The 144,179-nt window shown below is 48.6% G+C and overlaps 3 protein-coding genes and 1 long non-coding RNA gene across 6 annotated transcripts in view; 2 read left to right on the forward strand and 2 right to left on the reverse strand.

Annotated features, from left to right (window-relative positions):
* The window catches only part of LOC146059261 (uncharacterized), a 10,475-nt gene extending 10,310 nt beyond the window's left edge, over positions 1-165 (forward strand). The window contains exon 3 of the long non-coding RNA XR_014470208.1: positions 1-165. This exon is cut by the window's left edge and continues 5 nt beyond it. This is a non-coding gene — a long non-coding RNA (uncharacterized LOC146059261).
* Positions 166-28,811: 28,646 nt separating this feature from the next.
* LOC146058270 (piwi-like protein 1) lies at positions 28,812-92,923 on the reverse strand. 3 transcript variants are annotated; one of them, XM_083170483.1, is made up of 21 exons: positions 92,805-92,923; positions 81,582-81,659; positions 80,116-80,248; positions 79,638-79,763; positions 76,932-77,143; positions 76,729-76,850; positions 71,032-71,112; positions 66,771-66,968; positions 66,183-66,294; positions 62,558-62,678; positions 61,313-61,430; positions 49,466-49,580; positions 44,517-44,704; positions 40,225-40,297; positions 39,920-40,120; positions 34,732-34,835; positions 33,914-33,984; positions 31,671-31,824; positions 31,435-31,560; positions 31,104-31,251; positions 28,812-31,025 (listed from the first exon to the last, which is right to left on the reverse strand). In XM_083170483.1, the coding sequence occupies exons 2-21, from the start codon at positions 81,648-81,650 to the stop codon at positions 30,909-30,911; spliced, it is 2,589 nt and encodes an 862-aa protein (XP_083026609.1). In that variant the 5' UTR covers positions 81,651-81,659; positions 92,805-92,923; the 3' UTR covers positions 28,812-30,908. The 3 variants fall into 3 exon arrangements, with proteins under 3 accessions (XP_083026609.1, XP_083026611.1, XP_083026610.1); XM_083170485.1 differs by having other exon boundaries at positions 92,902-92,920; XM_083170484.1 differs by having other exon boundaries at positions 92,782-92,887.
* Positions 92,924-93,158: 235 nt separating this feature from the next.
* WDR73 (WD repeat domain 73) lies at positions 93,159-117,890 on the forward strand. Its single transcript, XM_083170487.1, has 8 exons — positions 93,159-93,279; positions 94,972-95,039; positions 102,264-102,352; positions 106,989-107,077; positions 111,949-112,016; positions 113,895-114,056; positions 114,338-114,703; positions 117,499-117,890. The coding sequence occupies exons 1-8, from the start codon at positions 93,185-93,187 to the stop codon at positions 117,738-117,740; spliced, it is 1,179 nt and encodes a 392-aa protein (XP_083026613.1). The 5' UTR covers positions 93,159-93,184; the 3' UTR covers positions 117,741-117,890.
* Positions 117,891-129,865: 11,975 nt separating this feature from the next.
* LOC146058273 (sialidase-3-like) lies at positions 129,866-138,412 on the reverse strand. Its single transcript, XM_083170488.1, has 3 exons — positions 138,195-138,412; positions 134,365-134,578; positions 129,866-133,168 (listed from the first exon to the last, which is right to left on the reverse strand). The coding sequence occupies exons 2-3, from the start codon at positions 134,560-134,562 to the stop codon at positions 132,209-132,211; spliced, it is 1,158 nt and encodes a 385-aa protein (XP_083026614.1). The 5' UTR covers positions 134,563-134,578; positions 138,195-138,412; the 3' UTR covers positions 129,866-132,208.
* Between the last annotated feature and the right edge of the window lie 5,767 nt (positions 138,413-144,179).

A 144,179-nucleotide genomic window follows, 5' to 3' on the forward strand; every position in this document is an offset into this window, starting at 1 on the left:
GTATTCCTGGGACCTAATGCCACATCAGTAAGCAGAATATTCCAGACATCCCCGGAAGACGCACAGACCATGGGATAACTTTGTGTTCCGGATTTACACAGATGAAGCATAATGACCTACAATCCCTCAGCAATGTGAATATTACACTGTACCAATGATAGTAAACATGCAATAAAATCTATTTCTTCATACGTACTGCTTCCAGTCTGTCGTGAGACAACACCATGAGCACGGTGGCATCAGATGTGTGGTGGTGGTGCGGGGGTTACGAGGCTGCCGGCTTCTCCACAGTGACAGGAGCTGGGTGCTGCTGTATTATAGTCTTCTGCAGCACCAGGCTCCTGTCATTGAGGAGGAGCCGGCAGTTCAAGCATTAGTCTACGGGGATGCTGGGCTCACTGGGCAGTTGAGCAGGGCTGTTGCAGGCTCCTGGGAGTCAGGTAGAGAATGCTGTGCATTACAACCAATTAGAGCAGCCAGGCAGCATTCTCTGAATGGTTTCCAACATGCTGATTGGTGAATGCCTGAAACTATCCTCCATTTAGAGTGCAGCATTCTCTACCTGCCCCCCAGCCTGCAGCCAGACTGTGAATGGTTTCCAGCATGGCTGGAGCTATCCACCAAGCAGAGTGTAGCATTCTCTACTTGCCTCTGAGCCAGCCGCCACACTCTGAATGGCTGTTAGCATGCTGATTGGTGGGTGGCTGGAACTAACCACCAATCAGTACTCTTAACTGTCTTAAGGTACGCAGGATAAGAAGTCAATAAGGTTCAAACTACAGAGCCACGTTGAGCGGTGTTTGATCATGTTATAGCTACAGGACCTTAAATAATAAGTGGCCCCTGGCTGTGGCATGAGACCACTGTCTGTGTGAGCCGTATGCTGGTTGCTGAAACACAGGGGGACCCCTACTTCTTTAGTCCTCTGTATTTTGGGAACCAGGAGTGGGCCAAGAGCCTGGTGCTGATTATAGAAATACATGGGGACTCCTGTATTTCGGCAACCAGGACCATATCAATGAGCCCGGGGCTGGTTATAAACGGGCAGGGGGACCAAATGCTGGGTTTTTTAATTATTGAATTCTTTATCCTATCTTTTACACAGGGCAGCATGGCACGTATCTGGCATGTATCTGCCTGGGCAGCATGGCACGTATCTGGCATGTATCTGCCTGGGCAGCATGGCACGTATCTGGCATGTATCTGCCTGGGCAGCATGGCCCGTATCTGGCATGTATCTGCCTGGGCAGCATGGCACGTATCTGGCACGTATCTGCCTGGGCAGCATGGCACGTATCTGGCACGTATCTGCCTGGGCAGCATGGCACGTATCTGGCACGTATCTGCCTGGGCAGCATGGCACGTATCTGGCACGTATCTGCCTGGGCAGCATGGCACGTATCTGGCACGTATCTGCCTGGGCAGCATGGCCCGTATCTGGCATGTATCTGCCTGGGCAGCATGGCCCGTATCTGGCATGTATCTGCCTGGGCAGCATGGCCCGTATCTGGCATGTATCTGCCTGGGCAGCATGGCACGTATCTGGCATGTATCTGCCTGGGCAGCATGGCACGTATCTGGCATGTATCTGCCTGGGCAGCATGGCACGTATCGGACTGACCCTTGCGATGCTGCCAGGTTATGCATATTTAGCTGCCGGTAATTCAGTAGCCATATACACATAACTTCACCATCGGAAAATATGAATCCTGAGAATATTGCAGCTTTGTAAATTTGCTGTATTCCCAGTTCGTATTTTCTGGCCGATGACGGTCGTACCGCGGATTGTCCGTAGTAAATGTACTGGTGCAGTGCGTGGCAGCAAACGGTCACTTTCCTGGGCCACAGAGGGTATTACATAACAAGGAATGGGATCATTGGTAGCCAATTCTGCACCTTTCCCCCACCCCGGATCAGACTCCCATTGCCCCATTATTGCACCAGACATGGGGGGTAATTCAGACCTGATAGAATGGCTGCAAATCAGTTAACCCCCGCCCTGATCCAGTGAAATCCCGCCTGGCGACTGAATGGGCTCACTGTGTGAATGGATGTGTATGGGTGCACATCCAATCAGACTCGAGCAAATATGTCCGAAATCCTCTGTAACAGGGTTGCGAAGGATTTAGACTGGTTTCTACATAGGGCACAATTCACCGCAGGCGTTACTGAGCCGGAGACTGAGACAGTGCTGCGATGAGAGACCGGCCCATCCGGACTGACACGGACATCACACACCCTCCCCTAAGCTGGCTGAGCACGCCTGAGTTCTCACTGACACTAGGAGTGTCGGGGAAATATGCAGCAGGTCTGGATCGGTTACACACAGTCTTCATGTGAGGTGCCCAGTACAAAGCTGGGGGAGACAAAGGGGTCCCTACCAACCAACCCTTGTCATTTTTCCAACACAGCATGTAACATGCCAGCTAGGAGCTGATTGGCTGGTACTTTACCTCTGCCCAAGGCTTGGTACATAAACCCCATAGCACAGTTAGCATCAGGTAAACAATGTCAGCCCGTCTGCCCCCGATGTTTATCACCTATCCAGCACGTGCGGCATTGTTATTCAGCTCTCACTTTCCAGGGGTCTGTGTCACCGTCTACCAGCGGGGCAGCGTCACAGCCGAGATGTTTATCACCTACCCAGCACGTACGGCATTGTTATTCAGCTCTCACTTTCCAGGGGTCTCTGTCACTGTCTACCAGCGGGGCAGCGTCACAGCCGAGATGTTTATCACCTATCCAGCACGTGCGGCATTGTTATTCAGCTCTCACTTTCCAGGGGTCTGTGTCACCGTCTACCAGCGGGGCAGCGTCACAGCCGAGATGTTTATCACCTATCCAGCACGTGCGGCATTGTTATTCAGCTCTCACTTTCCAGGGGTCGGTGTCACTGTCTACCAGCGGGGCAGCGTCACAGCCGAGATGTTTATCACCTATCCAGCACGTGCGGCATTGTTATTCAGCTCTCACTTTCCAGGGGTCTGTGTCACCGTCTACCAGCGGGGCAGCGTCACAGCCGAGATGTTTATCACCTATCCAGCACGTGCGGCATTGTTATTCAGCTCTCACTTTCCAGGGGTCGGTGTCACTGTCTACCAGCGGGGCAGCTTCACAGCCGAGATGTTTATCACCTATCCAGCACGTGCGGCATTGTTATTCAGCATTCACTTTCCAGGGGTCTGTGTCACTGTCTACCAGCGGGGCAGCGTCACAGCCGAGATGTTTATCACCTATCCAGCACGTGCGGCATTGTTATTTAGCTCTCACTTTCCAGGGGTCTGTGTCACTGTCTACCAGCGGGGCAGCGTCACAGCCGAGATGTTTATTACCTATCCAGCACGTGCGGCATTGTTATTCAGCTCTCACTTTCCAGGGGTCTGTGTCACTGTCTACCAGCGGGGCAGCGTCACAGCCGAGATGTTTATCACCTATCCAGCACATGCGGCATTGTTATTTAGCATTCACTTTCCAGGGGTCTGTGTCACTGTCTACCAGCGGGACAGCGTCACAGCCGAGATGTTTATCACCTATCCAGCACGTACGGCATTGTTATTCAGCATTCACTTTCCAGGGGTCTGTGTCACTGTCTACCAGCGGGGCAGCGTCACAGCCGAGATGTTTATCACCTATCCAGCACATGCGGCATTGTTATTTAGCATTCACTTTCCAGGGGTCTGTGTCACTGTCTACCAGCGGGACAGCGTCACAGCCGAGATGTTTATCACCTATCCAGCACGTATGGCATTGTTATTCAGCATTCACTTTCCAGGGGTCGGTGTCACTGTCTACCAGCGGGGCAGCGTCACAGCCGAGATGTTTATCACCTATCTAGCACGTGCGGCATTGTTATTCAGCTCTCACTTTCCAGGGGTCTGTGTCACTGTCTACCAGCGGGGCAGCGACACAGCCGAGATGTTTATCACCTATCCAGCACATGCGGCATTGTTATTTAGCATTCACTTTCCAGGGGTCTGTGTCACTGTCTACCAGCGGGGCAGCGTCACAGCCGAGATGTTTATCACCTATCCAGCACATGCGGCATTGTTATTTAGCATTCACTTTCCAGGGGTCTGTGTCACTGTCTACCAGCGGGGCAGCGTCACAGCCGTGATGTTTATCACCTATCCAGCACGTGCGGCATTGTTATTCAGCATTCACTTTCCAGGGGTCTGTGTCACTGTCTACCAGCGGGGCAGCGTCACAGCCGAGATGTTTATCACCTATCCAGCACATGCGGCATTGTTATTTAGCATTCACTTTCCAGGGGTCTGTGTCACTGTCTACCAGCGGGACAGCGTCACAGCCGAGATGTTTATCACCTATCCAGCACGTATGGCATTGTTATTCAGCATTCACTTTCCAGGGGTCGGTGTCACTGTCTACCAGCGGGGCAGCGTCACAGCCGAGATGTTTATCACCTATCTAGCACGTGCGGCATTGTTATTCAGCTCTCACTTTCCAGGGGTTGGTGTCACTGTCTACCAGCGGGGCAGCGTCACAGCCGAGATGTTTATCACCTATCCAGCACGTGCGGCATTGTTATTCAGCATTCACTTTCCAGGGGTCTGTGTCACTGTCTACCAGCGGGGCAGCGTCACAGCCGAGATGTTTATCACCTATCCAGCACGTGCGGCATTGTTATTCAGCATTCACTTTCCAGGGGTCGGTGTCACTGTCTACCAGCGGGGCAGCGTCACAGCCGAGATGTTTATCACCTATCCAGCACATGCGGCATTGTTATTTAGCATTCACTTTCCAGGGGTCTGTGTCACTGTCTACCAGCGAGACAGCGTCACAGCCGAGATGTTTATCACCTATCCAGCACGTGCGGCATTGTTATTCAGCTCTCACTTTCCAGGGGTCTGTGTCACTGTCTACCAGCGGGGCAGCGTCACAGCCGAGATGTTTATCACCTATCCAGCACGTGCGGCATTGTTATTCAGCTCTCACTTTCCAGGGGTCTGTGCCACTGTCTACCAGCGGGGCAGCGTCACAGCCGAGATGTTTATCACCTATCCAGCACGTGCGGCATTGTTATTCAGCATTCACTTTCCAGGGGTCGGTGTCACTGTCTACCAGCGGGGCAGCGTCACAGCCGAGATGTTTATCACCTATCCAGCACATGCGGCATTGTTATTTAGCATTCACTTTCCAGGGGTCTGTGTCACTGTCTACCAGCGAGACAGCGTCACAGCCGAGATGTTTATCACCTATCCAGCACGTGCGGCATTGTTATTCAGCTCTCACTTTCCAGGGGTCTGTGTCACTGTCTACCAGCGGGGCAGCGTCACAGCCGAGATGTTTATCACCTATCCAGCACATGCGGCATTGTTATTTAGCATTCACTTTCCAGGGGTCTGTGTCACTGTCTACCAGCGGGGCAGCGTCACAGCCGAGATGTTTATCACCTATCCAGCACGTGCGGCATTGTTATTCAGCATTCACTTTCCAGGGGTCGGTGTCACTGTCTACCAGCGGGGCAGCGTCACAGCCGAGATGTTTATCACCTATCCAGCACGTACGGCATTGTTATTCAGCTCTCACTTTCCAGGGGTCGGTGTCACTGTCTACCAGCGGGGCAGAGTCACAGCCGAGATGTTTATCACCTATCCAGCACATACCGCATTGTTATTCAGCTCTCACTTTCCAGGGGTCGGTGTCACTGTCTACCAGCTGCGCAGCGTCACAGCCAAGATGTTTATCACCTATCCAGCACGTGCGGCATTGTTATACAGTTCTCACTTTCCAGGGGTCTGTGTCACTGTCTACCAGCGGGGCAGCGTCACAGCCGAGATGTTTATCACCTATCCAGCACGTACGGCATTGTTATTCAGCTCTCACTTTCCAGGGGTCTGTGTCACTGTCTACCAGCGGGGCAGCATCACAGCCGAGATGTTTATCACCTATCCAGCACGTGCGGCATTGTTATTCAGCTCTCACTTTTCAGGGGTCTGTGTCACTGTCTACCAGCGGGGCAGCGTCACAGCCGAGATGTTTATCACCTATCCAGCACGTACGGCATTGTTATTCAGCATTCACTTTCCAGGGGTCTGTGTCACTGTCTACCAGCGGGGCAGCGTCACAGCCGAGATGTTTATCACCTATCCAGCACGTGCGTCATTGTTATTCAGCTCTCACTTTCCAGGGGTCTGTGTCACTGTCTACCAGCGGGGCAGCGTCACAGCCGAGATGTTTATCACCTATCCAGCATGTGCGGCATTGTTATTCAGCTTTCAATGCGGCAGAATGCTGAAGCAGCAGAGATTTTGTTCCCAAATTAAAACACATTTGGCTTCTATTAACCCATTGGAAGAAGCGGAGATCTCCAGGGCCAAATCCCCAGGTCTAAGGCTGTGTCATGAGTACTGTAACCCTAAATCAATGTACACACGGGGCAATGTGCCGGTGTGGACTAAGCGATACAGTTAGCACAGATTGCCCTATACACACACACACTATACAACCATGTCTGCTGAGCAATCTGTGCTACAGTTTCTTGCAGCGCGACCTAACGACATTTTGACTGCTTGTGCTCAAGATCTGAGCGAGTGATGGTGACACCCGCGATCGCATATCACCATCGCTATGGGGTATACATACGGAGTGAACCATGCTTAATTGCTAAGCGATCTAGATAGATTAGAAAATTTTCCACAATCTCCCCATGTGTATGCCCCATAAGATCTAGTTAGAACGTCGCTATGTAGAAAAGATTAATTGCTCAAGAATGAGAGACTTGTACAATGAAACCCCTACAGATTATATAATGTGTGTATGTACTTATCACTGAAGTACTGGCACAGATATTTCATCAATGACTGAATGACCCCACCGACTGCAGATCTAAATAGGAGTTCATTGAAGCCACTGTTGAAGCCAGGGCATTGGAGGTCAGTAACACAGGTCACATAGGGACAGTGGCATTGTTGCTATTCCTCTGTAAAGCATGTAGGGACAGAGAATGAATGTATGGAATGTAGCAGAATTGTTGTAGTAGTGCTGTGGTGTTGGAAGTCATTATACAGTAGGCAGGATCTTTTACACCTTTCACTCCGGCTCCAACCCGGGTCTCTGTGCGATGTGAAAGTGCAGAAAGGAAAAACCTGGGTCCAGCAATCCAGGATTCTAACCCAGGTTAAAAAGAAGAGTTTAACCAGAGTCGGACCCAGCAGTGTAAACGGGTAAATCCAGGTTGAGTGACTCGGTCCCATTTACACTATAGGGAGAAGGCAGCGTCAGATCCAAGAGCTGCCTTCTCCCCAGTCCGCCGATGATGCGCCGCCGCTGTGCCCCGCCCCCCGCTGTGATTTCAAACGACCTGGCTAATTGCCGGGTCGCTGAGGGAAGCTTCACCGCACAAATGCTAAGTCCGTCCCAGGACGGACCCATGTCCAAATCCCAGATGCGAAATGGCATCTGCAATGTGAAAGGGGTAATACAAAGATGATTTGTTACCTTTTATCCTATATTGCACATACAGATGCATCCAGTAGCCACATGGGCTGATTCGATATCAGCGACTGCCAGGACCAGATGGGGTTCCTGCATCGGCTGGCAGGGGGGCAGCATGGCCCTAGTTCCGAGGTGGTAGAAATGGACTGTGCTGCACTGTCTAGATCTACTTTCTATTACGATGCCGCATGGCTGCGCATCGGGATTGTGTTCTGTGCGATTCAGTCAAAATCAATAGTGCAATCGCACAGTGTGGATAAAACAGCATTTAATTGTACTCAGCAAGGGCTGCTTGTGCGTCTTACACTCATAATGCCCATTTAAAAACTTGCTCATTACTAGGACTGTTTAACGAGTCTACAACCTGGTACATGTTTATTTCGAACCCAATATGAATTGGTGTTTAATAACCTAGATTCAGATACATATTTCACAGTAATTCCATACACTTCAGTCTGTAATGTAACGTTCTAGTCACAAAGCAAAAGTAGTTGGGGAGGGGGGACGGGCGACTTAAAAAACCTGAAAAAGGCAGCCCGAATCACACCGCTCTTTGAATAAAAGTGCCCACTATCGGATGGGGATACGATCACTAGGTCACCAGTAACTACTGTAGGTTGACATGCATGAAGTTCGACATGGGTTTTAAAATTATTTTTTTTGAGCCGACATGTGCCGACGGGAGGTATTTCATGCCCTACCTCTAAGGCACGGCGGGAGAAAAAAATAGTGTGCCAAGCGCTGTGACCGAAGCATGGCGAGTGCAGGGAGCCATGCAATGTCGACTGTCATAATTAGGGACAAAAAAGTGAAAAAAACTCATGTCAACCTAATGCTTGTGTTGACCGAATGACCGGTCGACCTAACTCATGTAGACCTGGTAGGGTTGACCTAATGCTTGTACACCTAGTTACTGTCTACCCAATAAGTCCATTCCCTTTTACGTTAGAAATAGGACTCAGATATTATCCTACCATACATTCTGTACGCAGCCGTCATTATCTCAGCATTACAATAGGCGTACGCTCAGATATTATCCTACCGTACATTCTGTACGCAGCCGTCATTATCTCAGCGTTACAATAGGTGTACACTCAGATATTATCCTACCATACATTCTGTACGCAGCCATCATTATCTAAGCGTTACAATAGTGTATGCTCAGATATTATCCTACCATACATTCTGAACGCAGCCGTCATTATCTAAGCGTTACAATAGTGTATGCTCAGATATTATCCTACCGTACATTCTGTACGCAGCCTTCATTATCTCAGCGTTACAATAGGCGTATGCTCAGATATTATCCTACCATACATTCTGTACGCAGCCGTCATTATCTCAGCGTTACAGTAGATGTACGCTCAGATATTATCCTACCATACATTCTGTACGCAGCCGTCATTATCTAAGCGTTACAATAGTGTATGCTCAGATATTATCCTACCATACATTCTGTACGCAGCCGTCATTATCTCAGCATTACAATAGGCGTACGCTCAGATATTATCCTACCGTACATTCTGTACGCAGCCTTCATTATCTCAGCGTTACAATAGGCGTATGCTCAGATATTATCCTACCGTACATTCTGTACACAGCCGTCATTATCGCAGCGTTACAATAGGCGTACGCTCAGATATTATCCTACCGTACATTCTGTACGCGGCCTTCATTATCTCAGCGTTACACTAGGTGTACGCTCAGATATTATCCTACCGTACATTCTGTACGCAGCCGTCATTAACTCAGCGTTACACTAGGTGTACGCTCAGATATTATCCTACCATACATTCTGTACGCAGCCGTCATTATCTCAGCGTTACAATAGGTGTACGCTGAGATATTATCCTACCATACATTCTGTACGCAGCCGTCATTATCTCAGCGTTACAGTAGGTGTACGCTCAGATATTATCCTACCATACATTCTGTACGCAGCCGTCATTATCGCAGCGTTACAATAGGTATACGCTCAGATATTATCCTACCATACATTCTGTACGCAGCCGTCATTATCTCAGCATTACAGTAGGTGTATGCTCAGATATTATCCTACCATACATTCTGTACGCAGCCGTCATTATCTCAGCGTTACAGTAGATGTACGCTCAGATATTATCCTACTATACATTCTGTACGCAGCCGTCATTATCTCAGCGTTACAATAGGTGTACGCTCGGATATAATCCTACCATACATTCTGTATGCAGCCGTCATTATCTCAGCGTTACACTAGGTGTACGCTCAGATATTATCCTACCGTACATTCTGTACGCAGCCGTCATTATCTCAGCGTTACAGTAGGTGTATGCTCAGATATTATCCTACCATACATTCTGTACGCAGCCGTCATTATATCAGCGTTACAATAGGTGTATGCTCAGATATTATCCTACCATACATTCTGTACGCAGCCGTCATTATCTCAGCGTTACAGTAGATGTACGCTCAGATATTATCCTACTATACATTCTGTACGTAGCCGTCATTATCTCAGCGTTACAATAGGTGTACGCTCGGATATAATCCTACCATACATTCTGTATGCAGCCGTCATTATCTCAGCGTTACACTAGGTGTATGCTCAGATATTATCCTACCGTACATTCTGTACGCAGCCGTCATTATCTCAGCGTTACAGTAGGTGTATGCTCAGATATTATCCTACCATACATTCTGTACGCAGCCGTCATTATATCAGCGTTACAATAGGTGTACGCTCAGATATTATCCTACCATACATTCTGTATGCGGCCGTCATTATCTCAGCATTACAATAGGCGTACGCTCAGATATTATAATACCATACATTCTGTACGCAGCCGTCATTATCTCAGCGTTACAATAGGTGTACGCTCAGATATTATCCTACCATGCATTCTCTACGCAGCCGTCATTATCTCAGCGTTACAATAGGTGTACGCTCAGATAATATCCTACAATACATTCTGTACGCAGACGTCATTATCGCAGCGTTACAATAGGTGTACGCTCAGATATTATCCTACCATACATTCTGTACGCAGCCGTCATTATCTCAGCGTTACAGTAGGTGTACGCTCAGATATTATCCTACCATACATTCTGTACGCAGCCGTCATTATCTCAGCGTTACAGTAGGTGTACGCTCAGATATTATCCTACCGTACATTCTGTACACAGCCGTCATTATCTCAGCTTTACAATAGGTGTACGCTCAGATATTATCCTACCGTACATTCTGTACGCGGCCGTCATTATCTCAGCGTTACAATAGGTGTACGCTCAGATATAATCCTACCGTACATTCTGTACACGGCCGTCATTATCTCAGCGTTACAATAGATGTAAGCTCAGATATTATCCTACCATACATTCTGTACGCAGCCGTCATTATCTCAGCGTTACACTAGGTGTATGCTCAGATATTATCCTACCGTACATTCTGTATGCAGCCGTCATTATCTCAGCGTTACAATAGATGTACGCTCAGATATTATCCTACCATACATTCTGTACTCAGCCGTCATTATCTCAGCGTTACACTAGGTGTACGCTCAGATATTATCCTACCATACATTCTGTACGCAGCCGTCATTGTCTCAGCGTTACAATAGGTGTACGCTCAGATATTATCCTACCATACATTCTGTACGCAGCCGTCATTATCTAAGCGTTACAATAGTGTATGCTCAGATATTATCCTACCATACATTCTGTACGCAGCCGTCATTATCTCAGCGTTACAGTAGGTGTACGCTCAGATATTATCCTACCATACATTCTGTACGCAGCCGTCATTATCTCAGCATTACAATAGGCGTACGCTCAGATATTATCCTACCGTACATTCTGTACGCAGCCGTCATTATCGCAGCGTTACAATAGGTGTATGCTCAGATATTATCCTACCATACATTCTGTACGCGGCCTTCATTATCTCAGCGTTACACTAGGTGTACGCAGGGCCGCCAAGAGAAATCCTGGGCCCCGGTACAACAACTTCCTGGGGCCCCCATGGACGGAGATCCCCGTGAGACCCGGTGTTACACCACTGCTTCCAAGGTGGATACACGTGCAAAAATTTACACTGTAATGTCTATTACACATGTCACACACCCATTACATATTATACCACATGCCATAATGCTCATTACACGTTATGCCACACACCGTAATGCTCATTGCATTTTAAGAAGTTAACATGCTCTACCAGGAGTTAACATGCTCTGCCAGGGGTTAACATTCTGTGCCAGGGATTAACCTGTCTGCCCTGATTTACATGCTCTGCCAGGGGTTAACATGCTCTGCCAGGCGTTACATGCTCTTTGCAAAGGATTTACACATACCCTCCAACATGGCCCATTTCATTAGGTACAAAGTGCTCTGTTCCTGGACTTCCCTGCCAGTGGCAGTTACAGATGTGAGCCTGCAGCACAGTCCAATATTCAAAAGGGGGGGTCACATATACTGCCACCCCAAGCATCACTGTCCTGGACACACTGGCAGTTGATGTGACACCCCTCTTTGAATTTTGGACTGTGCTGGAGTCCAACCTCTGTAACTACCACTGGCAGGGAAGTCCAGGAACAGAGCATTTTGTACCTTATGGAATGGGTCATGTTGGGGGTACTTGCCACCAAATAAAAAAAAAACCTGTGTGTCCAGACCAGGGCCCCCCTGACAGGCCTGGGCCCGGGTAAATTGTACCTGCTCCCCCCCTCTCTCGGCACCCCTGGGTGTACGCTCAGATATTATCCTACCATACATTCTGTACGCAGCCGTCATTAACTCAGCGTTACACTAGGTGTACGCTCAGATATTATCCTACCATACATTCTGTACGCAGCCGTCATTATCTCAGCGTTACAGTAGGTGTACGCTCAGATATTATCCTACCATACATTCTGTACGCAGCCGTCATTATCGCAGCGTTACAATAGGTATACGCTCAGATATTATCCTACCATACATTCTGTACGCAGCCGTCATTATCTCAGCATTACAGTAGGTGTATGCTCAGATATTATCCTACCATACATTCTGTACGCAGCCGTCATTATCTCAGCGTTACAGTAGGTGTACGCTCAGATATTATCCTACTATACATTCTGTACGCAGCCGTCATTATCTCAGCGTTACAATAGGTGTACGCTCGGATATAATCCTACCATACATTCTGTATGCAGCCGTCATTATCTCAGCGTTACACTAGGTGTATGCTCAGATATTATCCTACCGTACATTCTGTACGCAGCCGTCATTATCTCAGCGTTACAGTAGGTGTATGCTGAGATATTATCCTACCATACATTCTGTACGCAGCCGTCATTATATCAGCGTTACAATAGGTGTACGCTCAGATATTATCCTACCATACATTCTGTATGCGGCCGTCATTATCTCAGCATTACAATAGGTGTACGCTCAGATATTATCCTACCATACATTCTGTACGCAGCCGTCATTATCTCAGCGTTACAATAGGCGTACGCTCAGATATTATCCTACCATACATTCTGTACGCAGCCGTCATTATCTCAGCGTTACAATAGGTGTATGCTCAGATATCCTACCATACATTTTGTACGCAGACGTCATTATCTCAGCGTTACAATAGGTGTACGCTCAGATATTATCCTACCATGCATTCTCTACGCAGCCGTCATTATCTCAGCGTTACAATAGGTGTACGCTCAGATATTATCCTACCATACATTCTGTACGCAGCCGTCATTATCTCAGCGTTACAGTAGGTGTACGCTCAGATATTATCCTACCATACATTCTGTACGCAGCAGTCATTATCTCAGCGTTACAGTAGGTGTACGCTCAGATATTATCCTACCATACATTCTGTACGCAGCAGTCATTATCTCAGCGTTACAGTAGGTGTACGCTCAGATATTATCCTACCGTACATTCTGTACACAGCCGTCATTATCTCAGCTTTACAATAGGTGTACGCTCAGATATTATCCTACCGTACATTCTGTACGCGGCCGTCATTATCTCAGCGTTACAATAGGTGTACGCTCAGATATAATCCTACCGTACATTCTGTACACGGCCGTCATTATCTCAGCGTTACAATAGATGTAAGCTCAGATATTATCCTACCATACATTCTGTACGCAGCCGTCATTATCTCAGCGTTACACTAGGTGTATGCTCAGATATTATCCTACCGTACATTCTGTATGCAGCCGTCATTATCTCAGCGTTACACTAGGTGTACGCTCAGATATTATCCTACCATACATTCTGTACACAGCCGTCATTATCTCAGCGTTACAATAGGTGTACGCTCAGATATTATCCTACCGTACATTCTGTACGCAGCCGTCATTATCTCAGCGTTACAATAGATGTACGCTCAGATATTATCCTACCATACATTCTGTACACAGCCGTCATTATCTCAGCGTTACACTAGGTGTATGCTCAGATATTATCCTACCATACATTCTGTACGCAGCCGTCATTATCTCAGCGTTACAATAGGTGTACGCTCAGATATTATCCTACCGTACATTCTGTACGCAGCCGTCATTATCTCAGCGTTACAATAGATGTACGCTCAGATATTATCCTACCATACATTCTGTACGCAGCCGTCATTATCGCAGCGTTACAATAGGTGTACGCTGAGATATTATCCTACCGTACATTCTGTACACAGCCGTCATTATCTCAGCGTTACAGTAGGTGTACGCTCAGATATTATCCTACCATACATTCTGTACGCAGCCGTCATTATCTCAGCGTTACAATAGGTGTACTCTCAGATATTATCCTACCATACATTCTGTACGCATTCTGTATGCAGCCGTCCTTATCTCAGCATTACAATAGGTGTACGCTCAGATATTATCCTACAGTACATTCTGTACGCAGCCGTCATTATCTCAGCGTTACACTAGGTGTACGCTCAGATATTATCCTACCGTACATTCTGTACGCAGCCGTCATTATCTCAGCGTTACAATAGGCGTACGCTCAGATATTATCCTACAGTACATTCTGTACGCAGCCGTCATTATCTCAGCGTTACACTAGGTGTACGCTCAGATATTATCCTACCATACATTCTGTACGCAGCCGTCATTATCTCAGCGTTACAATAGATGTACGCTCAGATATTATCCTACCATACATTCTGTACGCAGCCGTAATTATCTCAGCGTTACAATAGGCGTACGCTCAGATATTATCCTACCGTACATTCTGTACGCAGCCGTCATTATCTCAGCGTTACAGTAGGTGTACGCTCAGATATTATCCTACCGTACATTCTGTATGCAGCCGTCATTATCTCAGCGTTACAGTAGGTGTACGCTCAGATATTATCCTACCGTACATTCTGTACGCGGCCGTCATTATCTCAGCATTACAATAGGTGTACGCTCAGATATTATCCTACCGTAAATTCTGTACGCGGCCGTCATTATCTCAGCGTTACAATAGGTGTACGCTCAGATATAATCCTACCGTACATTCTGTACGCAGCCATCATTATCTCAGCGTTACAATAGGTGTACGCTCAGATATTATCCTACCGTATATTCTGTACGCAGCCGTCATTATCTCAGCGTTACAATAGGTGTACGCTAAGATATTATCCTACCATACATTCTGTACGCAGCCGTCATTATCTCAGCGTTACAATAGATGTAAGCTCCGATATTATCCTACCATACATTCTGTACGCAGCCGTCATTATCTCAGCGTTACAATAGATGTACGCTCAGATATTATCCTACCATACATTCTGTACTTAGCCGTCATTATCTCAGCGTTACACTAGGTGTACGCTCAGATATTATCCTACCATACATTCTGTACGCAGACGTCATTATCTCAGCGTTACAATAGGTGTACTCTCAGATATTATCCTACCATACATTCTGTACGCAGCCGTCATTATCTCAGCGTTACAATAGGTTTACGCTAAGATATTATCCTACCGTACATTCTGTACGCAGCCGTCATTATCTCAGCGTTACAATAGATGTAAGCTCCGATATTATCCTACCATACATTCTGTACGCAGCCGTCATTATCTCAGCGTTACAATAGATGTACGCTCAGATATTATCCTACCATACATTCTGTACTCAGCCGTCATTATCTCAGCATTACACTAGGTGTACGCTCAGATATTATCCTACCATACATTCTGTACGCAGCCGTCATTATTGCAGCGTTACAATAGGTGTACGCTCAGATATTATCCTACCATACATTCTGTACGCAGCTGTCATTATCTCAGCGTTACACTAGGTGTACGCTCAGATATTATCCTACCGTACATTCTGTACGCAGCCGTCATTATCTCAGCGTTACAATAGGTGTACGCTCAGATATTATCCTACCGTACATTCTGTACGCAGCCGTCATTATCTCAGCGTTACAATAGATGTACGCTCAGATAGTATCCTACCATACATTCTGTACTCAGCCGTCATTATCTCAGCGTTACACTAGGTGTACGCTCAGATATTATCCTACCATACATTCTGTACGCAGCCGTCATTATCTCAGCGTTACAATAGGTGTACGCTCATATATTATCATACCGTACATTCTGTACGCAGCCGTCATTATCTCAGCGTTACAATAGATGTACGCTCAGATATTATCCTACCGTACATTCTGTACGCAGACGTCATTATCTCAGCGTTACAATAGGTGTACTCTCAGATATTATCCTACCATACATTCTGTACGCATTCTGTACGCAGCCGTCATTATCTCAGCGTTACAATAGGTGTACGCTAAGATATTATCCTACCGTACATTCTGTACGCAGCCGTCATTATCTCAGCGTTACAATAGATGTAAGCTCCGATATTATCCTACCATACATTCTGTACGCAGCCGTCATTATCTCAGCGTTACAATAGGTGTACGCTCATATATTATCATACCGTACATTCTGTACGCAGCCGTCATTATCTCAGCGTTACAATAGATGTACGCTCAGATATTATCCTAACATACATTCTGTACGCAGCCGTCATTATTGCAGCGTTACAATAGGTGTACGCTCAGATATTATCCTACCATACATTCTGTACGCAGCTGTCATTATCTCAGCGTTACACTAGGTGTACGCTCAGATATTATCCTACCGTACATTCTGTACGCAGCCGTCATTATCTCAGCGTTACAATAGGTGTACGCTCAGATATTATCCTACCGTACATTCTGTACGCAGCCGTCATTATCTCAGCGTTACAATAGATGTACGCTCAGATAGTATCCTACCATACATTCTGTACTCAGCCGTCATTATCTCAGCGTTACACTAGGTGTACGCTCAGATATTATCCTACCATACATTCTGTACGCAGCCGTCATTATCTCAGCGTTACAATAGGTGTACGCTCATATATTATCATACCGTACATTCTGTACGCAGCCGTCATTATCTCAGCGTTACAATAGATGTACGCTCAGATATTATCCTAACATACATTCTGTACGCAGCCGCCATTATCTCAGCGTTACAATAGGTGTATGCTCAGATATTATCCTACCGTACATTCTGTACGCAGCCGTCATTATCTCAGCGTTACAATAGGTGTATGCTCAGATATTATCCTACCATACATTCTGTACGCAGCCATCATTATCTCAGCGTTACACTAGCTGTACGCTCAGATATTATCCTACCAGACATTCTGTACGCAGCCGTCATTATTGCAGCGTTACAATAGGTGTACGCTCAGATATTATCCTACCATACATTCTGTATGCAGTCGTCATTACCTCAGCGTTACAATAGGTGTACGCTCAGATATTATCCTACCATACATTCTGTATGCGGCCGTCATTATCTCAGCGTTACAATAGGTGTACGCTGAGATATTATCCTACCATACATTCTGTATGCAGTCGTCATTATCTCAGCGTTACAATAGGTGTATGCTCAGATATTATCCTACCATAAATTCTGTATGCAGTCGTCATTATCTCAGCGTTACAATAGGTGTACGCTGAGATATTATCCTACCATACATTCTGTATGCAGCCGTCATTATCTCAGCGTTACAATAGGTGTAGGCTCAGATATTATCCTACCGTACATTCTGTACGCAGCTGTCATTATCTCAGCGTTACACAAGGTGTAAGCTCAGATATTATCCTACCGTACATTCTGTGCGCAGCCGTCATTATCTCAGCGTTACAATAGGTGTACGCTCAGATATTATCCTACCGTACATTCTGTACGCAGCCGTCATTATCTCAGCGTTACAATAGGTGTACGCTCAGATATTATCCTACCGTACATTCTGTACGCAGACGTCATTATCTCAGCGTTACAATAGGTGTACGTTTAGATATTATCCTACCATACATTCTGTACGCAGCCGTCATTATCTCAGTGTTACAATAGGCGTACGCTCAGATATTATCCTACCGTACATTCTGTACGCAGCCGTCATTATCTCAGCGTTACAATAGGTGTACGCTCAGATATTATCCTACCGTACATTCTGTACGCATTCTGTATGCAGCCGTCATTATCTCAGCGTTACAATAGGTGTACGCTCAGATATTATCCTACCGTACATTCTGTACGCAGCCGTCATTATCTCAGCGTTACAATAGGTGTACGCTCAGATATTATCCTACCATACATTCTGTACGCAGCCGTCATTATCTCAGCGTTACAATAGGCGTACGCTCAGATATTATCCTACCGTACATTCTGTATGCAGCCGTCATTATCTCAGCGTTACAATAGGTGTACGCTGAGATATTATCCTACCATACATTCTGTATGCAGTCGTCATTATCTCAGCGTTACAATAGGTGTATGCTCAGATATTATCCTACCATAAATTCTGTATGCAGTCATCATTATCTCAGCGTTACAATAGGTGTACGCTGAGATATTATCCTACCATACATTCTGTATGCAGTCGTCATTACCTCAGCGTTACAATAGGTGTACGCTCAGATATTATCCTACCATACATTCTGTATGCGGCCGTCATTATCTCAGCGTTACAATAGGTGTACGCTGAGATATTATCCTACCATACATTCTGTATGCAGTCGTCATTATCTCAGCGTTACAATAGGTGTATGCTCAGATATTATCCTACCATAAATTCTGTATGCAGTCATCATTGTCTCAGCGTTACAATAGGTTTACGCTGAGATATTATCCTACCATACATTCTGTACGCAAACGTCATTATCTCAGCGTTACAATAAACAGCGACAGTTTGCTGAACTAAATAAGAGCGTTGTTTCCAGAACGGATCCATAGAGAATACGCTGCGCCCGTCTCGTAATTGCCATGTACAGGTTTCCTTTACTGAAAGTAAATAGAAAGAGTACATTGATGACAAACCACAGTCGCCAACAAAAGGGCAACTAGGACAGTGTGTAGGAATGCATTGCCAGGCGTTTCACCGTGACAGGTCGTGTGAGGACACCGTGACTCAGCAGCGACCTGCATACTATAGACAGCAGTATAATGTCCCTCACAGTTCTGCACATCAGGGAGATGGGAAGATTCCTCTCTTCTCATTCTCAGGGAGCACCGGATCCCTCCAGGGCTGGGGTGGTTTAACATGTTTTTTGGGTTTCAGATATTATCCTACCATACATTCTGTACGCAGACGTCATTATCTCAGCGTTACAATAGGTGTACTCTCAGATATTATCCTACCATACATTCTGTACGCATTCTGTATGCAGCCGTCATTATCTCAGCGTTACAATAGGTGTACGCTCAGATATTATCCTACCGTACATTCTGTACGCAGCCGTCATTATCTCAGCGTTACAATAGGCGTACGCTCAGATATTATCCTACCATACATTCTGTACGCAGCCGTCATTATCTCAGCGTTACAGTTGGTGTATGCTCAGATTCTATCCTACCATACATTCTGTATGCAGTCGTCATTATCTCAGCGTTCCAATAGGTGTACGCTCAGATATTATCCTACCATACATTCTGTATGCGGCCGTCATTATCTCAGCGTTACAAAAGATGTACGCTTAGATATTATCCTACCATACATTCTGTACGCAGCCGTCATTATCTCAGCGTTACAATAGGTGTACGCTCATATATTATCATACCGTACATTCTGTACGCAGCCGTCATTATCTCAGCGTTACACTAGGTGTACGCTCAGATATTATCCTACCATACATTCTGTACGCAGCCGTCATTATCTCAGCGTTACAATAGGTGTACGCTCATATATTATCATACCGTACATTCTGTACGCAGCCGTCATTATCTCAGCGTTACAATAGATGTACGCTCAGATATTATCCTACCATACATTCTGTACGCAGCCGCCATTATCTCAGCGTTACAATAGGTGTACGCTCAGATATTATCCTACCGTACATTCTGTACGCAGCCGCCATTATCTCAGCGTTACAATAGGTGTACGCTCAGATATTATCCTACCGTACATTCTGTACGCAGCCGTCATTATCTCAGCGTTACAATAGGCGTATGCTCAGATATTATCCTACCATACATTCTGTACGCAGCCATCATTATCTCAGCGTTACACTAGCTGTACGCTCAGATATTATCCTACCAGACATTCTGTACGCAGCCGTCATTATCTCAGCGTTACACTAGGTGTACGCTCAGATATTATCCTACCGTACATTCTGTACGCAGCCGTCATTATCTCAGCGTTACAATAGGTGTACGCTCAGATATTATCCTACCGTACATTCTGTACGCAGCCCTCATTATCTCAGCGTTACAATAGGTGTACGCTCAGATATTATCCTACCGTACATTCTGTACGCAGCCGTCATTATCTCAGCGTTACAATAGGTGTACGCTCAGATATTATCCTACCGTACATTCTGTACGCAGCCGTCATTATCTCAGCGTTACAATAGGCGTACGCTCAGATATTATCCTACCGTACATTCTGTACGCAGCCGTCATTATCTCAGCGTTACAATAGGCGTACGCTCAGATATTATCCTACCGTACATTCTGTACGCATTCTGTATGCAGCCGTCATTATCTCAGCGTTACAATAGGTGTACGCTCAGATATTATCCTACCGTACATTCTGTACGCAGCCGTCATTATCTCAGCGTTACAATAGGTGTATGCTCAGATATTATCCTACCGTACATTCTGTATGCAGTCGTCATTACCTCAGCGTTACAATAGGTGTATGCTCAGATATTATCCTACCATACATTCTGTATGCGGCCGTCATTATCTCAGCGTTACAATAGGTGTACGCTCAGATATTATCCTACCATACATTCTGTACGCAGCCGTCATTATCTCAGCGTTACAATAGGCGTACGCTCAGATATTATCCTACCATAAATTCTGTACGCAGCCGTCATTATCTCAGCGTTACAATAGGTGTACGCTCAGATATTATCCTACCATACATTCTGTACGCAGACGTCATTATCTCAGCGTTACAATAGGTGTACGCTCAGATATTATCCTACCATACATTCTGTACGCAGCCATCATTATCTCAGCGTTACAGTAGGTGTATGCTCAGATATTATCCTACCATACATTCTGTATGCAGCCATCATTATCTCAGCGTTACAATAAGTGTATGCTCAGAAATTATCCTACCATAAATTCTGTATGCAGTCATCATTATCTCAGCGTTACAGTAGGTGTACGCTCAGATATTATCCTACCATACATTCTGTGCGCAAACGTCATTATCTCAGCGTTACAATAAACAGCGACAGTTTGCTGAACTAAATAAGAGCGTTGTTACCAGAACGGATCCATAGAGAATACGCTGCGCCCGTCTCGTAATTGCCATGTACAGGTTTCCTTTACTGAAAGTAAATAGAAAAAGTACATTGATGACAAACCACAGTCGCCAACAAAAGGGCAACTAGGACAGTGTGTAGGAATGCATTGCCAGACGTTTCACCGTGACAGGTCGTGTGAGGACACCGTGACTCAGCAGCGACCTGCATCCTATAGGCAGCAGTATAACGTCCCTCACAGTTCTGCACATCAGGGAGAGGGGAAGATTACCTCTCTTCGCATTCTCAGGGAGCACCGGATCCCTCCAGCGCTGATGTGGTTTAACATGTTTTTTGGGTTTCAGATATTATCCTACCATACATTCTGTACGCAGACGTCATTATCTCAGCGTTACAATAGGTGTACTCTCAGATATTATCCTACCATACATTCTGTACGCATTCTGTATGCAGCCGTCATTATCTCAGCGTTACAATAGGTGTACGCTCAGATATTATCCTACCGTACATTCTGTACGCAGCCATCATCTCAGCGTTACAATAGGTGTACGCTCAGATATTATCCTACCGTACATTCTGTACGCAGCCGTCATTATCTCAGCGTTACAATAGGTGTACGCTCAGATATTATCCTACCATACATTCTGTACGCAGCCGTCATTATCTCAGCGTTACAATAGGTGTACGCTCAGATATTATCCTACCATACATTCTGTACGCAGCCGTCATTATCTCAGCGTTACAGTAGGTGTATGCTCAGATATTATCCTACCATACATTCTGTATGCAGCCATCATTATCTCAGCGTTACAATAGATGTATGCTCAGATATTATCCTACCATACATTCTGTACGCAGCCGTCATTATCTCAGCGTTACAATAGGCGTACGCTCAGATATTATCCTACCGTACATTCTGTACGCAGCCGTCATTATCTCAGCGTTACAATAGGCGTACGCTCAGATATTATCCTACCGTACATTCTGTACGCATTCTGTATGCAGCCGTCATTATCTCAGCGTTACAATAGGTGTACGCTCAGATATTATCCTACCGTACATTCTGTACGCAGCCGTCATTATCTCAGCGTTACAATAGGTGTATGCTCAGATATTATCCTACCGTACATTCTGTATGCAGTCGTCATTATCTCAGCGTTACAGTTGGTGTATGCTCAGATTCTATCCTACCATACATTCTGTATGCAGTCGTCATTATCTCAGCGTTACAATAGGTGTACGCTCAGATATTATCCTACCATACATTCTGTATGAGGCCGTCATTATCTCAGCGTTACAATAGGTGTACGCTGAGATATTATCCTACCATACATTCTGTATGCAGTCATCATTATCTTAGTGTTACAATAGGTGTATGCTCAGATATTATCCTACCATAAATTCTGTATGCAGTCATCATTATCTCAGCGTTACAATAGGTGTACGGTGGCGGTGTGGGTTTTCTCCTCTCAGCCTCATGCACCCACAGTGTCATTTACCCTGAACCCTCTCTCCTTTTCTCCTCCTTTGAGTCTCACTCTATCCGTCTATACTACCCCTACCACCTCCATGTCGCTGCAATCTACCGCCCCCCTGGCCCTATCTCCCAATTTCTTGACAACTTCGCCGCCTGGCTTCCACACTTCCTCTCCTCCGACCTGCCATCTGTCATTCTTGGTGACTTTAACATCCCCTTGGATAACCCCGCTGATCCTGGCACCTCCAAACTCCTCTCTCTCTCTGCTCCTCTCTTGGCCTATCTCAGTGGACTACCTCTCCCACCCACATCCAAGGACACTCCCTCGATCTCGTCTTCTCTCGCTCTTGTTCCCTTACTGACTACACTCTCAGCTTTTCCTCTTTCTGACCATCACCTGATCTCCTTCTCCCTCACTGCTTCCCCCTCTCCCACCCCCCCTCCCAAGCGCATTGTCTCACGGCATAACGTCAACACACTTGATCTTGCTGCCTTCTCAAACACGCTGTGTCCTCTTCTCGCCCCAATCGCCCTCATGTCCTGCCCGAACCTCGCTGCCTCCCTCTATAATGACACCCTATCTTCGGCATTGGACTCTGCCTGCCCTCCCTCCTCTATCCCCCTTCGATGCTCCAACCCCCAACCGTGGCACTCACCTATCACCCGATTCCTTAAAAAGTGCTCTCGCACTGCTGAGCGCTTCTGGAAGAAATCACGCTCCCTTGCGGATTATCTCCATTTCAAATTCATTCTTTCCTCCTTCAGCTCTGCCCTTGCTCTGACCAAGGAATCCTACTTTAAGTCCCTCATCCTTTCCCAATCATCCAATCCCCGCAGGCTCTTCGCCACCTTCAACTCCTTGCTCTCCCCCCCTCCTCCAGCTCTTCCGTCCTCCATCGTAGCCGCTGATTTTGCTACCTACTTTTCAACCAAAATATCCTCTCTCAGGACTGCTATCACTGCTGCCATGACCTCACCCTCTCCCTCCTCCCCTCCTACATCTCCACTCCCCTCCTTCCAACCCCTGTCCTCATTTTACCCCACCACTGCTGCTGAAGTCCACTCTATCCTTCAATCCGCTTCTCCCTCCACCTGCCCGCTCGATCCTATCCCCTCCAATATCATCCGTCGTCTCAGTCCATCAGTCTGCTCTCACCTGGCTCACCTCTTTAATCTTTCCCTATCCTCTGGGATCTTCCCTTCCTCCTTCAAACACGCTCTTGTCTCCCCAATTCTCAAAAAAACAAATCTGGATCCCAACTCTCCATCCAACTACAGGCCCATCTCCCTCCTCCCTTTTGCCTCCAAACTCCTAGAACGTCTGACCTATAATCGTCTCCTAAGCCACCTTACTGCTAACTCCATTCTAGACCCCCTCCAATCCGGGTTCCGCCCTTTACATTCCACTGAAACTGCCCTGACCAAAGTCACTAACGACCTACTATCGGCTAAATCCAAAGGCCTCTTCTCTATCCTCATCCAGCTTGATCTGTCGGCTGCCTTTGACACTGTTGACCACCCTCTCCTGCTCAACACCCTCCGCTCCTTTGGCATCACTGGCACGGTCTTCTCCTGGTTCACCTCATACCTCTCGATCGCTCCTTCTCCGTCTCCACACCGAGCTCCTCCTCTCCTACTACCCCCCAGCCAGTCGGTGTTCCCCAAGGGTCAGTCCTTGGCCCTCTCCTCTTCTCCCTCTACACCACCTCTCTGGGCATCCTCATCAGCTCCTATGGTTTTCATTACCACCTTTATGCTGATGATACCCTAATCTATCTCTCCTTCCCCGACTTATCCCCATCACTCCTGTCCAAGGTCTCCGAATGCCTCACGGCCATCTCAGCCTGGATGACCCAACGCTTCCTGAAACTAAACATGGCTAAAACTGAACTTCTAATCTTCCATCCCCCGAACATCCCCTCTTCTCCCACTATCTCCATCAGCATTGGTGAAACCGAGATCAAGTCCACCGACCAAACGCGCTGCCTCGGTGTCATCATTGACTCCTCCCTCTCTTTCACCCCCCACATTCGTGCTCTCTCACAGTCTTGCCGCTTTCACCTACGCAACATCTCACGCATCAGACAATTCCTCTCCACTGACGCGACCAAAATTCTCATTCACTCTCTTGTCATCTCCCGCCTTGACTACTGCAACATCCTTCTCTCTGGGCTACCTCTCACCCGCCTCACACCTCTCCAATCCATTCTTAACGCTGCTGCTAGGCTCATCTTCCTCTCCCGCCGCTCTACCTACGCCTCCCCCCTCTGTTTATCTCTTCACTGGCTCCCCATTCCTTTCCGAGTTCTCTTTAAACTCCTCACCACCACCTACAAGGCTCTCCTCCTCCACAGCTCCCTACCTCTCTTCACTGATCTCTATCCACACTCCCTCCCGTCCTCTTCGCTCCATCGCTGACCGCCGACTGACCTCTCACCTAATCACCTCCTCCCACTCCCGTGTCCAAGACTTCTCTCGCGCTGCCCCCTGCACTGGAACAACCTCCCGCCACCCATCAGGCTATATGATTCCCTTACCTCCTTCAAGCGCTCCCTCAAAACCCACTTTTTTCGACTAGCCTATCCCTCCTCCTAACCTCTTTTGATCCTCCTATCCTGCCTCCGTTCCTACTTATCCTATTGTATTTCGTTCGTCCACCCACCTATTTTTAGTATGTTAACTCTTATGAGCAGGGCCCTCCTTCCTCACGTACTCACCCTACCTCATTACCTCACCTGTGCTCCTGTCCTGTTCTTCCCTTCCTCTACTTCATCTTCAGTCTCCTTGACAATTTTGACACCTACTTCTGAACTGATGCTGATTTTAGTTCTACCAGCTATTCCCCTATTTATACTGTATCTTTCAACACACCCTGTACGTTACCTTGTAATTTTTTTTTTTGCTATGTACGGCGCTGCGGACACTTTGCGGCGCCTTATAAATAAACGTACTACTACTACTCCTACTACTACTACGCTGAGATATTATCCTACCATACATTCTGTACGCAGCCGTCATTATCTCAGCGTTACAATAAACAGCGACAGTTTGCTGAACTAAATAAGAGTGTTGTTTCCAGAACGGATCCATAGAGAATACGCTGCGCCCGTCTCGTAATTGCCATGTACAGGTTTCCTTTACTGAAAGTAAATAGAAAAAGTACATTGATGACAAACCACAGTCGCCAACAAAAGGGCAACTAGGACAGTGTGTAGGAATGCATTGCCAGGCGTTTCACCGTGACAGGTCGTGTGAGGACACCGTGACTCAGCAGCGACCTGCATCCTATAGGCAGCAGTAGAACGTCCCTCACAGTTCTGCACATCAGGGAGAGGGGAAGATTTCCTCTCTTCTCATTCTCAGGGAGCACCGGATCCCTCCAGGGCTGGGGTGGTTTAACATGTTTTTTGGGGGAAATTGGGATAAAAGAGTCCTGCAAATATGGATCTACTATGTTCTGGAGAGAGATAAAGTGGAGAGAGATAAAGTACCAGTTTGCTTCTAACTGCCATGTAACAGGATGTGTGCCTGATTCAGATTTGCAAAAAACACGCAACTGGGTAAAACCATGCTGGTCTGCAGGTGGGGCAGATGTAACAGGTACAGTGTGCCTTAGATTTGGGTAGAGTGTGATCCTACTCACAGTAAATCTAAATGAGTGTAATAATAAGAACGTGGTCTATCATCTCTGGGCTACACGCAGAAGCAGGCAGTATTTGCCCTGCACAGAAACACTATAAATGTACGTGCTCCCCTTACATGGAACATTGTGTGTTCCAATCACAGATTTACTTGCTTTTCCGATTTATTTATTCTGGTCCAGTGTTCCAAAAATGAAAATTAGGGGTCGATCCACGGTTTAGTACATCTGATCCACTATGAGAGAGAGTAATGCCGGACAGCATCTTGCTGCCATTATTGTTGTTGGGCCCACTGATGGGCGCGTATCTCCACCAGGGCCATGTTATCCATCAGGATAACCAGGTCGGACCTAGGGGTCCAGCAATTGCTGCTTTTTGTTGATCCAGTGTTACCTGTGCCCTTGGACTCCAATGGCTAAAGGCATTTGCACTGTGGGGCCGATTTAGCCCTGTTTGCACAGGTCCCAATTCATCCCTGTACCCAATGGTGGGGGCCTGCTCATGCCCTGAGCAAACGCCCTCAGCGAGTTTTTCACTCGCAGGGGCCTTAGCAGAATGATTGGCAGCCAGGGGGAGAGAAAAGGCAGAACGATTGTGCTATGAGATCAGAGGACTAACTGACACTGACAGTGTCAACGATGGCATAAGATCAGCTGAAGTCTGAAGGGCTGGAGGGGGCCCAAAACACCTCGACGTCTAGGTGCCCGGCCAGGAGGTAATACTGCGTTGATAAATGTATTAGACCATGTCGTTCTCATAGGTAATGCTCTCCTATGTACATAACTTCCAGAGCTGTGCGGATATATGCATACAAAACAAAAGCATTTTTGCTAACAGCTTCTAAAAAAAAAAAGAAAAAAAAAAAGAGGTGATGTTCCCCATAGCAACCAGATTCTGTCATTTTCTAGAATGCAATAGAGAAATGACATCTGTCACTCAAAGTGTGTCTGAAGCTGTAACGCTGGGTGGAGCCTCTGACTCACATGACTGACTCACATGACAGAGAACCAGCCCAGTGAGCCCACAGTGCCAGACAGACACCCTCTGCCTCTCCATGTTACACAGCAAAGACACAGCTACTCCCCAGACACACCAGGTGAGCGCCCCACACCTCCATACCTCCCAACATGACCCTCTCCAGGAGGGACAGAATGCTCTGTTTGTGGACTTCCATCTTAATTTATGATTGTCATCACCTGTTTTAAACAGGGTAATTGATAAGAAAGGTGTTTAAGCACAGGTGATGGTAATCCATAAATTAAGAAGAAAGTCCAGAAACAGATCAATGTGTCCCTCCTGGAGAGGGTCATGTTGGGTATGCACCTCCCTCCCCCATTCACGGCATCCCCACGATTAAATGGCACATGCAAAACACTGACATGGCTATGGTCAACAATGAAAAAGATTGACATGAGTTTTTGAAGATTTATTTTTAATTTTTTGAATGTTTTCATATTCATTCTCATGTGTCGACATGGACACCAATGAAGTGCCACACTTATGTCAACATTTACATGTGTTGACCTTTGTGTTGATTCTTCTTGTGGCGATTCGCATCACACCCCCCGCAACCCCCACTCCCACGATTCACGGCACATACCCCCCCGCGACCCCCCTCCCGCGATTCTCGGCACCCCACCCCGTGATCCCCCTCCCGCGATTCGCGGCACACCCCCCGCGACCCCCCCCTACCACGATTCGCTGCAACCCCCACCCCTGCAAGCCCTCCTCCCGCGATTTACGGCAACCCACCCCCTGCGATTCTCTGCAACCCCTCCCCTCCCGCAATTCGCAGCAACCAGCCCCCCCGCGACCCCCCCTCCGCAATTCGCGGCACCCCCCGCGACCCCCCCTCCTGCGATTCGCGGACACCCAAGTTGAAATACAGGGCATCTTTCATACAATTCTAACCATATTTCTCATATACATACGTTCACAAATTAAGGGGGCGCAGACCATTACGCCGGTGTGAAGAGCGCCCGTAGGGCGCGATGAATCACCTAGTTTACTAAGATGTGAGTAATTTCACATAGGATGTTGCTATGGGCAACTAATCAGATACCATCTATTATCTTCTAGAAGTTGCTAATTAATATTGTTATATGTTATATCCAATGGTAATTTTCCCCAATAATATTATTTTATTGGTTGCTATGGGCAACATCTACTCTAAATTGTATACGTTTTTACAAAATGCTACAGAGGAGCCGCTTCAGAACCCCGTAATCTTGTGGTTCAGAATGTTCTGGAGCGCACAAAGAACCCGCGAGGTTATAGCCACTAAACTCATTATGGAGAGAGGACGACACAGATACCACAGACACTGTAACACAGACATACCACAGACAACACAGACATACAACAGACAACACAGATACCACAGACACTGTAACACAGACACCGCAGACAATACAGACACCGTAACACAGACATACAACAGACAACACAGATACCACAGACACTAACACAGACACAGCAGACACCACATTGGATGCAGTGAAAGAAAACAACATTTTATTACCAATAACTGAGTCTTCGGTACGTCATACATATCTGTACGGTGTGTAATATACTGCGGCAGAACTGCGCTAAACTTGTTGGTAATCTACTTATAAATAACAGTACAGTATAATGAATATTATCACAAACCTTACTTACAATAGGTGCTACAGAATATCAACTACAAGTTATAGAGGGTAAAGAAGTCAGGAGGTTCTACTCATAAGGCCTAATTCAGACCTGATCTCAGGGCACATTTTGTTAGCAAATGGGCAAACCCATGCTGCACTGCAGGTGGGGCAGATGTAACATGTGCAGAGAGAGTTAGATTTTTTTTTTTTTTTTATTTGGGGGGGGGGGGGGGGGGGGAGTTATTTTGTTTCTGTGCAGGGTAAATACTGACTGCTTTATTTTTACGTTACAATCGAGATTTCCGTTTGAACACCCCCGCCCAAATGCAGCTCCCTCCGCACATGTTACATCTGAACTCCTGAGTGGAGCTTTGCGATCAGGTGTGAATTGCACACAGGTATTTTACATTTATTGTACATTCTATCACAGAACACTTATTGTACACAGCGAGTAACCTGGCGCTAATGGTCAATAATGGTAAAATACTCTAGACGTTCTACACAACCGAAGCTGGGTACACACCTATACCATTGTTAGCCCGTTCTCCAGATATTGGTTGAATGGCCGTTGATTGTATAGGTAGGTATGCGATGCCAATGCAGGAGCGTTAGCCGATCAACGGCTTATAACGCTAGTGCCAATCTCGGGACCAGTCGGTGGATCCACAGGAAGATCCGCTATGGCAGGCATTCCCAACCACGGTCCTTCAAGGCATACTAGACCGTGCACGTTTTAGTGATATCCAGGCTTCAGCGCAGGGGTTTAAATCAAAATAGCTCAAGTACTAATTAACCCCTTCAGTGGTGAGAGCGCTCCCTAAAAAAAAAAAAAAAACACACAGCTGAGTGTCCAGGGGCCTCAGCAACCCGGTTGTGTGCGGCGTGACGTTAGCATGGTCACGCCATAAACAGCCAGGAGGAAGGAGCCGGGCAGTGGCTGAAGCGGAGCTCATTGCTCAGCGGCGCTGCCCGGCCCAAAGAGGGGGAGACAGTGGCAATCCCTTAAATTTTCCAGGATTGCCACTGAAGGGGTTTCACCACCCGTGCTGCAGCATGGATATGACGAAAACCTGGACCATTAGTGTGCCTTGAGGACTGTGGAAGAGAACGCCTGCGCTATGCAGGTTGCGACTGGATACACAGGAGCCTGGTAAAATCAGGAGCCTTAACCCAATCAGCCAAGGATCAAACAAGTGTGTTCCCATCTTAATACAGCTTAGAACGTCTCCTTTCTGGGCTACTTCAGCAATAGGAGTTGGCCAACCTTTACACCTCATGTAACCTGTAAGTAGCCTATAATATATATATATATATATATATATATATATATATATATATATGTACACACACACATATATACACACACACACACACACACACACACACACACGCTGGTTTGCTACAATTTCTATGGTTTTACGTTAGTGCATTGAGCTTTATTGCTCCTTACAGCCGACTTCCGCTACAAGTAAATCTTCATGGCTCGATTTCCCCATGGAAGATAGATTTATGGTCTCAAAACTCCTTAAACCTAATCAGCGAACAATGAGGCAGCAACGGATTCAGCAACTTAAGCTGAGTACTAGTAATGCCGGTGTGGCTGGTGTCAGCGTCTGCATCACTGCTGTATGTAAGAGTGACAGGGTCTCCTGAACTACACTGCAAATGGCGGGTGTTTCCCGCAGAACTCAGCACAGTTTTGGAAGCCTCTTTGAGGAATAAAGGAACGTAAGTTTCTCTTTTAAATCAAAAGAAAATGAGACATTTCATGAATATTTACCCCCATTAAACTGAAAAACTCAGCTAACATTGTGCTAAGAATATATCCCTAATAAACGTGTAACTGAAATAAGATTGGAATTAAATACTTTAAGCATCTTGCTACAACCGGGCTTCGTCCCAGAAACATAAACTGAAAACTGTTCCTATAAAGTAAGGAGAGCGGATCGTCTCTGAGGGCTACAGGTAGTAGAGCAGGCTGGCCAGGGAGTTATGTGGCTCCCGGTGGATACTCTGCCCCACCAGAAAGGCAAGCTTATGGGCATACTGGCACGGAGCTGGAACTCTGATGACTCCCTGGTGAGTAAAGGAGAACAAGGTTAGTGTTCCGCTCATACGATGACTGCCGGTACGCACAATGTACAGGTGACATACAGGCCAGTTGTAGTACTGGTGGCACAGCTTGTAGGTTAGCCTCTGCATATGGTCCGGTTTCAGTCCTCCGCTGTCATGCACAACATTGTAGTGCGTTGGGGACACCGTGCCCTGTCTCACCGACTGGCTGACTATGAAGAAGTCATACCTTGAAAAGAACAGAAACCCACTCATAAGACCAATCCATAGCTGTATAAAGACCCACTAGGATAAGCAGTGTCTGCCCATCGGGAGCAGAAGGCGACAAAGACGACCCCCCCACAACCACCCCCAAACATAGTCACACATACACCTGCATTTCTCATAACAAGCAGCTGTGAACGGAACGCACCATTCAGGTCTGGTGACTTCTACATCAACTATGGTGCCCGGAGGTGGATTTTGTAGTCTGCCACCAAAATAGCCAAAGAATCTGGTGTTGATCCGTTTCTTAACCACAATTACGGTCAGTTTAGGGCTAGAAAGAAGCCGGAAGAAAACCATAAATGACTTGTATAGGAATATTTACCAGCGTAATACAGCAACCTAAGACTCGGAGAAAGGCGGCTGGTCCCGGTGGATCCTCACCTGTAATCTTTACCAGCAGACTTTATGCAGTCAATAAACTGCTGGATTTCATAGCTCACAACTGTGTTCAGCTGGCCGTCGCCCACTCCATCCCGGTAGATAACAATACGAGCCGGTAGAGTGCCATTGCATTTGTACCAGGCATGCAGGGAAGCTGCAGGGACACACATGTTTATAACTTAGAGAATAAGAAAAAGTTACAGAACCGTCAATAAAGTTACTTTGTCCAAGCAAAACTCAGGAGGTCTACCAGCAGGGTCATGAAGATCAGTCCACAAGTTACAGAGCCTACATCTGGGATTGGACCGATTACTTTAGATTATAATTGTTCTCAACATGCTTTTCACTGAAGACTATGGTATCAGCCAGATGGTGAAATGCTCGTCAGGGTTTAGGTGACACCTTTCTATGTGACTTGCCCGTAATTCTGCGGTTTGCCAGGTGACACGGACATCTCACAGAGGTTTCTGGTTTTCAAAAGCATTAATAGACAAACTCCTCCCCCCACCCTTATAGCAGCATCAAAGAATGCCTGGAAAGGGGGTGGGGCTACATGGGAGCTAAGGGGCAGTACTAAATGGAGGTGAAGGAGTCATGGGGCAGGACTAAACGGAGGTAAAAGGGCGGGGCTACAAGGACCAAGGCTGCAGAGGCAGAACATGAGCTGCCACTCCTAAGCGGTGTTGCCACTGTGCGCATTATGTGTCGAAGTGGCACTACTACTGTGTGCATTAGGGTAGGGCCGTAACTAAATGTGTGCCGGTAATGCCTTGCCCTCAGAACTGTGGGCGCACCATCTGGCAATACCACCCGCACCGCCACCCTCTCAGCTCCTATACTGCTGCTAACAAGACATTTAAAATGTGGTGCCAGCCGCCAGCCTATCAGAGATTGTGGAGCGGCAGCTGCAGTTGGCGATTTGCTGCCGGACAGTGAGCACCAATTGGATTACAAGCTGGAACCAGACAGACTCGGCGCCTCTGCGTGCGCTGCTCTCCTTCTCCTTCTCTGTAGCAGCAGAGTAAGGATGCCAGATGCCGGGCTCAGGGTTGGATTACATGGTGAGCAGTACTGGGGGCATTATGTGTAATGGGCACTACTGTGGGAATGATGGGCCTGATACTGGTTTGTTCGGTAAACTGCGGTGATCGCAGCTTCACATGCACCAGAGAGCCCGCCCGTCACCCCGCTGGATACTCGCCGCTGATTCCGCTTCCATGCGAGGGGGTGTGTGATGAACACTCATCCCCTCGCAATTCTTCGCTGCAGGAGAAATCATTCAGTGGTCGCCGACCATCAAATCATTTCTCCTGGCTTTGTAAATGAGTCAGCGGAAACGGACTTTCATTTGCGAGTGCCAGGACGAAGACAGAGCAGGCGTCAGCCCCCCCCCCCCCCCAACAACAATCGTGATGGGGCCGAACACACAGCAATGCAGGAAGACTAGAATCACCCCCTGTGTGTATAAGCAGCAGTACCGGGGGCAATACATGCTGCACGTGTGGCATAATGAGTTATGGGCATTACTGTGTGTGGCATCATGTGTAAGGGGCATTACAGTGTTACTAGTACTATTATATGGCCACAGCTTCCCCATTAAGCCATGCACCTACATTTCTGCGCACTGAAGGCTGACATTCTAGTTAAGTGTGTGTGTGTGGGGGGGGGCACGAATTCCCTTTCTAGCACAAGAGACCAAAATGTCTAGTTACGACACTGTGCAAAGAGGGGGAGCTAATGTGTGAGGCCACGCCCCTTTCTTCCAGCATTTATGTCATTTTATAATGTATGGAAATGCACAAATTTATAGCTTTCATGGGGGCGCTGAACACCCTAGCACCGGCCCTGTTTGGGATGATCAACTGCATAGTGAAAAGGAATTTTTTAGGGTCCGTGTCTGGAAAGAACACATTCCACTCTGCACCGAACAAACATCTACTGACCATCAGTGAAGATCAACTGGGATTACATCCTGCCCAAAGTCTTGCACATCCTGCTTCTCATGGGCTATTATACTTCCCCTATATGTTCATTAGAAATAAGCTGATGGAGTATAGAAGGTGGGAAAGCAAGTACATCCTGGGGCCATGACCTCTGCACTTCCTGGTTTGCCGACCAGGGAAACGCATGTGATCAGAAGACAAACGTAATCAACTCTATAATCAACTCCTAGAAGGTAGTTGTGCCATAGATGACATAAATAATAGCTACAGCTACATAGGAGCATTAACATTGTATATTACCTTGCATACAGACTTTCAGACCATCAACAATCTCCTGCTTCTGGTCCTGGATAACACATCGGGAAAACCAACTAAAGAAAGAAAAAAAAATACAAAAAAGTTAATTCACCCAGAATGAACTAGACGGAATCCATAATGAAGACAACACTTTGCATTCTTTGCCCGAGCTATTGGGTTTTCCAGATCTATTCAATTAATTTGAGGCTCACTTACTCGCACCGCCCAACTTGTACTAGGTAAATAGAAGACCGTTTCTGATTGGTTAGTGTGATTCAAGCATCATTTTGAACATCTTTATAAATATTTTTTACAAGAATCATAACTAAAAATGACATTTGTTCCACTGTACAAGTCCTCCTCCCCATAACAATTATGGGGTGCAGCTTGATTAAACGGCCCCCATCTCCATTCCATAAATAAGTGAGTGGACATGGGGTATGTGTAGTAGCAGTGGCGTACGTTCGTCCCAGTTGCCCGGAGGCAAGATAAATATCGGTGCACCCCCCCAACACACACACACACACACACCCCATCTTATATAAATATATGTATGTATGTATGTATGTATGTATGTTATGTTTAGAATAAAGAGTGTGTGACATCTATGGTCCTGCTAGGAGGAGGAGACAGCCACAGAAGCGAAATCAACGGCTTTCAATTAACTGATTCAAGCTCACAGTGGAGAAGAGGTGCCCCCTTGGGAGAAGGAGCCCGGCGGCAGATGACTCCATTGCCTCCCAGAGTTCTGCTTCTGTGTAGCAGGATCAGGACACTTCATAAACAACTGTATCTAATAATTATTTGTCCGCCAACATTACCGAGTCATCCCTTTGTTCATGCTGGCAACAAAGCCAGCAATCGATCTTCGTCCGGATAAGGTGTCGTGGTAGCAATCAATCCCAACGATCATCATTTTGTCCACCTATAAACAAAACATGATGGTTTCAGGACTGTAATGGGCCGCACACACAGGCAAAGGTCAGTTATTAAGAGCTGATGGGATTGTGGGATCTACAGACTTCTGCGTACATATAAATACAACTGTATTAGATGCACCATCTGCACCAGGGATAGAGCAAGACAGCGATGACGATAGCGGAAAAAAGTGCAAGCCAGAGTGATATTTAGTCAGATTAGTGGTCTAGTGGTCTCTGTTATCGGTGATCATCCAAACCACGACACACCGAGCAATCTCCGCTGCATGGGCCAAGGGTAACGGTTACTGACCGTACAGTAGGCACCTCTACGTGTGATCACTTACCGGTATATCTCCACATTCCACAGCTCCCCTCCGAGCTCACAGTTACTGACCACCGTATAGTAGGAAGCGCCTCTACGTGTGATCACTTACCGATATCTCCACAGCTCCCCTCCGAGCTTACAGTTACTGACCACCGTACAGTAGGAAGCGCCTCTACGTGTGATCACTTACCAGTATCTCCACAGCTCCCCTCCGTGCTCACAGTTACTGACCACCGTATAGTAGGAAGCGCCTCTAAGTGTGATCACTTACCGATATCTCCACAGCTCCCCTCCGAGCTTATAGTTACTGACCACCGTACAGTAGGAAGCACCTCTACGTGTGATCACTTACCAGTATCTCCACAGCTCCCCTCCGTGCTCACAGTAACTGACCACCGTATAGTAGGAAGCGCCTCTACGTGTGATCACTTACCGATATCTCCACAGCTACCCTCCGAGCTTATAGTTACTGACCACCGTACAGTAGGAAGCGCCTCTACGTGTGATCACTTACCGGTATCTCCACATTCCACAGCTCCCCTCCGAGCTTACAGTTACTAACCACCATATAGTAGGAAGCGCCTCTACGTGTGATCACTTACCGACAGGACCGGCTCTACCATTAGGCAGCTTTAGGCAGCTGCCTAGGGCGCCAGGATCTGGGGGGGGGGGCGCCAACAAGTCTGCCTATCAAAAAAATCAAGGATGTCTATGAGGATCTTGATGCAAGTGTCTGCTGTGGAACTTTTAAGACCTCACCTCCATACTTTTCCTTGAGGCATTCTGTCCTACTTTGCTGCCCCCCACTTCTTGTACTCTATTGTGGATGGCAATGGGGAGGCCTCCAGGGGACTTGCCCACTTGTTGCTGAGTGGACCACCAATTTTTTGGGTGCCTCCCTGCCATTCTGTTATGTTAAGTATGCCTTAAGGGGTTGTATTGGTGGCAGTATGGGGGGGCGGGGGGGGGGGGGGGGGGCGCGGGGGGTGTAGTAGGCTGAAGTTTTGCCTAGGGTGCTGAAAAGCCTTACACCGGCCCTGCTTACCGATATATCCACAGCTCCCCTCCGAGCTTACAGTTACTGACCACCGTACAGTAGGAAGCGCCTCTACGTGTGATCACTTACCGATATCTCCACAGCTCCCTTCCGAGCTTACAGTTACTGACCACCGTATAGTAGGAAGCGCCTCTACATGTGATCACTTACCGGTATCTCCACGCTCCACAGCTCCCCTCCGACCTTACAGTAGGAAGCGCCTCTACGTGTGATCACTTACCGATATCTCCACGTTCCACAGCTCCCCTCCAAGCTTACAGTTACTGACCACCGTATAGTAGGAAGCGCCTCTACGTGTGATCACTTACCGGTATCTCCACGTTCCACAGCTCCCCTCCGAGCTTACAGTTACTGACCACCGTATAGTAGGAAGCGCCTCTACGTGTGATCACTTACAGATATCTCCGTGTTCCACAGCTCCCCTCCGAGCTCACAGTTACTGACCACTGTATAGCAGGAAGCACCTCTACATGTGATCACTTACAGGTATCTCCCCGCTCCACAGCTCCCCTCCGAGCTTACAGTTACTGACCACTGTATAATAGGAAGCGCCTCTACGTGTGATCACTTACTGGTATCTCCACGCTCCACAGCTCCCCTCCGAGCTAACAGTTACTGACCACTGTATAGTAGGAAGCGCCTCTATGTGTGATCACTTACCGGTATCTCCACAGCTCCCCTCCGAGCTTACAGTTACTGACCACCATACAGTAGGAAGCGCCTCTACGTGTGATCACTTACCGGTATCTCCATGCTCCACAGCTCCCCTCCGAGCTTACAGTTACTGACCACTGTATAATAGGAAGCGCCTCTACGTGTGATCACTTACTGGTATCTCCACGCTCCACAGCTCCCCTCCAAGCTCACAGTTACTTACCACCATACAGTAGGAAGCGCCTCTACGTGTGATCACTTACTGGTATCTCCAGGCTCCACAGCTCCCCTCCGAGCTCACAGTTACTGACCACTGTATAGTAGGAAGCGACTCTACGTGTGATCACTTACCGGTATCTCCACGCTCCACAGCTCCCCTCCGAGCTTACAGTTACTGACCATCGTATAGTAGGAAGCGACTCTACGTGTGATCACTTACCGGTATCTCCACGCTCCACAGCTCCCCTCCGATCTTACAGTTACTGACCACCATACAGTAGGAAGCGCCTCTACGTGTGATCACTTACCGGTATCTCCACGCTTCACAGCTCCCCTCCGATCTTACAGTTACTGACCACCATACAGTAGGAAGCGCCTCTACGTGTGATCACTTACCGGTATCTCCACACCCCTCCGAGCTTACAGTTACTGACCACCATACAGTAGGAAGCGCCTCTACGTTTGATCACTTACCGGTATCTCCACACTCCACAGCTCCCCTCCGAGCTTACAGTTACTGACCACCGTATAGTAGGAAGCGCCTCTACGTGTGATCACTTACCGATATCTCCGTGTTCCACAGCTCCCCTCCGAGCTCACACTTACTGACCACTGTATAGCAGGAAGCACCTCTACATGTGATCACTTACAGGTATCTCCCCGCTCCACAGCTCCCCTCCGAGCTTACAGTTACTGACCACTGTATAATAGGAAGCGCCTCTACGTGTGATCACTTACTGGTATCTCCACGCTCCACAGCTCCCCTCCGAGCTTACAGTTACTGACCACTGTATAGTAGGAAGCGCCTCTACGTGTGATCACTTACCGGTATCTCCACACTCCACAGCTCCCCTCCGAGCTTACAGTTACTGACCACCATACAGTAGGAAGCGCCTCTACGTGTGATCACTTACCGGTATCTCCATGCTCCACAGCTCCCCTCCGAGCTTACAGTTACTGACCACTGTATAATAGGAAGCGCCTCTACGTGTGATCACTTACTGGTATCTCCACGCTCCACAGCTCCCCTCCAAGCTCACAGTTACTGACCACCATACAGTAGGAAGCGCCTCTACGTGTGATCACTTACTGGTATCTCCAGGCTCCACAGCTCCCCTCCGAGCTCACAGTTACTGACCACTGTATAGTAGGAAGCGACTCTACGTGTGATCACTTACCGGTATCTCCACGCTCCACAGCTCCCCTCCGAGCTTACAGTTACTGATCAACGTATAGTAGGAAGCGCCTCTACGTGTGATCACTTACCGGTATCTCCAAGCTCCACAGCTCCCCTCCGAGCTTACAGTTACTGACCACCATACAGTAGGAAGCGCCTCTACGTGTGATCACTTACCGGTATCTCCACGCTTCACAGCTCCCCTCCGATCTTACAGTTACTGACCACCATACAGTAGGAAGCGCCTCTACGTGTGATCACTTACCGGTATCTCCACACCCCTCCGAGCTTACAGTTACTGACCACCATACAGTAGGAAGCGCCTCTACGTGTGATCACTTACCGGTATCTCCACGCTCCACAGCTCCCCTCCGAGCTTACAGTTACTGACCACTGTATAGTAGGAAGCGTCTCTACGTGTGATCACTTACCGGTATCTCCACGTTCCACAGATCCCCTCCAAGCTTACAGTTACTGACCACCATACAGTAGGAAGCGCCTCTACGTGTGATCACTTACCGGTATCTCCACGCTCCACAGCTCCCCTCTGAGCTTACAGTTACTGATCACCATATAGTAGGAAGCGCCTCTACGTGTGATCACTTACTGATATCTCCACGCTTCACAGCTCCCCTCCGAGCTTACAGTTACTGACCACTGTATAGTAGGAAGCGTCTCTACGTGTGATCACTTACCGGTATCTCCATGCTCCACAGCTCCCCTCCGAGCTTACAGTTACTGACCACCATACAGTAGGAAGCGCCTCTACATGTGATCACTTACCGGTATCTCCACGCTCCACAGCTCCCCTCCGAGCTTACAGTTACTGACCACCATACAGTAGGAAGCGCCTCTACATGTGATCACTTACCGGTATCTCCACGCTTCACAGCTCCCCTCCGAGCTTACAGTTACTGACCACCGTACAGTAGGAAGCGCCTCTACGTGTGATCACTTACCGGTATCTCCACACTCCACACCCCTCCGAGCTTGCAGTTACTGACCACCATACAGTAGGAAGCGCCTCTACGTGTGATCACTTACCGGTATCTCCACGCTCCACAGCTCCCCTCCGAGCTTACAGTTACTGACCACTGTATAGTAGGAAGCGTCTCTACGTGTGATCACTTACCGGTATCTCCATGCTCCACAGCTCCCCTCCGAGCTTACAGTTACTGACCACCATACAGTAGGAAGCGCCTCTACATGTGATCACTTACCGGTATCTCCACGCTCCACAGCTCCCCTCCGAGCTTACAGTTACTGACCACCATATAGTAGGAAGCGCCTCTACGTGTGATCACTTACCGGTATCTCCACGCTCCACAGCTCCCCTCCGAGCTTACAGTTACTGACCACCATACAGTAGGAAGCGCCTCTACATGTGATCACTTACCGGTATCTCCACGCTCCACAGCTCCCCTCCGAGCTTACAGTTACTGACCACCGTACAGTAGGAAGCGCCTCTACATGTGATCACTTACCGGTATCTCCACACTCCACACCCCTCCGAGCTTGCAGTTACTGACCACCATACAGTAGGAAGCGCCTCTACGTGTGATCACTTACCGGTATCTCCACGCTCCACAGCTCCCCTCCAAGCTTACAGTTACTGACCACTGTATAGTAGGAAGCGCCTCTATGTGTGATCACTTACCGGTATCTCCACGCTCCACAGCTCCCCTCCGAGCTTACAGTTAATCTGCAGTGCAATCTTTGTGCAGACAGAAAGGACAGTTTGGGGCTTGCTTAAGGTCCTGGCTATCACACACTGACTCGGGATGGGGGAGTCCAAGCACAGAAACTTCTTTATGGAGTCATATTTCATCTTATTATTACTGGACAGGACACAAACCACCTACGCGGAAACAAAAACCACACACGATTCACAAACAGCAAATAAGGGGCCGCTGTATCTCAGCGTGTACGGTACAGCACAGGGGATACTATTTCCATACATACCAGCTCTGTTTGATCTGTAATATTCTGCTGGAAGGCTTGCAAATAGCCGCCTACTGTATCCTCAATTTCAACCCTAAGAATAAAAAAAGGTGAATGATCGAAACGTCTCGCTCTATATTCCCACACTGACAGAAGCTTGCTTATTTACTAACCAAGGGGCTAATTCAGCATGGATCGTAATCGCAGTTTGAGTAACAGGAAGCCGGCATTTGGGGGTGTTAAGCGGACGTTTTCTGAGTGCCCAGGCATTTTAAGGGAGTCTGTGACATTAGCACCGGCCTCGTTAGGCCTGTCTCAGTCGGAGATTAGTATAAACCTCAGACCTACTCACATATTGAACAGACCGCAAAGTCCTATCGATGGTTCGGGAATTGTTAATTGATCTGCGAGCGGGTAGCGATTAGCGTTGCATTTGCAATTCATTCGCAGGGGTCATTTTCTCTGTCTGGGCGGCGGCTATCTACTCGCAGACTGCAACTTCTCCGATCAATGACCCAAACTGAATTAGGCCCCAAGCGCAAATGATAGAACACTGATCCCAACTTTCTCCAAAAGCTTAGAGCGATGAAATGGAAGTAGCAGTATAAGAGGGTAAAGGGTGGGTGCAGGGTGCCCTCTAATGGATTCAGAGACACCGTATGTTAGACCCCTGTTAAGTCCTTTTCTCCGAATATATTGGTGGACACTGGAACGTACAGTAGCGGTGCAGACTCGGTCTAGAGTTTGAGTACTTCTATATTTCTAGACAAAGTCTGAAACTCCTTCCCTTCTATATCCTATGGTGGTTGAGACTGATTAAATTCACCAAGGAAAATGGGACAAAACAAGTAAGAAAGATTCGAGAGGGGAATAGAAACGTACTCCAATGACAATAGACTTACAGCATTAAACCATGACAAAGGCTGGGGTATGGTATATCAATGTCAACATTTCCCAGTGTTTAGGAAATGCTACTCATGGGGAACAATGGAATCTTTGTAATTCCCTAAAGCTATGGATGAATACAAAGAGAGGATATGTAGCTAAACACCCACCAACTCAACGTGATCATCTTTGGATTCAACACAGTGAACCTGTAAAACTAGTAACTGTGCGGTGGATGCACAAAATGAAAAACTGCAGTGAAAAAGGTTTCTACATTCACGCCAGAAGATTAACAATCACCAAACCCAGTGATAAATTCTTGGAGAGCTGGCCTTTCCATTGTCCAAACTACCGACCAAGACTATCGCTTCACCCTTAAGATGCTGGTGTCAAGAGTCAGTCATGCCATCAAAGCCAGTCAACGTAAATCGTGGTGTCAACATGGACCTTGAAAAAGGAGATCTGGCTGAAGAGGCAGATGATAAGGAGCCTCAACCCTCTGAAGAAGGGCGTAAGATTGGCGAAGGTCAGTCTGGAGCAATCAGAATAACTGGAAGAGCTTCTCGACTGATGCATTTAAGCACTCGGGAATCATTACCAGAAGTGGAAACGAGTACCCGAGACTAAGCTGCTTGAGAGCAATCATGGCATCCACGAGAGCTGCGTGAGGATCTCAGTAGCGAGAGCCATACCGAGGAAGTTTTCTGTTCAACCAAGACAACATGAGATCTACTGTATGTCATGACCTCCGAGCATAGACTCAAGAGTCAGAAACACCTAGTGGTAATGACGCAGCATCCACGAGATGGATGAAAGAGGAACAATGTATTTAGTTGGATTTTTCATAGGTGATGATTCTATAGCACTTGGTAATTCAGCGTGGTCAGTGACAGTGACTTGATCAACAGGTCACCCAGATATTGAATAACAGTCATTGCCTGGACCTGGGTGAGGGGCCTGGCTTTAAGAGCCAGAACCTGTAGACCATGGATAAATTGATCCAGTCCAGTTGTTTTTTGACCAGCAAGAGATCTGACTTGACCCCATGGCCCAAGACCAGTGGTGACAATAATAAAAACGTGTAAATGAACCATCGCTCCTGTACGAGCAGTGAAAAGTCTCTGCGACAGATTCTGCCAGGTCAGTAGAGCTCCTCAAGAAATCCTTCAGGTCCTAATTCCCAGCCATCTCACCCCCCTCCTGGGAGGAAAAGACAGATCCATCCCAGGACTGAATCCAAATAACCTGTACAGTTTTTGCTATGGAGCCTGAAGACCTCTAGCTCAGATGTCGATGTAGGATGGTGAGGTGGATCTAAAAGGGAGGCTCTTCCATGCTAGTGATTCAGAAATACAATAGGACTTTGGGGGGGACGACAAAGATCTAGACCAGGTTAGATCTTTGGCCCAGCCTATAGTTGTGGCATATATATATTTTTTTGTTGTGGTTCGAGAGAAAGATTTGTGATTTAGGAGAAAGATTAGGAGCAACGCACACACCTAGCATGAATATGAACCTGCAACTACAGACACCAATCCCAGAGCAACCAAGTCACAAAACGCCAGTCAGAATACGGGAGGAGAAACCGGTACAGCTCCTCAGTAGCCCAACTCTGCAATAATGCCAGCAACCACAGGACTCACCAGAACCAGTACATGCATACTATCCCTTAGCATCAGAATGGTGGGGGATTACATAGGAGAACTATGGGAGCATCTACATTAGGCAAACATTCCCACATCACTGTATCCTCTATAGGAAGAATACAACCTGCAGGAGACCCAAAACTATGATGGCCTTGGTCCAAACTTGGACTCTGTGGAGGAGGGAACAAAATGTAATAAATACTTAGGGACTGAGATGGCTCACCCATAATCCTCTAGTCCCAGCTGGTGTCCTCATCAGGCAATGGGTCAGACTTCAGCCACATCTCCTTTATCTTATTTTACTAGTATGAGAACATGGACTGATCCTTTCCATGGCTGAAGAAACACAGTAACATGATGCTTCCACTGTCTGGTCATGTTGGTGGATTCCAGGATACTTTTGCCTCTGCTCAGGATCCAGCACCAAGGGATGATTGCCATCCATAATTACATACCCCTACGCATGACAGGAAAACCATCACGTTCCCCTGTGGATTACCCTCCACCTGCTCACCCTATGCTGTCACCGGTACTGGGGGCGGAGTGAGGCTTAATATATGGTTTCCTCTCTCTTCAGGAGGACAGCGGGATGCAAAGTGGCAGCCTCTTCATACCGTATATATGCCACTATCTTCAGAAGTAGATCTATTCTCTATCAGTGGAAATACTGTAAATGACGACAGAAGCCCACCAACTCATTTGTTTTCACACAGGTGCAGACCACCGCAAGACTGCAAGGACTTCACAAGCCACAGCAGCAGCTCCTATGGAACTCTGCAGCACTGCAGATTGCAGATATTACTGTACATTAAGTGTGACAGTACTGTAGTTTGGTATGTAGGGGCCCAGACATTACTGGTTATGCCCCTGATGAGGGGACTAAATTTTTGGACATTTGTAAAATGACTCTCAACATGGAGCTATACAGGCAGAGAGCCATCCATATGTACTATAACTCCATACCGGATGGCCAGATTCACAGACCCGGCCAGTGGCCCCTTCCTACATACATCACTGTTCATCGTTAGAATTAGAGGTACTTGTGTAGTTTCACGTCACCACTTCCAAGCGGATCGCATTGTATGCAAATTGCATGCAAATCATACGCAGATATTGCATGCAATTTGCATACGATTCGATCCGCGATGCGATTTAGCACATCCCCACTATCCACATCAGCCCGAAGCGTGGCGAGCGCACACGGTACGCGTCCTCATAACCTGTTCATATCCCCACTATCCACTTCGATATGGAGTTGAATTAATAAAGTGTGGCGAGCGCGAGCCCCGCCAGGGGATGCATAAAACAAACCTGAAGCTTGGCGAGCGGACTAGGAAAATGAGCCCGAAGCACAGCGAGCCCCGCGAGGGAACATGGATTATTTGATGTGTATTCCGCGTCCCCTTGCCAAGCTTCGGGCTCGTTTTCCGTCTCCGCTCGCCACGCTTCGGGCTCGGTGGCTCGCTGCACTCGCCACACTTTATAAGATCAACTCCACGCCGACGTGGATAGTGGGGGTATGAACAGGTCGGGAGGACACGTACTGCGTCCGCTCGCCACGCTTCGGGTTGACGTGGATAGTAGGGGTGTGCTAAATCGCATCGCAGATCGAATCGTATGCAAATATCGCATACGATTTGCATGCGATCCGCTGGGAAGTGGCGCCGTGAAACTACACAAGTACCGAATTAGATTCCTTCAGACTTTAGGTTTAACCATAAAACAATAACGCTCTCTCGCATAAGCAGTGACTGCCGGCTGGACGGTATAACCGTGTCTTACATGATGGCTTTATTCATTCGGATCCCCATTTGCTGGGTGATTTTGTACAGGTTCTGCATGAGAGCGTTTGCAGCATCATAGTTTCTCCGGGTATAAACCAGCAGCCAGGTGTTCAGGTCTCTGGTGCTGATCAGAGACTGTCCCCTCATTTCTCTGGACCAGTCGGCAAACTGTGGATTGTATTCTGCCTGTATAGGGCCACAGGAAAACTCAAGTCACTTCCCATCCAAACACATACAGTAGAACGGGATTATTACATATGCCATACTACAATAATGGTAATATCCAATATAAATACATAAAATTAAATCATTCATAAAGTTTACAAAAAAAAAAAAAAGACAAATACTGTACATACATCTGGGAAAACATTTTCTTGCATCACTTTATGGTTGTACATTTGAGATACTGCCTACAGATGTGTCCTCGTACATGCCCCGCCTGCCGCGCCTAGTCAAGTGAGAATCTTCTAGCATCGCAGCGGTTTTCCAGAACGGAGTCTGACTCCGTCACACACAGCATACAAGTATCACACTGTATATTCCATTACTCAGCGCAGGATCCTAATGCTAAATAGTGTCACACAACGGCGATACCACATCTATACATACACCACAGAGGGAATATGCATGAGAGTCCTTACATAAAGCAAAGTGTTCTTTAGGATTTGTTCAATGGGTCACAATTGGGCGCAGTACTGATCTAGTGTCCCTGTCCCTGTCACATGGGCTGATATCACACAGGTGGCGCAGTACTGATCTAGTGTCCCTGTGCTCCTAGTCACATGGGCTGAAATCACACAGGTGGCACAGTACTGGTCTAGTGTCTCTGTCCCTGTCACATGGGCTGATATCACACAGGTGACGCAGTACTGATCTAGTGTCCCTGTGCTCCTAGTCACATGGGCTGAAATCACACAGGTGGCACAGTACCGATCTAGTGTCCCTGTGTTCCTAGTCACATGGGCTGAAATCACACAGGTGGCGCAGTACCGATCTAGTGTCCATGTGCTCCTAGTCACATGGGCTGACATCACACAGATGGTGCAGTACTGATCTAGTGTCCCTGTGCTCCTAGTCACATGGGCTGACATCACACAGGTGGCGCAGTACTGATCTATCGTCCTGTGCTCCTAGTCACATGGGCTGACATCACACAGGTGGCGCAGTACTGATCTAGTGTCCCTGTGCTACTAGTCACATGGGCTGATATCACACAGGTGGCGCAGTACTGATCCAGTGTCCCTGTGCTCCTAGTCACATGGGCTGATATCACACAGGTGGCGCAGTACCGATCTTGTGTCCATGTGCTCCTAGTCACATGGGCTGATATCACACAGGTGGCGCAGTACCGATCTAGTGTCCATGTGCTCCTAGTCACATGGGCTGACATCACACAGGTGGCGCAGTACTGATCTAGTGTCCCTGTGCTACTAGTCACATGGGCTGATATCACACAGGTGGCGCAGTACTGATCCAGTGTCCCTGTGCTCCTAGTCACATGGGCTGATATCACACAGGTGGCGCAGTACCGATCTAGTGTCCATGTGCTCCTAGTCACATTGGCTGATATCACACAGGTGGCGCAGTACCGATCTAGTGTCCATGTGCTCCTAGTCACATGGGCTGAAATCACACAGGTGGCGCAGTACTGATCTAGTGTCCCTGTGCTCCTAGTCACATGGGCTGACATCACACAGGTGGCACAGCACTGATCTATCCTCCCTGTGCTCCTAGTCACATTGGGCTGAAATCACACAGGTGGCGCAGCACTGATCTAGTGTCCCTGTGCTACTAGTCACATGGGCTGAAATCACACAGGTGGCTCAGCACTGATCTAGTTCTAGTGTCCCTGTGCTCCTAGTCACATGGGCTGAAATCACACAGGTGGCGCAGCACTGATCTAGTGTCCCTGTGCTCCTAGTCACATGGGCTGACATCACACAGGTGGCGCAGTACTGATCTTGTGTCCCTGTGCTCCTAGTCACATTGGGCTGAAATCACACAGGTGGCGCAGCACTGATCTAGTGTCCCTGTGCTACTAGTCACACGGGCTGAAATCACACAGGTGGTGCAGTACTGATCTAGTTCTAGTGTCCCTGTGCTCCTAGTCACATGGGCTGAAATCACACAGGTGGTGCAGTACTGATCTAGTGTCCCTGTGCTACTAGTCACATGGGCTGATATCACACAGGTGGCGCAGTACTGATCTAGTGTCCCTGTGCTCCTAGTCACATTGGGCTGAAATCACACAGGTGGCGCAGCACTGATCTAGTGTCCCTGTGCTCCTAGTCACATGGGCTGAAATCACACAGGTGGCGCAGCACTGATCTAGTGTCCCTGTGCTCCTAGTCACATGGGCTGAAATCACACAGGTGGCGCAATACTGATCTAGTGTCCCTGTGCTACTAGTCACATGGGCTGAAATCACACAGGTGGTGCAGTACTGATCTAGTGTCCCTGTGCTACTAGTCACATGGGCTGATATCACACAGGTGGCGCAGTACTGATCTAGTGTCCCTGTGCTCCTAGTCACATTAGGCTGAAATCACACAGGTGGTGCAGTACTGATCTAGTGTCCCTGTGCTCCTAGTCACATGGGCTGATATCACACAGGCGGCACAGTTCTGATCTATCGTCCTGTGCTCCTAGTCACATGGGCTGACATCACTCAGATGGCGCAGTACTGATCTAGTGTCCCTGTGCTCCTAGTCACATGGGCTGAAATCACACAGGTGGCGCAGTACTGATCTAGTGTCCCTGTGCTCCTAGTCACATGGGCTGAAATCACACAGGTGGCGCAGTACTGATCTAGTGTCCCTGTGCTACTAGTCACATGGGCTGATATCACACAGGTGGTGCAGTACTGATCTAGTGTCCCTGTGCTACTAGTCACATAGGCTGATATCACACAGGTGGCGCAGTACTGATCTAGTGTCCCTGTGCTCCTAGTCACATGGGCTGAAATCACACAGGCAGCACAGTTCTGATCTATCGTCCTGTGGTCCTAGTCACATGGGCTGACATCACACAGGTGGCGCAGTACTGATCTAGTGTCCCTGTGCTCCTAGTCACATGGGCTGAAATCACACAGGTGGTGCAGTACTGATCTAGTTCTAGTGTCCCTGTGCTCCTAGTCACATGGGCTGAAATCACACAGGTGGTGCAGTACTGATCTAGTTCTAGTGTCCCTGTGCTCCTAGTCACATGGGCTGAAATCACACAGGTGGGGCAGTACTGATCTAGTGTCCCTGTGCTACTAGTCACATGGGCTGATATCACACAGGTGGCGCAGTACTGATCTAGTGTCCCTGTGCTCCTAGTCACATTGGGCTGAAATCACACAGGTGGCGCAGCACTGATCTAGTGTCCCTGTGCTCCTAGTCACATGGGCTGAAATCACACAGGTGGCGCAGCACTGATCTAGTGTCCCTGTGCTCCTAGTCACATGGGCTGAAATCACACAGGTGGCGCAATACTGATCTAGTGTCCCTGTGCTACTAGTCACATGGGCTGAAATCACACAGGTGGTGCAGTACTGATCTAGTGTCCCTGTGCTACTAGTCACATGGGCTGATATCACACAGGTGGCGCAGTACTGATCTAGTGTCCCTGTGCTCCTAGTCACATTAGGCTGAAATCACACAGGTGGTGCAGTACTGATCTAGTGTCCCTGTGCTCCTAGTCACATGGGCTGATATCACACAGGCGGCACAGTTCTGATCTATCGTCCTGTGGTCCTAGTCACATGGGCTGACATCACACAGGTGGCGCAGTACTGATCCAGTGTCCCTGTGCTCCTAGTCACATGGGCTGACATCACACAGGTGGCGCAGTACTGATCCAGTGTCCCTGTGCTCCTAGTCACATGGGCTACGATAGAGACACCTGACGTTAGGAGAGCTGCACGGGACCTGGCTGCTTGCTGGCCGGCGTCTCACGCTGCGGATGTAGAGGATCCATCTATAGATGACTAGAAGAGGTTTGTCTGCATAGAACATCACGTGTCCTGCGGGTGGTTCCATCACTATGTAACTACAGATATCTGTCATTATTCCTTCATGCTGATAGAAGTACTTATCCTTTATTATATTATTATTAATACATTACAGAAGACAACTTCTACATTGTTTTATAGATCAGTACCCATAATAAAAATGTTTTATGAATGTCAGGTTATACAAGTTATCCATTCACCGAGTAATACGTTGTGCACACACTGGATCATTATATAAAACTATCCTACACATTTATTAGAGATTACAAGAGGATCCCTACACTCCTGCCTAAATCCATTGAGGGACAGCGGATCCCGGTGGTATAGAGGGGTAGATGTACTATAGAGGTATGGATTGTGTTACTATAGCCCATGGGTCTTCAAACTGTGGCCCTCCAGATGTTGTGGAACTACATGTCCCAGCATGCCCTGACAGGAAAAAATGTGGCAATGCATGTTGGAACATGTAGTTTCACAACATCTGGAGGGCCACCGTTTGAAGACCCATGCTACAGCCCTTCATATTTACCAAGGTATTTACCCCCCCCCCCCCCCCCCCAATGCTCCGTGTCCCGGCACCTTGAAGAAGACAAACAAACATTGTTTCTACTATGCCATCGATGTAGGGAAACCATCTGGTTCTCCACCATCGATGGCGAAAGTATTCGTCATCGGCCATAAACCAATCGATGATTTTGAATCCTCGATGGCTCCCCCTATTCATGGGCAATGATACCTGCAGAGGTCGGAAAGGTCATCACTGCTGACCGATCATACATTGCCCCTGGTGTCAGCAGGTTATCGTATATAGAGATAACAATATATACAGTATTTTAGCAAACCAGAATATTTTTCTTTAATGTAGACGTTTCCATAATTGTAATATTCAGCAATTTCCCTCTAAACATGACTTGATTTATTATTGTTTGGTACATGTATAATCTAACACTTACAGTTCTGCCACTGAGCAGGATCTTCTCCGGAGGGGCGACTCGCCCTGTGAACTGCAGCAGTTTGGTGTCGAAGTTCAGGCCCCAGTCACACAGCTCTTTTTGAACGTTGTCGTCTCTGAAGAACAAGAGAGGCGCACATAGAACGCTGTTGTGTATACAGTGCCTGACCTTGCAGGTGGGTTTGTGGCTGTGGCCCCATGGCGGCTCCCCTTCTACGTCCCCAGTCTGCAATAAGCTCGGTCACTGTCACTGATGCCCACAGGACGGGACAGACACGTCTCTATAGAGAGAAGACCGCTCTCCCCAAAACCATTAATCGTGGCAGATAAATAATATGTATAGTGGGTGCAGTGTCCCGTAATGGATTCAGAGAAAACTATTCAGGATAAATGTTCTGTTTTCTGTAACCTCACAAGGAGCTTTTGTACCCTTGGGCCATACTGGGCCTAATTCAGAGCCATAAAGCGGATATTAATGGAGTTGAACAACGTTTGTTAGTTAGCATGTGTGAGAAACTCCTCTGACACGTCTATGGTGCCACATGCACATACAGCAGTTACACATTCGTCTTAGGGACCCACAAGGTGAGGTGAACTGGCTGCGGTTCCTGGACTCATATTTTTTGGCTTACATTATGCTTAGCACAGTGATGGCTAACCTTGACACCCCAGCTGTTGTTGAACTACACATCCCAGCATGCCCTGCATCAGTTTCAGCATGGCCAATTAGTAAAACTGTAGTAGGGCATGCTGGGATGTGTAGTTCGACAACAGCTGGAGTGTCAAGTTTAGCCATCACTGTGATAAGCATTGCAGATGTTAGTCTAATTATTCTCTACAGCAGTGCTTAGTATTTGGAATGTGCACCGGCATTTTCTTTTTTTTTCTGTGTGGAACTACAAGTCTCAGCAAAGTAACATCTCTCTAAGGGGCCCATTTATCAAGTAAGATTTGCGGCTAAACCCCCGAAAAAAGGGATTTTTGTAAGAACTTACCGTTCGAATCCCTTTCTCTGATATGGTCCTGGTGACACAGCTCAACATTGGGATGTAGGAGGGTCCGTAGGAGCCAGGCACCTATCCTAAAGCTTTTAGAGGGTAGGCTCCTCCCCTACTGCATCCCGGACTCTTCAGTTCAATCTTTCAAAGCCACTGGAATACATTAACTCAGTACAAACGCCTGCACACATTATATGCACATTTTTCAAAAATAACTTTTAACCATATAACATGAAACATCATGAACCTGGCATACTTACTGAGCGTAAGGGAGGGATCGCTGTGTCACCAGGACCATATCAGAGAAAGGGATTCGAACGGTAAGTTCTTACAAAAATCCCTTTTTCTCTTTCAATGGTCCTGGTGACACAGCTCAACATTGGGACGTTCCAGAGCCGGTCCTTTGGGTGGGTACGCTCAGGTCTGCAGCTCTCATCACTGCTCGCCCGAATGATGCGTCCTCCGACGCAAACTCATGGAACCTATAGAATTTGGCAAAGGTATGAACAGATGACCAAGTGGCAGCCCTGCAAACCTGCTCAGCTGTTGCCCCATGTCGAACCGTCCAAGAGGTGGCAACCGACCTGGTGGTATGCGCATTAATCCTGGCCGGTACAGGCCTACCAACTTTAGTATATGCAAACGCTATAACAGAGCGCAACCACCTAGCAATGGTCTGCTTAGAAACCGGCCAACCAATTTTGTGTATGTCATACAAAACTAACAAGGTGTCAGTCTTTCTGACACTCTTAACTCTGTCCACATAAACGCGCAAGGCGCGCACAACATCCAAATTCCTCAATTTGTCCCTTTTCCTTGAACCCTCTGGGGGTTGAAACACAGGCAGAACTATCTCCTGATTTAGATGAAAAGCAGAGACTACTTTTGGTAAAATTGGGGTACTGTCCGAAGAACAGCCCTATCATCATGAAATATAAGGAAGGGAGACTTGCATGACAATGCTCCCAACTCCGATACTCTTTTTGCGGACGCCACTGCCAACAAAAATACCAGTTTCCATGTAAGGAATTTAAGGTCAGCCGACCTTAATGGTTCAAAAGGTGCCTTCTGAAGACACTCCAAAACCAGAGATAAATCCCATGGTGCTACTGGTTTGTAGGGAGGTTTCAATTGGGACACCCCCTGCAGAAAGGTCTGTACTTCCGGTAATAAAGCAATCCTTCTTTGGAAGTAAATAGACAAGGCCGCGATCTGTACTTTGAGTGACTGAAGGCTTAACCTGGAGGAAAAGCCATCCTGCAAAAACTCTAACAATTTTGCCAATTTAAAGCGTGATGTGTGTGACTTCTGCCTTTCACACCATCGAATATAGGTCTTCCAGACCCTATAATAATTTGCAGAAGATACTGACTTTCTGGCTTTAATCATTGTGTTAACCACCGCCTCTGAGAATCCTTTATTCCTCAAAATGGCGGTTTCAACAACCAGGCCGTCAAAATTAATCGAGCTGAATCCAGATGGTTGAACGGTCCTTGTCTTAGAAGGTCTGACCTCACGAGTCCACAGACAATCTCTGAAGCTTCGAGTACCAGGACCTCCTTGGCCAATCTGGGGCCACTAAAATTACTGGAATTGTCTGGGCCTGTATCTTTTTCAACACTCTTGCCAGCATTGGAACTGGTGGAAAAACATAAAGAAGATTCCCCTCCCAGGGGATAGTCATGGCATCCACTGCTTCTGCCAGTGGATCCCTCGTCCTGGCATAAAACCTGGGTACCTGATGGTTGAACCTGGATGCCATCAGGTCCACATCCGGGGTTCCCCACCTCATTGTAATCTGGTGAAATACTTGTGGGTTCAGGCTCCATTCCCCTTCCATCAGCTCCTCCCTGCTCAGGAAGTCGGCCACTATATTATCCACTCCTGGTATGAATATTGCTGATAATGCTGGAACATTCTGTTCCGCCCACAAGAAGATTCGGGACACCTCCCACATAGCCAGCTTGCTGCGTGTGCCTCCCTGGTGATTCAGATATGCCACAGCTGTGGCGTTGTCGTTCTGAATCCTTAAAAGGAGCCTCTGTAATCTTTCTTCCACCAGAGAAATCACCTTCCACACAGCTCTCAGTTCCAAGATGTTGATCTACTGCCCCCCAGCCCCTGAGACTGGCGTCGGTAGTGACTACCAGCCAGCTCCAGGACTGCAGGTACCGACCCCACTGAAGGGAATCCACCTCCGTCCACCATTTCAGGGAGGATCGAGTTTCTGAAGACAACACTATTTGTTCTGACTTCATGGTCTGAGTATTTCCTGACCAAGTTGTCAGAATGTTCCACTGGAACACTCGAGAGTGGAACCTGGCGAACTGCAACGTCTCGAAAGACGCCACCATCTTCCCCAGCAGCTTGAGGCACCTCCATACTGACGTGTTCTGAGACCCGAGGATCTCCTGGACCAAGGCAGCCAGATCCCTGGCCTTTGCCTCTGGTAGAAATACCCGATAGGTGGGTATCCAGAACAACTCCCAGGAATTGGAGTCTCTGTGACGGCACCAACTGAGACTTTTGTAAATTTACAAGCCAGCCGTGAGCCTGCAAAAACCCGATGGCTTCTGCCAAGTGACTCTTCAACATGTCTGCTGACTCCGCTTTGAACAGCAGGTCGTCCAAATATGGAATCACCGTGATTCCCCTCAGTCGAAGCACAGCCGCCATTACAGACATTATTTTGGTGAATACCCTTGGCGCTGTGGCCAGGTCGAAGGGCAACGCCTGGAATTGCAAGTGCAGGTCTCCTATCGCAAACCTCAATAGAGCCTGATGTTCCGGATGGATAGGAACATGAAGGTACGCGTCCTGGACATCCATGGACGCCAAAAATTCTCCCTGGTCCAGGCTTAGCAGCACTGACCGTAGAGACTCCATTTTGAAATGGTCAACCCACAAATGGATATTTAATGACTTTAACCCCTTACCGCCGCAGCCTGTTTTTGCCTTCCTGACAGAGCCCTTTTTTTCAAATCTGACATGTATCACTTTATGTGGGGATAACTTTTTTTTGCTTTTACTTATCCCAGTGATTTTGAGATTGTTTTCTCGTGACACATTGTACTTCAAGTTAGTGGTAAATTTTGGTCGATACAGTCTGTGTTTTTTTTGTGAAAAATACCAAAATGTCGTAAAAAAATTTGAAAATTTTGCAATTTGCAAAATGTTAAATTTTCTGCTTGTGAGACAAATAATCATACCACTCAAAATAGTTAATAACTAACAAAGACCATATGTCTACTTTATGTTGCCATCATTATTTCAACCTCCTTTTAATTTTTTTGGACACTAGGAGGCTTAAAATATGAATAGCAAATTCTCAAATTTTCAAGAAAATTTTAAACACTGATTTTTTTAGGGACCAGTTCAGTTCTGATGTGACTTTGAGGGACTTGTATGTGAGACACCCCCATAAATGATGCCATTTCAAAAACTGCATCCCTCACAGTATTCAAAACAGCATTTTGGAAGTTTGTTAACCCTTTAGGTGTTTCACAGGAATTAAAACAAAGTGTAGGTGAAATTTCAAAATTTCATTTTTTTTGCTGATTTTCAATTTTAATACATTTTTCTAAGGAACACAGTAGATTTTACTAGATAAATGTGACTAAAAATTGATTCCCCCAATTATTTTGTTTTCATAAATATCCTATATGTGGCCCTAGTGTGCACGTTGACCAAACCACAGGCTTCATAATAGAAGGATCACCTACTTGATTTTGGAGCCTCCTTTTTATGAGATTATTTTTTAGGCACCATGTAGGTTTCTAGGCACCATAAGATGCTAAAAGTTAGGAACCGCCCCACAAGTGACCCCATTTTGCAAACTACACCCCTCAGGGAATTCATCTAGGGGTATAGTGTACATTTCAAACCCCCAGGGGTTTCACCAATTTTGGTACAACTGGGCTGTGAAAATGAAAAATTACATTTTTTTACACAAAAATGCAGTTCTGGCTCAAAATTTTTCATTTTCACAAGGAATGAAGGAGACAAAGCACCCCAAAATCTGTGCCGCAATTTCTCCCGAGTACGGCAATGCCTCATATGTGACCAAAAAATACCATTTGGGTGCATGGCAGGACTCCGAAGGGAAGGAGTGATATTTGGATTTTGCAGCACAGATTCTGGTGGAATGAATGGTGGGTGCTATGTCGCATTAGCAAGACCCCCGAAGCACCAATACAGTGGAACCCCCCCACAAGTGACCCCATTTTGCAAACTACACCGCTCAGGGAATTCATCTAGGGGTATAGTGTACATTTCAAACCCCCAGGGGTTTCACCAATTTTGGTACAACTGGGCTGTGAAAATGAAAAATTACATTTTTTTACACAAAAATGCAGTTCTGGCTCAAAATTTTTCATTTTCACAAGGAATATAGGAGACAAAGCACCCCAAAATCTGTGCCCCAATTTCTCCCGAGTACGGCAATGCCTCATATGTGACCAAAAAATACCATTTGGGTGCATGGCAGGACTCAGAAGGGAATGAGTGATATTTGGATTTTGCAGCACACATTCTGGTGGAATGAATTGTGGGTGCTATGTCGCATTAGCAAGACCCCTGAAGCACGGTGAAATGATGAACCTAATAATCCATAGATGTGTGGTATATTTTAAAACACTCCTTCATACATAGGCCGGGTTTGTCGGGGCAAGTTTCACAGTGGAAAATAGTTTGCTTTCTTATTCCCTTTTTATAGCAAACTTTGCACCTTTTTTGTGTCCTGCCCTTTTTTCCAGTGGAGGGGATTTCGTTAGGAAAATGCTGCCCTGATACAATACGGGGGCCAGTACTAGAAGTACTGGGGCCAGTACTAGAAGTACTGGGGCCCTCTGCCTGCTGGTTCCCAAATATTAGGCCCTTTATGACTTCCTCTTGAAAGTGCATAAATGTCCCCGTCTGGCTGGTAGAACGGAATAGTACGTAAGCGTTATACAGTGCCATCTGGATGATATACACGGCCAGCTTCTTATACCATATTTTTGTTTTCCGCAGGGCACTGTACGGCTTCAGTACCTGATCTGAAAGATCCACTCCGCCCATGTACTTATTGTAATCTAGGATACAAATAGGTTTTGAGGTGTGGGTACTGGTACCTCGTACAGAGACGGAGGTGGTACTGTCTCCGTGAATTGTTGTCAGTATAAGGACATCCCTCTTGTCCTTATATTTGACCAACAACATATTTTCGGTGGATTGTGCCCTGCTTTCACCCTCTCTCAGTAATTGGGCAACGTGTGTTTTTGGGAGGCCTCTTTGGTTCTTGCGCACAGTACCGCAAGCTGCTGTACCTCTTGAACCAAGGGCCTTAAACAGGGGGATGCTGGTGTAAAAGTTATCCACATAGAGGTGATAACCCTTATCCAGGAAGGGGTGCACTAAATCCCAGACAATGTTTCCACTAACACCTACGAGGGAGGGGGGGCATTCTGGCGGTTCAATTCTTGTGTCCTTCCCTTCATATACCCTAAACCTGTGGGTGTACCCTGAGGTACTTTCGCACAGCTTATACATTTTTATGCCATACCTTGCCCTCTTATTGGGAAGGTACTGGCGGAATTTAACCCTTCAATTAAAATGTATCAGTGACTCGTCTACACAAATGAATTTTTCGGGGATGTACATCTCAGCAAATTTGGCGCTGAAATGATCAATGACCGGCCTGACTTTGAATAGCCGGTCAAAGGTGGGATCATCTCTGGGTGGGCACTGTGCATTATCGTTGTAATGCAAAAATTTAAGGATCGTCTCAAAACGAGTCCGGGTCATGGCCATACGATGGAAGTGGGGTGCTGTACAGAACATCTGTACTCCAATATTGTCTAATTTCTGGCTTTTTAACTATGCCCATATGTAACACCAGACCCCAAAACGTCATCATCTCTACTGCATCTACGGGGGTCCACCTAGCAAATGATGACGTGGGGTTTTGGGCAATAAACTGCTGGGCATATAAATTACTTTGGTCCACTATTAAATTTATAAAATCATCAGAGAAAAAGACTTTTTCTTTGAGGCCTGTAGTATAAAATTGGATTTCTGGGTTGGCCAAAAACTCAGGAACCTGGGGCTCAAAATTGTCTGGTGGTGGGGTCCATACGAGATCAATCATTGGGGGGGGGGGGGTCTCAGCTGCTCTACGGGGGCGTCTTTGAGGGGGTCCCTCATCACTAGAGGAGGAAGAGGAGCTTAAGACGAATGCAAATTCATCGCTTTCTTCACTGGCTGTGTCAGTGTCAGAGGCAATAAGGGCATATGCCTCCTCCGCTGAAAACAGTCTTTGCGATGATTGGGACATTTTTATTATTTTTGTGTTTGTGTAAGTGTAGTGTTTCAACATGTGTATAGTGTAGGGGGGGGGGGGGGTACAAACTTTATTTCAACACGGGGGGTATGTAGTGTGTATGTAGTGCTTTAACACGTGTAAGAAGAAAAAAAAAAAAGCTCCTGCGCCAAAAATTTAGCACAGATGTTGGTCAGTAACGTCCGTCACTGACCAGCGCTCAGCGGCCACAGGACACCCACAAAATCACCGTGGGTGTAAAAAAATTTAAAAAAAAAAAACCCCACAGCACCCTCCAAAAAAAAAAAATGTAAAAAAAACTGCTGGTGAGTCAAAGGCAACAGGAATTTGATCCCCAAAAAAAAAATTAGATCAACCCTGTGCCAAAAATGCTCATCAGTGATGTACGTCACTGATCAGCGCTCAGCGGCCACAGGACACCCACAAAATCACCGTGGGTGTAAAAAATGTTTTTTAAAAAAAACCCACAGCACCCTCAAAAAAAAAAAAAAAAAACTGCTGATCAGTGATGCAACACTGATTAGCAGTGAGGGGCAGCAGGCGCGCAACCTGACGGGGTATATATATAAAAAAAAAAACCTGCACCCCAAAAAAGTTGCTGATCAGTTAATTTATACTGATCAGCACAAAAGGGGGGCAGCAGAGACAAAATTATATCACACAATATGATATTCTCTGACACAATGACGCTGCAGCAGCAGCAGGAAGCAACAGCAACCACATTAACCAGGAAGCACCAGCAGCTGGCAGCACGGATGCCACCAACGCTGATCAGGTCAGTATAAGGGGACAGATGGGCACGGAGACCGCTCTGCACGCTGTTCCTGACCGGAATGGCGGCTGCAGGGCTGTCTCCGTTATTTTCTGTGAGGTGTAATGGCTGTGATTGGTCCGTCGGTCCGACGGACCAATCACAGCCTTGGGGGCAGGTGGGGTGAGGTGGGGTGACCACCAGTGAGCCCTTTACACCCGGTGGTGATTGGTGCTGTACTTAACAGCACCAATCACCACCGATCCCTGTGTTACCGAGCGACGTTATTCGCCGGTACACAGAAAACGCTGTTATTGGCTGTTCACATTTGAACAGCCAATCACAGCAATCGCCGATGGGGGGGGAATCGCTGCCCCCCCTGGGCCACGAGGGAAGATGTCTGCTGTCAGGGACAGCAGCCATCGTTTACATTCATGACGTACATTTATGCCATGTGTCGGGAAGTACATCCCGACCATGACGTAAATGTACGTCAAATGTCGGGAAGGGGTTAAATTGAAAATCGGTCTGAAAGACCAGTCTGGTATGGGCACCAGAAACAGAGTGGAATACAAGCCTTTTTTCCACTCCGCTCTGGGGACCGGGATCACCACACCCTTCTCTAAAAGAGAGTGAGCCACTCCCAAGAGAGCTGTACGGAGCCGAGCCTCCTTTGGTATTGGTGTGGGAATGAATCTTCTTGGAAGAAGGCCTTTGAAGGGAATTCTGTAACCCTGGGTTATAATTTCTAACACCCAAGAATCCCAGTCTAACAATGCCCATGCGTCTTTGAACAGTATCAGACGTCCCCCCACCTTGACCACTGCCGGGCAAAACCGTTGGCAGTCATGCGGAGGGTTTGTCCTCTCCTTTTGTGTTAGGTTTCTTATGAAAGGAACCAAATTTAGACTTTGGGGCCTTGCCCCTGGAGGACTGAAACTTTCCCCTAAAAGACTGCCCTCGAAAGGACGCACCTCCTCTAGGGGAGGGCCGAAAGGACGGCCTGAAAGCAGAAAACCTTGATGTCTGCTTGGCTGCAGGGGCTGGCAGGAAAGTACTTTTGCCACCTGTGGCCTGCTTAATAATCTCTTCCAGTTCTGAACCAAATAACAGCTTTCCTTTAAAAGCTAATGCCTCTAAGGCTTTCTTAGACTCATTATCTGCCTCCCAAGCCTTAAGCCAGAGCACTCTCCTGGCATTTACAGACACTGTGGAAACTCTGGCAGCCATTTTGAGAGCTTCCTCCTCAGCCTCCAGTACATACTCTGCAGCTGCTTTTAAGCTTCTCCGCAAGCAATAACACACAAGGGTCAGCGTGTAAAATAGTGCACAAATCACTGGCCCACATAATCATGGCCTTAGAGACCCAGGCTGAAGCAATCAGAGGGCGTAGGGTGTATCCCACCCCTTCAAATATTGCCTTGAGGTTACCCTCCAGCTTTTTGTCTACGGGGTCCTTAAACGCTGCTCCCCCTTGCACTGGTAGCACAGTGGCTTTTGACAAACGTGCCACAGAAGCATCTATCACTGGGACTATTTCCTAGAGGTCAGCATGCGCCTCAGGCATGGGGTACAGGCTTAAAAATCTTTTAAGCATCTGAAGCCTTTTATCAGGGGTTTTCCAGGCCCCTTCCAATAAATCTTGTAACCCCTCGTCTGCAGGGAAAGTAACAGTTTCTTTACGCTGTCTCTTAAAAAACACCCTTTGCAGGAGTTTTATCCTCCACAGACAAATTCAATGCCTGTTTAACAGCAGTAATCAAATCCTCCACCCCTGAGGACTCTTCAGAATCATCACCCCGCTCCCGGGGAATGTCTGAATACTCTCCTTCCTCATCAGCAGCTAACATGGCACTGAATAAGACCTTTTAGGGGTCCCCACAGAATCACCATCAAACTTGTCCAACAAGTAATTAAACCTGCTGATTCCCTTAGGAGCCAGAGGACTGCTGAGATAATGGCAATGGTCTAGGGGAAGTTACCAGCACATCACTCTGTCTGTCCAGCAATGCACCAAAGCATTAACAGACCAGCCCAGGGACTTGGCCCACGCAGGTTCCGATAGCACTACCCTCTGGGGTTCACTCCCCATGGGTTTCACAGCAGCGCAAGAAATACATAAGCGCCCCCTGGCCATCTGCGCAAGGACAAATTTCAGTGTCCAACCACTGCAAGCGCTCAATGCATTTAAGGCTCCCTCCCCCAAAACCACAGACTGTTGCTCAGACATGATGTTCTCAAATAACACAGTCACAGCGCATTAAATATACAGGCATTATATACAGTGTACTCAGTCACTTAGCTGTCTGTAGTCTTCAGAATGGGGAAAGCGATGCCCAGGAAATCCAATCACTCTGTCAGGATCTGTAAGCCAGCTCAGCTCCGCTGCAAGCGTTCCGAATGGCGCCAAAACAGAGTGAGGGAAGAGACCAAGTCCCTGCTGCTGCGGGGTCTGTGGCTTTTGGCGCCAACCACCCCCAGACAGCCGCTCCCATTGCAGGATTTCCTAGTTCCAGTATATCCCCCTCAGCTGGGGACCACTCGGAACATGCCTGTAACACACTGCTGTCCTCTCATATAGGAGCTCAGTGTGTAAGCTCCGCAGAAAATGGCCGCCACCATCACGGAGAGCCTGTCCCCCATGATTCCCACCAAGCGTGAAGCCGGTTTCAGAACGCTCCAGAGCCCAGGCAGCTTCTTAAAAGAAGCTGTAAGCGCTGCACAGGGAGGCCCGACAGCGTCTCCCCTGTGCACAGCGAGCTGACAGGACGCGCTTCTGTCAGCTCCTGCTGCGCTAGCAGTGTGAGGATTCACTAAGGAGAATCCTCACACTGTGCCTACCTAGCTAGTGTTAAAGTTAATAAAACAATAAAAACCCTAACTAACTCTAATCCTTCGGCTGCTCCGGCAGCCCTTTAGAATAGCACCCACTCCAGTGGGCACCTAACACGAACTGAAGAGTCTGGGATGCAGAAGGGGAGGAGCCTACCCTCTAAAGCTTTAGGATAGGTGCCTGGCTCCTACGGACCCTCCTACATCCCAATGTTGAGCTGTGTCACCAGGACCATTGAAAGAGAAACACCCGTTTTCGGGGGTTAACCGCAAATATTATGTATCCCTGAAATGTATTAAAGGGGACCGCAGCAGGAATCTCCGATCCCTGCTGCGATCCCCCCCTGCAGCGCCGCCGGCCACATTCCCCATAGGTTTCTATGGGGGATCCGAAGCTGCCCGATGTATCAACATCGGGCAGCCCGGCATCGCACACCTGGGCTATCGCCATTCTAATGTGGCGATAGCCGATTGTAGCCTATGGCTACACTTCGCACTGCCCGAGCAGGGCAGTGCGGTCAGAAAGGTCGGCGGGGGTCAGCGCATAACCGCGCATGCGCTGACTCCCCGGCTTCCGGGTTAGGGCTTCGCAGGGAGGGGATCCTATCGGAGCCCTGTCCCTGCGCCCCAGAATGATAAATTCCTGCGGTATCAGATGATACCGCAATGCGATGCCCGGCGTTGTCATCACACCGGGATCGCTATAGAATGATAAATGCGCCCCATAATGTTTAGAATAAGGGTTTGCAGTCCAAGGACCCCCTTTGAAAAGGCTCCCAACTGCCATGTCACAGGCTGGGTTTGAAATGTGACAGCTAGGAGCTAATTGGCTGGTTGTTTATCACTCTCCATTTTATCACTTTTTGAAGCTTGATACATCTGGCCTGAAATAGTTTACAGTAGCTGCAGCAAGGACGACCGCTTACAAACACTAATGACTCCGCTTACTTGTGGATGTGTTTTAAAAATTTCCCCAGTTGTTGTTCCCTCTGGTCTGGGGGCAAGCGGGTGTGCACTGCCAGCGATTTCATCACATTAAAGTCACTCCTCATTCTGTCCGTCAGACCTTTGTGAGCGGGAGACAAATAGAATAATCTTATCATGCACACAGATATTTCTAAAGCCGCATACACATTACCCAATCCCCATCAAAGCAGATTGTGTTGGAGGCAGGGACACCCGGCGGGGAGGGCGCTGATGCTGGTGTGAGGGGGAGTGATGGTCGTCCTGCACCCTTCATTAACGAGGACCTCCCTCATTTCAACATGTTCAGGTGAGGGAGGGGGTCTAGCTGTTGTAAAACTACACATCCCAGCATGCCTTGCCATAGTTTTAGCATTGACTAATAGCAAAACTGTGGCAAGGCATGATGGGACGTGCAGTTTCACAACAGCTGGAGGCCCATAGTTTGGACATGCCTGACCTAGGCCCTTTCTGGGCAGTATTGTTAACAATATTGCCTAGTGCTGGGGTAGCCAACTCCAGTACTCGAGAGCTACCAACAGTACATGTTTTCCAGATCTCCTCACAGACTTACAAGTGAAGTAATTAGCTCCACCTGTGGATCGTTTAAAATGTGTTAGTGAGTAATAAGTGCACCTGTGCAGCAGCTAGGCTGTCTGGAAAATGGGAAATGTTGGTAGCTCTCGAGGACTGGAGGGGGGGTTGGCTTGGGACTGGGACTTGTGAACAATGCTGTTCAGTGTGTTTGTGCCCTATCGTTCGCCCGGGATTACTGCCGAGATCTTTAATGATATCGGTGGTGGGAACATTTTTATTGCATAGACAAAAAAAGCATCTATAGATTAACGAATGGCCGGTTTTTAAAAGCAACCCGAAGGCGAATCCGGCCAAACAATAGAGCTGTCTGTGTCCGGTAAGGTTGGGAGAAGACGTGCACACATCACTATGATCTGTGCTGGCTTCATTAGGTGAAAATGTGAATAAAAGGTTTATTACAATGAAAAATAAATAGGGTCAGGGGTCCCTTACCAAGTCCCTCACCAGCCCCAGAACTTTCGGCCTGGGCTGGTTCTGAAAAAGATAAAACTATACGATAGACTTTGAGTATGAGGGGGACAAGGCCTAAAGACGCAGTTTTTCTTTAAAGTGCAATGAAATGTCTGGGAAGGACTATTCATGGAATTCTGCCCCCCCTACAGAACAGGACGGCACAACAAGGTCTGAGGTTACCTGTTAGATTACACAGCTCTGGCACCAGCACTAGTGCCCCTTCAGGCGCACCAGGCTTCGGTCTTCTGGGTATGCTAACAATCATGGCCTGTCTCCGATCTTGGATCACTATATTATATTGCTGTGCAAGAAGAGAGAGAGAACATTGTACAATTCATTTTCATTTAAAATAACGGGATTTTTGTCTTACCTGTAAAATCCATTCTTCTGAATCCTTTGTGGACAGAGGGATACAGTGCTGGACTGGGCACCAAGGAGTTAACTTCTTCCCTCCCACAAAGCCCTCCTGTATCTCCAGAGATCAGTTTGACTGAACAAACCCCCAAGGAACAGGGAGATAGGCAAAGGTGTCAAACTTGTGAAATTTTATGAAAGTGTGGGTGGAGGAACACGTAGCTGCCCAGCGGAGATGGTCTATTGAAGCCCCATGGCAAGCCGCCCAAGAGGCCCCAACAGATGTTGTGAAATGAGACTAGAGTCATGGCAGAACTGGCTTTTTCACCAACAGATACACCTGCTTAATAGTGAGACACAACCAGTGTGTCATGGTTCGTTTAGAGGCCGGCCAGCCTCTCTTGCGGGCATCATACAAGACATTGTAAATCCGTCTTACAGAAAGCCTGAGTTCCGCGGACATAAATAAAAAGAGCCAATCCAGATTTGGGAGGGTCAGAGACCGTGAGAGAAGGAATGACAATCTCCTGGTTAATGCAGAATCGAGAGACTACATCCGTGAAGTACTCGAGACGGTTGCGGAGGACAGCCCGGTTAGGACGGAAAACAAGAAAATGCGGCAAAGCCCAGAAGTTCGACACCCTGTGTGCAGAGGAAATGGCAAACAAGAACACAGTCTTCCCAGTGAGCCATTTGACATCCACTCTGTGTACAGGTTTGAAAGGAGCCTCCTGACGGATGTGGTGGGCGGGGTGGGGGTGAGGGGTGGATGTGAAGCATCACTTACAGAAAAGGCTGGTTACGTGTAGATGGTGAACATGCCATACAGCATTGGCACAACCCCAAAAAGGACAAAATCTGCAGGCCCAAGTCTAAGGTAGAAAACAACAAATTTTGTTCTGCACAGGATTTCTACCCCAATGGTTCTGAATTTATCAGTGTTTTTTGGGTTTCGGATTTAAATTGAAGACCAACTTCACCTGTCTATTTTGAGATTGGGTGTGATTGGTTTCATCACCCTGAAAATGCCGTGGTTGGTGGTGCTTCACGGTAGTCAGAGAAAATATATTGATTTTCAAGGAGGAAAGAAGACTTTTTTGGGGCACTCAAAAGAATAAATCCTAGCATTTATTCTTTTCAGTGCCCCAAAAGAGAGTCTTCTTTTCTCCTTGCAAATCAAAACCAAGTCTAAAGTAGCCTGAAGGACAAGAGTGTGGAAAGCCTATAGACCAGGGTCTCCAGGAGCCAGGCAGGAGAGCGCAGGACACAAGCTAACGGTGCGTGCGGGTGGCTCAGGCTGCCTGTGCGGCCTGCGCAGCGTGACCTATGACCTCGTCACGCTGCGTAGGGCCGCACTGCCGGGTACGGGGGGGGGAAGACGGGCAGTGTCTGAGCGGTGCTCAGACGCTGTCCTGCAGACTGTGCATGATTAGAAATCGAAATCCCAGTGTTTTGGGGGCCAAGTCCAAGGATCCCTATCCTCAAGATCTACCAAGAGTTAATGTTGGTACTTGTGTATTATCACGGCTCCCACGATTTCCATCTTATGGGATCTTATACAATTTAAAATTGTATACCATTGTATATGGCATACGATGAGATGAGATGAGATTTTAAAAATTGTATAAGCACACTAATGGGTGCTTTCAAGGTCAATTGGCCCCCCTATAAGATTTTTTCATGTATAAGCACCTTAATGGGTGCTTACAATGTTAAATGCACCCCCACGCCACCCCCACTATCAACGCCAACCCGAAGCGTGGCGAGCGCAGCGAGCCCGCGAGGGGCGGTGTTACGCGTCCTCCGAACTTTTCATACCCCCACTATCCATGTCGGCGTGGAGTTGATTTTATATAGTGTGGCGAGCGCAGCGAGTCACCGAGCCCGAAGCGTGGCGAGCGCAGCGAGCCCCACGAGGGGACGCGTAATACTTTACATGTATTAGGCGTCCCCTCGCTGCTCTCGCCACACTATATAAAATAAACTCCACGCCGAAATGGATAGTGGAGGTATGAAAAGGTCGGAGGACGCGTACCGCCGCCGCTCGCCACGCTTCGGGTTGGCGTTGATAGTGGGGGTGGCGTGGGGGTGCATTTAACATTGTAAGCACCCATTAGGGTGCTTATACAATTAAAAATATTATAGGGGGGCCAATTGACCTTGAAAGCACCCATTAGTGTGCTTATACAATTTAAAATCTCATCTCATCGTATGCCATAAGGTGCCCACACACGCACCGATCCCTGCGGTGCGATGCTGTACGATGGGGTGCGCGCTCCCGCGGCACCTCATCGTACAGTACAAAATGTATGTGCTGCACATACTTTTTGTACTAACTTTTTCTAGCATAGCATCGCATGCACATCGTATGCACATCGTATGCACAAGGCATACGATGCGATGCTATGTGTCCTAGTTAAGCCCACAACGCACGCCGGGATCGGTGCGTGTGTGGGCACCTATATACAATGGTATACAATTTTAAATTGTATAAGATCGGGTCCCATCGCAGCACATCTCATCTCATTGCATACCATCTTAAGCCTTATGGTATGCAATGAGATGGGATGAGATGGGAGCCGTGATAATACACAAGTACCTTAATGTTTATCAGGCAACCTGTGGGTCTATAGTAGGAATGAATGCAGAATATTTGAAAATGTGACAGTTATGACTGCAGCTGTGCACCAGCTAGGTGATTTGGAAAATGTGGACCATTGGTAGATCTCGAGGACCAGTTGGGCCACCCCTGATGTAGATTGCGCAGGCCGTGAGGTCAGCTCTCCTGCCACCAGCATGAGTAAGGGAGCAGGTAGTGGTAGCCCATGCTAACCGCTCGCAGTATAAATAAAATAAAAACAAGTTAATTGAGGCTGTGAGCAGCACCTCCAAAAACATGTGGCCTGTCCTTGAGGCACCATGGAAAAAAATTCCGGGGATACAGACGGCAAACGGTGAGGTGGTCAGACCATAGGAACTCATCCTCGCCTGCCATTCTTGAAGTAGGCAGAGAATGTGAGGCAGAGGCTGGTCCACATGTGTAACTGTGAGCGAGGGGAGCACCTGCTACTTCCATTATCCGAGTACAGATAACAATCTGCTAAAGCAGGGACATTGTGGCGTCATAGGAACCTCTCTCACACTCTCTGCACACATGGAGATGTGTTGAGCTATCTGTGCAATGCAATATTGCTCAGGACACTCAGCAAGATTGCTCAGCACCCGGCGATGTGTCAGCGCTGTGTGCTGAGCGATCTGTAAGGGCCAATGTTCTCCAGCTTGCTATCGCTGCCGCCCTAGTGAGATCGCTTAGAAAATGCCCCAATATATCTTACTCTGGTAATGTTAGCCACTCGCCTGAGAAGAACAGAGAATATGTATAAATATGACAAATGCCACGATTAGCTGAGAACAGAATACGCGGCTCTCGGACCGCGGACGCCAAGCTTACGTTTTTGTAGTAATCTAGAAAGCTGATCTCGCTGCCATCAGCCTTCTTGAATGTAGACTCGGGAGACATATTCCAGGCGATCTCATCCACACGATACGTTTTATTGTTGTATCTGAAAGAGAGAAATAAACCATAGACCAAACTCTGTACAAATGTACGTTCCCTGAGATAAGGTGGGGACTGTGCGATCCACATCCTGGACTGGCAAATGCTGCCCATACACTTGTGAGATATTGCATGCAATCAATAGATTTCTACCACATCTGGCCGATAAATCTAATGATGTATGCATTTTTAAGGTACCATTCGACGCGATGCACGGGCCCGCCCCTGAATATTAGATAATATGTGCTGCACATAATATCAGGAGGAGTGATCACATGTGGTTTCTAATATAGAGTATGCTCCGATACCATGTCGGTAAATGGCCCAGTGACTATGGAGTAACACATTTTTTCATATTTTGAATAGGCCCAAAGGTATGAGAACGTGAAGGTGGGACCATCAGAGGAGCCTGTTCTTCCCATCGCTTCCAGTGCACTAATGAGGTGATTGAACGTCAATCTCCCACAGATTCCAGACATTTACTTGGTGAGAACGATCTGTCCAACCAGCTCCTTGATGCAGATATCCTGGAAGTTGTGCGGCCCACATGAGGAATAGATGTTCTTCATTAGGTCGTGAACGGTTTCGCTCCTCAGAACCTTATGGCTGACATCGATGCACAACATAATGCTGGTTTCATACTGCAGGATAGAGGTGGAGAATCCAGGCCACACCGTCAGGCTAGAAGAGAACGCTCAGTTACCACTCAGGGGTTACAGCAACAAAAGCTACATTCTCAGTCCTACAACATTCCAAAAAATGAATCATGAGACCAAAAGAACCAATTATGCTGTGAGAACAAAATGCCCACAAGGAAGACATCCACAGAGAGAGGTGTCCTCACGCCCCATTGCCGCAATCACACCAAACAGATGCTCCTGGCAAGGCAGGTCCCGTCAAACACCGACAGGCACCTTTATTGTGTGGCCCTAAATTGCATCCTAGTGCTTAGTGCAGCAGTCTGTGCAGGTCACAGAATATGTGCACCTTTGTCCTACTTCCGCCACGTTCCGTTGTGCTCCATATGAAGAGTGTGGCAACCAATCAGCCGCTACATATACATTTTATAGAATGCACCTGATAAATGTTACTTCAAAAGCACCTTCCCCACAGTCGCACACAGATATACAAATTAATTTGCATATTCTCCTGTGCGTCCTAGATGCCGGCAGCGAATGCTTGCATTGCCAGGCATTGCCCGCTCCGTGGTGTGGAGACTAGATATAGGTGATTTATAACACACTTACTACTAGTACCACCCCCCGGTACTGCAGAGCAGAGTGATGTATGAAATAGTCTGGTGGATAACAGAGCAGGGTGATGTATGAACTGGTCTGGTGGATAACCTTTTATACACAAGCGGCCCTCCGACTTACTGCGGAAAGCCCCTTCCTGCAGTGGGCCAACAGGCCTTAAGTAGACACCTGAAATAGGGCGACAGGGTCAGAAGGTTGACATAAGCATTAGGTTGAAAGTCAACAGGTCGACGTGACTTTTTTACTTTTTTTGAGCCAACGTGCCGACAGGCGGTATTTTATGCCCTACCATCAACTAGGGCATGGAGGGAGAATAGTGTGCCGAACATAGCAAGGCACCGTGCCTGAAGCATGGCGAGCGTAGCGACTCATGCAAGGGGACGCGGTACACTTAGACGGTACCCATTTCAGCTGTTTCGAATTTCGGGACAAAAAAAAAAAAACTTTTCAAAATTGTTGACCTTTTGACTGTTGACTTTCCCTTTGTCAACCTAAATGTGTCCACCTTTTGACCTATGTCGACCTATTTCAGGTGTCCACTCAAATGCTTGTCGACCTTCAGTCTTCAACTCAATGCCTGTTGAACTAAATTGAGTCAACCTGATGACCCATACCCTTGCTGAGCAGGCCTGCTGTTCTATCACAGACAGGTTCCTCTTATATTAGAAGTATTAATTAAACTTAATTTAAACTGTGCACGGTTAGCGGGCCTCCTTATAGCCCCCAACATGTATCAGGTTGACTTTCATGGTCATAGCAGCTTGCAGTTGTTGTAAGGGAAAGTAAAAGTAAACTCTGTATTCTAAGCGCCTGTACACGCGGTGCATTAGGCTACCTATTCGATTCCGGTGTGATCGAATCGCATGGCAAGCCATCAGACATGCACGCGATTTGGGTGATATAGTGCAGATCTGCACTATATAGTCATTGCAGCCCTGTCTATCTGGGTTTCAATTTGTGCTGTCCCGGGAGCGCGTATCGGGATTGCAAGGTAAAAAACCTGTGCGATCTGCATGCAATCCCAATACGATTTTGACTATATAGTCAAAATTGTATGCTGTATTGTACTGTGTGTACACTCCATAAAACATTCATGAAATCCAATGTAAATATACAGTAGTTCATACTGTATGAGGAAGAAGCTAATCATAGTGTGATACTGTAATGGAATATTTGTACTTGTTTCCTAGCAGGGCGCCCAGATTTTCTACGTACGGCACCGTAGTGAAATCGGATCGCATCGCATCGTATGCCCTTAATGGCATCCAATCAGATGAGATCCAATTTATTATCTTATCCTATCTTTTTAATGGGCTAAGTCAGAGAATACATTAAAAAGATAGGATAAGATAAAAAAATCGTATGGCATACAATGAGATGGGATCCAATTTTTTTTATCTTATCCTATCTTTTTAATGGTGAAAGCGCCTAAATACATGTGAAAGATAGGATGCCCCCCACTATCCACGCCACCCCGTAGCGTGGCGAGCACGCCACCCCGCCATCAACGTGAACCCGAAGCGTGGCGAGCGCAGCGAGCCCGCGAGGGGCGGCGGTACGCGTCCTCCGACCTTTTCATGCCCTACTATCCACTAGGGCGTGGAGTGAGAATAGAATAGTGTGGCGAGCGCAGCGAGCCACCGAGCCCAAAGCGTGGCGAGCGCAGCGAGCCCCGCGAGGGGACGCGGATACCTTCACAGTTATACGCGTCCCCTCGCGGGCTTCCCAGGTGTCCATGGCGACGCGGACACCTGGGAAGCCCGCGAAGAGACGCGTTTACCTGTGAAGGTATCCGCGTCCGCTCGCCACGCTTCGGGCTCGGTGGCTCGCTGCGCTCGCCACACTATTCTATTCTCACTCCACGCCCTAGTGGATAGTAGGGCATGAAAAGGTCGGAGGACGCGTACCGCCGCCCCTCGCGGGCTCGCTGCGCTCGCCACGCTTCGGGTTCACGTTGATGGCGGGGTGGCGTCAACCGTGCTCGCCACGCTACGGGGTGGCGTGGATAGTGGGGGGCATCCTATCTTTCACATGTATTTAGGCCATACGATTTTTTTATCTTATCCTATCTTTTTAATGTATTCTCTGACTTAGCCCATTAAAAAGATAGGATAAGATAATAAATTGGATCTCATCTGATTGGATGCCATTAAGGGCATACGATGCGATCCAATTTCCTTACCCTGAATAGCCCACTACGTAAATAGAGTAGTGGGCGCCCTGCTAGGAAACAAGTACCTGAATATTCACACCCCTGGTGCCCCGGATAATAATGGTGTGACTGTCACATCCAGGTTCTCCAGATTCCAAATAGTCTTACAACAGGCACCAAACAAGTGAAGAAGGTAAATAATATGTGCTCACATGTATGCTTACGTGATAAATGCAGGTGTCAAACACATAAAGGTTTCTTTAGCCTCTCTTTCTTGCATCAAAGCAGAGAATCTGAAATCAATATGTTTCAGCACACTGTGGTGCCTCTCTCAAGATAAGTGCCTGTTTATTTCATGATCTCTCTCCCTGTAGCCTGGCAGCCTGACTGATCAAGTCTGCAGTGCGCTGAAATACATTGATTTCAGGGTCTGTGATTTAGCAAATATGGTACAGTATGCAGTGTTATGTTTTCACACTACGTCTGTGGCCCAGGGTTTTACTTTATATTCTGTTATTAAATACATTTTAATCTATATATGTCATTGTCCACTCATCTGTGTAGTACACAAAGTGGATTCTCTGCTATGATACCAGAAATAAAGGCTAAAGAAACCTTTATGCGTTTGATACCTGCATTTATCATGTAAGCATATGTGTGAGTACATATATACCTTATTTACGTGTTTGGTGCCCCTCGTAACAACCCGTATGTGACAGTCACACCATTATCCTGTGCACAGTATCACACTATGATCACCTTTTTATTCCTCTACATATGGAAACTACGAGGAATATAATTTTGACTAAAGTTATGTACTGCATACATTATATATACATTGTGCTGAACTTTTCCATAGAGCATGTGAGACTGGTCTTAGCTCTTTTCGTATCCTTGTGTGTGGGGTGGTGACCCCATTACAGTCTCCCGCTGCTATTGGTTCGCAGCGACCAAGGTTCGACACTTTGTTTTATACACACTCAGAATGATTGGGTAATATACGTTATTCTAGTATGAACATTCCCGACACTCGTTTCCTCAGGTCCCTGCACAGACTAAGCACATTTACCAATACAAAAGCCTGGCTAACACACACATCTTAGAGGGCAGATTCCTTTTCCCACAGGGTTTACCTGTGGCTGTAGCTCTGCTCTGAGCTATTTAACGACTGCAGGAGCAAAATATTCCACATTATGTGCACCCTCTGAGGATTACCGCGTGGGGTTATTCCATAGCACTGTGGACGTGACCCGGGTGCTATCTGTTAACACGAGTTAGCTGCAGGACTGCTGCTTGTGGAATAGCAAATAACAGATAACAACTTCTACTTTATTACCGGTGTTCTCGGACTTCTGTCGCATCGTTTGGGTTGTAGTAGTTGCGCCCAATCTGCTTCATGTTCATTATATTTAGAATCCTAAGTACATAAAACATAGATTAGCTGACTGGTAATGTAATGGGCAGTATCAGCAATCGCCTCAGCTCAGACCATGGAATGTATACATTTCTGTGAAATCATTCATCAGACATTGATCAGTGTTGCATAGAGTTTAACACTTATAAATATTCAGAGTGCATGCGAGTGTGTGACAGTCAGTGAGTGCATGTGAGTGTGTGAGTGCATGCGAGTGTGTGAGTGCATGCGAGTGTGTGAGTGCATGCGAGTGTGTGAGTGCATGCGAGTGTGTGACGTGCATGCGAGTGTGTGACGTGCATGCGAGTGTGTGACGTGCATGCGAGTGTGTGACGTGCATGCGAGTGTGTGACGTGCATGCGAGTGTGTGACGTGCATGCGAGTGTGTGACGTGCATGCGAGTGTGTGACGTGCATGCGAGTGTGTGACGTGCATGCGAGTGTATGAGTGCATGCGAGTGTGTGAGTGCATGCGAGTGTGTGAGTGCATGCGAGTGTGTGAGTGCATGCGAGTGTGTGACGTGCATGCGAGTGTGTGACGTGCATGCGAGTGTGTGACGTGCATGCGAGTGTGTGACAGTCAGTGAGTGCATGCGAGTGTGTGAGTGCATGCGAGTGTGTGAGTGCATGCGAGTGTGTGAGTGCATGCGAGTGTGTGAGTGCATGCGAGTGTGTGAGTGCATGCGAGTGTGTGAGTGCATGCGAGTGTGTGAGTGCATGCGAGTGTGTGACAGTCAGCGAGTGTGTGAGTGCATGCGAGTGTGTGACGTGCATGCGAGTGTGTGACAGTGTGTGACGTGCATGCGAGTGTGTGAGAGCATGCGAGTGTGTGAGAGCATGCGAGTGTGTGAGTGCATGCGAGTGTGTGAGAGCATGCGAGTGTGTGACGTGCATGCGAGTGTGAGAGCATGCGAGTGTGTGAGAGCATGCGAGTGTGTGAGAGCATGCGAGTGTGTGAGAGCATGCGAGTGTGAGAGCATGCGAGTGTGTGAGAGCATGCGAGTGTGTGACGTGCATGCGAGTGTGTGAGAGCATGCGAGTGTGTGAGAGCATGCGAGTGTGTGAGAGCATGCGAGTGTGTGAGAGCATGCGAGTGTGTGAGAGCATGCGAGTGTGTGAGAGCATGCGAGTGTGTGACGTGCATGCGAGTGTGTGAGAGCATGCGAGTGTGTGAGAGCATGCGAGTGTGTGAGTGCATGCGAGTGTGTGACGTGCATGCGAGTGTGTGACAGTGTGTGACGTGCATGCGAGTGTGTGAGAGCATGCGAGCGTTTGAGAGCATGCGAGCGTGTGAGAGCATGCGAGCGTGTGGGAGCATGCGAGTGTGTGAGAGCATGCGAGTGTGTGAGAGCATGCGAGTGTGTGACAGTCAGTGAGTGCATGCGAGTGTGTGAGTGCATGCGAGTGTGTGAGAGCATGCGAGTGTGTGAGAGCATGCGAGTGTGTGAGCATGCGAGTGTGTGAGCATGCGAGTGTGTGAGCATGCGAGTGTGTGAGAGCATGCGAGTGTGTGAGAGCATGCGAGTGTGTGAGAGCATGCGAGTGTGTGACAGTCAGTGAGTGCATGCGAGTGTGTGAGTGCATGCGAGTGTGTGACAGTCAGTGAGTGTTCCTCCCTCTAGATCCCCAGCAAGCAGAAGTTTCTCTCCACAAATGAACGATAGGCAAATACTTATTGTCCTTGGTTTTTAAACAGCCAGGCACACAGAGATGTTTAACGGAGGTAAAGCAGGTATTTCACAGTTAGTTAATAGTCATGATGATATTTACCAACAGCTGAAATCGAAGATGGATGGATATCATCATGCCTATTAACTTGGATATACCTGATTTACCTCTGTTAAACATCTCTTTGTGCCTGGCTATTTAAAAACCAAGGACAATAACTACTTGCTTATCATTAATTTGCGTAGAGAAGAAAAAAAAATATATATCTGCTCACATTAGGCCGTCACAATAACTCTTTCGATAATTGTCCAGTACTTTCTCTATGTCTGCAGACTGTGCATACTACGGACTCATTTATACTATAAACCACTAATTAGTAGGTGGAAACTAATTGTTGTCTATATAATTGTTATAAGTATTACAACTGAATACATACAAAGAAACCCCTTTGTATCTATACAAGTTCTATAGGCATATAGTTATGGCTGGCGCCACCACTAGGCAGCTTTAGGCATTTGCCTAGGGTGCCGGCCACTGGAGGGCGGAAGCTTGAGCAGGTGTCGTTCCCCCGCCCCCTGTGGAGTGACTTGGCGGCAGCCGAGGTGAGCAGACACTCTCCTCCCCCCCCCCGAGGAGCGACTTCGCGGCTGACGCCTGGGGCGCTCCAGTGCCTAGCACCAGCCCTGCATATAGTGTCCTACTCTTGTGTTTGATAGTGTTGCTAATTTCAATGTGTTATACATTACGGAACTTTCCTCCAACCATCCAACTACTTGCTTGGATGAAATAAAAATATGGTACTGGATGGGAGCAAATGTAATATATTTGCTCCCAAAATCTGGAAAAGGACAAAAACTGTTGCTCAGCTAGTTGAACCGGTTTAATTTAAACAATTTGACTGCAAGTTTTTGTCAATTTTCTTGGGTGTGTGAGCACATTTCTGATTGTCCTTTGCTCCCATCCAGTACCAGATTTTTATTCCATCCAAGCAAGTAGTTGGATGGTTGGAAGAAAGTTGGTCTGATGTGTGGCCAGCATAATACATGAGATTGTTGATTGAATAGAGCCCTTTACTTGGGGCAGGCAGCGCTCCACAATTTAGTATTTTTTTACTAAAGTACAGCACCTTAGCACTAGGAGTAGCAGACTGCGACCAACTAACGGGTCAAAGGGATACAGTGCCCATGGGAAGACGAGAGCCCCCACCATGTGTAGCTTCCTCCAATGAGTCTGGAAGGTCAGCTACTTAATCTGACACCTTGAGTAAACTCGGGGCCAGAACAACAAGTGCTTTGCTGGGGATTATTCCTGGCTCCGGGCCTCAGCGGTCTCTGGTTTCTCTGTTGTTCGTGCTTACTTCTTCAGCATGTCTGCCACTGCTCCGTCTATACCTCTGGTCTCCAGGGAATCCTTCTGATGCCGTTACCCGCTTCCCAAGGAATACTTGTAACATCCACATTACCTATTGCATCTACTTCCAAATATCTTCTAGTGCCGCACTCAGGAGCCGTTATTCTCCTCTGCCTCCAGTGTCTGCTACTCCATGTGTGAGCCATGCTGGCCTGTACCTGCTAATATATCTCCAGTACCTGGATCGGACAGAAGCGGTACCTTCAACCACCGCTCTTGCTTGTGCCTAGTAGGGTCTCCGGTTCCAGGTTATCAAGCAATCTCCAAATCTGGATCGAAGGGGAACTATAAAAGCTTAGGTTAGAGCAGTTTCAAGTATTTAGCTGCAGCAGCTACAGTCCTAGTTCATTCAACTCTGATTCCATGTCCGAGATCTAAGTTCCAACTCTCTTCTGGTCAGATTGTCCTTTGATAGTGCTTTCTTACAGTGGTGCTCGGCTCTTCTATCAATATCAGAGTTATGGACTAAGGCCTCCCCCTGTGGTTCCAAGTTTACAGTGGAAGGTTCCAGTTCAGTATCCCGGCAGAACTTCAGTCTGTGGTTACCGCCACAAGCTTATAGTGTTTCTTCCCAGCGTGCATAGCGCTTGTATACAGCAGATATAAAATTAGAGATGACCAATATATCCCTGGACCTCAGAAGAGCCACAAAATCCACCCTAATTTTCATGAACACCCAGAGAGGAGTTACCAGAAGGAAATGGAAAAAGAACGGACACTGATAAACTTCTCATTTTAGAAGACTGTAAGATTCATTGAGCGGTGTTCATAGAATGATTATACAGTATATCCACTGAGTAGAATGGCCCAGAACCTTGGAATCTACAATGGCATCTCATCCTATTAACCAGGCTGCTTCCCTTCATGCAGTCTGGCACGACTACATCTACGGTACGGTGGCATTTCACTGCCAGTCAGAAGTAGAGTGTTTCAGCCTACAGGAAAAATACCACAGCAGCTGGTGACGCTGTAAGAGGCACAATGCAGTCTTAAGGTGCCAAAATATTAGTGCGATTTTGGCTGTTTTCACCCAATTCCATCGCATTGGGCCAGTAAATCGGGTAAAAAGTGTCAAATCATATGCACCGATGCACAGTTCTATGCGCAAAAGTTCGCCATGGGAAAGATTTGTCACTATGGGACAAATGTATCAAGCTTCAGAAAGTGATACAGTTAAGAGGGATAAACAACCAGCTCCTACCGGTCATTTTTCAAACCCAGGAAAAAAACAAGTATAGCAGTGCACAATCTTGAGAATAAATGAAAAACAGTTACAGATTGGATGATCTTAAATTGAAAATATTTAATAACACTAAATAGGATTTAAAAATTCTCATATAGCATAGAAGAGCAATAAAGCAATATAAAGACACCCCAATAGTATGCTGGGCATCACCGGAGAGTCCGTTCCTATTACACCCCTGGGAAAGAGGGAACTTTGAATAAAGATAGTTACCACCCTTATTAGGGTATGAGAGTCCTCCAACAGTCCTCAATGCGGTCGGTCCAAGATGGCACAAATTACCGATGGCCGCAGGATGGTTGGTATGTCCAGTCCACAGGTCTGTGGGTATGGGGACTGTTTGGTGAGGATAACTGCGATGGATGCAATATAACGGAGGTGAAGAGGGCCCCAGAGGTTGGTTCAGACTTCAATTCGGTATGAGTATGCAAGTTGGGGATGGCCAAACAGCTCACTGACGCGTTTCGCCACTCCAGGTGGCTTTTTCAAACCCAGCCTGTTACATGGCAGTTAAGAGCTGATTGGCTGGCTGTTTGTCACACTCTTTTTTATCATATTTTGAAACTTGATACATCTGGCCCTATAGACCATGTGGGGTGTTTGTTTAGGTCAACCATTAATACTGACGAGGGAAAGCAGTAAAAGGATGTGGTTATAACATTGTGTCACACGCATGGAGCTACATAGCCAGGAAATGGCACTAACAGTCCTGTGCATTTTTTACCGATCATCAATATAAAAAAAAGAAAAAGAAAATCTAGAAATGACCAACATTAAATGTACAATAATCTGCAATCTCCAGATCAGCTATCATGAAAAAAATCAACCACCTACATTTCCAAAGAAATAGTGACTCAGCATACGAAATGTCTGCCTCCACCATGTATGTAGTATACCAAATGCAAGAGTGTCTTAAGAGGAGAGGCATCGCATGTAAAGTGTGCCCACCAGGCATCACCCGACCCGAATACAATGCACTTCAGCTTTCATGTTTAATTCATTAGACTATGTGATGTGACTGAACATACTGTGCTTAACAAAGAGGAAATCATGAGGCCAACAGAGGACAGGGCAAAGCCGACCCACCAGGGCAGAGGGGGCGGAGCCGACCCACCAGGGCAGAGGGGCGGAGACACCAGGGCAGAGGGGGCGGAGCCGACCCACCAAGGCAGAGGGGGCGGAGCCACCCCACCAGGGCAGAGGGGGCGGAGCCACCCCACCAGGGCAGAGGGGCAACAGAAAAGTCTTCAGAGCACAACTACACTACACGGTGGGGAATAACGAGAACCATCATCAGACCTCCTAAAAATGATGTTGTAGAACTGAAAGCAGGTTGGTGACGTCGGCGGTAACTCGTTAGTTAGAGTAATGGTCACCTTCACATTCTCTCCATTTCGGGTTTGGCTGAACACTTCAGTAACCTTCAATGAAAAGTATAAAAATGATCAATACCAACCACCACACGCATCGATCTCTATGGCAGGTTTACTAGAGGAACCCACCTTATTAAGTCTTTTTGGTAAAAAGAGTAACGCTCCATCGAAAGCATGCGCTTTCCCGATGGTTTCCTCATGCTGGTATAGTAAAGCTGTCCTCAAGCGCCTGGACTCCATTTGCGGATTGTAGTCAATGTGGTACTGGTAGAGGACCCACTGCGGCCGGGACACCAGTTTGATGTGGTTGGTGACCAGCTGGATTGTGCTGCCGGAAACACCTGTTAGTAATACAATTTGGTAAGACAAGAAGAGAGACGTTCCGATCAGAAGAGAAGCTTACTGACCTACCTAGGTTACTGACTGGGACACACACGGGGAAAGAGGAGGCACTACCTTATAAATCACCCAGAGACATGATGATATACATGCCTCAGCTTCACATAGAAGGGATGTGACCTGTGTAAGGTCCACAGTGGAGAAACCGTCACCAACACAATTATTTTTGCAACTCTTACCATAAAAAAACTCTATGGTTTATCTATCATGTAGCAATCTGAAAGGAGATGTAAACATGTTGGGGGGAATTTGTTTAATCACCCACCAATCTCCCGTCTAATACCCCTTTCACACTGCACTTGTGAAACGGTGTATTGCCGTTTTTTTTTTCACATTTCAACACGTTTAAGGCTGCAGTGGGAAAGCGCCAGAGTTGATTTACCGGTTACAGATAACCGGTATTTCAAAACGTTTAAAAAGCAGAGTCCTACACATTTCAGAGCCGTTTTTTATGCAGTGAGAATGGCTCTGAAATGGTATTTAGTAAAAACAACAGATTACAGACCTGTGATAGGCTGTCCCCTGCATTCTGCCTTGAAACGTGTTCAGGGGATTAAACTGGTTGACTGATGTGAATGGTATTTAAATGGTATTTAAATGGTAATCTACTGCAATGTCAAGACTCAGACCCGTTTTAAATACCGTTTCAAAATACCGGTTTTTAAAACGTTTAGGCAGTGTGAAAGCGGTATAAAGTGATGGGAGATGCCAAGGTTATATTCAATTGATGTTTTTGTAGGCAACCTGGGCACACCCCAATAAAGCTGGGGTGTGGCCTGAACATGGAGGTTTGGTCATACTCCCCCTTTTTTTTTTTTATATAAACATCCATGGGGAATAAAAAACCTGAGCCTTCAGGGTACTTGTGTATTTTGGCGGCGCCCCCGATGTCCGTCGTACGACGAACAGATCGCATCGCATCGCATGCCATGCACCCGATGGCATGCGATGCGACGCGATTTTGACCCCCTATACGACCAAAAATCGTATAAGCACCCTAAAGGGTGCTTTTGAGCACCCAAATGGGTGCTTACAATGTTAAATGCACCCCCACGCCACCCCCCACTATAAACGTGAACCCGAAGCGTGGCGAGCGCAGCGAGCCCGCGAGGGGCGGCGGTACGCGTCCTACGACCTTTTCATACCCCCACTATCCACGTCGGCGTGGAGTTGAGAATAGAATAGTGTGGCGAGCGCAGCGAGCCACCAAGCCCGAAGCGTGGCGAGCGCAGAGAGCCCCGCGAGGGGACGCGGATACCTTCACAGTTATACGCGTCCCCTCGCGGGCTTCACAGGTGTCCGTGGCGACGCGGACACCTGTGAAGCCCGCGAGGGGACGCGTTTACCTGTGAAGGTATCCGCGTGCGCTCGCCACGCTTCGGGCTCGCTGCGCTCGCCACACTATTCTATTCTCAACTCCACGCCGACGTGGATAGTGGGGGTATGAAAAGGTCGTAGGACGCGTACCGCTGCGCTCGCCACGCTTCGGGTTCACGTTTATAGTGGGGGGTGGCGTGGGGGTGCATTTAACATTGTAAGCACCCATTTGGGTGCTTAACATTGTATAAGCACCCATTAGGGTGCTTATACAATGTTTAATCGCATCGCATCGCATCGTATGCCATGTACAATGGCATACAATTTCAAAATTGTATGCCATCGTGCACTATCGTACGATATCGCATCGCATACCATCGTATGTGTTATGGTATGCGATGCGATGGGCGCCGCCAAAATACACAAGTACCGCCTTCAGATTCAGGAGGGAAGGTAGCGCAATCTGTGAGATCACTAAGTAATAGCTGCAGCTAAGCACACAGCAGTCAGAGGACGGTGAGAGGGGAGCGGGCGCTTGATGGACCCCCCCAACAAGCGCAGGCTTGTGTAATTAGTATCCACCTCCCCTCTTAATGCCACTGTTTGTTTGCACAACTTATGGTCAGGTCTAGCCACGCATAGCAGCTATACCTGACCAAGCTAATGAGCGCAACGCTGGCACCGCCGGCCGATCCCACCAAAACACAGCTACAATTGAATAGCTCTACTGGGCGCCATCTGCTGGCTGCCTTTGCGTTTACATTTGAATTGCCTTCTTTGAGCCAATAGAAGCAGGCATAACGGTTTGAATGAGTTTGGTTCATTAGGAGCTAAGCCATGTAGCTACTCTATGGCACGTAAATAAGGTTCCAACAAAGTCCCTGAAACATTTCAGTCTACATTTGCAGTCATTAAATAAAAAGGACCAGTAAAGGAGCCCAGCACATGCCAGGTCCCCTCAGTGCCCGGGCACATCACCTAGTGTGTACCAATTACTGCACATTCCTGCGGGATGTTTGCCGGGTCTACACAGCCATCCCGTCAGATAGATACAAACATCGATAAGTGTATACCCGACTTTATAGTATCAGATAATGGAACGTGAAACACTGCACTGACCTGTCTTGGAGACTTTGACATGTTCGATTGCCAGACGTGTGTTTACACCGAGGTCATGGAAATCTCGCCGACGACCTCCCCGCTCACCGATGGAAATCTCTTGAAACCCAGCTGAGAGTTCTTGAACTGAATTCCAAAAAACACACATTTCCTCCGTCAACAGAAGAAAAACCATTCCGTGCATTACAGACATTAAGAACACATTATAAAAGTGGACTGGATACATGTAGGAGTTTGCCAAAATCCGCCATTACATTCCAGGTTTTAAGGCTATCCATGCTTGAGACCGGTAACTTAATTAGCGCTTCGGCCAATCAGAAGTGACCATCGGGACTCAAGCATGGAAAGCCTTAGAATCTGGACTGTAATTGAGTTTGGGAAACTCTGGACTGTGCTAATGGTATTTTTTATTATCTTTCATTAGTGCGGTCACTGGAGAACATGCATCATTATAACTGGGATAATGATCATTGGTTACCATCAGCTGGTGGTCTCTCAGCTCCTCCAGGTCCTCTCTGACGACCCCTTCCCACAAGAGAAGGATCTGATACCGCCTCCGGAGGCGGGGCTGCAGGTCTCGCTGTGGCTGCTGCTGGTGGCGGCTGTCTTACCTATTGGACATGTAAAAATATATCTAATCTTGGACATACGGCTCAGTGTGTACCAGGCCTTACAGAATATGACCAATACCTTTTTAACCAGAATCTACTCTGGGCACCCGGGCTCCATGCTACACCTCTAAATTCACTGGGCAGAGAGGGAGGACAGGGAGAAGGGCCCTGCCTTTTTCATTTGTACTGGGCCCCACTACTTCTGAATGCAAATCATTCTATGGGAAATATGTGATATCCCAGCAGTCAGGATGCCAGCGGTCAAAAGACTGACCCCCGACATCCCAATACGGGGTACGTACCCTAACCCTTTCCCCCCAACCCTTCCTTGCAGAAGCCTAACACCCCCCCACCACAGCCTGACTAACCCTCCTCCACCTAAGCCTATCCTCCCTGCAGCCTAACCCTAAACCCTGACTGGTGGAAATCTGACCACTTCCCGTCTACAGAACAGGAAAAGTTCAGGAGTTGGGGGATGGAGTATTAACAGGGGAAAGAGAAAATGCAGAGATGACTGATTCCTCCTGTACGGACATGGGGAGAAGATCAGGATTAATACACGCGAGCTGCGAGGGTTCTTCCCTAGTTTTGAAGCTACACGTTCTGCTTGTTGCAGGAAGTTGGGGCTGATAATTGGAAACATACTTTGTGCGAGGAAATATCCTAAAAATGCCCATTTACCCAATAGAAGGAACACTTATGTACAGTATGGTGTGCATATCAGACTGCACAGTGCCTGAGACTAAAGGTGCCTATGCACAGGTTCGATTGGCCTGTTTTCATCCGATTCTAATGAATTGGACCGATATATATCGAATGAAAACTGTCCAAATCGAACCTGTATGACATCTGATCCGACCCAATGTACATTCCTGTGCACTTCGGATTGGATCCTGTAGATCATACATGCAGCGCGTATGATCTATTGGAATATGATGTATCAGTGTACATCGCAGGTGCTTTTTTGTACCAGCGATGTATCAGATCAGGGCAGTAGGTGTTTGCCAGCAGTGCGGCGCCGCTGGGCAGGAAAGCGCTTCGCAACTTCTGCTGCCTGTCATGTCAGTCTGACAGTGTCGGCAGACACCCCCCCCCCCCCCATACACACACACACACACACACACTGATTGGCTGAGAAAGCCATCCACTCATTTGAATGGGAGTTTTGAAATCTGCCCACAACAACTCCCCAGGAGGTACGTGCAATAAATCGCCAAATCGTATGTAGTCCTCCCACGGAGCTACTGGGTACGATGAGGGGAAATCTGGTCTGGCGTGTCCCTCGGACAAGTCGGACATGTGTATGGGGACCTTAAATAACAAGGACAATAACCTGTCCAGGCTGGGTCTGCTCCTGGCCTCGTGCTCTCCCGCGGGCTCTGGCTCGGGCTCGCCCAGTCATCTTTCACACCTGCAAATAGAGACAGATCCATGTTTCACGTGGCATAAACCTTTGGAGTCCTGATTAGGGGAGATGTACCAAGCCATGGGAGAGTTATAACCGGAGGAGTAAGAATAGATACATGACAGAAGCCAGTGGTTTGATCTGGGCAACTGGGCTTTATCACTGTCATAGACTTAGTACATCTCGCTGTAAATGTAAACTCTACTCTTCAGGAACCCATCCACATTTTTTCATAGTATCCTACATTTACTTAGGTTTAACTGGTGCAGCACAGACAATGTTGTGATTAGCATTACTGACTCACAGCGCTGAGGTCCTGGGTTCTATTCCCACCATGGCCCTAACTGTGTGGAGTTTGTATATTCTCCCCGTACTTGCGTGGGTTTCCTCCGTGTACTCCAGTTTCCTCCCACAATCCAAATATATACTGGTAGGTTAATTGGCTTACAATATAGAGTCAGGGACCAAAGGCGTAACTACCATAAGTGCAAGGGGTGCAGCTGCTATGGGGCCCAGAGCTAAAGGGGGCCCATCTTCACTGTCTAAGTAATATGTTTTACATACATTTATCACCATCAGTTGCTAAATAGGGGGCCCTTACAAACTTTTGCTATGGGGCCCATGAATATCTAGGTACGCCTCTGTCAGGGACTGATTTGAATGGTCAACTACTGCAGAATATATATGTGCTATATAAGAAACTAGTAATAAATAAATATATTAAGCCATTTGATTTAAATATAAAAGGGACCCTCCAGAGGTGGAACTATTGCATTGGGGCCACTGTAGACTAAGGGCCCCACTACTGCCCCTGTCACACGTTTTTACCCTGTTGCACTCTGCCTCCCCCCGTCAAACACTGCCTCCCCCCCCTCACACTCTGCCTCTCCCCCCTCCCCCTCACACTCTGCCTCTCCCCCCTCCCCCTCACACTCTGCCTCTCCCCCCTCCCCCTCCCCCTCTGCCCCTCCCCCTCACACTCTGCCTCTCCCCCTCACACTCTGCCTCTCCCCTCTCCCCCCTCTGCCCCTCTCCCCCTCACACTCTGCCTCTCCCCCTCACACTCTGCCTCTCCCCCCTCCCCCTCACACTCTGCCTCTCCCCCTCACACTCTGCCTCTCCCCTCCTCCCCCTCACACTCTGCCTCTCCCCCCTCCCCCTCACACTCTGCCTCTCCCCCCCTCACACTCTGCCTCTCCCCCCTCCCCCTCACACTCTGCCTCTCCCCCCCTCACACTCTGCCTCTCCCCCCCTCCCCCTCACACTCTGCCTCTCCCCTCCTCACACTCTGCCTCTCCCCCCCTCCTCACACTCTGCCCCCCCCCCTCCTCACCCTCTGCCTCTCCCCCCCTCCTAACACTCTGCCTCTCCCCCCCCTCCTCACACTCTGCCTCCCCCCTCCTCACACTCTGCCTCTCCACCCACTCTGTCACCCACTGCTTTGTTGCATATTGTGAACATGGGTTGGAGTGAAGGAATTATTTATTTACAGTTTCTTATATAGAGCAGCAGATTCCGTTACAGGTTCCTCTTTAGGGCAGCAGATTCCGTTACAGCATCTTATATAGCGCAATAGATTCCGTTAGTGTCTTATATAGCACAGCAGATCCCGTTACAGTGTCTCTTAGTGCATGTTATGTGTCTCTTAGTGCATGTTATGTGTCTAAAGGGCCCCTTACACTTGTGAGATTTTGTGAGATTTGATCCAATTCAGGTGGATTGAGTCAATTTATCTGACAAGATCTGATGCGCCTGTCTGACAAAATCTTATGTGCCTGATGTGTAGGACACAATCCACAATCCCTTGCCCTTGGGTATAACCAAGAGATTGTAAGAGATTGAACCTCCTGCACATAGGATAAATCTCGAGTCAATCAGGTTCAATTTGTTGATCAATAAGTTGAACAAGTGTAAGGGGGCCTTAAGTGTTTTAAATCTACTATCATCACTCCGGTTCCAAAAAAGGGTAAGGCTGATTGCCTAAATGATTATCGGCCAATTGCATTGACATCCCTCATCATGAAAGCTTTTGAGAGGCTGGTCCTAGAACATATTAAGGAAAGTATCCCACTCAGTTTGCCTATAAAGCAAATAGATCCACTGATGATGCAGCACTTATTTTACTTCATCGCACGCTTGCTTATCTTGAGGTAAAAGGATCTTCTGTTCGGGTCTTATTCGTAGACTACAGTTCGGCTTTTAATACCGTAGTCCCATCATCACTAGTGAGCAAACTCCTTAAGATTGGTCTGAGTGGGTCTATGTGCAGGTGGATCCTTGACTTCCTGTCAGATAGACCTCAGGTTGTAAGGATAAGAGACCGAGTGTCTGGTGTAATGACAATTAGTACAGGGGTCCCCCAGGGGTGTGTTCTGAGCCCTCTGTTATATTCCCTGTCTACCTACGACTGTTCTTCAGTTTCTGATTCTGTTCAGATTATCAAATTTGCTGATGATATCGCTATTGTGGGTTCTATTGTTAATGATAACGAGTCCGCCTTTAGGTTGGCGATATCGAGGTTGGAGTCTTGGAGTAAGGAAAACGGTCTGGTCCTTAATGTAAACAAGACCAAAGATATGATAGTTGACTTCAGGAAGTCTCCTAAAGCCCTAAGCTGCCCGCTGGTCCTGAATGATAAACAAGTGGAGTCGGTAGACTCGTTCAAATTCTTGGGCATAAATATTTCCAAAGATCTTCTGTGGAGTGCCCACATAAACGCTGCAATAAAAAGGTCCCCCCAGCGTATGTATTTCCTAAGGAAGCTACGTCTGGCTGGTATGAGCAGAAGAACCTTGGTGAATTTTTATACTGGTGTTATCGAGAGTGTAATCACCTTCGGTATTGTGGCGTGGTTCGGCTCTTGTTCCGCAGCTGATCGTAAAGCCCTCCAGAGGGTGGTGTCAGTGGCAAGCAAAATAGTGGGGGTTGCTCTGCCAAGTATTCACCATGTATTCGAATCCTGGCTTCTCAAGACGACTAACAGTATTTTGAGGGATTCTTCCCATCCTAGTAGCGATCTGTTTTCCTTACTCCCCTCCAATAAGCGTTATCGTTCGGTCTTGTGTTAGTCCAAACGATACAGAGAGAGCTTCTTTCCAGCAGCAATTCGTGTTTTAAATTCTTAGTCTGAATTTTTTCCGGGTATAGATCTTGATTTGCATATTGTTCTACTTTTATTGTGTTTTTCTCATCTTTTGTATTGTTCACAACTAAATTTTGTTTAATGTTCATGTATGTGAGCATTTTATGATAATAAGGTTTATTATTATTATAATATAGCGCAGAAGATTCCGTTACAGCGTCTTATATAGCGCAGCAGTTTCCGTTACAGTGTCTTATATAGCGCAGCAGGTTCCGTTGCAGGTTCCTATATAGCGCAGCAGATTCCGTTACAGTGTCTTATATAGAGCAGCAGATTCTGTTACAGTTTCTTATATAGAGCAGCAGATTCCGTTGCAGGCAAGGGCGTAACTACCATTGTGCAGGGGGTGCAGCTGCTATGGGGCCCAGAGCTGAGGGGGGCCCACTTTGCCTGTCAAAGTTACATGCACTGTATATATTTTTTAGCATTAGGTGATACATAGGGGCCCTTACAAACTTTTGCTATGGGGCCCACATGTATCTAGTTACGCCTCTGGTTGCATGTTCTTATATAGGGCAGCAGATTACGTTACAGTGTCTTATATAGAGCAGCAGATTCTGTTAGTGTCTTATATAGCGCAGCAGATCCCGTTACAGCGTCTTATATAGCGCAGCAGATTCCGTTACAGATTCTTATATAGTGCAGCAGATTCCGTTACAGCGTCTTATATAGCGCAGCAGTTTCCGTTACAGTGTCTTATATAGCGCAGCATATTCCGTTACAGGGTCTTATATAGCGCAGCAGATTCCGTTACAGGATCTTATATAGCGCAGCAGATTCCGTTAGCGTCTTATATAACGCATCAGGTTCCGCTACAGGATCTTATATAGCGCAGCAGATTCCGTTAGCGTCTTATATAACGCATCAGGTTCCGCTACAGAATCTTATATAGCGCAGCAGATTCCATTACAGGGTCTTATATAGCGCAGCAGATTCGGTTACAGGGTCTTATATAGTGCAGCAGATTCCGTTAGCATCTTATATAGCGCAGCAGATTCCGTTAGCATCTTATATAGCGCAGCAGATTCCGTTAGCGTCTTATATAGCGCAGCAGATTCCGTTACAGGATCTTATATAGCGCAGCAGATTCCGTTACAGGATCTTATATAGCGCAGCAGATTCCGTTACAGCGTCTTATATAGTGCAGCAGATTCCGTTACAGTTTCTTATATAGCGCAGCAGATTCCGTTACAGTTTCTTATATAGCGCAGCAGATTCCGTTGCAGGTTCCTATATAGCGCAGCAGATTCCATTACAGTGTCTTATATAGAGCAGCAGATTCCGTTACAGTGTCTTATATAGTGCAGCAGATTCCGTTACAGTTTCTTATATAGCGCAGCAGATTCCGTTACAGTTTCTTATATAGCGCAGCAGATTCCGTTACAGTTTCTTATATAGCGCAGCAGATTCCGTTACAGCGTCTTAAATAGAGCAGCAGATCCCGTTACAGCGTCTTATATAGCGCAGCAGATTCCGTTACAGCGTCTTATATAGCGCAGTAGATTCCGTTACAGCGCCTTATATAGCGCAGCAGATTCTGTTACAGTGTCTTATATAGCGCAGCAGTTTCCATTACAGTGTCTTATATAGCGCAGCAGATTCCGTTACAGGATCTTATATAGCGCAGCAGATTCCGTTACAGGGTCTTATACTGTATAGCGCAGCAGATTCCGTTACAGGGTCTTATATAGCGCAGCAGTTTCCTTTAGCGTCTTATATAGCGCAGCAGATTCCGTTACAGCGTCTTATATAGCGCAGCAGATTCCGTTACAGCGTCTTATATAGCGCAGCAGATTCCGTTACAGCGTCTTATATAGCGCAGTAGATTCCGTTACAGCGCCTTATATAGCGCAGCAGATTCTGTTACAGTGTCTTATATAGCGCAGCAGTTTCCATTACAGTGTCTTATATAGCGCAGCAGATTCCGTTACAGGATCTTATATAGCGCAGCAGATTCCGTTACAGGGTCTTATACTGTAAAGCGCAGCAGATTCCGTTACAGGGTCTTATATAGCGCAGCAGATTCCTTTAGCGTCTTATATAGCGCAGCAGATTCCGTTACAGCGTCTTATATAGCGCAGCAGATTCCGTTACAGCGTCTTACATAGCGCAGCAGATTCCGTTACAGCGTCTTATATAGCGCAGCAGATTCCGTTACAGCGTGTTATATAGCGCAGCAGATTCCGTTACAGCGCCTTATATAGCGCAGCAGATTCTGTTACAGTGTCTTATATAGCGCAGCAGTTTCCATTACAGTGTCTTATATAGCGCAGCAGATTCCGTTACAGGATCTTATATAGCGCAGCAGATTCCGTTACAGGGTCTTATACTGTATAGCGCAGCAGATTCCGTTACAGGGTCTTATATAGCGCAGCAGATTCCTTTAGCGTCTTATATAGCGCAGCATATTCCGTTACAGCGTCTTATATAGCGCAGCAGATTCCGTTACAGCGTCTTATATAGCGCAGCAGATTCCGTTACAGCGTCTTATATAGCGCAGCAGATTCCGTTACAGCGTCTTATATAGCGCAGCAGATTCCGTTACAGCGTCTTATATAGCGCAGCAGATTCCGTTACAGCGTCTTATATAGCGCAGCAGATTCCGTTACAGTGTCTTATATAGCGCAGCAGATTCCGTTGCGCTTTACAATAGTAGACAGTGATAGAACAAACTGGGTAACGACAGACAGACTTGGAGGTAGGAGGACCCTGCTGCAAGCTTACAATCTATAGGGACATAGGAGGGAAACATAGGGACATAGGAGGGAATGGGATCATTCGTCAGACTGCATTTAGGTCTACAAGCATTAGGTCTACACCATTAGGTCGACCTGACTGAAGGTCGACATGGGCTCGGTCAACAGGGTCATTAGGTCGACATGTGTTATGTCGACATGTGTTAGGTCGACAGGCATAAGGTCGACAGTGAAAAAAGTCGACATGTTTTTTGTTTTTTTTCATTTCTTCAAGCGTCGACAGAGTCAACATAGCACCGCATCCCCTCGCATGGCTCGCTGCCCTCGCCATGCTTCAGGCACGGTGCCTCGCTGTGCTCGGCGCACTATTTTATTCTCCCACCACGCCCTAGTGGATGGTAGGGCATGACATACCGCCTTTCGGCATATGTCGACTCATAAAACAGTCAAATTACCCCATGTCGACCTAATGACCCTGTCGACCTTATAAAAGTCGACTTAAATGCAGGTCGACCTAGTGGTGTAGACCTAATGCTTGTAGACAATATGACCGTATCCCAGTAGCAGTCATCTCAGGGTTAGTAAATGGAAACAGTGTCCAAGCGCACAATACAATGTTTCAATACCAGCAGTCAGAGTTATATGGTAGAAACAATGTGTCTAGTATTGGAATACATCCAGGCCAGTTATTGAAATGGTTAAAAGCACATATATGCATTTATAATGGTTAAAAGATCAATATTCCTTCATCAAAAAGCATATAACATGCAATGATTGCAGAAGCATGCTTGTCTATTCTCCCTCCTGAAAATCAGGGTGCACTCCCAGCCCCCGGAAAGAGTGGGCAAGTCTCCTGGTCATCCGCCACCTGCCTGCACCCAACGCAAATACACACACAACCCTCCCGCGGCCGAATATTTGCAAGTAAGTTTAGTAATATTTTAAAAAATATGGTACTTGTGTATTATCTGGGTGCCCGATTTTTTTATCTCAGGGCATTGTACAACCAAAAATCGGTCGCATCGCATGCGATCATGCGATTGGACCCGATTTTTAATTGCACAGGCACCCAGATGCCTGATTCCTATGTTAAATGCCCCCCCCAGACCCGATTTTTTATTGTAAACCCACCCTGATGGGTAATGACTATGTTAAATGGCCCCCCATTGTTAATACCACCCCACTATCAACGCCAACCCGAAGCGTGGCGAGCGCAGCGAGCCCGTGAGGGGTGGCGGTGCGCGTCCTCCGACCTTTTCCTACCCCCACTATCCACGTGGAGCTGATTTTATATAGTGTGGCGAGCGCAGCGAGCCCGAAGCGTGGCGAGTACAGCGAGCCCCGTGAGGGGACGCTGATTACTTCACATATATTTCGCGTCCGCTCGCTGCGCTCGCCACACTATATAAAATCAACTACACTCCGGCATGGATAGTGGGGGTATGAAAAGGTCGGAGGACGCGTAGCGCTGCGCTCGCCACGCTTCGGGTTGGCGTTGATAGTGGGGTGGCGTTAACAATGGGGGGGGGGGGGGGCATTTACCATAGTCATTACCCATCAGGGTGGGTGTACAATTAAAAATCGGGTCTGGGGGTGCATTTAATATGGGAATAAGCCCAAATCCGGCATAATCGCGTCTCATCGCATGCCATTATAATGGCATGCGATGCGATATAAAAATTGTACAGTTGGGTTTTAAAACCCCTCAAATCGGGTACCATTGCATCGCATGCCTTAATTTGTGATATTAGCGATATATCGGGCGCCCAGATAATACACAAGTACCATAAATATTTTAAAAATCAAGTTAGTAAATGTGTGTTTTAGCCTCTGAGGAGTGAAGGAAAAAAATTATTGAAATCAATGATTTTTTTTTATTAGAAAATACAAAAAAACCTACTTATAGTTGGGGTGGTCAAAATGTGGCGCTCCGACTGCGGTGGAATTACAAATCCCAGCATTCTGTACCACAGTTTTGAGTACACCTGTGCACCGGCCAGGTGTGTCAATGTGTAACGTGTACCCTTCCGGGTGTGTCAGTGAGAAAGGAGTACACTTTTGCACCTGCTGGGGGACCTGGAAAACATGTTGGGTGGTCTGGGATGTGTGTCAGTGAGTAATGAGTACACCTGTGCACCATACTTGCCTACATGACCCTCTCCATGCGGGAGAAAATGCTCTGTTCCTGTGCTTCCCTGGTAATGTATGATTGCCAGCACCTGTGGTGAAACACCTTTACCGTAGGGATGGCCATCGTTGCCATTGCCATCTATGGCAATTCGGCAACTGGCCATCGATAGTGCTTAACTATGCAATGGATGACCATCAATATTTTTACATATCGATGGTCATCCATTGTGTTTGATTGATTGGCCTGTGGGCCAATCAAAACACGGAGGCGGGGCTTCGCGGGTGTCGGGGGCGGAGCTATGCTCCGTGTCCCAGCACTTTGGAGAAAAAAAAAAAAAGCAAAACATCGTTTTGCTATTCCATAGATGGAGGGAAACCATCTGGTACTCCCCCATCGATGGCAAAAGTATTCAACATCGACCATGAACCATCGATGATTTCGAATCATTGATGGTCGATGGCCATCCCTACTTTACCGGTACTTGTGTATTATCACGCCGCCCATCACATCGATGCGATACAATGTTAGCAGATGTTATACAATTTCAAATTGTATACAATCGGTTTGTATGCCATTTTAAATTGTATAAGCACCCTAATGGGTGTTTTCAATGTTAAATGTGCCCCCTATAAGATCAATAATTGTATAAGCACCGTAATAGGTGCTTACAATGTTAAAAGCACCCCCACGCCACCCGTGCTATCAACGCCAACCCGAAGCGTCAGCGAGCCCTCAAAGGGGTGGCGGTACGCGTCCTCCGACCTTTTCATACCCCCACTATCCACATCGGCGTGGAGTTGACTTTATATAGTGTGGCGAGCGCAGCGAGGGGACGCGGAATACATGTGAAGTATTGCGCAGCTGCTCGCCACGCTTCGGGCTCGGTGGCTCGCTGCACTATATAAAATCAACTCCACGCCGACGTCGATAGAAGGGGTATGAAAAGGTCGGAGGACGCGTACCGCCGCCACGCTTCGGGTTGGCATTGATAGTGACAGTGGCGTGGGGGTGCATTTAACATTGTAAGCACCTATTAAGGTGCTTATACAATTAAAGATTGTATATACAATTTAAAATCGCATCTCATTGCATTGTATGCCATATACAATGGTATACAATTTTAAATGGAATACAATGCCATACGACTGAATATCGTGGGCGCCGTGATAATACACAAGTACCCCTTTACCTAGCTCCCCACAGGTGATGGCAATCATACATTACCAGGGAAGTCCAGAAACAGAGCATTTTTTCCCGCATGGAGAGGGTCAGGTTACGGTAGGCACCTGCCGAGTGACCTGATAAATGTGTGAGTAATGAGTACACCTGCTGGGTGACCTGGGATGTAATGAGTACACCTGCTGGGATTTGTCAGTGAGTAATGAGTACACCTGCTGGGTGACCTCTTTAGAGCAGAGAAGGGAAAGGGGGGACATGATAGAAACTTTCAAATATATCAAGGGCTTTAACAAGGTACAGGTGGGAGACATTCTTCACAGGAAGAGGAGCAACAGAACACGAGGACATGCACTGACACTAGAGGGAGGAAGATTCAGGGCAAATGCGAGGAAGAATTTTTTCACAGAAAGAGTAGTAGTGGAAAGTGGAATAGCCTCCCAACAGAGGTGGTAGACGCAAATACAGTAGTACAATTTAAACATGCTTGGGATAGGCATATTGATATCCTTACAAAAAAATAAGGATCAAATATGGTTTGAGGTAACATGTTTAAAAAAAGGGGCAGACTAGATGGGCCAAGTGGTTCTTATCTGCCGTCAAATTCTATGTTTCTATGTGAGTAATGAGTACACCTGCTAGGATTTGTCAATGAGTACGCCTGCTGGATGACCTGGGATGTGAGTAATAGGAACACCTGTGCACCTGCTGGGATGTCAGTGAGTAATGAGTACACCTGCTGGATGACCTGAAATGTGAGTAATAGGTACACCTGCTGGGATGTCAGTGAGAAATGAGTACGCCTGCTGGATGACCTGGGATGTGAGTAATAGGTACACCTGTGCACCTGCTGGGATGTCAGTGAGTAATGAGTACACCTGCTGGATGACCTGGAATGTGAGTAATGGGTAGACCTGTGCACCTGCTGGGATGTCAGTGAGAAATGAGTACGCCTGCTGGATGACCTGGAATGTGAGTAATGAGTACACCTGTGCACCTGCTGGGATTTGTCAGTGAGTAATGAGTACGCCTGCTGGATGACCTGGAATGTGAGTAATGAGTACACCTGTGCACCTGCTGGGATTTGTCAGTGAGTAATGAGTACAGCTGCCGGGTGACCTGGAATGTGAGTAATGAGTACACCTGTGCACCTGCTGGGATTTGTCTGAGTAATGAGTACACCTGCCGGGTGACCTGGGATGTGAGTAATGAGTACACCTGTGCACCTGCTGGGATGTCAGTGAGTAATGAGTACACCTGTGCACCTGCTGGGATTTGTCTGAGTAATGAGTACACCTGCCGGGTGACCTGGGATGTGAGTAATGAGTACACCTGTGCACCTGCTGGGATGTCAGTGAGTAATGAGTACACCTGTGCACCTGCTGGGATGTCAGTGAGTAATGAGTACACCTGTGCACCTGCTGGGATTTGTCAGTGAGTAATGAGTACACCTGTGCACCTGCTGGGATTTGTCAGTGAGTAATGAGTACACCTGCTGGATGACCTGGGATGCGAGTAATGAGTACACCTGTGCACCTGCCAAGGGGCCTGGAAAACATGAACTATTTGGGGGTACATGAGCACCGAGTTTGGGAACCACGGCTATATAAAGGTGTGCTAGTAATGTCCATAAATGGATTTGAAACACCAATAGAAAACTGTTAACCGCCAAGGGCTGCGCAGGCCGCCATCAATGGCCAAAACACTTACCATCAGCCACAGACCGGCGTCTATGGTCACTGGCCATCGCTACCCTACCCAGGGTCACGGTTATACCATGGGAACATATAAATAACCTTACAATACATCGCTAGTAGTAATGTAGCCATGTCCAATACACAACCATCACAGCCCTCCACCAGTGATATCACATAAACCTTCAGCCACCAGAGCACCACATTACTGTATACCACACACAATGGCTGCACATCCACAGTCAGGCACCATGTGTGTGAGAAGACAGGCTGGGACTTATGGTTCTACCCCAGATGCAGCAGGACACCTACACCAGGCACAAAATGGCGGCGATATGCCTCAGCTCCGCTCCCTTCCCTCCTCGCAGAGCTGCCTGGTTGTCACGCAGACAAAATTGCCGCCTTTTACCTGGCGCGCATGCGCAGAACCGTCGGCTCTTAATAACTCCTACTGCGCCACACAATAACGGCAGCTGCCCTCTCTGTCCTGGTGGGTTACTAGGCAACAGACAGCCGCGGCGCCATATTTGTGTCTGGCAATGGTTCCCTTAAAGGGTATACTGTGTAATAAAATACATCTGTAGATATTGCTTTAGTATTCTGTGATCAGTGTCTCCGTTTTATTACTAGGATAAATCTATTTTGTTTAGATTAGGGGCAGTTGCCCTCAAGTAAAATGGCCGCCGGGTGAAATGTGCGGGCAAAAGAAGAGATCCTCCGCTCTCTCTACGTACAGGATGGTGGACAGTGAGGAGTATGAGGACTGGATGGTGGAGTCTCTTATGCTGTGAGTTGGGGAGGGAGGCACTTTGTTGCTGGCTGCCTGCCTGGTGGAGGGGATAAATACTGTACATGGTGAGGCGCTGCAAAACTATTCCCCCAGCGTGCACCAACTGGCTTGCCCCTACTGTGGGTGTTCTCATCGGGTGATCTGTGAAACTAAACTTACAATATATGTTATCACTTGCTCTTGCCACAAGCTTTACGTCTGAAAAACTATCAGGATGACTAAAGAGAGGATAGCAATGCATAGATCTTCAATTCCAAAAGCATTAACTAAAATTGATGCTATGCTAGCCCCCCTCCGATGGCACGCCATTGTCATGAAGCAGAGCATTCTATCCGTGACTTTATGGGAGCGACATAGGTGTATATTTAATTAGTGTCGGATCCATTCCCACACGGAATGGATCCGACAATACCTATTCAATCAATGGCCAAATCCGAATGTCAGATTTGGCCGCTGTTGCTGCTGCTCACCCGGCCGGCGCTGAGACCAGGTGAGCGACAGTGGGAGGCGGCAGGACGGTGCCTGGTGAGCTGCTCGCACCCGGGGCCAGATGCACTAAGCTTCAAAAGTGATAAAATGGAGAGTGATAAACAACCAGCCAATCAGCTCCTGCCTGACAGTATTCAAACACAGTCTGTGATGTGGCGGGTGTGGATCGTAGTGTCGACCCGACTTAGGTTGACAGTCATAAGGTGGACACCATTGGGTCGACAGGCAACTGGGTCGACAGGGCTCTATGTCAACATGGGTGAAGGTAGACAGGTGTCTAGGTCGACATGGGTTTAGGATTACAAATGTGTTAGGTCGACATGTTTTTTTTTTAACTTTTTTGACCCGAATGTCGACATGGACACAGTTGAAAGTCAACCGCAGCCCCTCGCATCGCTCACGATGCTTCAGGCACACTATTTTATTCTCCCGTCACGCCCTAGTGGATGATAGGGCATGAAATACCGCCTGTAGGCACATGTCGGCTCAGAAAACAGTGAAAAACCCTTGTCGACCTGTCGACCTAACCCATGTCAACCTAACACATTTGTCGACCTAAAACCATGTCGACCTTGTCCCATGTCGACCTAGACACCTGTAGGCCTTCATCCATGCCGACCTAGAACCCTGTCGACCTTGTTGCTGTCGACCTAATGACTGTCGACCTAAGTCGGGTCGACAATACGACCATATCCTGACATGGCAGGTAGGAACTGATTGGCTGGCTGTTTATCACTCTCCATTTTATCACTTTTGAAGCTTAGTGCATCTGGCCCCCGGTCCGGCAGCGACCAGGTAAATGACCGAGGAGGGTGCAGGAGGACGGCACAGGCTCTCTGCCTCAATCCAACATTTTTGCAAGTCGGATTGAGATTACAGGGGCTGGGGTGGAGGTGTGAGAGTAGAACGGAGGCGGTATGTGGGGCCTGGCGGCCGTGATCATATCATAGTAGCTATAGAATGCCAAGATTACGGCATTCTACAGTGGCGGCGCGCCTACAATTACACGATTTACCTAGAATCACGTCACCAGCTGCCCGAGACCACCCCCTTTACTCGCTAAGTGGGAGATTCCCCCATCCTGCTCCAGTTTGCACAGCCACCTTCCACCCCAGCCCACGTTCATGTGTGGACCTACGATTTTGGGCAATCTTCCTTGTTCCCTCTTCTGGCCATAATCCGCCTCATTCCTGTTTACAGGTACAGAGATCTACATGACTTTGAATTGCAGGACGCCACCAGAGTTATTGAGTGGATCGGTGAAAAAAGTAGGTGGAGGCTTCTTATTATCAGCTGCACTCACGGGGTAAATCGCCCCATACAGAAGGTGTATACAGATGGGCGCGAGGACACCATACAGCAAATGTGTACAGATGGGCGCGGGGCCACATACAGCAGATGTGTACAGATGGGCGCGGGGCCACCATACAGCAGATGTGCGCGGGCCACATACAGCAGATGTGTACAGATGGGCGCGGGGCCACCATACAGCAGATGTATGCAGATGGGCGCAGGGCCACATACAGCAGATGGGCGCGGGGCCACCATACAGCAGATGTGTGCAGATGGGCGCGGGGCCACCATACAGCAAATGTATACAGATGGGCGCGGGGCCACCATACAGCAGATGTATACAGATGTGCGGGGGGCCACCATACAGCAGATGTATACAGATGGGCGCGGGGCCACACCATACAGCAGATGTATACAGATGGGCGCGGGGCCACCATACAGCAGATGTATACAGATGTGCGGGGGGCCACCATACAGCAGATGTATACAGATGGGCGCGGGGCCACCATACAGCAGATGTATACAGATGTGCGGGGGGCCACCATACAGCAGATGTATACAGATGGGCGCGGGGCCACACCATACAGCAGATGTATACAGATGGGCGCGGGGCCACACCATACAGCAGATGTATACAGATGGGCGCGGGGCCACCATACAGCAGATGTATACAGATGGGCGCGGGGCCACCATACAGCAGATGTATACAGATGGGCGCGGGGCCACACCAAAGCAGATGTATACAGATGTGCGCGGGGCCACCATAAGGTCGACATGGGCCAAGGTCGACATGACTTAAGGTCGAATTTGCATAAAGGTCGACATGAGGAAGGTCGACTGGTCATAAGGTCGACATGGGTTTTTCACAGTTTTTTTTATCCGAATGTCGACAAAGTCGACATGGACACAGTTGGCAATGAGAATCGGACCCTCGCATCGCTCGCTTCGCTCGCAATGCTTCGGGCACGGTGGCTCGCTTCGCTCGCCACAGCTTTAATAACCTCCTACACGCCCTAGTGGATGGTAGGGCATGAAATACCGCCTGTCGGCTCAAAAAACAGTGAAAAACCCCATGTCGACCTTATTATCAGTTGACCTTCCTCATGTCGACCTTTATGCAAATTCGACCTTAAGTCATGTCGACCTTGGCCCATGTCGACCTTAAGTCAGATCGACCTTCCTGCCAGTCAACCTAGTGGGGTCGACCTAATGACTGTAGACCTAAGTTCATTCTAATAAATGACCGCTTCCCGCGGGGACACCATACAGCAGATGTATACAGATGTGCCCGGGCCACCATGCAGCTGATGTATACAGATGGGTGCGTGGTCACCATACAGCAGATGTGTACAGATGTGCGCGGGCCACCATACAGCAGATGTATACAGATGGGTGCGGGGCCACACCATACAGCAGATGTATACAGATGGGCGCGGGGCCACACCAAAGCAGATGTATACAGATGTGCGCGGGGCCACCATAAGGTCGACATGGGCCAAGGTCGACATGACTTAAGGTCGAATTTGCATAAAGGTCGACATGAGGAAGGTCGACTGGTCATAAGGTCGACATGGGTTTTTCACAGTTTTTTTTATCCGAATGTCGACAAAGTCGACATGGACACAGTTGGCAATGAGAATCGGACCCTCGCATCGCTCGCTTCGCTCGCAATGCTTCGGGCACGGTGGCTCGCTTCGCTCGCCACAGCTTTAATAACCTCCTACACGCCCTAGTGGATGGTAGGGCATGAAATACCGCCTGTCGGCTCAAAAAACAGTGAAAAACCCCATGTCGACCTTATTATCAGTTGACCTTCCTCATGTCGACCTTTATGCAAATTCGACCTTAAGTCATGTCGACCTTGGCCCATGTCGACCTTAAGTCAGATCGACCTTCCTGCCAGTCAACCTAGTGGGGTCGACCTAATGACTGTAGACCTAAGTTCATTCTAATAAATGACCGCTTCCCGCGGGGACACCATACAGCAGATGTATACAGATGTGCCCGGGCCACCATGCAGCTGATGTATACAGATGGGTGCGTGGTCACCATACAGCAGATGTGTACAGATGTGCGCGGGCCACCATACAGCAGATGTATACAGATGGGTGCGGGGCCACACCATACAGCAGATGTATACAGATGGGCGCGGGGCCACCATACAGCAGATGTATACAGATGGGCGCGGGGCCACACCATACAGCAGATGTATACAGATGGGCGCAGGGCCACCATACAGCAGATGTATACAGATGGGTGCGGGGCCACACCATACAGCAGATGTATACAGATGGGCGCAGGGCCACCATACAGCAGATGTATACAGATGGGCACGGGGCCACCATACAGCAGATGTATACAGATGGGTGCGGGGCCACCATACAGCAGATGTATACAGATGGGCACGGGGCCACCATACAGCAGATGTATACAGATGGGCGCGGGGCCACCATACAGCAGATGTATACAGATGTGCGCGGGGTCACCATACAGCAGATGTATACAGATGGGCGCGGGGCCACCATACAGCAGATGTATACAGATGGGCGCAGGGCCACATACAGCAGATGGGCGCGGGGACACCATACAGCAGATGTATACTGATGGGCGCGGGGACACCATACAGCAGATGTATACAGATGGGCGCGGGGCCACCATACAGCAGATGTATACAGATGGGCGCAGAGCCACCATACAGCAGATGTATACAGATGGGCGCGGGGCACCACACAGCAGATGTGTACAGATAGGCGCGGGGCCACCATACAGCAGATGTATACAGATGGGCGCGGGGCCACCATACAGCAGATGTATACAGATGGGCGCGGGGACACCATACAGCAGATGTATACAGATGGGCGCGGGGACACCATACAGCAGATGTATACAGATGGGCGCGGGGACACCATACAGCAGATGTGTACAGATGGGCGCGGGGCCACCATACAGCAGATGTATACAGATGGGCGCGGGGCACCACACAGCAGATGTATACAGATGGGCGCCGGGACACCATACAGCAGATGTGTACAGATGGGCGCGGGGCCACCATACAGCAGATGTATACAGATGGGCGCGGGGACACCATACAGCAGATGTATACAGATGTGCGCGGGGCCACCATACAGCAGATGTATACAGATGGGCGCGGGGACACCATACAGCAGATGTATACAGATGTGCGCAGGGACACCATACAGCAGATGTATACAGATGTGCGCGGGGCCACCATACAGCAGATGTATACAGATGGGCGCGGGGCCACCATACAGCAGATGTATACAGATGGGCGCGGGGGCACCATACAGCAGATGTATACAGATGTGCGCGGGCCACCATACAGCAGATGTATACAGATGTGCGCAGGGACACCATACAGCAGATGTATACAGATGTGCGCGGGGCCACCATACAGCAGATGTATACAGATGGGCGCGGGGACACCATACAGCAGATGTATACAGATGGGCGCGGGGACACCATACAGCAGATGTATACAGATGTGCGCGGGGCCACCATACAGCAGATGTATACAGATGGGCGCGGGGACACCATACAGCAGATGTATACAGATGGACGCGGGGACACCATACAGCAGATGTGTACAGATAGGAGCGGGGCCACCATACAGCAGATGTATACAGATGGGAGCGGGGCCACCATACAGCAGATGTGTACAGATGGGCGCGGGGCCACCATACAGCAGATGTTTACAGATGGGCGCGGAGCCACCATACAGCAGATGTATACAGATGGGCGCGGAGCCACCATACAGCAGATGTATACAGATGTACGCGGGGTCACCATACAGCAGATGTATACAGATGTGCGCGGGGCCACCATACAGCAGATGTATACAGATGGGCGCGAAGACACCATACAGCAGATGTATACAGATGTGCGCGGGGCCACCATACAGCAGATGTATACAGATGTGCGCGGGGCCACCATACAGCAGATGTATACAGATGGGCGCGGGGACACCATACAGCAGATGTATACAGATGGGCGCGGGGACACCATACAGCAGATGTATACAGATGGGCGCGGGGACACCATACAGCAGATGTACACAGATGGGCGCGGGGACACCATACAGCAGATGTATACAGATGTGCGCGGGGCCACCATACAGCAGATGTATACAGATGGGCGCGGGGACACCATACAGCAGATGTATACAGATGGGCGCGGGGACACCATACAGCAGATGTATACAGATGTGCGCGGGGCCACCATACAGCAGATGTATACAGATGTGCGCGGGGCCACCATACAGCAGATGTATACAGATGGGCGCGGGGACACCATACAGCAGATGTATACAGATGTGCGCGGGGCCACCATACAGCAGATGTATACAGATGGGCGCGGGGCCACCATACAGCAGATGTGTACAGATGGGCGCGGGGCCACCATACAGCAGATGTGTACAGATGGGCGCGGGGCCACCATACAGCAGATGTATACAGATGGACGCGGGGACACCATACAGCAGATGTATACAGATGGGCGCGGGGACACAATACAGCAGATGTATACAGATGGGTGCGGGGCCACACCATACAGCAGATGTGCACGGGGACACCATACAGCAGATGTACACAGATGTGTGTGGGGCCACCACACAGCAGATGTATACAGATGGGCGCGGGGACACCATACAGCAGATGTACACAGATGTGTGTGGGGCCACCATACAGCAGATGTATACAGATGGGCGCGGGGACACCATACAGCAGATGTATACAGATGGGCGTGGGGACACCATACAGCAGATGTATACAGATGGGCGCGGGGATACCATACAGCAGATGTATACAGATGGGCGCAGGGATACCATACAGCAGATGTATACAGATGGGCGCGGGGACACCATACAGCAGATGTTTAAAGATGGGCGCGGAGCCACCATACGGCAGATGTATATAGATGGGCGCGGGGCCACCATACGGCAGATGTGTACAGATGGGCGCGGGGCCACCATACAGCAGATGTGTACAGATGGGCGCGGGGCCACCATACAGCAGATGTGTACAGATGGGCACAGGGCCACCATACAGCAGATGTATACAGATTGGCGCGGGGCCACACCATACAGCAGATGTACACAGATGTGTGGGGCCACCATACAGCAGATGTATACAGATGGGCGCGGGGCCACCATACAGCAGATGTATACAGATGGGCGCGGGGCCACCATACAGCAGATGTATACAGATGGGCGCGGGGCCACCATTCAGCATATGTATACAGATGGGCGCGGGGCCACACCATACAGCAGATGTATACAGATGGGCGCGGGGCCACACCATACAGCAGATGTATACAGATGGGCGCGGGGCCACCATACAGCAGATGTATACAGATGTGCGCGGGGCCACCATACAGCAGATGTATACAGATGGGCGCGGGGACACCATACAGCAGATGTATACAGATGGGCGCGGGGACACCATACAGCAGATGTATACAGATGTGCGCGGGGACACCATACAGCAGATGTATACAGATGTGCGCGGGGCCACCATACAGCAGATGTATACAGATGGGCGCGGGGCCACCATACAGCAGATGTATACAGATGGGCGCGGGGCCACCATTCAGCATATGTATACAGATGGGCGCGGGGCCACACCATACAGCAGATGTATACAGATGGGCGCGGGGCCACACCATACAGCAGATGTATACAGATGGGTGCGGGGCCACCATACAGCAGATGTATACAGATGGGCGCGGGGCCACCATACAGCAGATGTATACAGATGGGCGCGGGGCCACCATACAGCAGATGTATACAGATGGGCGCGGGGACACCATACAGCAGATGTGTACAGATGGGCGCGGGGCCACCATACAGCAGATGTATACAGATGGGCGCGGGGCCACCATACAGCAGATGTATACAGATGGGCGCAGGGACACCATACAGCAGATGTGTACAGATGGGCGCGGGGCCACCATACAGCAGATGTATACAGATGGGCGCGGGGCCACCATACAGCAGATGTATACAGATGGGCGCAGGGACACCATACAGCAGATGTATACAGATGGGCGCAGAGACACCATACAGCAGATGTATACAGATGGGCGCGGGGACACCATACAGCAGATGTATACAGATGGACGCGGGGGCACCATACAGCAGATGTATACAGATGGGCGCGGGGCCACACCATACAGCAGATGTATATAGATGGGCAGGAAGCCGCCATACAGCAGATGTGTACAGATGGGCGCGGGGACACCATACAGCAGATGTATATAGATGGGCAGGAAGCCGCCATACAGCAGATGTATACAGATGGACGCGGGGACACCATACAGCAGATGTATATAGATGGGCAGGAAGCCCCCATACAGCAGATGTATACAGATGTGCGCGGGGCCACCATACAGCTGATGTATACAGATGTGCGCGTGGCCACCATACAGCAGATGTATACAGATGGGCGCGGGGACACCTTACAGCAGATGTGTACAGATGGGCACGGGGCCACCATACAGCAGATGTATACAGATGGGCGCGGGGCCACCATACAGCAGATGTATACAGATGGACGCGGGGGCACCATACAGCAGATGTATACAGATGTGCGCGTGGCCACCATACAGCAGATGTATACAGATGGGCGCGGGGACACCTTACAGCAGATGTGTACAGATGGGCGCGGGGACACCATACAGCAGATGTGTACAGATGGGCGCGGGGCCACCATACAGCAGATGTATACAGATGTGCGCGGGGCCACCATACAGCAGATGTATACAGATGGGCGCGGGGACACCATACAGCAGATGTGTACAGATGATCGCGGGGACACCATACAGCAGATGTATACAGATGGGCGCGGGGCCACCATACAGCAGATGTATACAGATGGGCGCAGGGACACCATACAGCAGATGTATACAGATGGGCGCGGAGACACCATACAGCAGATGTATACAGATGGGCGCGGGGACACCATACAGCAGATGTATACAGATGGACGCGGGGGCACCATACAGCAGATGTATACAGATGTGCGCGTGGCCACCATACAGCAGATGTGTACAGATGGGCACGGGGACACCATACAGCAGATGTATACAGATGTGCGCGCAGTGTTACACTTGGTAGAACAGTATCTGACTGCATTTATTACATTAATAATTGCATATATATATTAATTCTCGCACTTTTCGCACAGGTATCTGTGTCGCGGGGTACGACGCCACCAAAACCAACGAAATTCTCCAGCTGCTCTTCCCACAAAAGCTAAACGTAAAGGAAAACCCGGTAAGGGAGTAATTCTCTGTAGAAGTAGTATTGGGAACAGAAGGGCAGATGCATTAACACCTTGAGTGGTGGGTTTTCCTGGGGCAGGACAAACCTACCAGGGCAGGTTTGTCCTGCCACAGAAATAGTCACCACTCTGCTCCCCTGGGGCTGCTGCTTTTGCTGCTGAGGGGCAGCTGAGTGACGGGGGTGGGGGGGGGGTGGGGGTAGAACGATGGTGAGGTTGCTGACAGATGGTGGTGTGCCAGTGGTGCACCGCTAGAGGCACTAGTGGCACACACCTACATATCGTGGAACACCTGGAAACATTCTGGGACAGCACACTGCGGCAGTCCAACCCAAACCCGGAAATTTCTGGCCATACCACCGACAGTCATTAGTCAACATGGGAAAAGGTCGACATGGTTCTAGGTCGAAAGGTCATTAGTTCTACAGTGTCTAGGTCGACAGTCATAAGGTCGACATCGGTACTGTTTTTTTTGAGCCGACATGTGCCGACAGGCGGTATTTCATGCCCTACCATCCACTAGGGCGTGGTGGGAGAATAAAATAGTGTGCCCGAAGCATTGCGAGCGAGGGGATGCGGTGCACTTTAAACTGAGTCCATGTCGACTGTGTTGACATTCAGGTAAAAAAAAACAGTAAAAATTCCCATGTCGACCTTTTGACTGTCGACCTAGACATTGTCGAACTAATGACCTGTCAAACTAATGACCTTTAGACCTAGAACCAGGTCGACCTTTTCCCATGTCGACCTAGAACCATGTCAACCCTTTCCCATGTCGACCTAATGACTGTCGACCATCTTGCTGTAGACCAAATGATCCCAACCCCATTTTATCACCACTTTATCACTTCCCCAGGCTTAATACATCTGCTCCACTGTGTAATGTCTATCTCTTTGTGTTTGATCTAGTGATCATTGTAACACCCTGCATCTTTTAAAACCCATGAATTTACCCTTCCCTGCCTGGGGCGTTGCCCTCTGCTGTGGTGCTCCTTGGTGTGGTCTGTATATCAGTGCTGGAATGCAGACCACACTGTGCTAGAAGCATTGATTGCGAGAGCGACACCTCAGGCAGGGAGGAGGAACTGCACGGTGCTAGAATGATCGCTATTGGCTGGAATCCTCTACATGACCTCACGGGTCAGTTACATCTGCAGCGTGCTTGGAGATACTGTACTTTGTCCTAGGGTTCTATTGGAGATGGGATGTTTCCCATAGCAACCACTAATGTTCTATCTATCTTCTAGAACAGGGCTGGGCAACACCGGCCCTCCAGATGTTGATGAACTACACATCCCAGCATGCCTTGCATCAGTTTCAGCATGGCCACATAGCAAAACTAATGCAAAGCATCCTGGGATGTGTAGTTCATTAACATCTGGAGGGCCGGGGTTGCCCAGCCCTGTTCTAGAAGATGCTAAATAAAAAAGTAGAATCTGTTTGGTTGCTATGGCAACATCCCATCTTAGTATCTGGTCATGGTTTGTAGCCATTAGGTCAACAAGAACCGTGTCTACACCTTAGGGTGTGCGCTATGGGCAGTGTGTGTGTCACTGTGAGGCAGTGTGTGTGTCACTGTGAGGCAGTGTGTGTGTCACTGTGAGGCAGTGTGTGTGCTATAGGCAGTGTGTGTGTGTGTGTGTGTGTGTGTGTGCGCTATGGGCAGTGTGTGTGTGCTATGGGCAGTGTGTTACTGTGAGGCAGTGTGTGTGTGTGTGCTATGGGCACTGTGTGTGTGTCACTGTGAGGCAGTGTGTGTGTCACTGTGAGGCAGTGTGTGTGTGTGCTATGGACAGTGTGTTACTGTGAGGCAGTGTGTGTGTGTCACTGTGAGGCAGTGTGTGTGAGTGCGCTATGGGCAGTGTGTGTCACTGTGAGGCAGTGTGTGTGTGCGCTATGGGCAGTGTGTGTGTGTGTCACTGTGAGGCAGTGTGTGTGTGCACTATGGGCAGTGTGTGTGTGTGTGCTATGGGCAGTGTGTGTGTGTGTGTGTTACTGTGAGGCAGTGTGTGTGTGTGTGCTATGGGCAGTGTGTGTGTCACTGTGAGGCAGTGTGTGTGTGTGTGTGCTATGGGCAGTGTGTGTGTCACTGTAAGGCAGTGTGTGTGTGTGCGCTATGGGCAGTGTGTGTGAGTCAGTGTGTGTGTGTGCGTCTATGGGGCAGTGTGTGTCTATGGTCATTGTGTGTGTCACTGTGAGGCAGTGTATGTGCGCTATGGGCAGTGTGTTTGTGTGTGCTCTATGGTCATTGTGTGTGTGTCACTGTGAGGCAGTGTGTTTGTGTGTGCACTATGGGCAGTGTGTGTGTGTGTGTGTGCTATGGGCAGTGTGTGTGTCACTGTGAGGCAGTGTGTGTGTGTGTGTGCGCTATGGGCAGTGTGTGTGAGTCAGTGTGTGTGTGTGTGCGTCTATGGGGCAGTGTGTGTGTGTGTGTCTATGGTCATTGTGTGTGTCACTGTGAGGCAGTGTATGTGCGCTATGGGCAGTGTGTGAGGCAGTGTGTTTGTGTGTGCTCTATGGTCATTGTGTGTGTGTCACTGTGAGGCAGTGTGTTTGTGTGTGCACTATGGGCAGTGTGTGTGTCACTGTGAGGCATTTTGTGTGTGTGTGTGTGCGCTATGGGCAGTGTGTGTGTGTGTGCCCAGTGGGACAGCCTGTTTGTGTCTATGGGGCATTGTGTGTGTGTGTGTGGTATGGGTAGTGTGTGTGTCCAGTGGGGCAGTGTATTGCAGGGTACACACCAGAACGATTTGGCCTCAATTCACCCGATTTGGATACAATCTTGATGATTGCGTGTAAATTGGTCATGTTTTGGGCCATTTCTGGTCGTTTGGTCATTTTTCAGATCCTGCTGCAGTCAGGATTAGAAAAAGATCCCTCCAACTGATCGGACTGCATTTAGATCGTGTGCTCCAACTGATCAGATGGCATTCAGATCGTGTGCTCCAACTGATCGGATGGCATGCAGATCGTGTGCTCCAACTGATCGGATGGCATGCAGATCGTGTGCTCCAACTGATCGGATGGCATTCAGATCGTGTGCTCCAACTGATCGGATGGCATTCAGATCGTGTGTTCCAACTGATCGGATGGCATGCAGATCGTGTGCTCCAACTGATCGGATGGCATGCAGATCGTGTGTTCCAAATGATCGGATGGCATGCAGATCGTGTGCTCCAACTGATCGGATGGCATGCAGATCGTGTGCTCCTGCTGATCGGATGGCATGCAGATCGTGTGCTCCAGCTGATCGGATGGCTTGCAGATCGTGTGCTCCAGCTGATCGGATGGCATGCAGATCGTGTGCTCCAACTGATCGGATGGCATGCAGATCGTGTGCTCCAACTGATCGGATGGCATGCAGATCGTGTGCTCCAACTGATCGGATGGCATGCAGATCGTGTGCTCCAACTGATCGGATGGCATGCAGATCGTGTGCTCCAACTGATCGGATGGCATGCAGATCGTGTGCTCCAACTGATCGGAGGGCATGCAGATCGTGTGCTCCAACTGATCGGAGGGCATGCAGATCGTGTGCTCCAACTGATCGGAGGGCATGCAGATCGTGTGCTCCAACTGATCGGATGGCATGCAGATCGTGTGCTCCAACTGATCGGATGGCATGCAGATCGTGTGCTCCAACTGATCGGATGGCATGCAGATCGTGTGCTCCAACTGATCGGATGGCATGCAGATCGTGTGCTCCAACTGATCGGATGGCATGCAGATCGTGTGCTCCAACTGATCGAATGGCATGCAGATCGTGTGCTCCAACTGATCGGATGGCATGCAGATCGTGTGCTCCAACTGATCGGATGGCATGCAGATCGTGTGCTCCAACTGATCGTGAGACGATCGTACAATCATCTTACTGACGATGTGCATTGTTCTGGTGTGTACCTAGCAATAGTGTGTGTAGCTATGAAGCTGTGTGTGCGCTATGGGCAGTGTGTGTGGTGGTGGGGAGACCCTGACATTATTTATCAGTCCTGGACCTCACAATTTCCGTTGTCAGAAACAGGAGTTTGCAGATGATCTCTTTTAATATGTGTAATAATTAGAACAGGAGAGATCTCCAGTGCAGGGTTCTCCCAGAGACACTCAGCGACTCGGAGCAGCACAGGCAGCAGTTCTAGAAACACGTGTCCCTTGTTTATCTGCAGCCTTGTTTTCTCCTCTGCCACCACTAGGGGGCGCCTCTGTGCCATGGCTACATTCCCATTCAGCTCTTGTTGATCTTATTCTGCAGACAACTTCATGCAGTATGTGATATGAGTGTGAGCTCTGCTTTCCTGCGGCCTGACACAGAGTTGTTACCGTGGGTAACGTAAAAAGTGGCCACGTTTATGAAAACTGATAAAGACTTATAAAGGCGGTGTTACCATAGCAACCCATCACATAGAACTGGGACAAGTGCTATAGAAAAATGTCAGAATGAGATTGAATACCCTGTGGGGTAGCGCTGCTTAGTGCACATGGGTCCTGTCACATGTAACGTGTTACTATCGCTCAGCTCACGCATGTCCGCTGGTCTCCCCATGACCTCCCCATCCTGCAGTGTTTACATCCTGGTATTGTGTCCCTGCAGGAGACCTCTTACCCTCTGTCCTCTCCCTCTCCCCCCTGCAGGGTTTATGTCCAGAGAGAGACTTAAAGGTGCTACATGGCGGATTCTCTGAGCAGCCCGTTTACAGTCTGAGACACGTCCCGGGCACCAGGTACAATGACTGATCTGTTTATTATAATATATTATAATAAGGGCCTTATTCAGATCTTGTAGCAAAGCTCCAGTTTTTGTAGATGGACAAAACCATGCTGCACTGCAGGGGGTCAGATGTAACATGTACAAAGATACTGTAGTTAGATTTGGGTGAGGTGTGACTAAAATCTAAATTGCAGTGTAATAATTAAACAGTCAATATTTTCCCTGCACAGAAACAAAGGGTGAGATGGTACTTGTGTATTTTGGCGGCGCCCATCGCATCGCATACCATAACACATACGATGGTATGCGATGCGACGCGATATCGTACGATAGTGCACGATGGCATACAATTTTGAAATTGTATGCCATTGTACATGGCATACGATGCCATACGATGCGATGCGATGCGATTAAACATTGTATAAGCACCCTAATGGGTGCTTATACTATGTTAAGCACCCAAATGGGTGCTTACAATGTTAAATGCACCCCCACGCCACCCCCCACTATAAACGTGAACCCGAAGCGTGGCGAGCGCAGCGAGCCCGCGAGGGGCGGCGGTACGCGTCCTACGACCTTTTCATACCCCCACTATCCACGTCGGCGTGGAGTTGAGAATAGAATAGTGTGGCGAGCGCAGCGAGCCACCGAGCCCGAAGCGTGGCGAGCGCAGCGAGCCCCGCGAGGGGACGCGGATACCTTCACAGGTAAACGCGTCCCCTCGCGGGCTTCACAGGTGTCCGCGTCGCCACGGACACCTGTGAAGCCCGCGAGGGGACGCGTATAACTGTGAAGGTATCCGCGTCCCCTCGCGGGGCTCGCTGCGCTCGCCACGCTTCGGGCTCGGTGGCTCGCTGCGCTCGCCACACTATTCTATTCTCAACTCCACGCCGACGTGGATAGTGGGGGTATGAAAAGGTCGTAGGACGCGTACCGCCGCCCCTCGCGGGCTCGCTGCGCTCGCCACGCTTCGGGTTCACGTTTATAGTGGGGGGTGGCGTGGGGGTGCATTTAACATTGTTAGCACCCATTTGGGTGCTCAAAAGCACCCTTTAGGGTGCTTATACGATTTTTGGTCGTATAGGGGGTCAAAATCGCGTCGCATCGCATCGCATGCCATCGGGTGCATGGCATACGATGCGATGCGATCTGTTCGTCGTACGACGGACATCGGGGGCGCCGCCAAAATACACAAGTACCGGTGAGATTTAATAGGATGAGAGATTCAGAAAGTGAGAGATTTGGTGAGAAATCTTGTTTTTTTAAAGCGGCAATCATTTACACTGCAAAACCAGTTTGATTTTGCAGTGTAAATGATTGCCGCTTTAAAAAAAACAATATCTCACCCAAATCTAACTCTCTCTGCACCTTTTACATCTGCCCCACCTTCAGTGATTATGATTTGCCCTTCTGCAAAATTGACAGCCTTACAGACCTGATGGCTGCTGGGTGATTTAGCAGACCCGATCAGATAGCTGCCGTCCACACAGAGGGAAATCCTGCCCCCCGCGCAAGTCTGCAAATGGCTCTCAAAAATCTTGTCGCTCATCGGCCAGCTACAGATCCATTCGCAACTCACTCGCCATGAAATGATTGTCCCTGTGTGCGCAGCCTGTGCGTCACCCTGACCCTTCCCCAAATATGAGATAGACAAAGACTGGTCTAGGCCGGCGCTGACATCATAGGCCCTCCCTGATCTAGGCCGGCGCTGACATCACAGGCCCTCCCTGATCTAGGCCGGCGCTGACATCACAGGCCCTCCCTGATCTAGGCCGGCGCTGACATCACAGGCCCTCCCTGATCTAGGCCGGCGCTGACATCACGGGCCCTCCCTGATCTAGGCCGGCGCTGACATCACGGGCCCTCCTTGATCTAGGCCGGCGCTGACATCACGGGCCCTCCTTGATCTAGGCCGGCGCTGACATCACAGGCCCTCCCTGATCTAGGCCGGCGCTGACATCACAGGCCCTCCCTGATCTAGGCCGGCGCTGACATCACAGGCCCTCCCTGATCTAGGCCGGCGCTGACATCACAGGCCCTCCCTGGTCTAGGCCGGCGCTGACATCACAGGCCCTCCCTGGTCTAGGCCGGCGCTGACATCACAGGCCCTCCCTGGTCTAGGCCGGCGCTGACATCACAGGCCCTCTCTGATCTAGGCCGGCGCTGACATCACAGGCCCTCCCTGATCTAGGCCGGCGCTGACATCACAGGCCCTCCCTGATCTAGGCCGGCGCTGACATCACAGGCCCTCCCTGATCTAGGCAGGCGCTGACATCACAGGCCCTTCCTGATCTAGGCCGGCGCTGACATCACGGGCCCTCCTTGATCTAGGCCGGCGCTGACATCACAAGCCCTCCCTGATCTAGGCCGGCGCTGACATCACAGGCCCTCCCTGATCTAGGCCGGCGCTGACATCACAGGCCCTCCCTGATCTAGGCCGGCGCTGACATCACAGGTCCTCCCTGATCTAGGCCGGCGCTGACATCACAGGCCTTCCCTGATCTAGGCCGGCGCTGACATCACAGACCCTCCCTGATCTAGGCCGGCGCTGACATCGCAGGCCCTCCCTGATCTAGGCCGGCGCTGACATCACAGGTCCTCCCTGATCTAGGCCGGCGCTGACATCACAGGTCCTCCCTGATCTAGGCCGGTGCTGACATCGCAGGCCCTCCCTGATCTAGGCCGGCGCTGACATCGCAGGCCTTCCCTGATCTAGGCCGGCGCTGACATCACAGGTCCTCCCTGATCTAGGCCGGCGCTGACATCACAGGTTTTCCCTGATCTAGGCCGGCGCTGACATCGCAGGCCCTCCCTGATCTAGGCCGGCGCTGACATCGCAGGCCCTCCCTGATCTAGGCCGGCGCTGACATCGCAGGACCTCCCTGATCTAGGCCGGCGCTGACATCACAGGCCCTCCCTGATCTAGGCCGGCGCTGACATCACAGGTCCTCCCTGATCTAGGCCGGCGCTGACATCGCAGGCCTTCCCTGATCTAGGCCGGCGCTGACATCACAGGTCCTCCCTGATCTAGGCCGGCGCTGACATCACAGGTCCTCCCTGATCTAGGCCGGTGCTGACATCGCAGGCCCTCCCTGATCTAGGCCGGCGCTGACATCGCAGGCCCTCCCTGATCTAGGCCGGCGCTGACATCGCAGGACCTCCCTGATCTAGGCCGGCGCTGACATCACAGGCCCTCCCTGAAACACGTCTGCATTTCCTCTGACACAAACTGAAAAGTCTGGTTACCACTTGCAGATGGCAGCTTCCTGTCAATCACTTTGGGAATAGAGTGCTCGCTGAATTTTGTTGTCACTGTTTGGCCTCGTGCAGTGCTTCTAGCACAGTCTGGTCTGTATCTGAAATACAAACCAAACTAACAGCTAATTGCTGTTACTGGGTATATACCTGCTTTGACTCAGTATTTCGGTTGCCCCCCTTAGATCTAGTGCTGGATTTCACAGGTCTGCATCCTCTGAGGTCACACTGCTTGCAGCCCGCCGCCTCCCCTCTCTATAACTATGGCAGGAATGTGTACAGTAGCGCTGAGGAGGCCCCGATAGGAGCGATCAGACTCCTGGTGTGTTTAGCTCCTGGCCATAATGACAGAATGTGTAGCATGTTTGGATTGCATATTGTACGTCTATCTGACGATCAGTACAGGAACCTGGGAACCGTTCCCTGATCACAGCCCTTCCTGTTATGTACATGCTCAGTTCCCTTCTCCATCTGTTGTCGGATACAGGGGTCTCGGATGGTCACAGACCCTCGCTAACAGCATTCTGTTATTGCTGCACAGTAATTGTCTAGACCAGGGATGGGGAAACTTCAGTCCTCCAGCTGTTGTTAAACTACACATCCCATAATGCTTTGCTACGGTTTTAGCATGGCCAAATAGTAAATCTGTAGCAGTGCATGCTGGGATATGTAGTTCAGCAACAGCTGGAGGGCCAAAGGTTCCCCATACCTGGTCTAGATGTTGACTTCGGCCCACTGCGATGTCTGCCCCGCTGCGTTGCTCACAGAATACGTAGCTCAGAGTGGGGCACAGTTGTGCGACACAAACAGAGAGACGCAGAAGTGCAGGGTAATATGGATTTTCTCTTGCACTTATCTAAGTTATCTGCCACTGAGAAATACACGCAAGTGTTCAGCAGGGCCGGTGCAAGGATTTATGGCATCCTAGGCAAAACTCCAGCTGACTGCCCCCACCACCGCCCACACACCAATACCGACACTCCAGAACCTCAGGTGACAGTGTGGAGGTGGCGTCTGAAAGCTTCAACACCGGCCGTGTGCATTAAGTTCAGCAAGGACGCCTCTCTAAGAAGCATCCTTCATTTTGTGATAGTCAAACTCAGTGTCTGCACCCATTAATGTAATGATCTGCAACAAGCTACTGAGCGAGGGGTACGGAATCATCCCCTTATCTCCAAGACTTTAAGAAACGTTAAATCTGATAGGGTTGCTCGAGCTGACAATGACAACTGGCGATAATAGCACTTTGGGGGATTTCTGTTGTTTATCGGCCTCCGATTTCCCACCTAAACTGCCAGGAGATCGTGGGGGGGGGGGGGGGGATACTCTGTGTATTGACGGATACTCTGTGTATTGACGGCACTGATCGCTGCATTCTAGCAGTTTATCTACACAAACCAGCCGCCTCCAATAATGATGTGTCCACGTCCCTATGCCCCAGCTGTATAATGGTCAGGCCCGGCCTGTCCGCGCGTTAGCACAGACATCGATGGTCGCTATACTGAAAGCAGTCCGGTCCCTTCAGGGAACAGAACATACGTCATATCCCCCATTATCGGCGAGTTATTGGAATATACAGGATTACGCTTTGTACACCCGTAGTGACCTCTCCGACTCTCTGTGTTTCAGCCTCCTCCTCACCAGCGGTCCGGCTTCAGGTCCGGTGCAGATTTGGCAAATAGGAGCAGAAGACAAAGGTGAGCGGAGCTGCAGTGCTCTGTGCCCTGTTCCACGTCAGATCTCTGTAATATAACCCTGTATAGCCAATGAGGTGCATGACGCTGGGGGCTATGGACAGCCGGTAAGGGTATCGTTCTGTCATAGGCAGCGTGGCCCCCTATCTGTTACAGTGGCCCTTATTCTAGTTGACTCGGACGGCCACCGAGTGTTCTTAACCATGCCTACCGTATGGATCGCTCACACCGTCCGAATGCGGTAAGACACAGAGCGAACGGACCACGAGTGGATGTTTCATGCAAACACCTCCCCCATTCTCCGATGATCGCCGACCATCACATGGACTGAGCGGTCAGGCAGCTCCGGGGGCTCCAGACCACTCGGGTATTTTTCCGTATGAAAGCAGGGATAAGGGCGGCCAGCTTACAGATTACCATACGTACGCCCAGCATTTTAAAGGGAACGCCCATGAAACGCGGGGCGTACGCATATGGTAATGAGCCCAAACAGCCCTTCACGCCCCTCTCCACCCCCTGGTCGGATGGATCCATGCGATCCTTTTCTGCACCGATTCAAGCCGTGTTCGCACATGCGCAGAAATGCCTCTGCACATGCGCAAACACAATACATCGGCCGTCCGACCGAACACACGGCCGTCCGACTCAATCAGATTAATTGTTTCGTCAAATAAGTCTTCTTTCATTAGTTCTGACCACTAGGTGGCAATAGAGAGACCACTCAATCAGTGGCGGCTCCAGAGGTGGGGGCTGCAGTGCAGTTGAAAATTCAAATAGGGGAGCCAGACCCACTGCCGGCTATGTGTGCTCCCCTTTTTGAAATTTGCACCGTACTGCAGCCCCCACCTCTGGATCCGCCACTGCTTCCTATCAAACCATGTATTTATTGTGCTTATAAGGTGTAGTAGACGCCCGGAAGCTGTGCCATGGGTGGCGAGTCCCGTACTGTATCCTGTATTTTGTATTCTAGGCATTAGAGCTGCATATGATTTCACCTATCGTGTGTAAGGTTATTGTCATGTCCATTCATTTTTTTTACTCAGATAGCTCTTAAAAAACACATCACACGCAGCTTAATACACAGGGACTGATTCAGAGTTGGATGCAGTCGTACACAATCATCCGTAGTTGTCATACAGTTACGTATTTATCTCCAGTTATGTCCATTCTACTGTACCAAGGGGATACGGTTGTATTGTCGACAGGTGTCTGGGTCGACATGGGTTTAGGTCGACATAGCCTTAGGTAGACATGAATTAGGTCAGAAGGTCGACATGGTTTTTTACTGTTTTTTGAGCCGACATGTGCCGACAGGTGGTATTTCATGCCCTACCATCCACTGGTGGGAGAATAGAATAGTGTGCCGAGCGCAGTGAGGCACCGTGCCCGAAGCATTGCGAGCGATGCGAGGGGTTGCGGTTGACTTCCAACTGTGTCCATGTCTACTGTGTTGATATTCGGGTCAAAAAACAGTAAAAAAAAAAATGTCAACCTTCCGACCTGCAACCTAACCCATGTCGACCTAACGCTATGTCGACCTAAACCCATGTCAACCTTGTCCCATGTTGACCTAGGCACCTGTCGACCTAATGACTGTCGATAAAACGATCCACACCTGTACCAAGAACATTAAAACCACATTTGCAACTCCAAACACAAGCGCAGGGTATTCAATCCCGACGGGATACTTCGCTGGCTATGTATTGGAGAGCTGAGTGTATACAAATCCCTTCTTCAGGATGGCGGCTGGTAACACGCGTTTCACTTGTTTTGGTCCTATTAGAACATTTTCTAGTTTGCCAGTGTAGGCTTCAGTCCTTGTACGCTGAGGTCGGGCCTATGTACATCCGTCTGATCCCTATGTTACTTGTTGTTCTGCAGATGTCATTAAACACACAAGTTCCATACAGACGGACGCCAGTGATGACGCATGGACAAGAATCGACACCACAACTGCAGCGTCACCATGTGTAGTGCATGGATCTCAGACTGACCATGTCAGCGTCACAGAGATCGAGTCCACAAAGCAGATGTACGCACTGGGTAGGTAACGCTGGTCACCCCGGGATGCCCCCATGCCTGTCACTCAGCCAACAACTTGGCAACAATGTGCATGCATATACCACCACTGTCGCAGGAGGGGCCAAAGAGAGATCACTGAGGATGCCCTTGCCAGGAAATGCCCCCACATTTCACTCATGTTGTCTCCTGTATAACTCCCACCTCTTACCAGGAAATGTGTCACATGACTTATGTATGTCATAATGATAAAACAAAAGGCAAATAATTGAGTTGATATCGTATTCCTGCCATCTTTTCCCCAGCGGAGTCCAGCAGCGAGGCGGTCAGCACCCTTTCCTACCTGGATCCTCACACATTCCACCTGTGCTGTCTGAGCGGCCGGCAGATTATCGCTGATGTCCGGCAGCCTGGGATTTTCTGCGAGGGCAGCGTTGCCCTATCTGCCCCCTCTAGTGCCCATTGGTGCGCAGCGGTTAAGCCTGGCAATCAAGACACTCATTCCATTATTGCCAGCCTGTCCACCGAGGGCCACATCACTGTCACAGACACTCGGGACTTAGCGGCCCCTCTGCAATGTGCCAGGGGGAAGGTCACGGACCCCGTTCTGTCCCAGAACTTCATGTGTGTCCGTTGGGCCCCCAGACTGGCCGGCTGCCTCTCCATCTCAGGTAATCCCCCGTACTATCGCCATTCTATTACACAGGGAAGGTTAGTGTCTCATCTTCAGAGGATTGCCATTGGATATGCCACAGAACTACTCTGTAGGTATAACTATACCTCCTACAAAGCAGTTCTATGCCATATCCAATGGGAATCCTCTGAACATAAGACACTGCTTATGGGAAGAGCAGCCCTATTTTCTGCCAGTCGTAAATGTTATACTCTCGCACAGCTGGACTTTAAAACATAATCCACCTTAAGGCAACTTTATCTTCCAGGCAGATTTATTTACTTCCTACGTAACAGAATAGAAAGTCTGCTGCATAGATACAATTATGCCCAATGCTCAGATCTACCCTCATCTGTTGTCACTTCCCAGTAAATCTGCCTGGATGATCATGTGTCTGAGGGTGCTCTTCTCTAATTTAAGCAAAACTTGAAGAAGGAACATTTTATTTTATTTTTGTATATGTACTATTGATGCTTTTACTTACTCCACCCTCACCTCTTCTCTTTCTTTTGTACCCTCACCTCGTCTCTTTCTGTTACTCCCTCCACCCTCACCTCATCTCTTTCTGTTACTTCCTCCACCCTCACCTTGTCTCCTTCTGTTACTTCCTCCACCCTCACCTCGTCTTTCTGTTACTTCCTGCACCCTCACCTCATCTCTTTCTGTTACTTCCTCCACCCTCACCTTGTCTCCTTCTGTTACTTCCTCCACCCTCACCTCGTCTCTTTCTGTAACTTCCTCCACACTCACCTCGTCTCTTTCTGTTACTTCCTCCACCCTCACCTCGTCTCTTTCTGTTACTTCCTCCATCCTCACCTCGTCTCTTTCTGTAACTTCCTCCACCCTCACCTCGTCTCTTTCTGTAACTTCCTCCATCCTCACCTCGTCTCTTTCTGTTACTTCCTCCACCCTCACCTCGTCTCTTTCTGTTACACTTCCTGCACCATCACCTCGTCTCCTTCTGTTACTTCCTCCACCCTCACCTCGTCTCTTTCTGTTACTTCCTCCACCCTCACCTCGTCTTTTTCTGTTACTTCCTCCATCCTCACCTCGTCTCTTTCTGTTACTTCCTCCACCCTCACCTCATCTCTTTCTGTTACTTCCTCCACCCTCACCTCGTCTCTTTCTGTAACTTCCTCCACCCTCACCTCGTCTCTTTCTGTAACTTCCTCCATCCTCACCTCGTCTCTTTCTGTTACTTCCTCCACCCTCACCTCGTCTCCTTCTGTTACTTCCTCCACCCTCACCTCGTCTCCTTCTGTTACTTCCTCCACCCTCACCTCGTCTCTTTCTGTTACTTCCTCCACCCTCACCTCGTCTCTTTCTGTTACTTCCTCCACCCTCACCTCGTCTCTTTCTGTTACTTCTCCACCCTCACCTCGTCTCTTTCTGTTGCTTCCTCCACCCTCACCTCGTCTCTTTCTGTTACTTCCTCCATCCTCACCTCGTCTCTTTCTGTCACTTCCTCCACCCTCGCCTCGTCTCTTTCTGTCACTTCCTCTACCCTCGCCTCTTTCTGTCACTTCCTCCACCCTCACCTCGTCTCTTTCTGTCACTTCCTCCACCCTCGCCTCGTCTCTTTCTGTCACTTCCTCTACCCTCGCCTCTTTCTGTCACTTCCTCCACCCTCACCTCGTCTCTTTCTGTAACTTCCTCCACCCTCACCTCGTCTCTTTCTGTCACTTCCTCCACCCTCACCTCGTCTCTTTCTGTCACTTCCTCCACCCTCGCCTCGTCTCCTTCTGTCACTTCCTCCACCCTCACCTCATCTCTTTCTGTCACTTCCTCCACCCTCACCTCGTCTCTTTCTGTCACTTCCTCCACCCTCGCCTCTTTCTGTCACTTCCTCCACCCTCACCTCGTCTCTTTCTGTCACTTCCTCCACCCTCACTTCGTCTCTTTCTGTCACTTCCTCCACCCTCGCCTCTTTCTGTCACTTCCTCCTCCCTCGCCTCGTCTCTTTCTGTCACTTCCTCCACCCTCGCCTCTTTCTGTCACTTCCTCCACCCTCGCCTCGTCTCTTTCTGTCACTTTCTCCATGCTCACCTCGTCTCTTTCTGTCACTTCCTCCACCCTCGCCTTTTTCTGTAACTTCCTCCACCCTCACCTCGCCTCTTTCTGTCACTTCCTCCACCCTCACCTCGTCTCTTTCTGTCACTTCCTCCACCCTCGCCTCGTCTCTTTCTGTCACTTCCTCCACCCTCGCCTCTTTCTGTCACTTCCTCCACCCTCACCTCGTCTTTTTCTGTAACTTCCTCCACCCTCGCCTCGTCTCTTTCTGTCACTTCCTCCACCCTCGCCTCGTCTCTTTCTGTCACTTCCTCCACCCTCACCTCGTCTCTTTCTGTAACTTCCTCCAACCTCACCTCGCCTCTTTCTGTCACTTCCTCCACCCTCACCTCGTCTCTTTCTGTCACTTCCTCCACCCTCGCCTCGTCTCCTTCTGTCACTTCCTCCACCCTCGCCTCTTTCTGTTACTTCCTCCATCCTCACCACGTCTCTTTCTGTAACTTCCTCCACCCTCACCTCGCCTCTTTCTGTCACTTCCTCCACCCTCACCTCGTCTCTTTCTGTCACTTCCTCCACCCTCACCTCGTCTCCTTCTGTCACTTCCTCCACCCTCGCCTCTTTCTATCACTTCCTCCACCCTCGCCTCTTTCTGTTACTTCCTCCATCCTCACCACGTCTCTTTCTGTCACTTCCTCCACCCTCACCTCTTCTCTTTCTGTTACTTCCTCCACCCTCGCCTCGTCTCTTTTTCTCACTTCTGCATGTTCTTGCTGACCGGTGCAGGTTTTGGCAGCAGCGTCCTGATCTATGACACAAGAGACTGGGATACGGCTGGGAAAGAGGCGGACTCGCTCTTCGCTCACCGAGGCCATCACTTTATGGGGGGGTGCGATGACGGCAGTGCCCCCTGGGTGACCGCTCACTCCTGGCACCCGCTGAAGGAGAGGACTCTGGTATCTTCAGCCAGTGACGGCTCCTTACATATCTGGGACTGGATTGACGGTGCTGCGGGGTGCGGAGAATAACCCCCATTATATCCTCTGTATTATTATAGTTTTGTGCGTTATGTTACTTTCAAGGTTCTTAGTGAAATGGAATCAGTGTATGGTAGGTATATGGTTGTTCGTTCGACACATAAAATAGGTCGACAATGGCTATGTCGACAGTCAAATGGTCGACGTGAGATTTCACAGTTTCTTTTTAGCCATAGTCGATTTAATGGTTGTGTTGATCGAAGCCGTGTCGCCCGCCTGACCCAATGACCCGTATAGACTGGTACAGTAACTAAATGCACCCATTACAGAACGTAAGGATGATTTACTGCAGGCAGTGCAAGCTGGGAATTGTAGTTCTACAGCAGCCGGAAATCCACCGGTCACCCAGCGCTGTACTAACTCTGTGGGGTAAACTCTTCTAAAAATGCAAAGAGGTCACATTGCCCATAGCAACCAATCAGATTCTTTCTGTTATTTTCTAGGATAAAAAAATATTTAAGAATTTTGGAAATAAAAAAAAAAAAAATGTTTTTTTTGTTTGTTTGTTCCGTACATGCAGTGGCGGAGGATATTGTCAGACTGAGCTGTATCATTGTGTCCATACACACTGGCCGATATCAGTCACAATATCGGTCAGTGACGTCTGACTGATCAGTCAGCCACAGCGCAGGGCAATCAGACACAGCGTGGGGCAGCCAGCACTAGCACTGATCAGTCAGCCACAGCGCAGGGCAATCAGACACAGCGTGGGACAGCCAGCACTAGCACTGATCAGTCAGCCACAGCGCAGGGCAATCAGACACAGCGTGGGACAGCCAGCACTAGCACTGATCAGTCAGCCACAGCGCAGGGCAATCATACACAGCGTGGGACAGCCAGCACTAGCACTTATCAGTCAGCCACAGCGCAGGGCAATCAGACACAGCGTGGGACAGCCAGCACTAGCACTGATCAGTCAGCCACAGCGCAGGGCAATCATGCACAGCGTGGGACAGCCAGCACTAGCACTGATCAGTCAGCCACAGCGCAGGGCAATCAGACACAGCGTGGGACAGCCAGCACTAGCACTGATCAGTCAGCCACAGCGCAGGGCAATCATACACAGCGTGGGACAGCCAGCACTAGCACTTATCAGTCAGCCACAGCGCAGGGCAATCAGACACAGCGTGGGACAGCCAGCACTAGCACTGATCAGTCAGCCACAGCGCAGGGCAATCAGACACAGAGTGGGGCAGCCAGCACTAGCACTGATCAGTCAGCCACAGCGCAGGGCAATCAGACACAGCGTGGGGCAGCCAGCACTAGCACTGATCAGTCAGCCACAGCGCAGGGCAATCAGACAGCGTGGGGCAGCTAGCACTGATCAGTCAGCCACAGCGCAGGGCAATCATACACAGCATGGGGCAGCCAGCACTAGCACTGATCAGTCAGCCACAGCGTGGGGCAGTCAGCCATAAAGCTGATCAGGCAGCCACAGCACTGATCAGTCAGCCACAGCGCATGGCAATCAGACACAGAGCGGGGCAGCCAGCACTAGCATTGATCAGTCAGCCACAGTGTGGGGCAGCCAGCGGTAGCATGGGGCAGTCAGCCACAAAGCTGATCAGGCAGCCACAGCGTGGGACAGCCAGACACCGTTCTCTTTATTTTATCGGCAGAATTTTCGGTGTGACTTCGTTAGATGTGGCTGAGATGTGACCCCCGGAGACGTCTAATGTCACAGAGTCATTTCCTGTGTGTCTGGAAATGAAGGATAAATAAATAATTTCCTGCACATATATACAGTGTCCCTGGGTTGTCACACATATCCTTCCGCCACCTGGGCTGCTATAGGTCTGACCTAGTGCTCAGCTCTCCCATAGCTGGGTCCTTGTGCTGCTAATACCAGGTCTATGAGTATTATTCGCATTGTATTATATACAGGTCGCACCCTGTGTTATACACACATCTGTGCAGCCAATCAGTGGCTTACTGACTCGGCACACCATTTGCCACTGGTAGAAGACCCCCTGTGATTGGTGCAGGGATCCGATACGATTTCCCGGCGGTCGGGATCCCGGCGGTCGGAATCCCGACACTGGAATCCCGACCGCCGAAATCCCGACAAGGGGGGGACATGGATCGCCCCCCCTTGCGGGCTCGCTGCGCTCGCCACGCAGCGGGCCCGGTGCCTCGCTTCGCTCGGCACGCTATTTTATTCTCCCTCTATGGGTGTCGTGGACACCCATGGAGGGAGAAAGTTTCGGGATTTCGGCGGTCGGGATTCCAGTGTCGGGATTCCGACCGCCGGGATCCCGACCGCCGGCAAATTAACCGCATCCCATAATATTGGCATATATGACTGATCAAGCTCACGTCTCCCTCCTCTAGCGTGTAACACACAGATTACTTACGTCTTCCCAGGACAATGGGTAACTATCGCCTGAGGCTAGCTAAGAAAATCTAGAAAAGAAAAATCCTTGGTACATGAACCAGAATGGTACACGGTTCCCAAAAGAGACAATCTGGGGCGGTGTTCTGATGTTACATCTTCTGTAAGTTTGTGTCTCCGATTTGGATGTCTTGTTTGACCTCTGGCAAAACCCCAAAGTTTTCTGTGTAAAGTGTAAACCTAATACAGCCCACACACGCGCCGATGCCGGCGGTGCGATGCTGTACGATGGGGTGCGCGCTCCCGCGGCACCTCATCGTACAGTACAAAAAGCATGTGCTGCACATACTTTTTGTACTAACTTTTTCTAGCACAGCACAGCATCGCATCGCATGCACATCGTATGCACATCGTATGCACAAGGCATACGATGCGATGCTGTGTGTGCTAGTTAAGCCCACAACGCACGCTGGAATCGGTGCGTGTGTGGGCTGCATAAGAATCAGAAGATCAGACTCTTCCTCGTATCCTCAGTTAGTGCTAATCAGGGCCGGCTCTACCACTAGGCAGCTGCCTAGGGCGCCGGGATCTGGGGGGGCGCCACCAAGTCTGCAAATCAAAAAATCAAGGATGTCTATGAGTATCCTTGTTGTCCTTAATGCAGGTGGCGGCTGTGGAACTTATAAGACCTCACCTCTATACTTTCCCTTAAGTCATACTTCCTACATTGTTGCCCCCTCCTCCTTGTACTCTGTTGTGGGTGGCAAAGGGGAGGGCGCAGAGGACCTCCAGGAAAAGCAAGGGACCTGGCCACCTTCCCAGGGGGGAGGAGGTCACGGGATTGGATGACCACATGATTTAAAAAAATTGGGGGGGGGGAAGAGGAGTAGGTTGAAGTTTTGCCTAGGGTGCTGAGAAGCCTTACACCGGCCCAGGTGCTAATAGGAAACGGGGAATGAGGAAGTGTCACAGGAAAACGCCATCCAATATGATGACAAGTTTGCGAAACACAACCCACAATGTTACAGCACACAATGCACCCATATTTAATGATTGCAAAGTAATGCTTTATAAGTCATTGCCACCAAAGTCCCATATTAGCACCAAATTGTACAAGCAGCAGAACTCAGACCGGGGTAATCTCCATTTCCCAGTAATGATAAACAGGCAGAAGGTACCGTGCACAGAGATATACTGTATTGTATTGTATTTGCTTTCACATAGCCATATCGAAGTCAGAACACCCAGAGAAGAGACCGACACAACCTCAGAGTGATGTGCGGGCCGTGTAGGTCAGAGGTTCTCCGCTCCAGTCCTCATGTACCACCAGCAGATCAGTAATTATCTCACCAACAGAAATCCTGAAAACATGACATGTTAGGAGTTAAGAACCACTGGTTTAAACAAAGCCATTGGAGCACAGGCAGGAGCATCTGTAACAGCAATTACCAACTCCTGTCTTCAGTGACCTCTAGCAGTGCGTGTTTTCCAGTTCTCCACCTGTGGCACTGGGAAGGGGGGTCAGCCAGCAGTGAATCATATTTGCCCCTACTGAATCTCCCAGAGTCTGACAAGAGTCACCATGAAGCCGCCCCTGACATCCACTGATTGGCAGCTGGATAATACCACTTGCCCTGAATTGCCCCCACCCCCTGCTTCACCATGCCAGGAACCAGTATGCTGCACGACCCTAGGACGATCCTGCGTATTGCGTGGCATTTCCGCACACATTCACAGCTGTAAATCTATTAGCGCACATCTCTGAATCAGACGCCATATTGTGCTGCATAATAGCCACTAGTCCGGGTCTATGGCTGGAATACACAATATCCGTCACCTAGCTGTGCAGCCTACGGCAACTTATGGTTTCCCTGGGCTGTAACTAACCCACGGGCCTTCATCACTCTCTGTGTGGACAATGCTGTGTCACAAACAGGGTGTGCTGAGTGTACTAAGCACCTGGATGTCACCAAAGTGCTGGCTCTTCTGTAGTGACAGGAGCCTAGTGCCGCAGTGTGATATTCTCCTGCAGCCCTCTGCTCCTGTCACAGAGGAAGAGCCGGCACTACAGACAGCACCATCTCCAGGGAGTGACAGAACAGAGATCCCTGTGAGGCTGTGCTCCTATAAATTATGCCACTCCCCCAGTGCCGCTGCTCGGGGCCCCGGGGGGGGGGGGTTGTTGCGATGTGGCCAGGCGCGCTGATCCAGGGGGGATGCAGCCGCTGTGCTGCTCTGGGGGCCAGGGGGTGCGATGCGGTGCGCTGATCCGGGGGGAATATGACCGCCGTGCTGCACCTGGGGGGTGCAATACATCCGGCGCACTGATCCGGCGGGGGCTGGTTGTGTGTGTGGCGAATAGGGTGCAATGAGGTTGGGCTGGGAGGGGGGGGAGTAGTGACCGCTGCTCTCACCTCCATCGGGAGTCCCTGCTCCCGACTACCGCCCCCCAGTGGCACAGCACCCCCCCTGTTCTGCCACGTGTGGTAAGATAAGGTCGACATGAGTTTTTCACAATTTTTTTAATGCATTACCATCCAGGTGGACTACAATCGGTAAAGTGCGCTGAGTATCGGAGCGAGGCACCATGCCTGAAGAATGGCGAGTGAAGCAAGCCATGCGAGGGGACACGCTACACCCACCTATGGGTCCATGTCATCAGATGTCGACATCAATGCCATAAAGCAAGTGATAAACTTCTACTGACCTATGACTGTCGACCAGTACATTGTCTGTCAGTCATCCGGATCCCGCCCACCGGGTGACAGATGGATTTTCCCTGTAGATATGTAGTCCATGGCTATACGAAGTTATTTATTTCTGCCATAAGGCAGCAGACTGACAAATAATGTCACCACCAGTGGGAGGATGATACCTGAGATACGGTTCCCGTGTAGGAGTAACTGTGTGGGCCTGATTCTGGTTCACTCGCAAAAGCAAACTCTCTCTCTAATAGACAGAACCATGCTGCACTGCAGGTGGGGCAGATGTAACATGTGGAGAGAGAGTTAGATTTAGGTGGAGTTTGTACCTCAAACTGATAACTATATTGCAGTGTAAAAATAAAGCAGCCAGTATTTTCCCTGCACAGAAACAAAATAGCTCACCCAAATCTAATTCCCTCTGCACATGTTACATCTGCCCCACCTGCAGCACACATGGTTTTGTCCATTAGAGAGATAATTCACTTTTGCGAGTGAACCAGAATCAGGCCCCTAGGCCCTAATTCAGTATGGGTCGCATTACTCCGAAAATCTCAAGCAAGTGATGTTTAGGAGTATCGCGCATGCGCTGAGGCCACATACAGCTTGCGCAGTCTTTCATAGTGTCATCACATCCCGGGAAGGAGACGATCGTACAGGTAATGACAGCTGTGTCCGTCAGGCGAATGCATCGGAACCAAGCGCAGTTGATCTGTTACCTCATGTTAACACTTGTGCAACTTCGGAGCGGGTGGTGACATTTGCGTTACACACATAGATCCTTATTCAGACCTGTTCAATAGGCTGCGTACACTTGCACCATAGTGAACCGGTAAGCACCGCCCCGCTGAACGCTTGGTCCCTCCCCCCCCCTCCATCAGCGCTGCCCGTAACCCCTCACTAGCTTGCGATGGGATGTGTATGAGAACACATCCCCTCAAAAGTCAGAACTGACTTTTATTTCCATCGGAGATGGCTGAAAAGGGGGCAGGCCCTGACGTCATGTGACATCACTGCCCGCCCTGAGCTCCTGTGTTCCCACGGGGACACCCAGAAAACATTTGGTGTTCTCCTGCTCCAGCATATGTCCGCTCCCTGCCCGCCCCCCTCTGGTGTGAACGGCTACGCAAACATCCCGCCATCTGACAAGGGGCCGAATTTGGGTCTGAATCGGCCCCAAAGTAAGGACAAAAACACACAAAGTAAGAATTCATCAATGTAAATCTTTATTTCTCGGCTACTGAATCAGTGACATCTGTCCTGTAAGTCGATGGTTTTCTGTCCAAAAATACATTTCGCAATAGAAATTTGTGATACTATGGAAACCGCCACAAGTTATACAGCGACGGCCGTTTCCGAGGATTATGGGAACGGTCATTTATTCCTAAATAATATACCTGAGGTGTACATACTGTATGTATACCTCTCTGTGTAGGAAATGTGTCAGCAAATCAAACGATATATATCTTATACTAGTAAGCCCGCTTGAAGCAAATGCTTCGAAAGCTAGTCTGATACCTTGTGATTGCCTCTGTATTTGTGCATGTGTGATAGAGTAAACTATATATCTTATACTAGTAAGACCGCTTGAAGCAAATGCTTTGAAAGCTAGTCTGATACCTTGTGATTGCCTCTGTGTTTGTGCATGTGTGAGAGAGAAAGAGATGTGGTTTCACTCATGTATATATACAGATGGAGCGCCTCTCTTTGCCCGGGGATCGCCAGAATGTCTCCGCTGGAGATCGCCGGTGCAGAGGCGTTCCATCTGACCACGATGCTCGTGCGTCTCACACGCACGCTCGTCCCAGTTTCCGGACGGCGCCGCTGCAGGTCCCTGCCCGTCTCCACTTCAGGGAGACGGGCAGGAATAGGGGGGGACAGTAGGGCGGCGAGGGGCACTGGGGGAGGGGGCGGGGACCTGTAGCCAGCTCCGTAGCCACGGGGCGCATGTGAGTCTCATGCGCGCGCCCCTGGCGAGAGCCGTCCGCTGGTGGGATACTATCGCCAGCCCCTGCAAAAATGAGGCCGGCTCCATCTGTATGTATATATATATACAGGGCTATTTTTTTTTTTTTTTATTTTTTTTTTTTAAATTTTTATTTATATCAAAAATATACATCGGACATGTTTCTATTTCATACATGTCTACGTATACATTAATACATACATAACTCTCCTATCAATACATACATATAATACAATACAAATCATAGCATATCCTATGGTTACATCCATTCCGAGAGGAAGGGGGTGTCCAAATAAATCTTTTATTTATTATCCTAGCTATCTCTCACATAGCAGAGGAAAGGAAAAAAGGGAGAAAAAACAGGAAACAACACCTCTCTATCCTCCTTTCACCATTCATTCTTGAAAACTCAGTCATTTACTAGTTCGGGCAATTATACAATAGGGGGGGGGGGTTGCTGCTTTTTATCTTGGGTTCACCTTCTATGATTTGATCTTTCCTGTATTCATATTCCCTCCTAATCCTAATCTCTTCCTTCTTGTTCCCAATATTGTTTCCAAGTTTCCCATTTTCTGAATGTTTTTCCACTTTCTATCATATCAGTCGTTTCCATTCTGTATGCGTAGTTTAGTTTGTTAATTATGTCTATGTTTGTGGGTATTTGCTCCTGTCTCCAAAACTGGGCTATTGTTGTTTTTGCCGCTATGAAAAGTTGGTTTAAAAGGTATACATTCGGTGTTCTCAAGTCTCTTTCCTCCATATGTAGTAATACCCTTTGGGGAGTTAATTCCACCTCTTTTCCAGTTATTCTAATTATCAGCTCTTTTACCTCTTCCCATACTTTTTTTATTTTGTTGCAGGTCCAGAATATGTGCATTATATCGGCACCCCCTTCCCCGCATCTCCAGCAGACATTTATTTGTGATGGGCATATTTTATTTAATTTTTCAGGGGTGTAATACACTCGATGTAACAGTTTCATGTATTTTTCTATGTGCGAGATAGATTGAATGCGCAAGAGGAATTTAAAGCTCCTTTAAAATTTATGGAGATACGAACAATAGAGAAGTTCATCCCAGACCTGGAATTGGGGATATGGAGGTCCAGGGGAATAAAAACTCTAGAAGATATAAGGGATGAACAGGGTATACTCCCATTCACACAACTACAACAAAAAAACAATTTACCACCATCCGAATTTTATAAATACCTGCAAATCAGAAGTTGGTTAAATAAACAACAAATAAAGGATACAGAATTAAAACACCTAACCAATAATGTACTTAATAGAATAAGAGGGGGACATCAAGCAAAAGGAATTACGTTTTGGTACAAAAATCTCCTGAACAATAGACTGGAAGGGAAAATGGGGGCCCAATTAAAATGGGAGAGAGATCTAGGACTAGAGTTCAATGCGGAGCAGTGGGAGAAGACATTCGTTAATATACAGGGCTATTTTTGTGCAGGCTCCAGCAGGAACTGAGGCCCTTATTCTAGTTCACTCTTTCTGACAAAATATTTCTGGACAAAACCATTTGCACTGCAGGTGAGGCAGGTGTAAAACCCCACCCAAATCTAATTATCTCTGCACAAGTAACACCTGCCTCACCTGCAGTGCACATGGTTTTGTCCATCTAAGAAATATTTTGTCTGAAAGAGTGAACTAGAATAAGGGCCTCAGTTCCTGCTGGAGCCTGCACAAAATAGCCCTGTATATATATATATATATATATATATATATATATATATATATATATATATATATATATATATATATATACTAGGTGATTCATCGCGCCCTACGGGCGCTCTTCACACCATCGTAAGGGGCTGCGCCCCCTTAATTTGTGAACATTTGTATATGAGAAAGATGGTTAGAATTGTATGTAAGATGCCTGTATTGCAACTTGAGCTATAGGTGAAATGTGTTAAATAGAGAGCATATGATGTGGAAGGGGGTGTGTATTGTTTTGTTTAATTAAAAAGCGGTTACAGAGTAAGATGTACATTGATAGTGTGGAGGGTACAGTGACATGTGTGGGGGGGGGGCTGTGTGTGCATGTTGTTTAGGTGTGTGTGTGTGCAATAGTATAGTAGGGTGTTTTTGAGTCAGCGGTCAGCGGTGAGTCAGAGGCTCCACCCAGCGTTACAGCTTCAGGCACACTTTGAGTGACAGATGTAGCCAAATATATATATATATATTGTATATAGGTTCTGAAATAGAGAGAACATATATTTCAGAACTCAGCCCCCCTTGGAAGCAGGAGCCCAGCAGCAGATGACTCCGTTGTCTCCCAGTGTTCTGCCACTGGATGATTATCAGAGCAGTCCAGCACATAGAGGCTGGACACAAGCATTGGGTATCACTGGGTTTGGGTCACCGGCTCATTGAAGAACTGCTATAAAGTCATTTACAGCATAAAATGTCCCTGTGTCTGCAAATGGTTAATCCTGAGAACCTCTCTGATATGGCCAAGACGTCACCATGTTCCCTCCACCCCATGGAAGTCCAGATCCCCCCAGACGGCTATGGTATACTAAATCTACAATGTCTAGGTCTACAGTCATGTGGTCGACAGTCACAAGGTCATCAGGGTCCAATGGTCAACAGAGTCTAAAGGTCGACATGAAAAATGTTGACAGAGTCAAAAGGTTGACATGGCAAAATGGTCGATGTGAGGGTACGAGTTCCTCAATCACTCAGACACCGAGCAGATGAAACCAAAATATGGTTTATTTTTATCACAGCACACGAAAGTAGATGAAGACAGGAAAAAGAGGCAAATGTAAATTGCAGAGTAGAAAGATATTCAGGTAGCAGGCCCAAACAGACAGTCCTTGTATAGTCACAGTCCCAGATCAGTTCCACAGGGCAAACTATCACTTAGCCCACAGCGGAGTGATAGCATATAAGTCCACACGATACCTAGACAGAGCATAACCTCTTAGTTCAGGACAGTCCATCAAATTTTTTCTCCTGGCTTGTGTGCCAGTCATTTTAAAAACTTCCAATTTCCCACGCTTCTCCATACCATCAGTGGGCTTGCACTCAATCCCTATTGGTGGATTCAAGTCAGGTTTATCCCCCCTCCCAGGTACTGCTGCTGCCCATCTGCTTCTGCCCCCTGCTGGGGTCGGTTCCAGAAAGTCTGGAAGTGGCCAAGATATGCATAGCAGAGTCAACCCAAGATATAAAACACAGTCTGATTACATTATGTGGTGGTCACCCCCTGTGGACAACCCTGCTGTTGATAGTAGGGGAATTTGATCACCCCCTGTGGTGATTGTCCTTCAGCTATCCCCCTCATGTAAACAGCAGGAACAATAATCGGCTGATTACATTATGGGCTGATCACCCCCTGTGGTGGCCGGTTCCACAAAGTCTGCTAGAGCCCAGAGGTTTACAAAAAATTGTAAACCCCCCTGGGGAGATTGCCAATGGTACAATGCTTACATGAATAAAGTCCTGGGAAATACAGACATTACATTTGAGGTGGGATTATACAGCCTAATAATATATGATCTGGAACTACACACACATATAGGGGTATATAGACATATATGGAGAACAAGAGGGTACCGACGGACTAAAATAGTACATTAATTACTACACCTAATAAAATATAGTAATTACAGATTTACAGTGAATCTGATAACCTCACATTCCTTCCCCTACTATTGTAGTCCCGGTACCCAGCTGTTCAGGAACCAATAACAACCTGGAATAGCGGGATGCAGAGCCGAGAATCTGGGGTTTGGATATACCACCTGAGTCCCACAGGGTGACATCATACCAAACCCATCTTGTAAAAGGCGGCTGGTTTGCAGAACCAGCAAGGGCATGATTACAGTCTAAGTCATACATTGGAACTAACAAGGGCTGTAGCAATTCCTCTTCTTCGGATTCTGGGTACCCCCCCTCTGCAACATTGTAACCTACTAATACTTTTGCCTCGGGCACAATGGGGCAGGGACCACTTTCCACCTCCCCCTCTTGCCCAAGGAACAGGGGCCAAACAGCAGGCCAATATAGGGGCTCTGGCCCTGGCACTTCCACCACCCCGTCATGTCCTTCCTCCCCCAAACCCAAACTAGGGGCATGGCACATTTCAGTCCAGCATTTGGTCTCAATGTCCAGGGCTGAGGAGGGACCCTCCATCACAAACAATTCCGCTGGTGGCTGCAGGACAGGCTGTGTCAGCTCTGTCCCCTTAAAAGCCAGATGCTCACCTGCAGCTACTTCTGCGCACACCTCCTTCTCCGCGATAGCCTCCTTCCCCAGCTGAGTATGCTGGGCAGCCCGAAACACGACGTCATCTGTGACTGGTGGGCTGGTGGCCTGGATGTTGTCGGATACTCCTCTAACCACGGCGATCTCTTCTTGGACGCAGTCCTCATAGATCCCCTGGCAGCAGGATAATAGCTCTGCATCTCCCACCTCAGCAAAAGGGAAGCAGTAGTGCAGCTCCTCCCTAAGATGGGGGAGAAGCAATTGCAAACGGTGCCTTTCATCACGCCCCCTGCGACACTGATCTTGCCATGCTGGGGTATCCAGGAGCCCCCGATCAATCGCCTCTTCCTCTGCCACCACGAAGCACTCCTCCAGACACTGCAATTGTTCCCACACACTCAACTGTGCACCGAAATGGAGGATCCAGGCTCGATAATCAGCAAATGCATTTGTAGGATCTCCCTGATCGTGCAGGATCTGCTGAAGGAGTTCCCCGCGAGTGCAGGATCGGATGGGTATACCTCGCAGCTGACCTTCTGCTATCAGCTCCTCCATACTCATTTCTTCAAGGGCAGTTAGGGGCCCCCCTGACAACGACCCTTCTCTTGCGGTAACAATTAATTCTGTGGCAGACCCCTCGGTTGTCTGCCCAGATTGCAGTAGCCCCCTTCTAGACCTTTCCTCTGGTTCTATCTGGGGCATCAATTTATTCTGGACTTGTCCTTCAGCCTCAGAATATTGTCCTCTTTGTAGCATCTGGGTAACTGTAGCAATCACTTCCTCTGTAAATTCTACAAACTCTGGCTCTCCTAGCAGATTCCAAGAAGTGGCCTCACCTTTACAGTGCAGGAATGCATCCCCCAGGTAACACACTTTGTCCTGTATGCTGGATACTCTCCACCCGCTGACCATCTGCTGAGCGTCTTCCCAGTACTTCCAGATATACTGCATTTTCCTGACAATAAATAACAGATCCGGCTTCCCAGCCTGCCGATACACTGAAGAACCTCCATCCCTGAGCTCCTCTGCTACAGGGGTCTTGAGGCATCGATTTTCTTTCCTTGGAAACATTTTCCCTTTCACAGGACTGACACCTGCTCACTTGCTGAACATCACCTTATTGCATTTTCCGTTTCCTTACATATGGTCTGATCCTCTGTTCTCTGTGCTTTCTGTGCTCGATGGTTGGTGTCTGAATGATCCCACTGTCGCTGCCGCCAAATGTGAGGGTACGAGTTCCTCAATCACTCAGACACCGAGCAGATGAAACCAAAATATGGTTTATTTTTATCACAGCACACGAAAGTAGATGAAGACAGGAAAAAGAGGCAAATGTAAATTGCAGAGTAGAAAGATATTCAGGTAGCAGGCCCAAACAGACAGTCCTTGTATAGTCACAGTCCCAGATCAGTTCCACAGGGCAAACTATCACTTAGCCCACAGCGGAGTGATAGCATATAAGTCCACACGATACCTAGACAGAGCATAACCTCTTAGTCCAGGACAGTCCATCAAATTTTTTCTCCTGGCTTGTGTGCCAGTCATTTTAAAAACTTCCAATTTCCCACGCTTCTCCATACCATCAGTGGGCTTGCACTCAATCCCTATTGGTGGATTCAAGTCAGGTTTATCCCCCCTCCCAGGTACTGCTGCTGCCCATCTGCTTCTGCCCCCTGCTGGGGTCGGTTCCAGAAAGTCTGGAAGTGGCCAAGATATGCATAGCAGAGTCAACCCAAGATATAAAACACAGTCTGATTACATTATGTGGTGGTCACCCCCTGTGGACAACCCTCCTGTTGATAGTAGGGGAATTTGATCACCCCCTGTGGTGATTGTCCTTCAGCTATCCCCCTCATGTAAACAGCAGGAACAATAATCGGCTGATTACATTATGGGCTGATCACCCCCTGTGGTGGCCGGTTCCACAAAGTCTGCTAGAGCCCAGAGGTTTACAAAAAATTGTAAACCCCCCTGGGGAGATTGCCAATGGTACAATGCTTACATGAATAAAGTCCTGGGAAATACAGACATTACATTTGAGGTGGGATTATACAGCCTAATAATATATGATCTGGAACTACACACACATATAGGGGTATATAGACATATATGGAGAACAAGAGGGTACCGACGGACTAAAATAGTACATTAATTACTACACCTAATAAAATATAGTAATTACAGATTTACAGTGAATCTGATAACCTCACAGTCGACATGGGCACTGTCTAAGTGTACCCGTCCTTCGCCTGGCTCGCTGCGCTCGGCACACTATTATATTCTCCCTCTGCACCCTAGTGGATGGTAGGGCATGAAATACCGCCTGTCGGCACATGTCGACTCAAAACTTTGTAAAAAAATGCACGGCGACCTTTTTTATGTCGACATTTTGACCATGTCAACCTTTTGGCTGTCGAGCTATTGACCCTGTTGACCTTTAAACCCTGTCAACCTTTTGACTGTTGACCAATAGTGGTGGACCTTATGGCTGTCGACCTAGAGTCAATGTATGATCAGTCCAGATCCCCCCCAGACAAGCCTGGTTCTGGATAGATAGCTCCCCCTCTGTTCGCCCCCTCTTTGTGCAGGTGTGCTGCTCTGCCGGTAGATGTTCCTTGGTCATTTCCTCTTATGTGCTGGGCTACTTCCAGATCTAGGGCCGAATTAAGTCCTTAACAGATTTTTGTTCCCCATATACTGTGTATCTAATGTAAAATACAAACAATAATGAACCAGAACCGTTCCCAACTGAACCAGAACTTAAGGTGCCGTTACGCGGTGCGTTTTTCCTGTGCAATGCGATACTATGTGATACATTATTGTCCAAATCAAAAGCGTTTTGGTTGCCATTCGATCCCAATCGAATCGGTATAGAATGGCCAGCAAAATCGCACCGTGTGAACAACAACCCTTAAGATAGATAATAACGTTTATTTTGAACAATTCCACTCTATTTAAATGTTCTCCTACTTTTTCTAATTGCAAAGTCTTTGATTTCATTTATCATGTGAGCCCCATTTTATGGAACCTGGGCCCTGATTCTGGTTTGCTCTGATGGGGCCGAATTAATTAACCTGCAGCTGCTACCTACAGCCATATACACCCATCAACTGGCAAGCTGTATGAGACCAATGGGTGCAACAGTGAGTACAGCCAATTCATAATATGTCTTTTAAAAAAGGCAAAGTGAATTCGCAGTCAAAGCACAGTTTAAAAATGACCTGACTTTCACTTCCTAAATAAGCCAAACAAGCTTTTCTTCTTATTAATGTTATCCATGACATCCTCCACCGTAAACAGGCTGAAATTGATCTCCTCGTATGGGCCATCAGCTCCACTCTCAAATAAGATGGCAAAAGTGTTGGCATCCTGGCAGTCGGCAAGATCGGAGTAAGCCGCTGGGCCATCGTGAATAATCCACGGCTTAGACCACGCCTCAGACATCAGAGGAGACTTATTTAAGAAGATCCCCAGATCTCTTAAATCTTTTTTAGCTGGGTGTGAGAATAACAGCCAGTGAGAACGCTCCTGACCTGCTTGCTCGATCCCGGGGAAACTGACGACACTGCCAAAACAGCCATTATTTTTTACCTCTTTCAATTTTTTGCTCTTTTCGGCAATCTTAAACTCGCCCCCTACGGTCAGCATTAGCGCCTCCACCCTCTGCTTGGATGGAGTTCGTGCATTGCAGTAGAGCATTTTTTGGTTTTCCCCACTCTCTATTTCCGCCAGCTCACATTCGCCACACTCAAGCTTCTCAACCCACCCGGATATTCGCCACGTGTTCCCCTGGTCCTCACTGTAGAGGTAGAATGAGTGGGCTTTAGGAATCCACCAACGTATGAACCAGAATTTGGCAACATAAACGTAGGCCGGAACAATGAGCTTCCCGGACTGTGTCTGGATTCCGTGTCCAGGTGAGAAGAAGACGGTGGCCAGATTATTGATGCGGCTGGTCACGTTTGTGATGTCAAATATGCTACTCCAGGTTTTCCCACAATCCCGGCTGATGGTGTAACACATCTTGGAAGCATTGCCCCACATCTTCATATGTCCCTCCGTCATTCCAATGGGTATGCAGTTAAAGAATAAGAACAACATTTTTGTGGTGTCTTCAAAGACAGGACAAGGGTTCATCATTCGATGGTTCTTCATGGAAATGTCATGTAGGCTTTGGACACCTTCCCACTAATAATATACAAAAAAAGACATATATTATAATAGTAACATGCACAAATATGCAAAATCATAAATTGGAACCCGTACAGACCAGATAGAGTCATTGTTGTGGTTGTAAAGTCTTAGATCAGTCTGTGTATCTTCCTGCGCAGTTGTAGGCCATGCTTCATTGCCCTAGAGTAGTGTTTCCCAACCTCGGTCCTAAAGGCACACTAAAAGTCCAGGTTTTGAGGATAGCCAGGCACAGGTGGTTAAATCAAAATAACTGCCTTACTCCCAGTGTTTTCCAGCACCATGTGGGAAACCTGACCAGGGGAACGCGACCTGCAGCGAAGCCCATATCCTGCTTGGAGAGGTCACTGGCAATAACAACCCGCACCCTTTAGTCAGGCCAAGCCAATTCCCGGTCTGGTATTCACCATCCCAAGTCTAAGAACGTGACAACCTTATTTTGGTTGACACACAGCGCTGCAAACTTTTCAGCGCTGCATGTATTTTTAAGCCCATCCGCCGTTTGCACAGACCGCTGCCCCCCCCACCCCCCTTTGCAAAGCGAATTCACCTGCAGGGCCGCGAATGGATGTTTTGCATAAACATCCATTCCCAGCCTATGGGACCAAACCCACATCATTCGATGGTCACCAACCATCAAATGATGTGGAGCGCACATGCAAACCTAAGACACTCAGGTGTCTTAGTTTTACTTGTGTCCTGTTCGAGGACAGGGCGGGCAGCTGACATCTCAGCTGCCCACCCCCGGCACCAACGTCATTGGTCATTTCCATGAGAATGCCCAGCGTTCTCCCGGCCCTGTGCTCCACGCCTCCATGCCGCACTTGTGTGTGAGTGCCTGGTGAACACTGTTCGCCATAGCTGTTCGCACACAGCGCCTGCAAATGCCCAGAAATGCGCATGCCCAAATGCAAAACATTGCCTCCCATGAAAATTTGCATGGAAACCTGCCAACCACAATAACCTCCATTGAATGTGATTCAGACGTAATTGCTGCTGTACATAAAAAACCCTAAAGATGACTCCCCCATGTCCTTAGCACCGCAGCACCATATGTAACTACCGTACCCCCATTAGTCATAACTACCGCCAGGGAGCGGATCAGAAAGCGGTACTGTAATGACATTGGTGTGCAATAACATTACTAATCACAATCGCTCAGCACACTACTAAGGACATCGCTATGGACTTACTGTGACATATCCGGTCTTGTAGACCCCTCGTCTCATGACCAGGCAGTCGGCACTGACATCACTCTCATTCTTACGCTTCTCGGCAAAGGCCAGGAACATGTGCTCCGCTTTGATGTAGATGAGAGATGGGATCCGGTACACAGAACCGCTTAGCTCTTTCTTGAACAGGGTGGTTCTTTCTGGCTGTGTTGCCTTCATAGCGGCGGGTACGATCCTAACGGGTGTGATACATAACAACGTCATCAGGCAACATTTACAGAACCGGCGTAATATTCAGGGAGCGATACTTAACAACGTCATCAGGCAACATTTACAGAACCGGCGTAATATTCAGGGAGCGATACATAACACCGTCATCAGGCAACATTTACAGAACCGGCGTAATATTCAGGGAGCGATACTTAACACCGTCATCAGGCAACATTTACAGAACCGGCGTAATATAGAGTAATATTCAGGGAGCGATACAGAACACCGTCATCAGGCAACATTTACAGAACCGGCGTAATATTCAGGGAGCGATACTTAACAACGTCATCAGGCAACATTTACAGAACCAGCGTAATATTTAGGGAGCGATACTTAACAACGTCATCAGGTAACATTTACAGAACCGGCGTAATATTCAGGGAGCGCAACTTAACAACGTCATCAGGTAACATTTACAGAACCGGCGTAATATACAGTAATATTCAGGGAGCGATACATAACACCGTCATCAGGCAACATTTACAGAACCGGCGTAATATTCAGGAAGCGATACTTAACAACGTCATCAGGTAACATTTACAGAACCGGCGTAATATACAGTAATATTCAGGGAGCGATACATAACACCGTCATCAGGCAACATTTACAGAACCGGCGTAATATTCAGGAAGTGATACTTAACAACGTCATCAGGTAACATTTACAGAACCGGCGTAATATACAGTAATATTTAGGGAGCGATACATAACACCGTCATCAGGCAACATTTACAGAACCGGCGTAATATTCAGGAAGCGATACTTAACAACGTCATCAGGTAACATTTACAGAACCGGCGTAATATACAGTAATATTCAGGGAGCGATACATAACACCGTCATCAGGCAACATTTACAGAACCGGCGTAATATTCAGGAAGTGATACTTAACAACGTCATCAGGTAACATTTACAGAACCGGCGTAATATACAGTAATATTTAGGGAGCGATACATAACACCGTCATCAGGCAACATTTACAGAACCGGCGTAATATTCAGGAAGCGATACTTAACAACGTCATCAGGCAACATTTACAGAACCAGCGTAATGTACAGTAATATTCTTGGCACAGCAGTAACACTCACCTAACAGTAACCCCTGGTGTACCCATTGGAATGTTTAGTTACACCCTACCCTTTTTCCACACACTAGAAAGATCTGTGATCTTAATATTTATTTTAGGATTTCCCTTCAGTCCTGGACAAATGATTTAGGGCCGTGTTCACACGGAGGAGAGGTATGTAGCGAGTGCTCATGTGCATATACGTGTATGCACATGTGCAGCTGCTTGGTATGAGTGGACTTCTTGTTCGCCGTCCCCTTTGCACCTAGCAGTGCGGGGGTGGGGCAGCAGCGACAAGCTGCGACCATAGGAACGCCAAGTGTTTCATGGGTGTACCCATGAAAACGCTGGACATTCCCATGTAAATGCCCCCGGGATGCGGGGACGGGCAGCTTCCCGCACAGGGTGCTCGAAGACGTAAGACACCAGAGAGGTGTCTTACATCTACGAGCGCTGGAGAAATCATTGAATGGTTTTGCACCCGCACCCAAGGCTGCGAATGGATGTTTACGCTAAACATCCATTCGTAGCCATGTGGGGGAACTCGGAAAGCGATGGGGGGCAGGTGGCGTTTCATCCACACGCAAAGCTTGGGGTGTGGACCAGAATAAGGTCCTTAATTCAAAGAGTACATTTTGACAAAGATTTATCTTAAAATTTCAGAAAAATTTGAACCCTTTTGGTTCGGTTTGAATTTTGCGGGCTGAGCTGGTCTGCCGGCGCTATCATCCCCGGAAGGTTTCCGTGCATGCCACTGACATATCGGTGTGCTCCATCGTCGCTCACACACACCTCGCCAGTGTTCATTCCTTCAACTAAAATTTAAAACTATTCATCGATGAATTAATGTGACTGAAATAATAATAAAAATTGGAATTTTTTAATAACAAAAATGTTGACTAAATATTCGTCAATGTTGTCATGACTAAAATTGGCTAGACGAAAATGCTGTATCATATTCCTTGGGACATCACATTTTTCGAGTGATTGATATTTGGATTTTTTAATTAATAATAGTGTAATTTATGTAGTGTTACCTGTCCTCTCTGGCCCTCGATTTACTTACTTGCGCTGCGGTTGCGAAAAACTCGGGCGCACGCATGCAAGCGCACACATCCACCATGCATTCACGCGCTGCCTCTCCCGGCTTGCTGGAGAGAGAGGGGAATAGTGACATGTGATGCCCCCTCTCTCCTGGACCTCAGCGGCACACAGAGAGCCGCTGGACCCACCGCAAGTCGAACACACAAAGACCCGAATTCCTGAGTCCCTCAGATCTTTAGCTGCATCTTCTGATCTTCCCTGCAGCAGGGAAGATTGAAACATCCAGCTAAAGAACCGCAGGAGTGCGCATCGAATCGCGATCATTCACGAGTGTGAATTTTTTTGCAGTCAAATCGGTCGAAAAACGTCCGATCAGCCCCAAAACATCGCTGTAGCATGTGGAAACTTTTACACATTACATGTGTCTGGAGCAAAAGCACTTGTTACACCCCATCTGTTTCTCAACATTCTTACCCACATTGATAGTGAAATGGCAAGTGACCATCAATGGTTGCAAACTATGGGATGGATAACCACCGATGGGTTCACCAGCCAATGGTCATCCCTGTTCTTTTACTGACTGGCCCAATCAGAGCCGGGAGTATGGGCTTTGCGAATGTCAGGGGTAGAACTATGCTCCATGTCTTTGTAGGAAAAAAAAAAAAGAATCTTAGGATGGTTCTGTACCATCGATGGCAGAAAACTATCTGGATCTCCTTAGCGCCGATAGTGCATGGCGCCTAGCACCTATCGTCTATATTAAAATGGTGCCGCAGCACAGGGGTTAACCCCTTCAGTGCCATGTCTAAAATTAAGCACGTGGGGGGGGGGGGAAACCAGGGGGATGTCGGCTCAGGACCTGTGACCCGGCCAAACTAGTATTACCCACAAGGCAATGAATTACAGTTATACATTAATAAGACACAACAGTAATAATACTACTCAGTATAACAGGACAGAACTGCAGCGGGACATTGGATCTTTACAAACACACATACAAATCCGCTCAACGTAACTATTGGTAACGGCGTGGCTGCTTCCACCTCATCCAGGTACTCTGGTTCCCCAGATACTCCATCATACACCACTACTGTGTAATATGATTGGCACTATATAAGTAAGTAATCATAAATATACTCCCTGCATCTGGCAGACACAGTATACTGGGACTTGTAGTTCTACAGCAGCTGGAGTTCTGCGGATTGCCCCTGCCATAGCATACAATTCTACGTTTCCCCTAACAATGGGTTAATCTCCATTATGCTGGAAGTACAGCAGACAGCACTCTGTATCAGGCTGGATCAGCCGGTGATGTCACCAGGGTTGTTCCGCACACTCTGCCAGAACTCAGCCGCTCACTTGTTTTCCTATATCCCGAACAGAGGGGTCTATCCCCTGACAATGTAATTATGTCCCAGGCACACAGCAAGGGCAAGGAGGGTATTCTGTGTTACATGTAGTCATCAACTTACCAGACCCCACTGTATAAACTTCTGTCACTCTCCTAGGGAACGGACCTGTGGCTGGTACCCTCTGTGGGGTGATGCACTGTATGTGATGGGTATCCTTCAGCTGCTGCTCTCTCAGGTGTAAGGTGGTAGAGGACCTGGTACCACTGTGCCCCTAATCCCCTGAGGCTGAGCTGCTGCTGGGACTATGCTGAGGCTGCAGCTGTGGCTGGGGGAATATTATTCTCCTTGTTTGGGAACCTCCCAGAATGCTGTGACTGTGTCTATTGGTTGCAGCACCCTCTGTCCTCTCACTGCCCAGCACTGCTCGCACACCCTGGATTCTCCCTGTGTCCTCTCACTGCCTAGCACTGCTTGCACACCCTGGATTCTCCCTGTGTCCTCTCACTGCCCAGCATTGCTCGCACACCTTGGATTCTCCCTGTGTCCTCTCACTGCCCAGCACTGCTCACACACCCTGGATTCTCCCTGTGTCCTCTCACTGCCCAGCACTGCTTGCACACCCTGGATTCTCCCTGTGTCCTCTCACTGCCCAGCACTGCTCGCACACCCTGGATTCTCCCTGTGTCCTCTCACTGCCCAGCATTGCTCGCACACCTTGGATTCTCCCTGTGTCCTCTCACCGCCCAGCACTGCTCGCACACCCTTGATTCTCCCTGTGTCCTCTCACTGCCCAGCACTGCTCACACTTCCTAGATTCTTCCTGTGTCATCTCACTGCCCAGCACTGCTCGCACACCCTGGATTCTCCCTGTGTCCTCTCACTGCCCAGCACTGCTCTCACACCTTGGATTCTCCCCGTGTCCTCTGACCGCCCAGCACTGCTCGCACACCCTGGATTCTCCCTGTGTCCTCTCACTGCCCAGCACTGCTCGCACACCCTGGATTCTACCTGTGTCCTCTCACTGCCCAGCACTGCTCGCACACCCTAGATTCTCCCTGTGTCCTCCCACTGCCCAGCACTGCTCGCACACCCTGTATTCTCCCTGTGTCCTCTCACTGCCCAGCACTGCTCGCACACCCTAGATTCTCCCTGTGTCATCTCACTGCCCAGCACTGCTCGCACAGCCTGGATTCTCCCTGTGTTCCCTTACTGCCCAGCACTGCTCGCACACCCTAGATTCTCCCTGTGTCCTCTCACTGCCCAGCATTGCTCGCACACCTTGGATTCACCCTGTGTCCTCTCACCGCCCAGCACTGCTCGCACACCCTGGATTCTCCCTGTGTCCTCTCACTGCCCAGCACTGCTCGCACACCCTAGATTCTCCCTGTGTCATCTCACTGCCCAGCATTGCTCGCACACCTTGGATTCTCCCTGTGTCCTCTCACCGCCCAGCACTGCTCGCACACCCTTGATTCTCCCTGTGTCCTCTCACTGCCCAGCACTGCTCGCACTCCCTAGATTCTCCCTGTGTCATCTCACTGCCCAGCACTGCTCGCACACCCTGGATTCTCCCTGTGTCCTCTCACTGCCCAGCACTGCTCGCACACCTTGGATTCTCCCTGTGTCCTCTCACCGCCCAGCACTGCTCGCACACCCTGGATTCTCCCTGTGTCCTCTCACTGTCCAGCACTGCTCGCACACCCTGGATTCTCCCTGTGTCCTCTCACTGCCCAGCACTGCTCGCACACCCTAGATTCTCCCTGTGTCCTCCCACTGCCCAGCACTTCTCGCACACCCTGTATTCTCCCTGTGTCCTCTAACTGCCCAGCACTGCTCGCACACCCTAGATTCTCCCTGTGTCATCTCACTGCCCAGCACTGCTCGCACAGCCTGGATTCTCCCTGTGTCCACTCACTGCCCAGCACTGCTCACACACCCTGGATTCTCCCTGTGTCCTCTCACTGCCCAGCACTGCTCGCACACCCTAGATTCTCCCTGTGTCCTCTCACTGCCCAGCATTGCTCGCACACCTTGGATTCACCCTGTGTCCTCTCACCGCCCAGCACTGCTCGCACACCCTGGATTCTCCCTGTGTCCTCTCACTGCCCAGCACTGCTCGCACACCCTAGATTCTCCCTGTGTCATCTCACTGCCCAGCACTGCTCACACACCCTGGATTCTCCCTGTGTCCTCTCACTGCCCAGCACTGCTCGCACACCTTGGATTCTCCCTGTGTCATCTCACTGCCCAGCACTGCTCGCACACCCTGGATTCTCCCTGTGTCCTCTCACTGCCCAGCACTGCTCGCACACCTTGGATTCTCCCTGTGTCCTCTCACCGCCCAGCACTGCTCGCACACCCTGGATTCTCCCTGTGTCCTCTCACCGCCCAGCACTGCTCGCACACCCTAGATTCTCCCTGTGTCATCTCACCACCCAGCACTGCTCGCACACTCGGGATTCTCCCTGTGTCCTCTCACTGCCCAGCACTGCTCCCACACCCTAGATTCTTCCTGTGTCCTCTCACTGCCCAGCACTGCTCGCACACCCTGGATTCTCCCTGTGTCCTCTCACCGCCCAGCACTGCTCGCACACCCTGGATTCTCCCCGTGTCCTCTCACCGCCCAGCACTGCTCGCACACCCTAGATTCTCCCTGTGTCAACTCACTGCCCAGCACTGCTCGCACACACTGGATTCTCCCTGTGTCCTCTCACTGCCCAGCACTGCTCGCACACCCTAGATTCTCCCTGTGTCCTCTCACTGCCCAGCACTGCTTGCACACCCTGGATTCTCCCTGTGTCCTCTCACTGTCCAGCACTGCTCGCACACCCTAGATTCTCTCTCTGTCATCTCACTGCCCAGCACTGCTCGCACACCCTGGATTCTCCCTGTGTCCTCTCACTGCCCAGCACTGCTCGCACACCCTAGATTCTCCCTGTTTCATCTCACTGCCCAGCACTGCTCGCACACCCTGGATTCTCCCTGTGTCCTCTCACTGCCCAGCACTGCTCGCACACCCTGGATTCTTCCTGTGTCATCTCACTGCCCAGCACTGCTCGCACACCCTAGATTCTCCCTGTGTCCTCTCACTGCCCAGCACTGCTCACACACCGTGAATTCTCCCTGTGTCATCTCACTGCCCAGCACTGCTCGCACACCCTGGATTCTCCCTGTGTCCTCTCACTGCCCAGCACACCCTAGATTCTCCCTGCGTCATCTCACTGCCCAGCACTGCTCGCACACCCTGGATTCTCCCTGTGTCCTCTCACTGCCCAGCACTGCTCGCACACCTTGGATTCTTCCTGTGTCCTCTCACTGCCCAGCACTGCTCGCACACCCTGGATTCTCCCTGTGTCATCTCACTGCCCAGCACTGCTCGCACACCCTGGATTCTCCCTGTGTCCTCTCACTGCCCAGCACTGCTCGCACACCCTGGATTCTCACTAGGGATGTGCACCGGCCACTTTTCGTGTTTTGGGTTCTGATTACCTTAATGTTTTGTGTTTAGATTATTTGGGTTCTGATTTTTTTGTTTTTGCTCCTACGCTATATTAACCTTAATGACATTCATTTCCACTCATTTCCAGTCTATTCTGAACACCTCACAATATTGTTTTCAGGGCAAAAGGTTGCACCGAGGTAGCTGGATAACTATGCTAAGCCACACAAGTGTGCGGCACAAACACGTGGCTCATGTAAGAGTGGCGCTGCAGCGGTAGATTCGGCAGTACTAGGCACCAGACAGGTAGATACTGCAGTATTAGACAGTGAGCCCCAGACCAGACAGGTAGATACGCCAGTATTAGGCAGTGATCCCCAGACCAGACGGTAGATACGGCAGTACTAGGCAGCAGACAGGTAGATAAGACAGTACTAGGCACAAGACAGGTAGATACCTCAGTAATACTAGTATATGTGCACCAGCAGAATTTATAATAATTAATTTTATTATTAGTTACTGCTTGGCAGTGGCACTCAGTGGCACACGTCAGTGCACCACCAGCATGGAATAATTTTTTACAGTCCCACGCAGCACAAGCATTATTTTTTAAATTAAATTAGATATAGCAGCCTAGTATGTACTAGGTAGGTACACTAGGTAGGCAGTAGCACTGTCAGTGGCAACAGTGGACTGAGAAACTAAATAATACTGGCAGATTCAGTGCAGGCAGCACCAGTGGATTCACCCTGTGTCCTCTCACCACCCAGCACTGCTCGCACACACTGGATTCTCCCTGTGTCCTCTCACTGCCCAGCACTGCTCGCACACCCTAGATTCTCCCTGTGTCATCTCACTGCCCAGCACTGCTCGCACACCCTGGATTCTCCCTGTGTCTTCTCACTGCCCAGCACTGCTCGCACACCCTGGATTCTCCCTGTGTCCTCTCACTGCCCAGCACTGCTCGCACACCCTGGATTCTCACTAGGGATGTGCACCGGCCACTTTTCGTGTTTTGGGTTCTGATTACCTTAATGTTTTGTGTTTAGATTACTTGGGTTCTGATTTTTTTGTTTTTGCTCCTACGCTATATTTACCTCAATGACATTCATTTCCACTCATTTCCAGTCTATTCTGAACACCTCACACCTCACAATATTGTTTTCATTGCAAAAGGTTGCACCGAGGTAGCTGGATAACTATGCTAAGCCACACAAGTGTGCGGCACAAACATGTGGCTCATGTAAGAGTGGCACTGCAGCGGTAGATTCGGCAGTACTAGGCACCAGACAGGTAGATACAGCAGTATTAGGCAGTGGACCCCAGACCAGATAGGTAGATACTGCAGTATTAGGCAGTGAGCCCCAGACCAGACAGGTAGATACGCCAGTATTAGGCAGTGAGCCCCAGACCAGACGGTAGATACGGCAGTACTAGGCAGTAGACAGGTAGATAAGACAGTACTAGGCACAAGACAGGTAGATACCTCAGTAATACTAGTAGAGATGAGCGGGTCCGGATCCCCGAGATCCGACAGATCCCATCTTAGGGACACCAAGAATCTTCTTAACGTCCTTTCAACCACACCATTTGAAGAGAATTTAATCATGGTGACTGCGGATGTCAAATCTCTGTATACTGTCATTCGACACCAGGATGGCATCACCGCAATAAAAAAATACTTACAGGATAGTGCCATGGACAGCCACCTCCAGGATTTTATCATTGAAAGTGTTGATTTTATACTTAATAACAATTATTTTTTTATTCGAGGATTGTTTTTACCTCCAAAAGACCGGTACCGCAATGGGCACCAGATTCGCCCCAAGCTATGCCAATATTTTTATGGGGCATTGGGAACAGGAGAATATATGGACTAATAATCCATATGGGGCGAATCTGGTGTCCTGGAAAAGATACATTGACGATATCGTGTTTTTATGGAGAGGTAATGAAGCTGACCTCAAGGAGTTCTGTAAACACCTCAATTTTAATAATAGAAATATCGAACTCACTTTTAACATCAGCACTAGTACCATTGATTTTTTAGATGTAACCATTTATGTTGAGGACGGGAATTTTAAAACCAAAACTTTTACTAAGCCCACTGATTGCCAGGCTTACATTCAAAGAGATAGCTGCCACCACACCCAATGGTTGGATGCCATACCGGGGGGTCAATTCAAGCGTGTGAGACGCAATTGCAGTGATGATGGGGTTTACAATGAACAGTCCACCAAGATGTCCCACAAATTTATAAAAAGTGGTTATGACACAACAACCATCAAAGAGAAACTAGCTGCCACTAATCTCATCAACAGGACTGACCTCCTTACTGACAAAATTATACCACCTAGCCAGAATGATGACCACAAATGGGCCTTTATTACCAACTTTAACGCCCAACATAAAAAAGTTGAGCGCTCTTTCAAAAAACACTGGAGCATTCTCCAAAAAGACCCCGTACTGGGTGCTCATCTTCCTGTCCATCCTAAATTTATCTATAGGAAAGCGCCCAATATCAGCAACAAACTAGTTCGCAGCGCTCTTATTACCACAAAAACCCCTGGGAACATTGCAACCAAAGGTTTCCACAGGTGTGGCAACTGTAAGGGATGTAGAACAGTTGATTATGGGGGTATCACCAAGTACGCTGAATTGACCAT

The sequence above is a fragment of the Crinia signifera genome, chromosome 2 (assembly GCF_055691185.1).
Source record: "Crinia signifera chromosome 2, ASM5569118v1, whole genome shotgun sequence".
NCBI lineage: Eukaryota > Metazoa > Chordata > Amphibia > Anura > Myobatrachidae > Crinia > Crinia signifera.

Bases quoted from the DNA above. Each gene is read 5' to 3' on its own strand.
- LOC146058270 (XM_083170483.1), bottom strand. From the start codon at position 81,650: ATGACTGGGCGAGCCCGAGCCAGAGCCCGCGGGAGAGCACGAGGCCAG. The intron at 71,113-76,728 runs GTCTGATGATGG...TTATGTACTTAG, and splicing joins TACAACATCATTTTTAGGAG to GATTCTAAATATAATGAACA. The intron at 49,581-61,312 runs GTAAGCGGAGTC...CTTGTTCTTCAG, and splicing joins TTTTTAAAACACATCCACAA to AGACGACAACGTTCAAAAAG.
- WDR73 (XM_083170487.1), top strand. From the start codon at position 93,185: ATGTGCGGGCAAAAGAAGAGATCCTCCGCTCTCTCTACGTACAGGATG. The intron at 107,078-111,948 runs GTACAATGACTG...TCTGTGTTTCAG, and splicing joins AGACACGTCCCGGGCACCAG to CCTCCTCCTCACCAGCGGTC. The intron at 114,704-117,498 runs GTAATCCCCCGT...TGACCGGTGCAG, and splicing joins CGGCTGCCTCTCCATCTCAG to GTTTTGGCAGCAGCGTCCTG.
- LOC146058273 (XM_083170488.1), bottom strand. From the start codon at position 134,562: ATGAAGGCAACACAGCCAGAAAGAACCACCCTGTTCAAGAAAGAGCTA. The intron at 133,169-134,364 runs GTAAGTCCATAG...GTATATTATTAG, and splicing joins ACAAGACCGGATATGTCACA to TGGGAAGGTGTCCAAAGCCT.